Raw genomic sequence first — 142,240 nt, 5'->3', positions numbered from 1 at the left:
ACACTTAATTTTTATTGCAGTGATTTGATGTATTCCATAATTTTCTCCCCAGATTGCCCGCACGTAGGATTCGGCTTTCTTTTGTGAATACTCTGGCAACGTTAGAGAAGATGAACGGGGGAAATCCTGCAGGGCCCCCAAAGTCTTTTCTGGAGGTGGCTGTGTTCTTCAACCAAGAGGAATGGGCTCTGCTGAATCCGGCCCAAAGAGCTCTGTACTGGGAAGTCATGCAGGAGAATTACGACTCAGCAGCCTCTGTGGGTAAGGATCTTGGCTCTTTTATCCTGAATACGGAAGACAAGGGAGTATTTAACAAATCCAGGCCAATACAAATGAGACATCTTGTCAGCTGGGTTTTGAAGGTTGAGAGTTACAGGCTGGAAGTTGTGAGGGGAGGGAGGGGTTAGTTTAACAGGTGTGTGAATTAGAGATCTGTGGAGATATCAGATCTTTGGTGAAGTTTCCCTGATTGGGGAACCAAAATAACCAAATATTTTGCCTCAGGTTCTTTTCTGATGAAACAACATGTGTGGCATTTGCTTCCTAGTAATGCTTGCATTGTGTTTTCATCAAGTTGGAAACAAAGATCATGTAGTTAGTTTGAACACCCTTCCCCCCAAAAAAAGAATCTGGGTGTATTCTTGACATCATAAATATTCTCAGAAAGTCTCAATCCCTTCATGGTGTTTTCTGTTCCCCTCAAAGGTCTTTGGGTTCCTGGACCATTCCTTAATTCACAGCGCCAGCCAAGAGAAGTGCGGTCTCCACAGAGCTGCGAGGAATCGAGCTGGTGTGCAGGTAAGGGGGAGAAAAAATACCTTAAAATGGGGCTTCTGGTTAATTTTGCAGGATTTTTTTCCCTTTGGGCCTGCTACATATTCCCATTTTGTCTTCTCAAAGACACAATCCATTGTGGCACTTTTCATGAGTGAACCCCCCTTTAAAGAGTAGCCAGCTGAGGGCTAAACTAAGAACATAAAAAAGCCATGCAGTCTGTTCACGCAGTGGCCAACCAGGTGTCTCTAGGAAGCCCACAAACAATATGACTGCATCAGCATTGCCTACCTGTGTTCCACAGCACTTAATATATTCAGCATGCTCCTCTGATCCTGGAGAGAATAGGTATGCATCATGACTAGTATCCATTTTGACTAGTAGCCATGAATACCCCTCTCCTCCATGAACATGTCCACTCCCCTCTTAAAGCCTTCCAAGTTGGCAGCCATCACCACATCCTGGGGCAGGGAGTTCCACAATTTAACTAGACATGAGAGCAAATGTGCAACTGCCACCACAGGTCTGGGTCCTTCCTCCTTGGATGATCGCCTCCCATTTTGATGATCTCAGCCTATTTTCACCCATGATAGATGCATCCTGCTTGTGGGGTTTGTCCCTTGGGGCAAATGAGGGGATTTTAGAATATGGAGGAGCTCCTACAGAGGCAAGAAATGGCTGACTTCTCCTTCACTGTCCCAAAGGGGCAAAAAAATCGTGGGCAAAGGGTGTGCACCTTTCCTGGAGGTCTTTCTTTCCTGGAGCTCTTATTTGATTTCTCTCTCTCTGTTCCAGCAGGAGAGACAACAGAGGCTGAGAGACAGGCGCAACCAGGAGGAGTGTCTGAAGAAAGAGAGGAAGCTCTGGAGGTGGAAACTTGGAACCGAGATGGACCTCAGAGGCAGCTGAAAAGAAAAAGGAAAGGAAAAAAGAAGCAGAGGAAGGTGTTGGTTGCATGTCATCAGAGAAACTTGTATGAGATCCCAGCACAAAGCAAAGCGCTAAAAGAAAAAGGAAGGAATAATTGCCTTGTGGATGGAGAAAGAGAACTGTGCGTATCCACAGTTAAAGACCAAAAGTTCAAATCAGGCAAGAAAAAAAATGTCTGGTTGGAATGTTGGAAGAGCTTCTTTTGGAATAGCCTACTAACTGTGCATCAGAGGACTCACATGAGGAAGAAGCCATATAAATGCTCAGAGTGTGGGAAGAGCTTCAGACGAAGAGGCCACCTTAATTCACATCAATGCGTTCACACTGGTGAGAAGCCGTATAAATGCTTGGAGTGTGGGAAGAGCTTCAGTCACAGCACAACACTTACATCACATTTCCTGCTTCACACAGGTGAGAAACCATATCAACGCTCACAATGTGGGAAGAGCTTCAGACGGAGAGACCACCTTACTTCACATCAACGAGTTCACACTGAGGAGAAGCCATACAAATGCTCAGATTGTAGCAAGAGCTTTTCTCATAAATCAGGCCTGAATTATCATAAGAGGAAGCACACAGGGGAGAAGCTATATAAATGCTTGGAGTGTGGGAAGAGCTTCTCTTGGAATAGCCAACTGATTTTTCATCAACGCATTCATACTGAGGAGAAGCCACACAAATGCTTTGAGTGTGGGCAGAGCTTCAGTCATAACGCAACACTTAAATCACATTTCCTGCTTCACACAGGTGAGAAACCATATCAATGCTCAGAATGTAAGAAGAGCTTCAAACGAAGGGACCACCTTATTTCCCATCAACGTGTTCACACTGGGGAGAAGCCGTATAAATGCTTGGAGTGTGGGAAGAGCTTCAGTCACAGCATAACACTTACATCACATTTCCTGCTTCACACAGGTGAGAAACCATATCAATGCTCACAATGTGGGAAGAGCTTCAGACGGAGAGACCACCTTACTTCACATCAACGAGTTCACACTGAGGAGAAGCCATACCAATGCTCAGATTGCAGCAAGTGCTTTTCTCATAAATCAGGCCTGAATTATCATAAGAGGAAGCACACAGGGGAGAAGCCATATAAATGCTTGGAGTGTGGAAAGAGCTTCTCTCTGAATAGCTGCTTAATTGTTCATCAAGGGGTTCACATACGGGAGAAGTCACATAAACGCTTGGACTGTGAGAAGACCTCTCCTAATACCCACCGAACTGTGCATCAGAAGACTCACACAGGGGAGAAGCCATATAACTGTTCAGAGTGTGGGAAGAGCTTCAGTCGGAAGGACAGCCTTACTTCACATGAACGTGTTCATACAGGGGAGAAGCCATATAAATGCTTTGAGTGTGGGAAGAGCTTCTCTTGGAATAGCCACCTAACTTTTCATCAACGCATTCATACTGGGGAGAAGCCATATAAATGCTTCGAGTGTGGAAAGAGCTTCAGTCAGAGCACAACCCTTACATCACATCTCCTGCTTCACACAGGTGAGAAACCATATCAGTGCTCAGAATGTGGGAAGAGCTTCAGACGGAGATACCACCTTGTTTCGCATCAACGTGTTCACACGGGGGAGAAGCCATACAAATGCTCAGATTGTAGCATGAGCTTCTCTCATAAATTAAGCCTTAATTATCATAAGAGGAAGCACACAGCAGAGAAACCATAAAATGTTTGGCGTGTGGTCAAAGTTTCAGTTCCGGCGCAAGGTTTAATCGTCATTGAAGGATTCACAGTAGGTGGGAAATTCAAAGGGTTCACACAGCAGAGAAGCCATCTAAATGCTGAGATTGAAGCATGGCTTTTCTCACAAATCTGGTGTACTTAGGAGGATTCATGCAAGGAAATTACATAATTGCCTGTGTTTTTTCTCATCAGTGAATAACTGCATAAAGTGGGAGGGTTTTCTATCTGTCTAGCTATCTTTCATGACTAAATAAGAAGTTATATCAGTTGTATCACAGAGATATTAATTTTAATGTGTTGCTATTTTAATGTTGAATTGTTTTGATGTTTGCTGACTTGGGGGCCATATTTGGACAGAAAGGCAGCACAGAAGATAAGCAAGATAATATAGAAATGACTGTAGAATAGTTTTGTTTAAGATGAAATGTTTTAACAGTTACGATTATATAGTACATATACATTGAATAGAATAAAATTTAAAACATGTTTAATGATGAAATACACAAGTTAGGATAATATTACCAAAGGTTCAAGGGTATGAGATATAGCAATCTTTAGTACTGTCCCATTCTTTCTGTAATTATTATCAGGATAGAACATATCTCCTTCTATGGAGGTTTTTAAGAAAAAGTTAGATGGCCATCTGTCAGCAATGCTGATGCTGTGACCTTAGGCAGATGATGAGAGAGAGGGCATCTTAGCCATCTTCTGGTCACTAGGGGTGTTGGTGGGGGGAGGTAGTTGTGAATTTCCTGCATTGTGCAGGGTGTTGGGCTTGATGACCCTAGTGGTCCCTTACAACTCTGATTCTATATTCTCGATGAAATAAGCCCATTTGGGCTAAGATGGCACATTTGATTATTTTGAAATGTATTTTGAATGTTGTCTGTTATATGCTAAAACTTAATAAATACTGCATTTTTTAAAAAAGAGTAATTCAGTCAAACCTGATCTGAGCCACTGTCCTTGGTGTTTTGGGCTCCCAAGCATTTTTAATTGGTTTCTGTATTGGTTATAGCACACTCCCAAAATCTCTCAAGGCCCAAGCTTTGGGAATTACTGAACAAGGCACTGGGGATCAGGGTTGCAGTCATAACCACCGCTTTCTAATGTGTGTTCCTCACTCAATTCAAAAAGTCATCCTTCTGAGCAAACATGGGTGGGATCCCGTTGAAGGCCTTGTCTTGCAGCCTCTCATCCCAACTAGGTTTCCTGGCAGCAAGATGTTATTCTGGGTCCTTTTTTATCCCCCCGGGTTACACTTTGCCATGAGTAGATTCAATAGTGTATCTGAAGTGGATTGGACCAGTTCATGGGATCACAACACTGAAGGTATAAATGAAACATTACACTATACTCAATGTGCAAAGGGAACAGAATGAATACTGAATGAAATGACTGACCCTATCGTGACTAATAGAAGGTGGTTGCATGGATGCAGTGGCTTGATGCAACAAACTATAACACAACATAGGTAGAAGCCCCTACAAACACAACTACTGCTGCTGGCAGCTTACCAGGAGGAACTGGGGGGGGGCAAAGAAAGGCATGCTGGGGCCCATCACTTCCAGCACAGAGCTGGAAGTGACATCATCGCTTCAATGCAAAAAGTGGGGGGTGGGGTTTTCTGAAGCTTACAAGGTCAAGAATATTACGATTCCCTTCATGTTTGGCACAGAAATTCCCACGATCATCCTGACATAGCTGGCCAATTTTGAGTGTCCTAGCTTCATTTTCTGATGAGTCCTGCATGGCACAAATGGACGGAGTCCCCAGTGGTGACCCAGAGTGGTTTATTCTGTCCTCCTCTCCACCATGTAATCCTCCCTACAACCCAGTGACGTAGGTTAGGCTGAGAGTATGGCTAGCCCAAGGCCCATAAGACGTTTCTGTGGTGAAGTGGGAATTCGAACCAGGTTTTCCCAGACCCTAGCCCAACATCACAACAGAACACTTCTGGAACATCATGGGGAGAGGATGCTTCAGGTGCATTTCTAAGAAATCAATTATAACAGCTAGAAACTGACCCTCATCACTGAAAATATCCCTCCTCAACATCCCAGTGTCTCCCTCTCCCCTCTTGTCCTCTAGTTAAAGCTGAGCCTGAATGGTACTCCTGTCTCCCTGCAAAGGTCCCGTGAGGTGGCTTTTATCAGTCGCCAGCTTGGTTCGCTGTCCTGTTCCTGGTGAAGTACCAAAGGACTAAGCCTGTGATGAGATGGTCCATTGGGCAGCACTTACCTGGGGATGCGTCTGCCCAGTAACAATGCTCTTCTCTGTAGTAGTTGTTGCCCCTGAGAATGCAGAGCTGGTCCCTGTGGCAGCAGAGTGGATCTACACAGTAGTTTCTTTTATGTTTTCTTCAGTCTCCCATGCCACTACATGGTTTCTTGGTGTCTTTGTTGAAAAATATTGGTTATTGTCCTCTCTTAAAGTCACTATTGTGATATGTCAATTGTGTGTGTGTGTGTGTAAAGTGCCTTCAAATCGCAGCCGACTTATGGCGACCCCTTTTGGGGTTTTCATGGAAAGAGACTAACAGAGGTGGTTTGCCAGTGCCTTCCTCTGCATGCACAGCAACGCTGGTATTCCTTGGTGGTCTCCCATCCAAATACTATCCAGGGCCGACCCTGCTTAGCTTCTGAGATCTGACCAGATCAGGCTAGTCTGGGCCATCCAGGTCAATTACCAGTTATGTCACTTACCAGTTTTTTAAAGTCTGAAAAAGCCTCCTCCCCACAAAAAAAACTTTCGAGGATAACATAGAGTTCATTAGCTGCCCTGAATTCTTTGGAGGAAAGGTAGGATACACAGAGAACAGGTAGCTAGAGTGTAACAAGTTAAATATTTACATGGGTGTTTCACATGGGAATTTATAACATGGGAAGCTGCCTGTTGATGTGCCATTTCTAATGTGGTGTTGGGGGGGAGTATTATAAATACCTGCCAAAAAGGCAAGTGGGTTCTAGATCAAATCAAGCCTGAACTCTCCCTAGAACCTAAAACGACTAATCTGAGGCTATTTGGTCACACTGTGAGAAGACAAGAGTCACTGGGAAAGACAATAATGCTAGGAAAGGCTGAGGGCAGCAGGAAAAGAGGAAGACCCAACAGGAGATGGGTTGACTTTATAAAGGAAGCCATAGCCCTCAGTTTGCAAGACCTGAACAAGGCTGTTCACCATAGGACATTTTGGAAGTCGTCAATTCATAGGGTCACCATAAGTCAGAAGTGACTTGACAGCTCTTACGCATGAACACACAAATGTCATATGTGGGCACATATACGCACAGCTACGTACTGTTGTGAGATGAGCCTTTTTCAATCATTATGTTTTCCCACACCTATGGAGAGAACATGCTACATGCTGTTCTCACAATATGGCCAGTCACCATTTTGTCAGGTACGCATGTTCTGTGGGGAAAATCCACACACTTCCTCTTTCAACGTGGTGAATACCTGTATGAGGAGAAGCTGATGTAGTGCGTTCTTCCCATGCGTGTGGTAAAACTTATCTCTCCTTAGACTGTACAACTAGATATAGTATGTCTTATCTGTTTGCTGTACGTATTATTCTAGTCTCACTGCATTGTTTTCTGCATGCATAATTCCATTTTCTGCATTGTTCAACAAATCCTGTCTCCGTACTTTGTTTCAGACTGCAGTAATCCTAATCCTATTGCATTGTTTATTAGAGGTCTCATCCTATTGATTGCATTGATTTACACTGTGTAATCTACCTTGAGTCTTGGTGAGAATTGCGGATGATAAATAGAATAGTCAAATAAACACTGGAATAAATGACGATAGTCTTTCAAGTACCACCGGACTTCTTGGTTTTAGCATTTTTTAACCCAAAGGAAACAGGAGAGGTTTGTTACTTATCATTGATGTGGAGAAGGCACTTTGGGAGGTCCCACTTGGCTTCTCTGAGGATTGCTGCACCTGCCAAAATTCTTTCCCTTTGCGGAGGGAAGCTTCTACATGCCACCTTTGGGCTTGGCACTCTGGCTAGGGTTGCCAGCTCTGGATTGGGAATTACCGGGAGATTTTGGGGGTCGAGCCTGAGTACGGCAGGGTTTGGAGAGGGGAGGGATTTCAATGCCATAGAGTCCAAGGGCCAAAGCAGCCATTTTCTCCAGGGGAACTGATCTCTATCACCTGGAGATCAGTTGTAATAGCGGGAGATCTCCAGCCACCACCTGGAGGTTTGGTAAAAAAAAAAAAAAAACAGCACAATGGCCAAAAAACCCATGACAATGCAACAATCTGCATCTATATATCAATATGTATTGAGCAAATGCAATCCTATGCTAACCACGGCAATGCGTAAATGAAGGCTAAAAATAAAAGCCCGCTAACGAGCAGCCAAGAAATCAGAAGGAGATTGAGACTGGGAAGGGCAGCCATGCAGGAGCTAGAAAAGATTCTGAAGTGTAAGGATGTGTCACTAGCCACCAAGACTAGATTAATTCATGCCATCGTATTCCCTATTACTATGTATGGGTGTGAGAGCTGGACAATGAAGAAAGCTGATAGGAAGAAAGTAGATTCTTTGGAAATGGGGTGTTGGAGGAGAGTGTTATGGACACCCTGGACCGCCAAAAAAACAAATCAGTGGGTTTTAGATCAAATCAAGCCTGAACTGACCCTAGAAGCTAAAATAACTAAACTGAGCCTGTCGTACTTTGGTCACAATATGAGAAGACAAGAGTCACTGGAAAAGACAGTCATGCTAGGAAAAGTTGAAGGCAGCAGGAAAAGAGGAAGACCCAACAAGAGATGGATTGACTCTGTAAAGGAAGCCACGGCCCTCAATTTGCAAGATCTGAGCAAGGCTGTTAAGGATAGGACACTTTGGAGGACGTTGATTCATAGGGTCGCCATGAGTTGGAAACGACTTGAGGGCACTTAACACACACAACAAGCATATCATAGGTCAATTAGTGAAGAGTGATATGCATTCCTAAAGTCAGTAATAAACATGCAAACTACGACAGTGCGAAGAACAAAGGAGCAAGGTTCAAGGGAACAATTGCCCAAAGGCAAAAGCAACTCCATTAAAGGACACAATAGCAACCCCAGGTCTGTATGTTGGCACAATGACAGACGCAAGAGGGTAGGGCCAGCTTCTCAATCTCTTTCACAATTGTTCCCTTGAACTTTGTTCCTTTGTTCTTCGCACTGTCGTAGTTTGCATGTATATTACTGACTTTAGGAATGTATATTACTCTTTACTAATTGACCTATGATATCCTTGTTAGGAAAAGTTGAAGGCAGCAGGAAAAGGCAACAAGAGAAGGATTGACTCTATAAAGGAAGCCACAGCCCTCAATTTGCAAGATCTGAGCAAGGCTTTTAAGGATAGGACACTTTGGAGGACATTAATTCATAGGTTCGCCATGAGTAGGAAATGACTTGACGGCACTTAACACACACATGCTTATCAGTGGGGTTTTATTTTTAGCCTTCATTTACGCATTGGCATGGTTAGCATAGGATTGCATTTGCTCAATAGACATTGATATATAGATGCAGTTTGTTGAGTTGTCATTGGTTTTTTGGCCTTTGTGCTGTTCTTTTTTCCATACCTATACTTTCAGCTCACACTTTCCTCTTTTTTGTACTACTTGGAGGTTGGCGACCCTATCTTTGGCCAGGGGAGGGAGGGACAGAACGAGAATTTTGGATGACTCTTACCGAACTTGCATGGCAGCCGAAATAAGTCCTACGTCACACACTTGTATAGTTAGGGTTGCCAGGTACCACTTCGCCACTGGCGGGAGGTTTTTGGGGCGAAGCGTGGGGAGAGCGGGGTTTGGGGAGAGGAGGGACTTCAATGCCATAGAGTCCAATTGCCAAAGCAGCCATTTTCTCCTGGTGAAGTGATCTCCATCAGCTGGAGATCAGTTGTAATAGCAGATCTCCAGCTAGTACCTGGAGGTTGGCAACCCTGTGTATAGTCAATCAATGGGGAACTAACACCTAGGACACTGGTTGACCACTTGATGATAGGGCTTTAAAGGGGGAATGAAACAGATACTTGATGGCCAGGTCCATCAGTGGGTATTAGATATTAGAGGCTTAGCAGAACCTCCATGTTCAGAGGCAGTCTACCCTGAATACTGGGGCAACTCTAGGGTTGCCAGGTCCCTCTTCACCACTGGCGGGAGGTTTTTGGGGCAGAGCCTGAGGAGGGTGGGGCTTGGAGAGGGGAGGGACGTCAATGCCATAGAGTCCAATTGCCAAAGCAGCCATTTTCTCCTGGTGAAGTGATCTCCATCAGCTGGAGATCAGTTGTAATAGTAGATCTCCAGCTAGTACCTGGAGGTTGAGCAACCAAAATTAACACCACTGTTCTGCTATCACAGGTTAGGAAATTAGCACAGGACTGGCTGAAATAACTACTGGATAACAATCTAGTAAACAAGTGTATTAAAGTGCATAAAGTGAAATAAATAAATAAATAAATATAGACAACAATATCTTAGACAGTCCAAAAGGTACTATTTTCAAATATTCAATGTAGATCAAGCTGGAACACTTCTTCAAAGATGAATGATGAGGGGGACGATCGTTTCATTTCTTCTTCAGCCCCGTTTTTATTAGAGTCGTTTTTATTAGTTACCTATTGTATCCCTTTGGGAACAGTTGAAGTCGTCTGTGCAACTATGTCTCTGAGCTGTTGTATCCTGCATGGAACTTGACATTTGCCATTATACATAAGTTGCCACTTTCATCCCCATGGGAGAAGTGAAAATAATTGAATTCCTGTATATGCATGTGAAATGATTCTAATAAAAACGGGACTAATGAGACATCTTGTCAGCTGGGTTTTGAAGGTTGAGAGTTACAGGCTGAAAGTTGTGAGGGGAGGGAGGGGTTAGTTTAACAGGTGTGTGAATTAGAGACCTGTGGAGATATCAGATCTTTGGTGAAGTTTCCCTGATTGGGGAACCAAAATAACCAAACATAAATATTTGCCTCAGGTTCTTTTCTGATGAAACAACATGTGTGGCATTTGCTTCCTAGTAATGCTTGCATTGTGTTTTCATCAAGTTGGAAACAAAGATCATGTAGTTAGTTTGAACACCCTTCCCCCCAAAAAAAGAATCTGGGTGTATTCTTGACATCATAAATATTCTCAGAAAGTCTCAATCCCTTCATGGTGTTTTCTGTTCCCCTCAAAGGTCTTTGGGTTCCTGGACCATTCCTTAATTCACAGCGCCAGCCAAGAGAAGTGCGGTCTCCACAGAGCTGCGAGGAATCGAGCTGGTGTGCAGGTAAGGGGGAGAAAAAATACAGTAAAAGGGGGGTTCTGGTTAATTTTGCAGGAATTTTTTCCCTTTGGGCCTGCTACATATTCCCATTTTGTCTTCTCAAAGACACAATCCGTTGTGGCACTTCTCATGAGTGAACCCCCCACTTAAAGAGTAGCCAGCTGAGGGCTAAATTAAGAACATAAAAAAGCCATGCAGTCTGTTCACGCAGTGGCCAACCAGGTGTCTCTAGGAAGCCCACAAACAATATGACTGCATCAGCATTGCCTACCTGTGTTCCACAGCACTTAATATATTCAGCATGCTCCTCTGATCCTGGAGAGAATAGGTATGCATCATGACTAGTATCCATTTTGACTAGTAGCCATGAATACCCCTCTCCTCCATGAACATGTCCACTCCCCTCTTAAAGCCTTCCAAGTTGGCAGCCATCACCACATCCTGGGGCAGGGAGTTCCACAATTTAACTAGACATGAGAGCAAATGTGCAACTGCCACCACAGGTCTGGGTCCTTCCTCCTTGGATGATCGCCTCCCATTTTGATGATCTCAGCCTATTTTCACCCATGATAGATGCATCCTGCTTGTGGGGTTTGTCCCTTGGGGCAAATGAGGGGATTTTAGAATATGGAGGAGCTCCTACAGAGGCAAGAAATGGCTGACTTCTCCTTCACTGTCCCAAAGGGGCAAAAAAATCGTGGGCAAAGGGTGTGCACCTTTCCTGGAGGTCTTTCTTTCCTGGAGCTCTTATTTGATTTCTCTCTCTCTGTTCCAGCAGGAGAGACAACAGAGGCTGAGAGACAGGCGCAACCAGGAGGAGTGTCTGAAGAAAGAGAGGAAGCTCTGGAGGTGGAAACTTGGAACCGAGATGGACCTCAGAGGCAGCTGAAAAGAAAAAGGAAAGGAAAAAAGAAGCAGAGGAAGGTGTTGGTTGCATGTCATCAGAGAAACTTGTATGAGATCCCAGCACAAAGTAAAGCGCTAAAAGAAAAAGGAAGGAATAATTGCCTTGGGGATGGAGAAAGAGAACTGTGCGTATCCACAGTTAAAGACCAAAAGTTCAAATCAGGCAAGAAAACAAATGTCTGGTTGGAATGTTGGAAGAGCTTCTTTTGGAATAGCCTACTAACTGTGCATCAGAGGACTCACATGAGGAAGAAGCCATATAAATGCTCAGAGTGTGGGAAGAGCTTCAGACGAAGAGGCCACCTTAATTCACATCAATGCGTTCACACTGGTGAGAAGCCGTATAAATGCTTGGAGTGTGGGAAGAGCTTCAGTCACAGCACAACACTTACATCACATTTCCTGCTTCACACAGGTGAGAAACCATATCAACGCTCACAATGTGGGAAGAGCTTCAGACGGAGAGACCACCTTACTTCACATCAACGAGTTCACACTGAGGAGAAGCCATACAAATGCTCAGATTGTAGCAAGAGCTTTTCTCATAAATCAGGCCTGAATTATCATAAGAGGAAGCACACAGGGGAGAAGCTATATAAATGCTTGGAGTGTGGGAAGAGCTTCTCTTGGAATAGCAACCTGATTTTTCATCAACGCATTCATACTGAGGAGAAGCCATACAAATGCTTTGAGTGTGGGCAGAGCTTCAGTCATAACGCAACACTTAAATCACATTTCCTGCTTCACACAGGTGAGAAACCATATCAATGCTCAGAATGTAAGAAGAGCTTCAAACGAAGGGACCACCTTATTTCCCATCAACGTGTTCACACTGGGGAGAAGCCGTATAAATGCTTGGAGTGTGGGAAGAGCTTCAGTCACAGCATAACACTTACATCACATTTCCTGCTTCACACAGGTGAGAAACCATATCAATGCTCACAATGTGGGAAGAACTTCAGACGGAGAGACCACCTTACTTCACATCAACGAGTTCACACTGAGGAGAAGCCATACCAATGCTCAGATTGCAGCAAGTGCTTTTCTCATAAATCAGGCCTGAATTATCATAAGAGGAAGCATACAGGGGAGAAGCCATATAAATGCTTGGAGTGTGGAAAGAGCTTCTCTCTGAATAGCTGCTTAATGGTTCATCAAGGGGTTCACATAGGGGAGAAGTCACATAAACGCTTGGACTGTGAGAAGACCTCTCCTAATACCCACCGAACTGTGCATCAGAAGACTCACACAGGGGAGAAGCCATATAACTGTTCAGAGTGTGGGAAGAGCTTCAGTCGGAAGGACAGCCTTACTTCACATGAACGTGTTCATACTGGGGAGAAGCCATATAAATGCTTTGAGTGTGGGAAGAGCTTCTCTTGGAATAGCCACCTAACTTTTCATCAACGCATTCATACTGGGGAGAAGCCATATAAATGCTTCGAGTGTGGAAAGAGCTTCAGTCAGAGCACAACCCTTACATCACATCTCCTGCTTCACACAGGTGAGAAACCATATCAGTGCTCAGAATGTGGGAAGAGCTTCAGACGGAGATACCACCTTGTTTCACATCAACGTGTTCACACGGGGGAGAAGCCATACAAATGCTCAGATTGTAGCATGAGCTTCTCTCATAAATTAAGCCTTAATTATCATAAGAGGAAGCACACAGCAGAGAAACCATAAAATGTTTGGCGTGTGGTCAAACTTTCAGTTCCGGCGCAAGGTTTAATCGTCATTGAAGGATTCACAGTAGGTGGGAAAATCAAAGGGTTCACACAGCAGAGAAGCCATCTAAATGCTGAGATTGAAGCATGGCTTTTCTCATAAATCTGGTGTACTTAGGAGGATTCATGCAAAGAAATTACATAATTGCCTGTGTTTTTTCTCAGCAGTGAATAACTGCATAAAGTGGGAGGGTTTTCTATCTGTCTAGCTATCTTTCATGACTAAATAAGAAGTTATATCAGTTGTATCACAGAGATATTACTTTTAATGTGTTGCTATTTTAATGTTGAAATGTTTTGATGTTTGCTGACTTGGGGGCCATATTTGGACAGAAAGGCAGCACAGAAGATAAGCAAGATAATATAGAAATGACTGTAGGATATTGTCGAAGGCTTTCACGGTCAGAGTTCATTGGTTCTTGTAGGTTATCCGGGCTGTGTAACCGTGGTCTTGGAATTTTCTTTCCTGACGTTTCGCCAGCAACTGTGGCAGGCATCTTCAGAGTAGTAACACTGAAGGACAGTGTCTCTCAGTGTCAAGGGTGTAGAAAGAGTAATATATAGTCAGAAAGGGGTTGGGTTTGAGCTGAGTATTGTCCTGCAAAAGTATTGTCCTGTAAGTATCAAGATAATGTGCTAATGAGGGTATGGTATGTTAATATGGAACCATTGTATCCTGAAGTGATCTGTTAATGTGTGTAATCCAAAACTAATCTGTATGGCTATTGTTGAATGTTGTCTTTGTCTGGAGGTTTTTCAGGGCAGGAAGCCAAGCCTTATTCATTCTTAAACTCTCCTCTTTTCTGTTAAAGTTGTGCTGATGTTTGTGAATTTCAATGGCTTCTCTGTGCAATCTGACAAAATAGTTGGTAGAATTGTCCAGTCTTTCAGTGTCTTGGAATAAGACCCTGTGTCCTGTTTGTGTCAGTCCATGTTCAGCCACTGCTGATTTCTCAGGTTGGCCAAGTCTGCAGTATCTTTCATGTTCTTTTATCCTTGTTTGTATGCTGCGTTTTGTGGTCCCGATGTAAACTTCTCCACAGCTGCAAGGTATACGATATACTCCTGCAGAGGTGAGGGGGTCTCTTTTGTCTTTTGCTGATCGTAGCATTTGTTGTATTTTCTTGGTGGGTTTAAACACTGTTTGTAGGTTATGTTTTTTCAAAAGTTTCTCCATCCTATCAGTGACTCCTTTAATAAATGGCAAGAATACCTTTCCTATGGGAGACTGTTTTTCTTGAGTTTTCTGATTTTTGTTTGGTTCAATGGCCCTTCTGATTTCATTCTTGGAGTAGCCGTTTGCTAGCAGTGCGTGATTTAGATGGTTAGTTTCTTCCTTGAGAAACTGTGGTTCACAGATCCGTCTTGCACAGTCCATTAATGTTTTGATTATTCCTCTTTTCTGTCGGGGGTGGTGGTTGGAGTTTTTGTGTAAGTAGCGATCTGTGTGAGTTGGTTTCCGGTAGACCTTGTGACCTCACTGATAGGATGGAGAAACTTTTGAAAAAACATAACCTACAAACAGTGTTTAAACCCACCAAGAAAATACAACAAATGCTACGATCAGCAAAAGACAAAAGAGACCCCCTCACCTCTGCAGGAGTATATCGTATACCTTGCAGCTGTGGAGAAGTTTACATCGGGACCACAAAACGCAGCATACAAACAAGGATAAAAGAACAACCTGAGAAATCAGCAGTGGCTGAACATGGACTGACACAAACAGGACACAGGGTCTTATTCCAAGACACTGAAAGACTGGACAATTCTACCAACTATTTTGTCAGATTGCACAGAGAAGCCATTGAAATTCACAAACATCAGCACAACTTTAACAGAAAAGAGGAGAGTTTAAGAATGAATAAGGCTTGGCTTCCTGCCCTGAAAAACCTCCAGACAAAGACAACATTCAACAATAGCCATACAGATTAGTTTTGGATTACACACATTAACAGATCACTTCAGGATACAATGGTTCCATATTAACATACCATACCCTCATTAGCACATTATCTTGATACTTACAGGACAATACTTTTGCAGGACAATACTCAGCTCAAACCCAACCCCTTTCTGACTATATATTACTCTTTCTACACCCTTGACACTGAGAGACACTGTCCTTCAGTGTTACTACTCTGAAGATGCCTGCCACAGTTGCTGGCGAAACGTCAGGAAAGAAAATTCCAAGACCACGGTTACACAGCCCGGATAACCTACAAGAACCAATGACTGTAGGATAGTTTTGTTTAAGTTGAGATATGTAATGTTTTAACAGTTACGATTATATAGTACATATACATTGAATAGAATAAAATTTAAAACATGTTTAATGATGAAATACACAAGTTAGGATAATATTACCAAAGGTTCAAGGGTATGAGATATATCAATCTTTAGTACTGCCCCATTCTTTCTGTTATTATTATCAGGATAGAACATATCTCCTTCCATGGAGGTTTTTAAGAAAAAGTTAGATGGCCATCTGTCAGCAATGCTGATCCTGTGACCTTAGGCAGATGATGAGAGGGAGGGCATCTTGGCCATCTTCTGGTCACTAGGGGTGTTGGTGGGGGGAGGTAGTTGTGAATTTCCTGCATTGTGCAGGGTGTTGGGCTTGATGACCCTAGTGGTCCCTTACAACTCTGATTCTATATTCTCGATGAAATAAGCCCATTTGGGCTAAGATGGCACATTTGATTATTTTGAAATGTATTTTGAATGTTGTCTGTTATATGCTAAAACTTAATAAAAACTGCATTTTTAAAAAAAGAGTAATTCAGTCAAACCTGATCTGAGCCACTGTCCTTGAATAGGTGTTTTGGGCTCCCAAGCATTTTTAATTGGTTTCTGTATTGGTTATAGCACACTCCCAAATTCTCTCAAGGCCCAGGCTTTGGGAATTACTGAACAAGGCACTGGGGACCAGGATTGCAGTCATAACCACCGCTTTCTAATGTGTTTTCCTCTCTCAATTCAAAAAGTCGTCCTTCTAATGTATTTTCCTCTCTCAATTCAAAAAGTCGGCCTTCTGAGCAAACATGGGTGGGATCACGTTGAAGGCCATGTCTTGCAGCCTCTCATTCCAACTAGGTTTCCTGTCAGCAAGATGTTATTCTGGGTCCTTTTTTATCCCCCTGGGTTACACTTTGCCATGAGCAGATTCAATAGTGTATCTGAAGTGGACTGGACCAGTTCATATCACAACACTGAAGGTATAAATGAAACATCACACTATACTCAATGTGCAAAGGGAACAGAATGAATACTGAATGAAATGACTGACCCAATTGTGACTAATAAAAGGTGGTTGCATGGATGCAACAAACTATAACACAACATGGGTAGAGGCCCCTACAAACACAGCTACTGCTGCTGACAGCTTACCAGGAGGAACTGGGGGGCGGTCAAGGAAAGGCATGCTGGGGCCCATCACTTCCGGCACAGAGCTGGAAGTGACATCATCGCTTCCAATGCAAAAACTGGGGGGGTGGGGTTTTCTGAAGCTTACAAGGTCAAGAATGTTACGATTCCCTTCATGTTTGGCACACATTCCCAAATCATCCTGACGTAGCTGGCCAATTTTGAGTGTCCTAGCTTCATTTTCTGATGAGTCCTGTGTGCCACAGATGGACCGAGTCCCCAGTGGTGACCCAGAGTGGTTTATTCTGTCCTCCTCTCTACCATGTAATCCTCCTTACAACCCAGTGACGTAGGTTAGGCTGAGAGGGTGGCTAGCCCAAGGCCACCCAAGACGTTTCTGTAGTGAAGTGGGAATTCGAACCAGGTTCTCCCAGACCCTAGTCCTGTACTGCCTTATTAATTTAGTTAAAGGGAAAAACATATATTCTTTATATATATACACATATTCACATAGCATCACACACATACATATATATTCTTATATACAATTGTAGAATCACGATGCATTATGAGTAACATGGATTCTTTGGTCAACAGACATTTCCTACTGTAAGGAAATTGGGTCAGAGTGACCTGCAACTGTTTGTAGTCAGCTGAAAATGAAATCATTGCTTCTCTATGTCTTGCATGGTACAAGCAGTCTCGCTAACGAGCTAACAAGCTAGTGATTGATGAGACCATTAATGTCATCCTAGAATGTGAAGGGATACAGATCTTCATTACCAGCTAGGGTGACGCCTTCACAAGATTCTATAGGATATGTAAATGCTTGTTTATACGTTCTTAATGGTCAGTGGCTAAAGTCTTCGACGCAAGCATCATTAGTGTTGTCTGTTTAATGACCTATAAAACATGTTGTAATGCTTTGTTCTAGGTGGAGAGCTCTGACCTCTGACAGAGTCTTTTCCACACGAGCTATGCTCTTTATTGACCAATAAAAGACCTGCTTAATTGTTAACCTCTGTCTTGAATTACTTGATTGACTGCTATAAGTAATCAGGACATTACAGTCCAACATCACAACAGAACACTTCTGGAACATCATGGGGAGAGGACACTTCAGGTGCATTTCTAAGAAATCAATTATGACAGCTAGTAACTGACCCTCATCACTGAAAATATCCCTCCTCAACATCCCAGTGTCTCCCTCTCCCCTCTTGTCCTCTAGTTAAAGCTGAGCCTGAACGGTACTCCTGTCTCCCTGCAAAGGTCCCGTGAGGTGGCTTTTATCAGTCGCCAGCTTGGTTCGCTGTCGTGTTCCTGGTGAAGTATCAAAGGACTAAGCCTGTAATGAGATTGTCCATTGGGCAGCACTTACCTGGGGATGCGTCTGCCCAGTAACAATGCTCTTCTCTGTACTATGTTTCCCCAAAAATAAGACACTGTCTTATATTTTTCCTCAAGAAGACACACAATGGCTTATTTTCAGGGGATGTCTTATTTTTATTAAGTATGGTACAACAATCTACATTTATTCAAAGATAGTTAAGTCGTCTTCTTCTGGAACATCGTCATAACTCTCCAAACCCGGGCTCAGTAGCAGACTGCTTGTTGAAGCTTTTCCCCTATCCCCTGGTGTTTGTGTGGGATGAGAAAGACCACAGACTGTTGCTGGTTGGTGCTGGGGGAGAGAGCTTTACTTCTTCCCCCTGAGGACACACAATACCTAAAGCACAGCGTCCTTCTCACTACACTGAGGAGACTTTTACTTTCACTTTCACTCCCTCTGTGCCCTGGTGCAGAGGGAGCCTCCCGGCCGGGCCATCAGAGCTCCGTCGCGGCTGGCACCAAATCGAACCGGGCAGGGAATGGCCTTCCGGGAGGCAAGGCCCTTGGCCTTCCCCGTGGACCGCCGACCAGCTGAACAACAGGCAGGCCTGGCCCGGGAATTGGCATGGCAGGGGGAAACGGACGGGGCCTCAGGACGAGTGGTCTGAGGCCAAGGAAACTCTCTGGCGGGAAGTCTTGGTACGCTGCATAGCCACGCCTATCAGTATGTCTTATTTTCGGGGTATGGCTTATATTGCGCAAATGCTTAGAAATCCTGCTACGGCTTATTTTATGGGTACCGTTATGTCTTACTTTCAGGGAAACACGGTAGTAGTTGTTGCCCCTGAGAATGCAGAGCTGGTCGCTGTGGCAGCAGAGTAGATCTACACAGTAGTTTCTTTTATGTTTTCTTCAGTCTCCCATGCTACTTCAGGGTTTCTTGGTGTCTTTGTTTAAAAATATTGGTTATTGTCCTCTCTTAAAGTCACTATTGTGATATGTCAATTGTGTGTGTGTAAAGTGCCTTCAAGTCGCAGCTGACTTATGGCGACTTGAAGGCACTTTGGTTTGCCAGTGCCTTCCTCTGCATGCACAGCAACGCTGGTATTCCTTGATGGTCTCCCATATATATATTAAATCAAAGTATGGGGGGGGGGAGTCTGAAAAAGCCTCCTCCCCCCAAAAAAACCTTTTGAGGATAACATAGAGTTCATAAGCTGCCTTGAATTCTTTGGAGGAAAGGTAGGATACACAGAGAACAGGTAGCTAGAGTGTAACAAGTTAAATATTTACATGGGTGTTTCACATGGGAATTTATAACATGGGAAGATGCCTGTTGATCTGCCATTTGTAATGTGGTGTTGGAGGGGAGTATTACAAATACTTGCCAAAAAGGCAAGTGGGTTCTAGATCAAATCAAGCCTGAACTCTCCCTAGAACCTAAAACGACTAATCTGAGGCTATTTGGTCACACTGTGAGAAGACAAGAGTCACTGGGAAAGACAATAATGCTAGGAAAGGCTGAGGACAGCAGGAAAAGAGGAAGACCCAACAGGAGATGGGTTGACTTTATAAAGGAAGCCACGGCCCTCAGTTTGCAAGACCTGAACAAGGCTGTTCACCATAGGACATTTTGGAAGTCGTTAATTCATAGGGTCGCCATAAGTCGGAAGTGACTTGACAGCTCTTACACATGCACACACAAATGTCATATGTGGACACATATATGCACAGCTACGTACTGTTGTGAGATGAGCCTTTTTCAATCATTATGTTTTCCCACGCCTATGGGGAGAACATGCTACATCCTGTTCTCACAATATGGCCAGTCACCGTTTTGTCAGGTACGCATATTCTGTGGGGAAAATCCACACACTTCCTCTTTCAACATGGTGAATACCTGTACGAGGAGAAGCTGATGTGTGTTCTTCCCACGCATATGGTAAAACCTTTCTCTCCTTAGACTGTACAACTAGATATAGTATGTCTTATCTGTTTGCTGAACATATTATCCTAGTCTCACTGCATTGTTTTCTGCATGCGTAATTCCATTTTCTGCATTGTTCAACAAATCCTGTCTCCGTACTTTGTTTCAGACTGCAGTAATCCTAATCCTATTGCATTGTTTATTAGAGGTCTCATCCTATTGATTGCATTGATTTACACTGTGTAATCTACCTTGAGTCTTGGTGAGAATTGCGGATGACAAATAGATTAGTCAAATAAACAAACACTGGAATAAATGACGATAGTCTTTAAAGTACCACCGGACTTCTTGGTTTTAGTATTTTTTAACCCAAAGGAAACAGGAGAGGTTTGTTACTTATCATTGATGTGGAGAAGGCACTTTGGGAGGTCCCACTTGGCTTCTCTGAGGATTGTTGCACCTGCCGAAATGCTTTCCCTTATCGGAGGGAAGCTTCTTCAATGCCACCCTTTGAGTTTGGCTCTCTGGCTAGGGTTGCCAGCTCTGGGTTGGGAAATACTTGGGAGATTTTAGAGGCGGAGCCTGAGGAGGGTGGGGTTTGGAGAGGAGAGGGACTTCAATGCCATAGAGTCCAATGACCAAAGCAGCCATTTTCTCCAGGGGAACTGATCTCTATCACTTGGAGATCAGTTGTAATAGCGGGAGATCTCCAGCCACCACCTGGAAGTTGGCAGCCAGGGCAGAACTTTGGGTGACCTTTACCAAACTTGGGCGGCAGCAGAAAGAAGTCCTTCGTCACACACTTGTATAGACAATTAATGGGAACTAACAAGGAGAATGGATGTCCACTTGATGATATGGTAAAGGGGGGGATGAAACAGATTCATGGCGGTGGCCAGGTCCATCAGTGGGTATTAGATAATACAGGCTAAGTAGAGCCTCCATGTTCAGAGGCAGTTTACCCCAAATGCTGGGGGCAACTCCATGGGGGCTGATGTTGCTTTCATCCCCTGTGGGGGGCTTCCCAGATGCACAGGGCTGAAAGGCAAAGGGCATGTAGTTACCCTATTTTAAAAAGAGAATTCAGTCTCCCCCCTCTTTCTCTGGGTCTTTAAGTGTGCTCCTAAATTCTCAGGCGTGTGGTGTGAAGAGAAAGACCAGCCACGAGACAACTCCCGGAACCTGGAAAATCAGGAAGGTGCCTTGTAATGCCCAGATATAAGGGGTGGTTTAGAACACTATATGAATTCAAACGCACACACATGAAAGCTTTGGGAAGTTGGCATCCGGGAGCCATGAACCAACAAATCATGCTCTCTGTGCTTGGTACGGCCTCTCACCAGTAGAGAGCTCTGAATTACCTTCATCCTTAGGTATGTGGTTTCTAGTTACTAAGATCCCAAGACCTAGAACTTTTTTAGAGACAGCCTTCGGCCAAGATCTAGAGGGTATGCTAATTAGAGTGAAGTAGACACCTAATGTGCATTGGTGCTCTTGTGTACCAATCTGCTTGTCAGCAGCCATGGGCCTGCCCCATGCGAATGCCTAAATGATACTGACTTTCCTTTGTTTCTCTGGCGAGTAACTCTGCACATCTTATTTGTGGGTTCTTTCACCCCCAGGTCTGTGTTTAGCTAAATAAAGAACGGTTGCTCTTTTTAACTTCACTGGACTCTATAAGACAACCAGGGCACTTCAGCCTGAAAAGAGCCGGCAGCTGATTGGGGGGAGGCCTTATTCTCATTGCAGACGTTCGTTCCCGATGCTGTGAACTACGATTCCCAGAAGCCCTTGCAAGCGGAAGCGAGGGCCTCTGGTTCCTGGAAAGGACAGGAAAGCGGAAGCGCGTGGTTTGAAGCCTCTTTCCAACCCTTCCCCCCCCCTCCATTCCTAGGAGGGAAGTTTGAAACAGCGTCCTGCAGCTCTTTTGCCGAGGCCGGAGGAAGGAGTTGGATTTGCGGCGCTTGCGGAAACGGGACGAGTATGATTTCTTAAAAGATATTTAGGGCAAGAAAGGGGACGGGGCAAAGGAGAACTGTGCGTGAACAGAAGGATCCTTGGAAGGATCCTATTTGCATTTGGGGGCGGGGGGGGGGTCTTCCGGGGCACGGCAATGCATTATCTTTGAAACACCCCTGGGAGGGGGTGAGGGTGGCTCAGCGGATGGGCCGGAAGGCAGAACCCTGCAGAGAAGCCTCGGCCGCAAACTGCCCCGCTCAGCCCGGGCCCGTTTGCGAAAACGGTGCCTTTATTATTTCTCAGGGATTTTGGGGCCGGAAATGGGGGCGGGGGCGAAGAAGAATCGTGCAAGGGCTGGAAGAGCGCCTTGGAAGGGTCCCGTTTGCAATGGGGGGGGCGCTTCCGAGGCAAGATCCTGGCACAGAAGTGCGTTAACGCCGAAACTCCGTGGGGGTGGGGGGTGTCGTCCCCCCCCGGGTGGTTTCTTCCTTTATTATTCACTCTTCCTGTGGCCCCCATGAGAAGTCAGCAAAAAAAGCGACCAAGCTCAGTGGATGAGCCAGAAGGTAGAACCCGCCAGAAAAGCCTCGGCCACAATTTGCCCGGGGTGCAATTCAGCCCCTGCCCAGGGAGTTTCCTGCCTCCCACCCCCCCGCTGCTCTTGGGCCCGAGGCAATCTCCCAGTGCTAAACTGGTTAGATTATTAAGGGCTTACTTCTACCGTTCAGAGGGAGTGGATCGTTGATCCTGGTCTATTGGAAATAAAGCTTGACTCACACACACGCACAAAAAAGGCACAAGACGTTTGTCTTGGTAATAAACAAGATTTACTCTAAACTCAGGGTAAAGGGAAAATTCACTGGGAGCAAAACAAATAATCCTTCCTACATGCTAGGTTTCCTATGCTTGCCAGAAGCCTCTGGCAGGCGCTAAGCTTACTCACCAGTAGGCATTCTTAAAGGACAAGAAAGCCTCTCCATCCTAGCAGGCTGGCTTCCAAAAAGAGAAGAGCGCAACTGAACTACTTTCACTTCCAAACAAAGGATATCGAAAGCAGTTAAACGTTCAAATTGTCGTATACGTGACCACCAGGCACGATTGCAATGGCCACCATACTGACCACTTGGTCAGTTACAATATTAACCCTTAACTGTCTGACATGTAGCAAAGCTCGCTATCTAATACCCAACAAAACGGAAGGAAATGGAGTTTTTGTTAAGAATGATCCTGAGTCTGATTAAGGACTAAACAAAGTGAGTTTATTCAGCAACCACTAACTTGGCAAACGACTGAGAGACAGGCTTATTTCTAACTAGGGTCCATAACTAACAGGGCAATGTGCGGCCTGTGGCTCCTCTCTTTCACTGTGACAAGAAGGAAGAGGAGGGGTGCATTATGGGAACAAACAAGAACACAGGAAGAGAAGGGAGAAGGATCACAACCTTTCTATCTATCCAACTCTCACACTTGCTGCCCCCTGCTGATCTTCCTTTCTTTAATCAACCTTTGTGCACTAGACATTGTATTTCCAACATAAACATCCCCCCCCCCTTTTCGGTTGTTTCCCTTCCGGATCAGCGCAGGCATCCTCCCCCGCCTCTCCCATCTCTGGTTCTCAGCCAGCTCCCCCCAGGCAGGGTTACCAACCTCCAGGTGAGGCCTGGAGGTCTCCAGCAGTTACAGCTGTACCCAGCTGAGCTCTTTCCCCAGTCTCCATCACCAAATCTCCAGGAATTCCCTGACCCAGGATTGGTAACCCTGTTCCCAGACCTCAACCTGCCCAGGATTAAAACCCATACCAAGGGTATAAGTGCTGCAGACTACAGGAAGGGCCTTGTGTGATGGGATGTCCCTCCAAACTGGGAGTTTCCTGCGCCCAGAAAACTAGCCTCTCAGGAAGGCTAGGTCGGAATCCTTTTCCATGAGCTGTTACTTTTCCACAGCCAATAAAATTATTTGTGTGGAGGCACGTGCCAGCATATGAGGCCCTCCCAACCCTCAGCCTGCCTGCATTTTTAAGCCAACCTGTGTTCCTCACCTAAGTTTTTCCCTTCTCAGTTTCTCTGGCAGAACTTGAACTATTTGTCAATAATCTATTGCTATGTAACTTTTTTCATGTGGATTGTTGTTTGTATTTTATATAAACGACGGTTTAAAATTGTGTTTTATACACGTGCTGGTATATGACCGTAACAACAATAAATAAATGAAAATGATCTATTGCTAACAGTCCAGTCCAATCAACCGTTTATAGAAAACATTATATATAATTTGCTGATTTTATAATTTTTTATATATCCCAAAAATGTTTCTGTTCCCAAAAATCAAAGAGAGATTTCCAGTGATTGGCAAAGATATTTATTTATATTATCAATAGTCGGCCTTTCTCACAGGGACTCAAGGCAGATTACACAGAGTGAGTCAGTACAATCAACTAAATGGGACATTCAATAAACACTGTACTAGGGTTGTAGAAGTCTGGAAGCACCAGAAAGAAGTGAAACATAGCATAACTATGAACGTGACACATTGAGCGGTACAGAAATTCCATTATAGGATCCTGCTTACAGTATGCTATACACAACAGTATAGACCTCAGGCCCTAATAATTTATCAAAGTAAGTTTGTGAACCATTTGGTTCCATTCAACCCAGTGAGCTCCCGTGGCAGAGTGTGGATTTGAACCCGGGTCTCTCAGGTCCCAGTCCAATACACTAACCACCACACTGGCTCTCAGTCATGTACAAACTCTGTTTCTGTGAGACCAAATCACTTCACACGTGTTAAGAATTAGAGTAAATAAAAGGTAGCGCCAACATAGCAGATTTGAAGCTATAATGGAGGGTGGGAATCCTATGTTTGATCCATTACACAGGCAATTTTGGTCGTATTTATAAAGCACGCAAATAAAGATAGTATTGTAGGTAGGGGAACATTCCATCCATGTCAGCTTGCAATTAATTCCATGCAGATTTTAAGCAAATGGGACACTAGAGATGTCCGAGAAGACACCATTTTCTGAAGCCGTATTGCTTGGAATATTGTTCCAAAATGGCATCCCTCTGATTTTTGCAGATTGTGTGACTCGTATGACTCATGGGATACTCTTCAGAGTCTGAAAAGACCCATTTAATTTTTATTGCAGTAATTTGATGTATTCTATAATTGTTTTCCCCAGATTACCCGCACATGGGATTCTGCTTTCTTGTGTGAATACTCTGGCATAGTTAGAGAAGATGAACGGGGGAAATCCTTCTGCAGGGCCCCCGAAGTCTTTTCTGGAGGTGGCCGTGTTCTTCACACAAGAGGAATGGGCTGTGCTGGATCCGGCCCAAAGAGCTCTGTACTGGGAAGTCATGCAGGAGAATTACGAGACTGCAGCCTCTCTGGGTAAGGATCTTGGCCCTTTTATCCTGAATACGGTAATGTCTAACGAATCCAGGTCACCACTAATGAGGCATCTTGTCAGCTGGGTTTTGAGGGTTGTGACTTACAGGCTGGAAGTTGTGAGGGGGGGAGAGGGCTTAGTTTACCAGGCGTGTGACTTAGAGACCTGTGGAGATATCAGATCTTTGCTGAAGTTTCCCTCATTAGGGAACCAAGCAGGCAATTAAGAACACCTTCCTGGGGCAAGCCACACTAAGTAGATTTGCACTGGATTCTCATTTTTAGGACTGCACTGAAAGTAAGGTTTGCGGGGTCTAGCAGGTTACTGAGTTGCAGCGGGGTGCTATTTTTATGTGTTGAACCCCTGTCTGAGAGAAAGTGTTCTTAGCAATGTATTGTTGAAGATCTTTTCTGATGAAACAACGTGTCTGGTATTTGCTTCCTAATAATGCTTGCATTGTGTTTCCATCAAGCTGGAAACAAAGTTCTTGTTATTAGTTTGAATACCCTTCTCCCCCAAAAAAGAATCTGGTGTATTCTTGACACTATAAATATTCTCAGAAAGTCTAAATCCCTTCATGGTGTTTTCTGTTCCCCCGGAAGGACTTTGGGTTCCTGGACCATTCCTTAATTCACAGTGCCAGCCAAGAGAAGTGCGGTTCTTACAGAGCTACGAGGAACCGGGCAGGTGTACAGGTAAGGGGGAGAAAGCAATACAGAGCCAGCATGGTATAGTGGTTAAGAGTGGCGGTTTGGAGTGGTAGAGTTTGATCTGGAGAATCGGGTTTGATTCCCCACTCCTCCACATGAGCGGCGGAGGCTAATCTAGTGAACTGGATTTGTTTCCCTTCTCCTACACATGAAGCCAGCTGGGTGACCTTGGGCTAGTCACAGTTCTCCTAGAGCTGTGGGGAGGGGAAGGTGATTGTCCACCGGTTTGATTCTCCCTTAAGTGGCAGAGAAAATCGGCATATAAAACCAACTCTTCTTCTTCTTCTTCTAAAAGGGGAGTTCTAGTTTATTTTGAAGGATTTTCTCCCCTGTGGGCCCGCCACATATTCCCATTTTGTCTAATCAAAGAAATAATCCATATAAAAGGGGTCCTGTTTCCATTGTAGCACTTCTCCTGGGTGGAAACCCCCCCCCCCAAGAGTAGCCAACCGAGGGCCAAACTAGACATGAGAGCAAATGTGCAACTGCCACCACAGGTCTGGGTCCTTCTTCCTTGGATGATCGCATCCCATTTGGATGATCTTAGCATATTTTCACCCATGACAAATCTATCCTGTTTGTGGGGTTTGTCTCTTGTGGCAAACGAGGGGATTTTAGAATATGGAGGAGCTCCTACAGAGGCAAGAAATGGCTGACATCTCCTTCACTGTCCCAAAGGGACAAAAAAATCCTCAAATGCAGGAACATGAAAACACCATGGTTGTGCTGCCACAGAGTGCTAGGAGAAAAAGGCCTGTCCAGTGCTGAGAAGCAGTTCCTCTTTGTTCTGCCCCTCTAGTCCCCTCAGTCCTCCCACTTCCTGTCCTGTTTCCTTCCTTGTAGTAAGAGATTAATGAGACTTTTCCACAGCTCCTGATCCACAGCATGGTGTAGTGGTTAAGAGCAGTGGTTTGGAGCGGTGGACTCTGATCTGGAGAACCGGGTTTGATTCCCTACTCCACCACTTGAGCGGCAGACTCTAATCTGGAGAACTGGATCTGTTTCCCCGCTTCTCTACATGAAGCCTGCTGGGTGACCTTGGGCTAGTCACACCCTCTCAGCCCCACCTACCTCACAGGGTGAGCTAAGAGGTCTATCTTTCCTGGAGCTCTTATTTGATTTTTCTCTCGCTGTTCCAATAGGAGAGACGTCAGAGGCTGAGAGACAGGGGCAACCAGAAGGGTTGTCTGAAGAAAGACAGGAGGCTCTGGAGGCGGAAACTTGGAATCGAGGTGAACCTCAGAGGCAGCTGAAAAGAAAAAGGGAAGCAAAACAGAAGCAGAGGAAGGTATTGGTTGCCTGTCAATGGAGAAACTTGCATGAGATCCCAGCGCAAAGCAAAGTACAAAAAGAAAAAGGAAGGAATAATTGCCTTGTAAATGGAGAAAGGTTCAGCTACGCATCCAAAGACCAGAAGTTCAAATCAGGCAAGAAAACATATGTCTGCTTGGAGTGTGGGAAGAGCTTCTTTTGTAAGAGCAAATATACTGTGCATCAGAGGACTCACACAGGGGAGAAGCCATATAAATGCTCAGAGTGTGGGAAGAGCTTCAGACGGAGGTACCACCTTACTTCACATCAACGTGTTCACACTGGGGAGAAGCCATACCAATGCTCAGATTGTAGCATGAGCTTTTCTCATAAATCAGGCCTTAATTCTCATAAGAGGAGGAAGCACACAGGAGAGAAGCCATATAAATTCTCAGAGTGTGGGAAGAGCCTTAGTGAGAAGGACAACCTTACTTCGCATCAACGTGTTCATACTGGGGAGAAGCCATATGAATGCTTCGCGTGTGGGAAGAGCTTCAGTCAGAGCACAACCCTTACATCACATCTCCTGCTTCACACAGGGGAGAAACCATATCAGTGCTCAGAATGTGGGAAGAGCTTCAGACGGAGAGACCACCTTACTTCACATCAACGTGTTCACACTGGGGAGAAGCCATACAAATGCTCAGATTGTAGCAAGAGCTTTTCTCATAAATCAGGCCTTAATTCTCATAAGAGGAGGAAGCACACAGGAGAGAAGCCATTCACATCACATCTCCTGCTTCACACAGGGGAGAAACCATATCAGTGCTCAGAATGTGGGAGGAGCTTTAGACAGAAGGACAACCTTACTTCGCATCAACGGGTTCATACTGGGGAGAAGCCATATAAATGCTTTGAGTGTGGGAAGAGCTTCAGTCAGAGCACAACCCTTACATCACATCTCCCGTTTCACACAGGTGAGAAACCATATCAGTGCTCAGAATGTGGGAAGAGCTTCAGACGGAGGTACCACCTTGCTTCACATCAACGTGTTCACACTGGCGAGAAGCCATACAAATGCTCAGATTGTAGCAAGAGCTTTTCTCATAAATTAAGCCTTAACTCTCATAAGAGGAGGAAGCACACAGGAGAGAAGCCATATAAATTCTCAGAGTGTGGGAAGAGCCTTAGTGAGAAGGACAACCTTACTTCGCATCAACGTGTTCATACTGGGGAGAAGCCATATGAATGCTTCGCGTGTGGGAAGAGCTTCAGTCAGAGCACAACCCTTACATCACATCTCCTGCTTCACACAGGGGAGAAACCATATCAGTGCTCAGAATGTGGGAAGAGCTTCAGACGGAGAGACCACCTTACTTCACATCAACGTGTTCACACTGGGGAGAAGCCATACAAATGCTCAGATTGTAGCAAGAGCTTTTCTCATAAATCAGGCCTTACTTCTCATAAACAAAAGCACACAGGAGAGAAGCCATATAAATTCTCAGAGTGTGGGAAGAGCCTTAGTCAGAAGGACAACCTTACTTCGCATCAACGTGTTCATACTGGGGAGAAGCCATATGAATGCTTCGCGTGTGGGAAGAGCTTCAGTCAGAGCACAACCCTTACATCACATCTCCTGCTTCACACAGGGGAGAAACCATATCAGTGCTCAGAATGTGGGAAGAGCTTCAGACGGAGAGACCACCTTACTTCACATCAACGTGTTCACACTGGGGAGAAGCCATACAAATGCTCAGATTGTAGCAAGAGCTTTTCTCATAAATCAGGCCTTAATTCTCATAAGAGGAGGAAGCACACAGGAGAGAAGCCATTCACATCACATCTCCTGCTTCATACAGGGGAGAAACCATATCAGTGCTCAGAATGTGGGAGGAGCTTTAGACAGAAGGACAACCTTACTTCGCATCAACGCGTTCATACTGGGGAGAAGCCATATAAATGCTTTGAGTGTGGGAAGAGCTTCAGTCAGAGCACAACCCTTACATCACATCTCCCGTTTCACACAGGTGAGAAACCATATCAGTGCTCAGAATGTGGGAAGAGCTTCAGACGGAGGTACCACCTTGCTTCACATCAACGTGTTCACACTGGCGAGAAGCCATACAAATGCTCAGATTGTAGCAAGAGCTTTTCTCATAAATTAAGCCTTAATTCTCATAAGAGGAAGCATACAGGAGAGAACCCGTAAAATGTTAGAGGTGTGGTAGAAGTTTGAGTTGAGTGAATAACTGCATATCCATCTAGCTATCTTTCATGACTAAATAAAAAGATATATCAGTTATATCACAGACATATTAATTTTAATGTGTTGATATTTTAGTGTTGAATTGTTCTGATGTTTGCTGACTTCTCATAAACGAAAGCACACAGGAGAGAAGCCATACACATTCTCAGAGTGTGGGAAGAGCCTTAGTCAGAAGGACAAACTTACTTTGCATCAATGCGTTCATACGGGGGAGAAGCCATATAAATGCTTTGAGTGTGGGAAGAGCTTCAGTCACAGCACAACCCTTAGATCACATCTCCCGTCTCACACAGGTGAGAAACCATATCAGTGCTCAGAATGTGGGAAGAGCTTCAGACAGAGATACCACCTTACTTCACATCAACGTGTTCACACGGGAGAAGCCATACAAATGCTCAGATTGTAGCATGAGCTTTTCTCATAAATTTAGCCTTAATTATCATAAGAGAAAGCACACAGGAGAGAACCCATAAAATGTTTGGAGTGTGGTCAAAGTTTCCATTCCAGCACAAGGTTTAATCGTCATTGGATGATTCACAGTAGGTGGGAAAATTCGCATCGAAGGGGTCACACAGCAGAGAAGCCATCTAAATGCTGAGATTGAAGCATGGCTTTTCTCATACATCTGGTGTACTTAGGAGGATTCATGCAAAGAAATTACATAACTGCCTGTGTTTTTTCTCATCAGTGAATAACTGCATAAAGCGGAAGATTTTTTATCCATCTAGCTATCTTTCATGACTAAATAAAAAGTTATATCACAGAGATATTACTTTTAATGTGTTGATATTTTAGTGTTGAATTGTTTTGATGTTTGCTGACGGCCATATTTGGATGGAAAGGCAGCACAGAAATGTTATAAGCAAAAATATGAAAAATATATTGAGAATCAAAAGTAATGTTTGTCAAAGAAGTTAATAGTTGAAATAAAATGTTTGGAAAATAATTCATAGAACTCAGTAACTGAAATGTAGTTTTAAGTAGGCTCCACATATATTGAAATATTATGATTGTTTATTTTTTAATGTTTGTGTTTGCTTGTGAGAAAAATATTTTTTTAAAAAAAAAGTCAAGGAGGGAGCAAATTTTTATGCACATCTGCAAAAGCACTCAGATCTCCAAACTGCAGCTTTAACGGGCAAGATGCTGATGTAATTATCCTCCCATGCAAGACCCGACTCTCCTGTTTCTGAGTGAGTCGGACAAGTGAGAATGGCCAGCTGCCTGAAAGGGTCAGACACAGAGGAGTGGGGCATACAGAGACACAGCAACCAGGTCCCTCTTATACTGGTCAAGGATAATTCAGTCAAACCTGCAGTGATGGCCAAGCTTACTCACCTGCTGAACAATCGAAGAAATCCAAAGAAATTGGAAATTGTATTATGACGATGCAGAATTGTCATCTTTAATACTGCTAGGCAAATAAAAGAAGCAAGATAATATAGAACTCACGGTAGAATAGATTTGTTTCAGATGAGATCTATAATGTTTTAACAGTTATGATTATATAGTACATATAGAATAGAATAAATTTTAAAACAAGTTAAATATTTACACCAAGTGTCTTTCACATGGAAATGTATAACATGGGAAGCTGCCTGATGCGAGTTTTATTGTCCTCCCCACCCCCCGCCAGTGTATCCCACCAGCTGCCAGAGCTCCGCTGGCCACCCTGGGTCGAATCCTTGGCCTTCGTGTGATTCAGGATGCTGGACTGAGCTCAGCCCTGGTAGGCGGCACATCACACTTTTGGCCATTGAGATGCAAGCTTCCTTATGTCCCTGGGTGGGTTTGGCGACCTCTTTCTATGACCATGCAGAAAACCAACACTCCCCTTTCCTTGGAAACCGAAACGAAAGAGCATCTCTTCCCCAAAGCAGAGCTGATCTGCCTCGGTCCAGACAGCGGCCATTTTGTGCCTGTCCCTTCCCCCCTCGGTACCCATTTTGGAGTGCCATTCTCTATCCACGACACAGATTTGATGGCTCAGTGAACCGACTCAGTAGAAGGCAACTTCACGTAAGCTCTTCGATGCACAGCTACATCTGAGATCAGTCCTTTTCGGTCATTATGTTTTCCCACACCTATGGGGAGAACAAGAGTCTTGTGGCGCAGAGTGGTAAGCTGCAGTACTGCAGTCCAAGCTCTGCTCACAACCCGAGTTCGATCCCAACGGAAGTTGGTTTCAGGTAGCCGGCTCGAGGTTGACTCAGCCTCCCATCCCTCCGAGGTCGGTAAAATGAGTTCCCAAAGTCTGCCTAGAAAACGTCGCGATTTGACATCACCCCATGGGTCAGGAATGACCTGGTATTCGCACAGTGGACCTTTACCTTTTATGGGGAGAACATGCTACATGCAATCGTCACGATGTGCCCAGTCGCAACTTTGTCATTCACTCCTACACACGAAGCCAGCTGGGTGACCTTGGGCTAGTCACACTCTCAGCCCCACCTACCTGACAGGGTATCTGTTGTGGGGTGGGGAAGGAAAGGAGATTGTAAGCCCGTTTGACCACCTTCCTTAGGTGGTCGAGAAAGTCGGCGTATTAAAACCAACTCTTCTTTGCATGTTCTGAGGAGAAAATCAACACGTTGCCTCTTTGAAAATGGTGAACACATATATCAGGAAGAACACATGTAGTGTGGTCTTCCCATGCCTGTAGTAAAACTTACCTTTCTGCTGTCAGGGCCAAACTACACATTTGGGTTTTTAATGATTTGGGGCTGCAGAACCACGTGCACAGAATGCTCCATGTGGATCAGCAAAAGGGGGGAAAGTATCCCCCCCCCCGTACTGTTTCTGAGCAAGAAAAGAGCTTGGGGTCAGGGCAGGAGCCTCCCCGCCCCAGCACCATTCCAACTAGGGTTGCCTACCTCCAGGTACTAACTGGAGATCTGCTATTACAACTGATCTTCAGCCAATAGAGATCAGATCTCCTGGAGAAAATGGCCGCTTTGGCAATTGGACTCTATGGCATTGAAGTCCCTCCCCAAACCCAGCACCTCCTAGGGCCCTTACTGTGAGCAGACAAATGATTTCTGTTTTCACTGGGCTGTCCGATGTTCACAGCAGTTCATGTGTTCAACTGCGTTCCCCGTTTCTCTCCTGGTGACGGCTACTTCAGATAAAGTTTGATTGTCCAAAGAACTTCTCCCAAACCGAATGCAACAGCCTGATCTCCCCTCTGCCTTAAACTGGGATTTGGGGGTTCTCTTTTTTCCCCCACCCTGCTCCTTTTAGCCCCTGTGTACCTGCACCCTTTCCTGCACCCAGAGACCTTTCAAATATAAATAAAGTGGAAGTATACAAAAATAAACATTCTTTTCCATCCTACTGTAAGTTTTGTTTCATTACGAAAAAATTTATTTGATGTGTTGTGCCTAGAAAAAACGTTACCCCAGGTAGATCTGATCAAGGATAACGCACTGGAGATCAGGAATTACTTTTTACAGCTTATGCTATTTAATCGTACCAGTTTAACAGTACAAGCTGGGTTCAAATTTCTCCAGCCGAGACCAAGAGAGTCACACTGCAGAAAGAATCACCTTTTCATTGTGAATTGATCAATCTTTATAGACTTCTAACAAAAAGGATACATTTTCTAATTTTCCCATGGTGTCATTCTTAACAAGCGGTTTCTGTACTAAGCAAAGTCTTTTGCTGAGACGCAAAGGTCCCTTTAATGAGATAACAAACTAGCGAAGCCCAAGGAAGCCGGCAGTGTTCGGAATGTTGCAGACTGAGGAATGTATGTGAGTGCTTTTATGCAACTGAATAGAAAGCAAGAAAAGAGAGGAAGGGGGTGGTGGTTGCTGACATGCATTTATCTATACGGGTGTCATGTCTAAAAGGAGGATTCCTGCACCTGTTTATGTACACGGGCAGTTTATAGTGCCACAGGTAAAATACCTTTATTTGGGGCACTTCATTGGCTTATTACTGTTTGTATTTTGAATTGCATACATATGGAGGCACCACAACCTGTTAAGTGTTTAGGGCCTCTAACGGTCTTAATCCGGCCCTGGGTGCAGCGTTTCCCGTCTCTGCAGGGAAGCGGCACCCATTTAATTTCTGCCATGCAAAACACAGAGCACAGCCTGGTATGCAGCGCTGGGGTTTCTGAAAAGGGAAGTGTTGAAACCAAGCCTACGGAGCAGGAGTTGGGCAAGAGAGTGAAGGGGTCTCTCAAGCCCAAAACAAAAGGGAATTGTTTTTAGACAGCATCCACGCTGGCTCTGTCCTTCGCAGGATTGGGAGAACCGCAGCTGTGGGCCTTTTCAGCGTGATCAGGATCTGCACAAATCACTCAACCGCCTTCACCAGGGCCGGATTTAGGTTTGATGAGGCCCTAAGCTATTGAAGGTAATGGGGCCCTTTATATGTCCAGATGTCCTTTGTCAACAACAAATTGTCGCTGTTTTTTGTGTTGAATATATGCTAAATGGTAATTTATGGACCTAATAGGTATCTAAAGCCATTTGCACATAACAAAATATGTATTTTATCAAAGTAATTGTTGAGCTGAAATACAATTAAGAAGAAGTATACTTGAAAAGAGGTGGGGCCCATTACTTATTTTATTTGTTTTTTATCTTATATTTTGGAAATGTACATCCAGTTTTTTTTCCCTTCTACATTTTTTTGGGGGGGAGCCAAGAGAGTGGGGCCCTAAGCTATAGCTTGTTTAGCTTATACGTAAATCTAGCACTGAGCCCTTCATTCATACACAATGGATTTCCATCCCCCTTTCCCCGTTCTCCCGTTCCACCATACTCACACGGGTATCACGAAGCCTGGATATGATGCTTCCTGGCGTTGGTGGGTCCAACCTACTTTCAGGCAGCGTTCGGGTAGCTTTTCCTCCGGCTCTGCCTCCTGGAGGAAAGACCGAGTCCCCGCAACCAAGAAGGTCGGGGTGCGCACTGGGATCAGGTTTTTCCAGGGTGCTGCTGCCTGAAAGCTGGGAGCTCCAACTCGAGCCCCTCTCCCAAAACTGGCTTTTGGGACTCAGCCCTCAGGCTTGAGGTCCCTGTTCGGGGCACCAATGTTGTGAACCCCAAGTCTCCGAGCATTCAGTTAAGACAATGAGGGAGGAGGCTGGATTGGAGTCAGCTCGTTTATTTGATCAAAGAATCGCAGCTGGGTGAAACAGAATCAAGACCAAACAGAGTCGAGAAACTGCCCACCCAGGGCGGGGTACAGGCAAGCAGCTTTATAGACTTTTCGCATTCCTTTTCCATAAAGATACAATTCTGAACATGCGACCCCCCCAGACATCATTACTTAATTACCTTCTATTGCGCCTGTGCGCCTTTTGATACATTTATGAATGAAAGCTATCTCTTTGACAGTTCACAGTGTTCCGGAGGGGAGGAAAGGAGAGGGGGAGAGCCAGAGTGATCAGCCTTGCAAAAAGTCAGCGGTTTTGGAGCCAATGCATGTGTGTACTGCTTTGAGGCACATAGACAGAAGTAAGGGGGGGTTGACACTTGCGTGTCTTCTTTACTCTCGTGTCCATGTGAACAGTGCCGGTATGATTTTGTCAGGCACAACAGGGGATGAAACAGATTCATGGCGGTGGCCAGGTCCATTAGAGGCTAAGTAGACCCTCCATGTTCAGAGGCAGTTTACCCCAAATACTGGGGGCAACTCTGTGGAGGCCGATGTTGCTTTCATCCCCCGTGGGGGGCTTTCCAGATGCACAGGGCTGAGGCCACTGTGGAAAACAGGGATGTTGAATGTGGCAAACCTTTGGTTTGATCCAGTGAAGCAATGCTATTTTTCTGAAAGGCAAAGGGCATGTAGTTACCCTAGCCCAGTGGTGGTGCACCTATGGCACATGTGCCAGAGGGGGCACTCAGAGCCCTCTCTATGGGCACGCGCACCGTCGCCCCAGCACAGAGTTCGCCTGAGTTCATTACTAGAAAGCCAGAGGGACGCGGGGCCGGGCTGCTCCCCTCCCCCTCTCCACGCGCATCTGAGGGCATTTTTCACATCACCTGCCGCTCTGCCCAGCAGCCCAATGGGAGCGCTTCCTCCCTCCCGTCACATGCGGCAGGGCGGCTCACATACCAGGCAGCTCACATGTGGCGTAAGGGTGCGGCGCGGATGGCAACCTGTTGAGTCTGTGGCGAAGGTGATTCCCGTGGTGGGGTTGGAGAGGAGCTAGGTTGGAGGGGAGCAGAGCGCTCGGGCCACAGCGCAGGCTTTGCGGCGCCTCCCACATTTCAGTGAAATCCCCTACTAAAAGAGGAACACCCACTTACCCAGCATGTAATTAACCTGTGGAACTCCTTGCCACAGGATGTGGTGATGGCATCTAGCCTAGATGCCTTTAAGAAGGGATTGGACAAATGTTTGGAGGAAAAGTCCATCACGGGTTACTAGCCCTGATGGGTATGTGCTACCTCCTTATTATTCAGGTTAAATTGCCGCGTTGGCACTTTGAATCAATAAGTGGGTTTTGGGTTGCAGTTTGGGCACTCGGTCTCTAAAAGGTTCACCATCACTGCCCTAGCCTCATTTTAAAAAGAGAATTCAGTCTCCCCCCTCACTTTTTCTGGGTCTTTAAGTCTGCTCCTAAATTCTCAGGCACGTGGAGAGAAAGACCAGCCACGTGACAATTCCCGGAACCTGAGAAATCAGGAAGGAGCCTGAAAAGAGCCGGCAGCTGGTGGTGGTGGGGGAGGCCTTCCGGGGCACATCCAGAAATCGCGCCTTGGAAGGATCCTATTTGCATTGGGGGGGGGCCTTCCGGGGCACAGAAATGCATTATCTTTGAAACACCGATCCACGCCGGGTGGTTTCTTCCTTTATTATTCACTCTTCCTGTGGCCCCCATGAAAAAGTCAGCAAAAAAGCGGCCGGCCTCAGCAGATGGGCCAGAAGGCAATTCAGCCCCTGCCCAGGGAGTTTCCTGCCTCTCCCCTCCCCCGTCCTTGGGCCAGAGGGAATCTCCCAGTGCTAAACATCCCCCCCCCTTTCGGTTGTTTTCCCTTCCACTTCGCAGGTGTTAAGAATTAGAGTAAAAAAAATGGTCAGCAACAATTTGAAGCTACAATGGAGGGTGGGGATCCTGTGTTTGATCCGCTACACAGGCAATTTTGGTGGTATTTCTAAAACACACAAATATAGTATTGTAGGTAGGGGAACATTCCGTCCGTGTCAGCTTGCAATTAATTCCATGCAGATTTTAAGCAAATGGGACACTAGAGAAGTCCAATAAGACATGATTTTCTGAAGCTGTATCGCTTGGAATATTGTTCCAAGGTGGCATCCCTCTGATTTTTGCAGATTGTGTGACTCATGTGACTCATGGGATACTCTTCAGAGTCTGAAAAGACACATTTAATTTTTATTGCAGTAATTTGATGTATTCCATAATTGTTTTCCCCAGATTACCCGCACATGGGATTCTGCTTTCTTGTGTGAATACTCTGGCATAGTTAGAGAAGATGAACAGGGGAAATCCTGCAGGGCCCCTGAAGTCTTTTCTGGAGGTGGCTGTGTTCTTCACGCAAGAGGAATGGGCTGTGCTGGATCCGGCCCGAAGAGCTCTGTACTGGGAAGTCATGCAGGAGAATTACGAGACTGCAGCCGAGGGGTGGGGAACCTCCGGCCCACGGGCCGGATCCGGCCCGCGAGATCATTTTGTCCGGCCCCCGGCCCGCCTGCCGAGGTTGGGAGCTCCACAGCCCACCTGCCGAGGCCAGGAGCTACACGGAGCTAGCTATCGCTAGCCAGGCCCTCCTCTCGGCATTTCAGGCTTTACTGGGAAGCGGGAGAGCATGCACAAAAAACTGAAGGTGGATTGGATGATTGTAGGGGCGTTTCCCCTAAGTCTCCCGGCTTCCTTTTCCTTGCTTTCGGTTCCTCGTGAGAGAGAACACGTGCACCTGGCTGGCTCTCTCAGCACCCCTCCCCTTCGCTGCCAGCTTTTTCCAGGTGAGTGGAACCCCATACCCCGGCCTGAAGCTGCTAGGGCGGCCAAAGCTCCTGCCTCCTCCTCCCCCATTCTTCCTGGGCCCCGCCCAACTCCCCCCGTGCTCCGTTCTTCCCGAGCCCCGCGCTTGCCACGCGCCGCCAGAGGGTCCCTGCCCAACCCCCCCGTGCTTTGTTCTTCCCGGGCCCCACGCTTGCCGCGCGCCGCCAGAGGGTCCCTGCCCAACCCCCCCGTGCTTTGTTCTTCTCGGGCCCCACGCTTGCCGCGCGCTGCCAGAGGGTCCCTGCCCACCCACCCACCCCGTGCTTTGTTCTTCCCGGGCCCCGCGCTTGCCGCGCGCCGCCAGAGGGTCCCTGCCCAACCCCCCCGTGCTCCATTCTTCTCGCCCCCCGCTCTTGCTTCCCCCTGTCACGTGGGTGTGTGTGTGTGTGTGATCCTGGGCTGCTGGGTGGCCCGGGGGGGAGAGAGCGAGATCCCCATGAGGGGTGTGTGTGTGTTGGGGAGGGGAAGCCTCCCTTTCCTTCCTTCCTTTCCTTCCTTTCCTTCTTTCCTTCTTTCCCGCCTAATCTATGCTTTTCAAACTCTTATTCCTAAGGGTTTAAACAATGAGTTCGATCTGTCAAGCTTCGTTTGAGATAGCAGTCCTGTTTATGATGTTACTCTTCCTGTTCTTTTCTCTCAGTACTTTGTCTCTTTAAAAATTGCTTCATACTGATTCAACACTATTTAAACCTCACTTCCTGCTTACCTTTACCGCTGATTCTAAGACAATGTGCTATTGAATATCAAAACGCTCTTAGGTAAGCTGAACATTTTGTATGGCCCACATGATTAACTTATGTATGTAATTGTGATTCTACCACTTAATTTTTTATTTCACAGCTGACGGTCTATTGGACAACGGGCTTATTATCAAATGGATTAAAAGCTGTAGTTGCCACACACTTCTTTTGGAACTGAAGAAAGCCTTTGAAACGTGCACCAACGACTAGCCACACGTTCTCCTTTGTTCTCCTTCGTTTTGTTATTGGATTTATTATTGGTCACTACGGACCTTTGGGACTTGAGACTTTGGACCTTGATAACGGGATTTTCCCGCCCTATTTTGATTTTGTAATTGAGACGGGAGCTTTTTGCCCCGTTCGATATTTTTTGGTTGTTTGTTCACTATTGTTACTGTTAGTGCTGTGCTTGATTGTATTGCATTTGTTTTCCTGTTTATGCATGAGGTAATGCTTTTCAGGATATATGATTTTTGTTGAAATTCCAGTGTGGTTGTATATTTGAGCCCTCGTGCCGCCAATCTCCAGGTGGTGGCTGGAGACCTGGCAACCCTAGCTTCTACCCCCCCTCCGCCGGGAGGGCTACGCCTGGTATGGCCCCCGAATGATGTTATAAATACGCAAATGGCCCTTGGCAAGAAAAAGGTTCCCCACCCCTGCCGCAGCCTCTCTGGGTAAGGATCTTGGCCCTTTTACCCTGAATACAGTAATGTCTAATGAATCCAGGTCACCACTAATGAGGCATCTTGTCAGCTGGGTTTTGAGGGTTGTGAGTTACAGGCTGGAAGTTGTGAGGGGGGGAGAGGGCTTAGTTTTCCAGGCGTGTGAATTAGGGACCTGTGGAGATATCAGGTCTTTGCTGAAGTTTCCCTCATTAAGGAACCAAATACGCAAATGGCCCTTGGCAAGAAAAAGGTTGCCCACCCCTGCTTTAGGAATTACTGAACAAGGGACTGGGGACCAGGGTTCCAGTCATAACCACCGCTTTCTAGAGAGTGTTCCTCACTAAATTCAAAGAGTTGTCCTTCTGAGCAGGCGTGCTTAGGATCCCGTTGAAGGCCTGGTCTTGTGGTCTCTCATCCTGACTAGGTTTTCTATCAATAAGATGCCATTCGAGGTCGTTTTTCATCCCCCTGGGTCACACTTTGCCATGCACAGATTCAATAGTGTATCTGAAGTGGATTGGACCAGTTCATGGAATCACAACACAGAAGGTATACATGAAACATCACACTATACTCAATGTACAAAGGGAACAGAATGAATACTGAATGAAATGACTGACCCAATCGTGACTAAAAGAAGGTGGCTGCATGGATGCAGTAACTTAATGCAACAAACTAACACAACATGGGTAGAGGCCCCTACAAACACAGCTGCTGCTGCTGGCAGCTTGCTAGGAGGATTTGGGGGTCAAGGAAAGGTATGCTGGGGCCCATCACTTCTGGCACAGAGCTGGAAGTGACATCATCACTTCTAATGCAAAAAGTAGGGGTGGAGTTTTCTGACGCTTACAAGGTCAAGAATGTTACGATTCCCTTCCTGTTTGGCACAGAAACTCCCACAAACGTCCTGACATAGTTGGCCAATTTTGAGTCTCCTAGCTTCATTTTCTGTTGAATCCTGTATGCCACAGATGGTCAGAGTCCCCAATGGTGACCCAAAGTGGTTTATACTGTCCTCTCCACCATGTAATCCTCACTACAACCCAGTGAGGTAGGTTAGGCTGAATGGCTAGCTAGTCACTCTCTCAGCCCCACCTACCTCACAGGGTATCTGTTACGGGGAAGGGAAGGTGATTGTAAACCAGTTTGATTCTTCCTTAAGTGGTAGAGAAAGTCGGTATATAAAAACCAACTCTTCCTCTATGCATGTTCTTAGGAGAAAATCCACACATTGCCTCTTTATGATTTTGGGCTGGGGAACCCTGTGCACAGAATGCTCCATGTGGATCAGCAAAAATGGGGAAAGTATTCTCCCCCCCCTCCCCAGTACTGTTTCTGAGCAAGAAAACAGCTTGGGGTCAAGGCAGGAGCACCCCCACCACAGCACCATTCCACGTAGGGTTGCCAACCTCCAGGTACTGTTGGTTAAATCTCCTGTTAAGGAACAATATTTCAACACGCAGCCGCTTATAACTCTTTTGTTATTTTTATATATTTCTTATGCTCTCATTACAAATAATACCAGCTTATAATATAACCATTGTGAAACACAGTCTACTGATTCAATTACCCAAAGGGCTTCTGTCTAAACACAAGCTATTGCATATTAGTCACAAGGCAGAGTTGATGTACTGTCCACCAAGATCTCACACAATTGTTCCACACAAAACAATTCATGCAATCACTATAGTCCTCAATGCCATATTGCAGCGTTTCTTCTTCCGTGGTCAGCTGCTCGTGGTTGACCGATCGCTTTCTGATCTAGAGGATTGTTCCACCCTCCGTTGATGCCAGCGTCTGCCAGCATTGGGTGTATTTTCCGTTCTAACATTACTTAGCCAAGGATAAACCTGGTTGTTCTTATAAGCATTGGTGTCTCGTTAATTTATTAATTTTGCTGCTCTTATGGTCTCCTTATATGTCTTTAATTCCTCCTCAAATTGTTTAAATTTCTCATCTATTACGGAGGTTGACTGGTCCCCTTTAATTTCCTCTATCTGTTTTTTTATGCCCTCTTTCAACGTTTTTATCTCCTCATTTGCCTGTTCTACTATAAGGATCATCAGATCCAGTGAGCATTTATTTAATATAGTGACCCATTTTTTTCTTGAAATCATTGTTGTCCCTAAAGAGGGCTGGAGCCTTATTCATTCTTAAACCACGGGGGATCATATTTTCCTTTACCTATTCTTTCAAGGTAGAAGCATGCAGTTCATTTCTAATCTCACGTTTTGCAAGAGTGAACAGCTTATCAAAACCTGCCCCGGAAGGTGTATCATTTCCCCTAAGGGGGGGGGGGTACTTCATCCAAAATCCTATTTTTGTCATTCTCGCTATATGCAAATGTTTCCACCCAAGTGGCCATGTAGAAAACTATTAAGTAAGAGCGTGTTGTATATAACTGTTGGTTAAATCTCCTGTTAAGGAACAATATTTCAACACGCAGCCATTCCAAGTAGGGTTGCCAACCTCCAGGTACTAGCTGGAGATCTCCTGTTACAACTGATCTCCAGCCGACAGAGATCAGATCAACTGGAGAAAAATGAACGCTTTGGCGATTGGACTCTATGGCATTGAAGTCCCTCACCACCCCTCCTCAGGCCCTCACTCTGCAGACAAACGATTTCTGTTTTCGCTGGGCTGTCCGACTTTCACAACAGACTGTGTTCCCTGTTTCTCTCCTGGTGACGGCTAATTCAGATCAAGTTTGATTGTCCAAACCGAATGCAACAGCCTGATCTCTCCTCTGCCTAAAACTGGGATTTGGCGGTTCTCTTTTTTTCCACCCATTAAAGTCAGTATTGTCTACTCAGACCGGCAGTGGTTCTCCAGGGTCTCAGACAGAGGTCTTTCACATCACCTGCTTGCCTGGTCCCTTTAACTGGAGGTGCCAGGGATTGAACCTGGGACCTTCTGAATGCCCAGCAGATGCTCTACCACTGAGCCACGGCCCCTCCAAGTGACAGTTGCTCCTTCATATTGGATACTGACTTCCACACCGGGTGCCTAACCTTCTGCCACTCTCCATCTCTGCTGATGGTATGAGGAACCACCATCACATAATCTCCCCTGAAAAAGCACCAGAGGGGAGCTGTTAATCAGGACGGCAGTACAGGCTTGTGTCCTGTTCCCACACCCCTGCCAACTGCTCCAGAAGGTACCAAGGGCAGGGACCAACACTGTATTATACTAACCTGTTTTGTTTTTTGTTCTACAGAGGTTAAAAGCAGTCTGTGGGGGCCTTTTTGGCAGGAAGAAGTGATGGCTGTGAACTGAACCAAGACCACCACCCCCAGCTTCACATATGATGCTGAGTTCTGTAAAAGGCTCACACACAACGGCCTTCTCGACCAGAGGGGACAGCACTTTCTCAAGGCCACATGTACACACCAGCATGGTGTAGTGGTTAAGAGCGGTGGACCCTGACCTGGAGAACTGAGTTTGATTCCCCACTCCTCCACATGAGTGGCAGGCGCTAATCTGGCGAACTGGATAGTTCGCATAGTTAAATTGTGGAACTCCCTGCCCCAGGATGTGGTGATGGCTGCCAGCTTGGAGGGCTTTAAGAGGGGAGTGGACATATTCATGGAGGAGAGGGGTATTCATGGCTGTTAGAATGGATACTAGACATGCTGCATACCTATTCTCTCGAGTATCAGAGGCGCATGCCTGTTATTTTGGGTGCGGTGGAACACAGGCAGGATGGTGCTGCTGCACTCGTCTTGTTTGTGGCTTCCTAGAGGCACCTGGTTGGCCACTGTGTGAACAGACTGCTGGACTTGATGGGCCTTGGTCTGATCCAGCAGGGCCTTTCTTATGTTCTTATGGATTTGTTTCCGCACTCCTGGGTGACCTTGGGCAAGTCACACTCTCTCAGCCCTACCTACCTCACAGGGTGCCTGTTGTGGGGAGGGAAAGAGAAGGTGATTGTAAGCCAGTTTGAATTTTCCTTAAGTGGTGGAGAGAGTCAGCATATAAAGACCAACTCTTCTTCTTGAATGAGCTATTAGGAGATCATAGAACAATCGGCAAATTCTTTATTGGCTGTGAATGAGAGCAAAGTCTCTCCACACACACAGGCTTTGTTTTAGGCCTGAAGCCATTCACAGTAATAACACAGCATACTCTTAAGAGTCAATGGGATGTGGTTGGAGGATGCCAATCTTATGGAGAGAGGTGAAGAGAAAAGAATTGTTTATTTTCTCGCAACATTTTAAATCCTACTTCCTCCAAGCAGCAACTTGAGGTGGATTACAATATCGATAAAAATCATAACAAAAACAAACACAGATCAATCATAATAACCCTGAGCAGAAAAATATGACATTTCAGGGGGGGAAATAACGACTAAAGCCAGCATGGCGTACTGGCTAGGAGCAGTGGATTCTAATCTGGAGAACCGGGTGTGATTCCCCACTCCTCCACATGAAGCCTGCTGGGTGACCTTGGGACAGTCACAGTTGTCTCCGAACTCTTTCAGCCTCACCTACCCCACAAGGGGCCTGTTGTGGAAGGTGATTGTAAGCCAGTTTGATTCTCCTTACAAAATAAACTCAGCATATAAAAACCAACCTTCTAAATAGCTCCTCTTTGTATACTTTCAAAATTACAAACAATATGGGGAACGTCCTGATATTTTCAGGAAGGCTGTTCTCCTATGCGGGAACCCTGTCTGAAAAAGCTATGGATTGAGCAGCCATTTAAAGTTAGCACACCCAGATGCCAACTCTGCCCCCACATACACTTAGGTATATTAAAGACCTAATATCATCAGACATATTTTCTTGGATAGCCCAGGCTTGCCTGATTTCGTTAGATATCACAAGTTAAGCAGGGTCACCCCTGGTTAGCGTTTGGATGGGAAGCCACCAAGGAAGTCCAGGGTTGCGATGCAGAGGCAGGCAATGGCAAACTACCTCTGCCCGTCTCTTGCCTTAAAAACCCTAAAGGGTCGCCATAAGTCAGTTGGCTACTTGACCACCATCTTGGGATCATCCATTTACTCGTCCTCTCATGTAATACATGTCATCATGTCAACAAGAGAGCCAATGTGGTGTAGTGGTTAAGAGTGTCAGACTAGTATTTGAGAGCCACAGGTTCAAATCCCCACTTCACGCCATGAAAGCCCCCTGGATGACCTTAGATATGTCACACTCTCGCAGCCTAGCCTATTTCACAGGGCTGTTGAAAGGATAAAGTGGAGGAGATGATAATGATGTAAGCCACTTTGGGTTACCATTGGGGAGAAAGGCAGGGTATAAATAAATTAAATAAATAATAACAACAACAATGCCCCCCTCTGGATTGGAGAAACACAACAGCCCCTATGCAAAAGCATAAATGGACTCAAATCTGACATTAAAAATCACAGGGGGGACATTTCAACCTCCCAGGGACATACTGAAGCTGATTTAAAGAACTTAACAGAGGTAGGATCTAACTATGAGATTGTGGAATTTGAACTCAGTCCCTAGGTTCAGGACAATGCTTCAGCCTCCCCTGCCCAGGTGCTACTGACAGAGCTATAGCCCTTATTATAAAGGTAGTGGTGAGCTTTTCCTCCACACCCCTTCTCAGAATTCTCCCTTGGTTTCTCCCTCCTGTGTACAGGCCCATGTTTGCATTATGGATTGAACTATACCTGAGGCTTTTCCTACAACCTGATCGTTCACATCATTTCTTTCCTGTGCATGTCCTCTGACAGATTAACAGCACAGAGTTTCAGTGAAAACTTGTCTCAATAGTTTATATTTGTGTTCTCTGCATGTGCAGTCTTTTACATTCCATAAGTGCACTCTTAAAAACTAAAAGCATTTTGTGCATTCTAAGAACTCATGGCTTTCTCCACCATGTTGGTTTTTCTCATGCTTTTAAAGGCTGCTTTCCATATGAAATATTGTTACACATTCTGCACGTTGCAGGATTGTCTTTCCTCGATGGATTCTTCTCTATAGGACCTACTGGTGTTTCTGGGTGAATTTTTTCAAGTCTGGGCACTACTGAGGTTTCTCTCTTGCATGGGTTTCCTTGTGCCTAGTAAGGTGGGATGACTTACTGTAGGTTTTGCCACAAAGAGAACAGGCATATGGTCTGTCTCCAGCATGGTTTCTCATATGTATTTTAAGACTGTCTTCCCACCGAAAGTTTTTCCCACATATCGAGCATCTGTATGGTTTCTCTCCAGTATGGATTCTTTCGTGGACAAAAAGGTTTGAGCTCTGAGTGAATCTCTTCCCACATTCTGAACACCGATAAGGTTTCTCTCCTGTATGTGTTCTCTCATGAAGAAGAAGATTGTATCTTTGACAGAAACTGGTCCCACACTGTGAACATGTATGTGGTTTCTCTCCAGTGTGGATTTTCTTGTGGGTTCTAAGATGCGACCTCTGACTGAAGCTTTTCCCACATTCAGGGCATTTGTAGGGTTTCTCTCCTGTGTGACTTCTCTTGTGGATAGTAAGGGTAGACCTACAATTGAAACTTTTGTCACACTCTGAGCATGGGTAGAGTTTCTCTCCTGTATGGGTCAACTCATGCCTCAGAAGATGGCTTCTCTTAATGAAGTCTCTCCCACATTCTCTGCAAGTATAGGGCTTCTCTCCTGTATGGATTCTTACGTGGTCTGAGAGGATGGTGCTGGTCCCAAAGGTTTTCCCACATTTTAAACATTTGTACGGCTTTTCGTCTGCATGGGATACTTCATGTCTCACAAGAAGCGCTTTATAGCCAAAGCATTTCCCGCAAACTAAACACTGGTGTGGCTTCTCACCTGTATGGGTGGTCTGATGGTCAGAAAGAGCCGAATTTGAAACAAAGCCTTTCCCACACTCTGAGCATATAAAGGTCTTCTTTTTTTTACGGGCTGGCTTTATCTTCAGAAAGGTGGAGCTCTCCCTGATCTTTTCCCCATCTTGAGGGTCTCCCATTTCTTTTCCACAGGACGATGCCTCATTTAAGCTTTGGTTTCTCAAAAGAGATTGTCTGGTGACTGGACGAAAATTGGCATGACTTTCTAGCTTCTGCTCACTTCTACACGTTTCATGAATTTCCGGTCCATTTAGAGTAATTCCTTTTGCTCCACCTAATGATGTCCCATTCAGTTCGCTCTGCTCTGGTCCTCCCAGCTGATGAATCTTCTTCTCAGTCTCTTTCTCATCACCTGCCAGAAGAAAAGGAGAATTTTGCCTTGAATCAATCATGTTCTATGCCAAGGGGGAAAATCCACTTGTTTTTATTATGCAGCATTATCATCATTTGAGGCATACAACTGATAGGACTCTGCTTTGACAGAGAATCAGACCAATGATTAAGTATCCTTTTCCTAACAATAGCCAACCAGATACTTCCAGGAAACCCTCAAATGGAAAAAGAAAGAAAACAGCCCAATGCTATTTGCAACAGACATCTGTTATTTAAGAGGAAGAAGAGGAGTTGGTTTTTATATGCCGACTTTCTCTACTACTTAAGGAAAAATCAACCCGGTTCATAATTGCCTTCCCTTCCCCTCCCCACAACAGAAACCCTGTGAGGTAGGTGGGGCTGAGAGAGCTGTGACTAGCCCAAGGTCACCCAGCTGGCTTCACGTGAAGGAGTGGGGAAACCAACCCGGTTCGCCAAATTAGAGTCCGCCGCTCATGTGGAGGAGTGGGGAATCAAACCTGGTTCTCCAGATTAGAGTCCACCTCTACAAACGACCGCAATTAATCACTACAACTCACTGGCTTTAGATACACTGTTCCTGAACACAGAGGTTCTACTCAGATATGCTGACAATGACAGACATATCTGCACTTGGCTAACATTTTTCTATAAAACAGCTAGGCTAGTGACCATTTCCACGGCTTCAGGTAGTAAGTTCGGAAAGCTGGTTGTGGAAAGTGCTGTCAAGTCAAAGCCGACTTATAGTGACCCTGTAGGCTTTGCAAGGCAAGAAATAAACAGAAGTGATTTGCTCTTGTCTGTCTCTGCATAAGCAACCCTGGACTTTCCTTTGGTGGTCTCCCACCCCAGTACAGTATGGCTTGCCCTGAGATCTGTCGTGATTGGGCTAGCCTGGGCCATCCAGGTCATGGCTAATGGGGCATTATGTGAATATCCCAACCTGGTCATGTTAATTATTTCTATCCCATCTCTGAAAAACAACTTTGCCCAAGACCGTTAACAACAAGAAGTAATACCTAATAACACCACTAGTTTAAAGACAATCAAAGTGATCCATAAAATCCTACAATAAAATTGTCCTGAAGCATTAAAAACCACTTAAATCAGCAGCATAAAAAGTTACAGTTGAGCTGCAGTACAAGATACCAAAATGTAGGTAGAAAATAATCTAAAACTCTGGCTGAAGAGCAATGTTTCTGACTGGAATCTAAAGACCAGTAAAGTAGATAGCATACAAAGTCTACCAGGGAGGACAATCACTACCGAAAAGCTACCTCTTGAAAAAACACCATCCCTGGTTGCCACTCATGTCACCTACTTAAAAGGGCAAGGAAAGCAGGGCTAGAATGATGATGATTGGGAGACAGAACAGATTTAAATAATGATATCACAATTCTAAATGTATCTTCAGTCCTTTCTTCATCACTACAACTTGGCTTTTTCTAAACTTCACCAGAGCTATGAAAGAGAAGATAACTGTACAACCAGAAGAAGAAAAGCTGGTTTGTATACTCTGCTTTTCTCTACCATAAGGAGTCTCAAAGCGGCTTACAATCACCTTCCCTACCCCCCCCAACAGACACCTTGTGAGGTAGGTGGGGCTGAGAGAATTCAGAGATAACTGTGACTAGCCCAAGGTCACCCAATAGGTTGCATTTGGAGGAGTGGGGAATCAAACCTCATTCTCCAGATTAGAGTCTGCCACTCTTAACCACTGTACCACACCGGCTCTCAACCAGAGCATAGGTTTTCTCAACAATCCAATAACCAAGGCACACAAAATCTTACCCAACAAACTGGCCTCTCTATCACCCTCCTGCTTGACTTCCACAGGGAACTTAATCTTCAGGGACTCAGGAGGATTCAGGTCTGATGTGGGGAAATGAACAGACATCTCCTCCTGCAGTCTTGGAACCTGAGAGAGATTAATGTATATTTACAGGGAGGAAGTTTTGCCCGGCTGAAAAAGCAATTAATGCTATAGATGCCAATATACCAAATTCCATACCCTGGTATAAGCTGCTCCCCTGACTTAAGAAAGCTTAACTTCCCTTCCCAGCCTCATTTAAGATACCCTGTTAGTCTGTCACAACAGAATGAAAAGACCATGGCACCTTGCAGACTAATACAATTTATCCCAGAATAACCTTGTGTGAGTCAGGTGCACTGGAGAATAAATCTATATGCACAACACAAAGGTGGGGGTGGGTGGGATGGAAATGTTACAAAGAGAGGCCAGTTTAAAACAAAAATAGCAAGTTATTGTCCTCCTATAAGGGAAGTTCAAAGGGAGAATCCAATGAGAAATTGCTGAACCAGGATTCATTAACAAATTCATGAGAATGTACGTCTCAGGGCTTAACATAGACCTGGATTTCCTATCATAACAAAGTTGCTAATATCTTGCATGTCCCATTCATTGGTGGTGGAAAGTGCTGCCAAGACCCAGCCAACTTGTGGCAACCCTGTAGGGTTTTCAAGGCAAGAGATAAACAGAGGTGGCTTGCCATTGCTTGCCTCTGCATAGCAACCCTGGACTTCCTTAATGGTCTCCCATCCAAGTACTCACCTACTTAGCTTCTGAGATCTGAGAAGTTCAGGCTAGCCTGGGCTGTCCAGGTCAGGGCACTCATCCATGACATATGTTAATTACTTCAGCTGTACTTCTGTAATTTTCTATTGTTTTTGCTTACCTCATTTTTTCCTTCATTTAAGTGTTTGCCTATCTAACAGCATTTGGATTATGTCGTACACCCATCCTGAGAGAACTGATTACTTTTTGGATTGGATTTTGTTTTAAACCGACCTCTGTTTTAACACATACACCCTTTTCTGTTCCATGTATACTTTGACTTGACAGATTTGTACTCCTGCGCACCTGATGAAGTGAGTTTTTTCATTCTTTATGTACTTGGAAAAACGTGATGCCACCTTCCCAAAGAACATACCCAGGGCAGCATACAAAACAAACAACCATGTTATCCCATGTTAGATAACAATTAAAAACTAAGTATAAAAATAGCATAAAGTATTAAAACAGTGTGAAGCATTATTCCACTTAAAATGAATCTCAAATCATTTATTGGGCTTAAAAACAGGCAATAAAACTGTTACATAAGAGCATAAGAAAGGCCATGCTGGATCAGACCAAGGTCCATCAAGTCCAGAATCTGTTCACACAGTGGCCAACCAGGTGCCTCTAGGAAGCTCACAAACAAGACAACTACAGCAGTAATATCCTGCCTGTGTTCCCCAGCACCTAACATAATAGGCATATGCTCATCTGATCCTGAGAGAATAGGTACGCATCATGACCACAAACTGAACATGAATCAACAGTGTGATATGGCGGCTAAGAAGGCCAATGCAATTCTGGGCTGCATCAATAGGAGTATTGTGTCTAGATCAAGGGAAGTCATACTACCACTGTATTCTGCATTGGTCAGTCCTCACTTGGAATACTGTGTCCAGTTTTGGGCTCCACAATTTAAGAAGGATGTTGACAAGTTGGAGCGAGTCCAGAGGAAGGCGACCAGAATGGTCAGAGGTCTGGAATCCAGGCCCTATGAGGAGAGACTTAGGGAGTTGGGTTTGTTTAGTTTGGACAAGAGAAGGTTGAGGGGAGACATGATAGCCATGTTTAAATATCTGAAGGGATGTCATGTTGATGAGGGAACTAGCTTGTTCTCTGTTGCTCCAGAGACTAGGACATGGAGTAATGGATTGAAACTAATAGAAAAGCGATTCCACCTAAACATTAGGAAAAACTTTCTGACGGTGAGGGCTGTTCGATGGTGGAATGCACTGCCTCGGAGGGTGGTGGAGTCCCCGTCTTTGGAGGTCTTTAAGCAGAGGCTAGATGGCCATCTGTCGGGAGTGCTTTGATTGTGGGATCCTGCATGGCGGGGGGAGGGTTGGGGTCACTGGGGATGTTGGGGGGAGGTAGTTGTGAGTTTCCTACGTTGTGCAGGGAGTTTGACTACATGACCCTGGTGGTCCCTTCCAACTCTATGATTCTATGATGACTAGTATCCATTTTTACTAGTAGCTGTAGATCTGCAATTTTCTGATGTTAAAACATCAACCCCTGAACTAAACCCCGTGTAAAAAGACAGTTGGCCCTGACCTGGATGGCCCAGGCTAGCCTGATCTGGTCAGATCTCAGAAGCTAAGCAGGATCAGCCCTGGTTAGTATTTGGATGGGAGACCACCAAGGTATACCAGGGTTGCTGTGCAGAGGAAGGCACTGGCAAACCACCTCTGTTAGTCCCTTGCCATGAACCCCCCCCCCCAAAAAAGGGTCGCCATACGTTGGCTACTACTTGATGGCAGTTTACACACACACGAAAAGACAGCTGAGGCCTGGTTCCCCCCTTTTAACATACAATCCAATGCCTCTGTGACTGACATGCCTTTTTTACTAAGTGATAGGGACCCCAAGGCTGCATTGTCAGTGGCAAGTTTTGTTTCAGTCCTTATATCCCTCCAACACTAGATATATGCTGCTCAAGATCAATTGATCAAGGAGCTTCTAAGGGATAAAGGAAAGGAAAGTTGAGGCCTGGTGCCCCAAAGTGAGTAGGGCAGATGGCAGGTGATCCTCCAGGGGAAAGGCTTTCCACAGGTTTGTGGTGGAACAAACATTATTAGCCACTGGACTTCTGTTTAATCCTGGTTAAAGACTTTAGGGGAGGAAAGCATCGCTGGGAAAGCACAAGGGTCACAATCAGAATAACGTGAGGGACTCGCCTCCACTTTGATTCCTGTATAGGGTTGCCAGGTCCCTCTTCACTACCTGTGGGAGGTTTCTGGGGTGGAGCCTGAGGAGAGCGGGGTTTGAGGAGGGGAGGGACTTCAATGCCATAGAGTCCAATTGCCAAAGCGGCCATTTTCTCCAGGCGAACTGATCTCTACCGGCTGGAGAGCAGTTGTAATAGCAGGAGATCTCCAGCTAGTACCTGGAGGTTGGGATCCCTATTCCTGTGCCAAGTGCCGGTTGAGAAGTCCAGAGCAATGCACACTTCGGAACAGTAAATGCACAACTAGATCTTCGTGTTGTCAGGAGCTAATGCCTCTGCAAAAGGCAGGAAGAGCGGCACAGCCCGGGAACGTCAACAAAGGAACAAAAGGAGGAGTGAAGACTGGGGAAACAGACCTAGCCTGAAGAGGAAGAATTGGGTGGGGAGAAGGATGCTGGGGGTAACTCAGAACAGGAGGGCTACTCCTTTCCGAGCCTCTTCGTGGGATGGCTGCCTTAGGAGCCAAAAGCCAAACGAAATGGCCCCGGCAGAAATATATCCGTAGCAAGACTTGTGGGACCCTTCCTCGATCTTGCTTCTGGGCTACACAGAGCTGGTGAAATCAGGGCCGGATTGAGGTTTGATGAGGCCCTAAGCTATTGAAGGGAATGGGGCCCCTTTATATGTCCAGCTGTCCTTTGTCAACAACAAATTGTCGCTGTTTTTTGTGTTGAATATATGCTATTCCAGAGTCACTGGAAAAGACAGTCATGCTAGGAAAAGTTGAGGGCAGCAGGAAAAGAGGAAGACCCAACCAAGAGATGGATGGACTCAATAAAGGAAGCCACAGCCTTCAGTTTGCAGGATCTGAGCAGGGCTGTCAAAGATGGGACGTTTTGGAGGACTTTCATTCATTCATAGGGTCGCCATGAGTCGGAAGCGACTTGACGGCACTTAACACACACACATATGCTATATGGTAATTTATGGACCTAATAGGTATCTAAAGCCATTTGCACATAACAAAATATGTATTTTATCAAAGTAAATGTTGAACTGAAATACAATTAAGAAGTATATTAATAGTGAAATAACTATTAAGCTCTAACTTAAAATGATAACACTGTTGCTGTATGTAGGTTTTATTTTATTTTATCTTATATTTTGGAAATGTACATCCAGTTGTTTTTTTCCTTTAAATTTTTTTTGGGGGGGGCCCAAGAGAGTGGGGCCCTAAGCTGTAGCTTGTTTAGTTTATCCGTAAATCAGGCACTGGATGCAATGGGGGGGCGCGGGTGTGTGGGTCCGACCCTGGGATAGAGAAGCCGGAGCTCTCTGGGATCTTTGCATGCAGAGCTGCTCCTTCTCCCACCCAGCCATGGGTCTCTTTTTCCAGGCCCCCTATCTCTTTGCTCCCCCCCCCCGCTTCCTTTCACCTGCTCCGCGCAGCCACTGGCGAATCCTCCACCCCTCGCCCAATTCACCGCAAGGCAAGGGGTTGCATAGGGGGAGATGGCTGAGAATGGGGGGTGTGGGGACCGCTCTAGGAAGCCCGGCTCGGTGCATTTAACCCCTTCCAGCCTCTCCCGGAAAAATAATAACTGAGAAGTAGGGTTGCCAGCTCTGGTTTGGGAAATACCTGGAGATTTTGGGGGCGGAGCCTGAGGAGGGCGGGGTTTGGGGAGGGACTTCAGTGCCATAGAGTCCAATTGCCAAAGCGGCCATTTTTCTCCAGGGGAACTGATCTCTATCGGCCGGGAGATCAGTTGTAATAGCAGATCTCCAGCTAGCGCCTGGAGGTTGGCAACCCTACTGAGAAGGGAAGTTGGTTTGCCCTGGAAATTCTCATTGTCTCTCATTCTCTGCGCCCCAGGGAAACATTTAAATGGATAGAAAAGGGCAAGAGTCTTCAGATCTGAAGAAGTGAGCTGTGGCTCACGAAAGCTCATACCCTGCCAGAAAATATTTTTGTTAGTCTTTTAAGATGCTAACTGGACTCTTGCCCTTTTCTACTACTGCAGACAAACACGGCGACCCACTGTGAATTATTTAAATGGATGTGCATCTCTGTGCTGGATAAAGCTGTACCAGCCAGATTTCCACCTGCCCTAATGGAATGTGCAGGGTTGGCCCTGGCAGGGAAGGCTTCAAGTGGGGTTGCAAGAAGACCCCCCACACCCCACGGTGTGGGTCTTTTCTGGACAACAAAAAGGGAAACCTGGATCTGGTGGCTCCCTCACCTCAAAGCTTCCCCTCTCCTTGTTAACAGAACTCAGCTGCGTTCCTTTATCAAGAAACCCCATTAGCACTTTGCCCATGCTCAGTGGTACACTTTATTTTAAGCCTCCCTGGGACGAGTCATTCCACAGCGGCGAGACCTGGCCAGGGTGGCCAACTGCCCAGGAAAAAAAGCTCAAGGCTGGCTTGCCCAGTTAAAGGGACCAGGCAAGTTGGTGATGGGAAAGACCTCTGCCTGAGACCCTGGAGAGCCGCTGCCAGTCTGAGTAGACAATACTGACTTGATGGACCCGGGGTCTGATTCAGTATAAGGCAGCTTCATGTGTCCTTCTGCCTCCGTCAGCAACCTGGTGTGCATAAAATGAGAAGTTTTTCCCAACATAAAACCAAACCTTCTCCCGAGGAACAGAAGAACACGGCTCCTTCTCTGGAACTCTCCCCTGCATCTGTCAGCATATCAAATTTTCCTAGGGATGCTGGCTTTGGGGTGGGGGGAATTGAGATCGCTCAGAATTACAGCTCATCTCGATTAGAGATCAGTTCCTTCGGAGAATATGGATGCTTTGGAGGGTGGACCACGAAGAAGAAGAGTTGGTTTTTATATGCCGACTTTCTCTACCACTTAAGGGAGAATCGAACCGGCTTGCAATCACCTCCTCTCCCCCTCCCCACAACAGACACCCTGTGAGGTGGGTGGGGCTGAGAGAGCTGTGACTAGCCCAAGGTCACCCAGCAGGCTTCATGCGGAAGAGTGGGGAAACAAATCCAGGTCACCAGATTAGCCTCCACCGCTCATGTGTAGCGGTGGGGAATCAAACCCGGTTCTTCAGAGTCCGCCGCTCCAAACCACCGCTCTTAACCGCTACACCACGCTGGACCCCACTGAGGTCCCTCTGTCCTCCCCTGGCTCCACCCCCAACAAACCTCCAGGAATTTTGCAACCTGGGTCTGGCAACCCTACGCCCCCCCCCCACCAGTGGCTAAGGAGGGCCTGGCAACCCTAAATAATCTTTATAGGAACAAGAGCAAAGAGTTCCAAAGGCCAGGCTGAAATCGGGCTGTTCTGCCAAGGCAGGCAGGGCAAAGAAATCAACTCCCCTCAGTTTTCCAGGATACTTTATAGATTAGCAGTAAATTCTCCCCTCTTCCCCAAAAAGTGGAGAAGTTCCAAGGGAAGAGCTAGGTGGATCCGCTTTCTTTAGGATTAGAGAGCATTGGAGACTGCTAGTAATGCTGTGGCTACCCCTATGCAAGCAGACCCCAGGTGGAGGTACAGAAGCGCTCTCGCAAGGGGTCTGTTTCCTTACATTGGGTCCTGAAAGAGAGGAACCTAAAAATGCTTCAGCCTCAGGCAATTCTGAGCTCTCTTCCCCTACAGAGGGTATGAGGGATTCATAACCATACCCCAAAGCACAATTTATCCTGAAAAAGGTGTAATGAGTGAGTGGTATGAAGATCAAGCTGAGTAACGGTTTCAAGATGGGAAGTCTTGGTGAGGATTGGATGAGGACTCCCAACTTTCCATGCCCCTTGAACACACAAATGAACATGTGAAGCTGCCTTATACTGAATCAGACCGTGGGTCCATCCAAGTCGGTATTGTCTACTCAGACCGGCAGCGGCTCTCCAGGGTTTCAGGCTGAGGTCTTTCCCATCACCTACTTGCCCAGTCCCTTTAACTGGAGATGCCGGGGATTGAACCTGGGACCTTCTACAAACTGAGCCACAGTCCCTCCCCCTTCTCTCTTCCAAACTGCCATTTCTTCACAGGCCCTCACAAATCTGCCTCCTTAACACCTTGTCCAAGATGGGTGCGTATTCTTAAATAGCTATTTTAATCCTCTGGTCACACACCAGGAGGTCTCCACAGGGGTAACATAGGTATGGCCCCCATGGCAGCTGCTCAACAAGGCTAGCAGATAAACTAGTAACTCCAGATAGGTAGCCATGACAGTCTATGGGGGTTACCACACTTGTACTCCCAGCGATGTATTAAGAGCTTGAAAACGTTATAAAAAATACTGTTCGCACTTTCTATGTATTCCCCGCGATGTATTAAGAGTTTGAAAACGTTACAAAAAATACTGTTCGCACTTTGTTTGGCCCCTTTAGCTGTGAAGACGTCTTCCGACCATTTATAAGCCGTGGTATCCCAAAACCCTTTTAAAGCGATGTTTTTTATAACATTTTCAAACTATTAATACAACAAAATATTGTCGAAGGCTTTCATGGCCAGAGTTCATCGGTTCTTGTAGGTTATCCGGGCTGTGTGACCGTGGTCTTGGTATTTTCTTTCCTGACGTTTCGCCCGCAGCTGTGGCCGGCATCTACAGAGGAGGAACACTGAAGGACTCCTCCGAAGATGCCTGCCACAGCTGCTGGCGAAACGTCAGGAAAGAAAATACCAAGACCACGGTCACACAACCCGGATATCTTAATACATCGCTAAGAATACAAAGTGCGGTGACCCCCATCAGTAGCAAAGTAAAACAGGAATCCAGTGGCTCCCTAGTGGCTAGCAAAAGGTTAGGAAAAGCTGCACTCCTTTCTCAAGCTTTCCCCCCACCTCCAAGTTACGTCTCCAAACCCTATGAGGAAAAAGAGACTTGTTGGTCTTGAGGCATTATTGTCACAAAAACCCTGAACAAGCCTTTCTTGTCAACTGAAGCAGAACCAAAACATCAGCACATGCTCTGAGGAAAAATGAAGGGGCACACTGTTTGAGAAACCAAAGGCGGCCAAGGTTCTTGCTCAGCAGTTATAAAACAATAGCTGGTTACTACTGCCAAAGTCACATGTCGGCCCAGCACAATTTATGTAGCTATTCCCTCCCTCCTTTTCCACATAGCATGGACTAACCTGAGGTCCCCTACTTTGGTGAGCTGGTTGGAGTGGCGTACCCAACAACAAAATGGATGCCATGGGGGCAAGGGCCTGTCACACAATGCTGGGAGGTCCTAAGCCAGGCATGATCCTATCATGGAGACAAATATTTCTGAAAGGGTGCTTCCTGCATACATGAAGGAGATGCCTCCTGGGCTATTCTGAAGGAGCTCCACAAAATGGTGTCCACAAGTGAAATGCTGGGGCAGTGGCTCCCTCTGTAGCCACCACACAGGAAAAATACTTGTTCGCATTTTGAAATCAGGACATTTCACTCCCTGTGAGAGAACAGTGCTGTTAAATCAACTGGCCTCAGTTCACTACAACTGAAAAGAGGCAATATGAAATGAGAATGAAGAATGAAAAACGTTTATTTCCCCAGACGAAGTACCGCCCAACAGCCCCTTTCTCTACCTCAGCTGAACACAAAACAAAGCACCCCCCTTGCAATTCTAACCTACTCAGATCTACTTAGTAGGGCTTACTACCAAGGGTTTACTAGCATTGTCCAGAAAAACTGCGGTACATTTTGGAGAGATAGCTGCTGCCTCTTCTGCTACATATGCACTACAAAAGGGGTCAAGATACAAAGACAGAGCTGGAACCCTGTTTTAAGAGGAGTGACACACCATATTCCTCAGTTTTTCAGATTTTTCTTTTAGTTCCCCTCCTAAAAGTATTCTCATATGTGCACTGCACACCTGAAGCATTTCCCACAGACTGAAGAATTTCCCACAGGTTTCTCTCCAGCATGTATCCTATAATTGACTAAGAACGTAGATTAAACTTCAGTGGTCTCCCCATAGTCCAGACACTTGTATAGTTTCACAGCCACATGGGTCCTCTTGTGACTAAGTAGTTGGGACTCCTCATCATAGCCTCAACCACAATCCAAGCATTTATGTGACTAGTCTACTTTGTGTAACTTTTTATGTGTTTTTAGCGCATAGTTAAATCTAAAGCATTTCCCACAGTCTGCGCATTTGTACGGGTTCTCTCCCGTGTGTATTCTTTTGTGTGCTCTAAAGCTGCTTTCCCAACGAAAACTCTTCTCGCAATCTGTGCATTTGAACGGTTTCTCTCCCGTGTGGATTCTTTTGTGTATAAAAAGGTCGCTGTTTTGGGTGAACCTTTTCCCACAGTCTGGGCACTCGTGTGGCTTTTCTCCAGCATGGGTTTCCTTGTGCCTATTAAGATGGGACAACGTACCGTAGGTTTTGTCACAAAGCAAACAGGAATACGGTCTGTCTCCAGCGTGGTTTCTCATGTGTGTCTTCAGGCTGCTTTCCCAGCGGAAGTTTTTCCCACACTCTGAGCATCTGTATGGTTTCTCTCCAGTGTGGATTCTTTCGTGTACATACAGCTGGGAGCTCTGGATGAAGCTTTTCCCACATTCCGGGCAATGGTAGGGTTTCTCACCTGAATGTGTTCTCTCGTGTAGAACAAGATCGTTCTTTTGTCGAAAGTTCTTCCCACATTCCAAGCAGGTATGCGGCCTCTCTCCAGTGTGGATTTTCTTGTGGGTTCTAAGATGCGATCTCTGACTGAAGCTTTTCCCACATTCGGGGCATTTGTAGGGTTTCTCTCCTGTGTGAGTTCTCTTGTGGATTGTAAGGGTAGACCTACAATTGAAACTTTTGTCACACTCTGAGCATGGGTAGAGTTTCTCTCCTGTATGGGTCAGCTCGTGCCTCAGAAGATGGCTTCTCTTAATGAAGTCTCTTCCACATTCCCTGCAAGTATAGGGCTTCTCTCCTGTATGGATTCTAACGTGGTCTGAGAGGATGGTGCTGGTCCCAAAGGTTTTCCCACATTTTAAACATTTGTATGGCTTTTCGTCTGCATGGGATACTTCATGCCTCACAAGAAGCGCTTTATAGCCAAAGTATCTCCCACAAACTGAACACTGATGCGGCTTCTCACCTGTGTGGGTGGTCTGATGGTCAGAAAGAGCCGAATTTGAAACAAAGCCTTTCCCACACTCCGAGCATATATAAGATTTCTTTTTTTTGCGGGCTGGCTTTGTCTTCAGAAAGGTGGAGCTCTGCCCGATCTCATCCCCAGCTTGAGTGTCCCCCATTTCTTTCCCACAGGACGATGCTTCATTTAAGCTTTGGTTTCTCAAAAGAGATTGTGTGGTGACTGGATGGAAATTGGCATGACTTTCTAGCTTCTGCTCGCTTCCACACGTTTTATGAATTTCCGGTCCATTTAATGTAATTCCTTTTGCTCCAACCACTGATGTCCCATTCAGTTCGCTCTGCTCTGGTCCTCCCCGCCAACAGTTCTCATCCTCACTCACCTTATCACCACCTGCCGGAACAAAAAAAGAATTTTGTTTTGAATCAATCACAATCCATGAAAATCTACTCCTTTGTATTATGCAGCATTACCATGGGTGTGAGTTCGCAGGACGCTCAAGGCTGTGCTCTGTATTTGTATATGTTTTCTTATTATATTAGCTTTATTTTTGGCCTATTATATTTGTTTTTATTTTTTGTCACTTAATTTACGGCTTGTTGTAATGGGGTCCCTCTAGCCCAGAGATCCTGTCCAAGAGCAGACATTGAATCATTAACTCATCTCTCCTTTAGTTGTGGTTTATAAGGCTTGCTTTATAACACCTCTTGTGGCCACGTTTCCTGACTGCTTGCAGGAATTGCACCTTTTATTTCTCTTGGCTGGTAGCAATAAGGGAGTTACACTATCCGTAGTTAAATTTATTCTTTCTGCTCTTAAAATTAGCAGCCTGTATATATCATCTAAACTCAGAGATTGAATTTTTTAAAATATTTATTTACTATTTTAAAATTTTGGGCTTTTTTTTATTCACCCATGTGCTCTGGCTGAACACGAATAACATTATTTTAGGCATACAGTTTTAAAAACTGACACTTTGACTCAACGAGAATCAGACCAATGATCTAGCACCTTTTCCTCACAGTAGCCGGTCAGATACTTCCAAGAAACCCTCAAATAGAACGTGAAGACAGCCTGATGCTAGTTGCTTCAGGAATCTGGCATTCAGATAGACTGCCCCTGAACAAAGAGGTTCCACTCTGATATGCTGCAATCAAGGGTCTAGATAGGCAATAGGCAACCTTGTTTCCTTCCTCAGTCTTTTAAAATGCTGAAAGAACAGCTGTTTGGCACTTTATAAGATGCAGAGGGAAGAAACTCGATCACCTGTTGCTGCCGCGCTGCAGGCCCACCAGGCCCTTGCAGGATTCCCCTTTAAAATGGCATCAGTGGCCAGTTTCTCCCTGTGGCTGCTGTCACATCTACTTTGGCTCTAACACACCTGTATAGTTCTAGTCTCTCCTCAACACGAAAAGCAAGAGAGAGAGAGATACCTCCTTTATTTTGGGCCTGTAATTTCCCAATCCTCAGACTTTTCTCCTCCAGCCTGCAGGTTCGTTCTGGGCAGGGAAGAGCCACACAGGGACGAGACTCACATTTTTGTTTAAGTAATATAAACAACTTTATTGGTTGCGATAGAGCAGAAAAGAAAATAAGCTCTCACACCATTACAGGCAATTTAAAAAGTAAAACAACAAACTCAAAGCAACTAGAAAGCTATGCTACTTATAACACAGAGCTGGTCTTATTCCTTCTTACTATCAGTCACTGTAGAACAAACAAAAATCCCGAACCAAGACCCCTCCCTCCGGAGCAACCTCCCTTTTTCACTTAGCCGCTGACCTTGGCTTCCTATCTCCTCATTGGTTTGACCTGTTCTCAAAACTATCCCAGCTGTGATTCCCTGGGAGGTGAAACTGTCGCGGTCCGTGCCGTTAAGGTAACCCAGCTCCTAGAATTGACCCCTTCCTAAAAAGAGATCTGTATCTATTCAGCCCGTTACCCACTAAGCAGGGATCAACACTTTCCACCTCTCACGAGATAGACTTTCTACTGAATTGTTCCAGTAAAAATATGAAAAGAATATTTAAATAAAAATACTATTTATTTCACATAAAGTATATGCATATAAGTGGTTACAGAAATAAAAACTATATTAGTTAGTTCAATAGGAACAATAATGTCATTTTATGAATGCAAGCAATATTAGCAATATCAACAATCTCTATGACTCTATATGAGAGTTTTCCAAGTATATATTTCATTCAGGAAATAATACAGTTTACAGAAATCTTGTAAAATAATGGTTAATGCATTGAATAAGTACCTAATTCAAATTATTTAAGTATAAGACATACTTTACCCAGTCATGTCATTGCAGAGTTTCTGTAAGGATTCTATAAATTCACTTAGAATAGTTAGATTTCCTTCAGGTATTCTCTAAGTATTATTCTGTTATTGCAATGAGAGATCTCTTTGGTTCCATAGTTTCATGTTAGAGCTGTTACTATAGCTCTTACATCAGTCTGTGACTGAAGGCATGAGACCATAGAGTCTCTATATGTCGGAGGTTTATGGGTCTGAAGCCCATGTTCAGATTATAAAAGGCTATGTGAAAGCCATCTTTGAGTATGCATTGCTGTAAGCATTGCTGTATAGCTAAGAGCTATACTGTAATTAATCAGTATTTGAAGTTATGTGTAAAGCTTAACATTATGTGTAGAGTATAAACTCTATTCTACAATAGAGTAGAACTCTATTCTACAATCTCTCTGGCAGTGCCAATCTTTAGAGAGTACTGTGTATACTTCAGTTTAAGAGCTTAAGGCTCCATGGATCTCCATCCATGTATTCCAATTATATGTATTCCAATTGGAGTAATTCTATGTGTTAGCCATTGTTGGCTGTAATGCATATTTGTGTATGCATGTATATGTCAGACAGTTCTGTGTGAGATCTCAGTCTTAGAACTGACTGCAGAGTATATTCAGTGCTTCCTCCTTGTGTAGAGAAATCCCTGGAATATGCTCTGTTAGTGGGCTTCTTAGAGAAGTTGCATTTACATCTTGTCTGTCAGAACAGGAAGTCTGCATAAAGCATAGACCTTATGAGAAGACATTAGTCTTGTTAGAACAAATGAGTTATCAATGTCACCATATTAAAACATGGTAAGATCCATATCCTTATAATCCTTAGAGTATAAGGACCTTCATCACATATTCAGGATGAAGCACTGTACAGACAGTTATTCCAGACAATCAGTCTTCAGAGACACAGACTGTGTGGCATAATAACTCTCTTTGTAAGAGTTCTCCAGAAATAGAGACAAGAATAAATGATTACTCCTAATTCACGCAAGAATCAGGTTCCTAATTCACGCAAGAACTAGGCTGTCAGAGTTTTACATCTTTGATAGATGGAGGAAGTCCATAGGTCAGCATGTTTAGACCATCAGGAACCTCTCTAACCTGTAGTCAGAGAGAGATCTCTATTTATACCTTTTAGAATCCTTATCAGAGCAATTTATCTTGTAGATCTGCTGAATCAGTTATTCAGCTGCAAGATGCAATGGATACAATACACTTCTGCCATCTACAGTGGTTAGTGGATATGACCCTTGTCTATCATTTGCTTAGTCAGATAAGTGCTCCTGCAGCTGAGTGCTCCCACAGCTGTGACCTTCAGCTGGGTCAGTAGTATTTAAATGATTACAATATCAAGACCTTGATTTTTATAGCACAGCAGGTTACCAACCTTGAGCTTAACACTGTCACAGGTGTTCTAGTCTATCAGAACCTTGAATCTTAAGCTTCTACAGCATAGCAAGTAAGCCTTGAGCTTATACAGCCAAAGGTATTTATGAAATGACATAATCTTTATAACACATTTTTATCCTTATGAGGCCTAATGGGACATACTTTCATACCAAAATCCTGTTTATATGTTGCAGCCTGTGACAAAACTCTCAAGGGTGGATTGCTCAATCGCTTCTTCCTTACAATACCTATTTGAATTTGGCTAATACTTTCCAGTAAACCGTCTACATTAGTGACCCTTCCCACAGCTTTGGGCAGTGAATTCTGCCATTTAATGGGGCTTTCTATAAATATTCACACATCGTTTCTTATTTAGAACATTTCTATCCCACCTTGCCCAAGACAATTAGCAAAAATAAATGCAACTAGTTTTGGACAGTTAAATCATCCAGCCCTGACCTGGATAGTCCAGGCTAGCCAAATAGCATCAGAATTTGGCAGCAGGGCCTGCAAGGCGGAGATGTTCTGCCAGGCACCCGGTTGATGACTTCTGGCTGCTCTATTTTTTAAATTTATTTTCAGACTTGTAGCCCTCCCTCCCCAGCAAGCCGGCTCAGGGTGGGTAACATCATTTAAAACCTAGAATAACATTTAAAACATGAAATTACATTGAATAGTACATAGAATCATTAATAAAATCAAACAGTAAAACTCTAAAAAAAAAAAAACCAACATGATGGTGCACTAATTCCCAAATATATTGTAAGGTGTCACCCCTTCAAACTATATAATTCCCATATTCCAAGGGGAAAAAAGGGGGGAGGCCAGTCAAGAAGATATTGGTGGCTGTCTTCAGTTGTAGGCCTGGTGGACATCCACCAGACACAGGGCAGAGCTCCCCTCTTCTGTATGCTCCCCTCAGTCCCCCTCGTTTACTTTATGGAGGATTTGCTGTTCTCGGAAGTCTGCTCTGCTGGGAATTTAGGGCGCCATCTTATTTGTATTTTATGGATTTTAAACTATTTTAATTGTTTCTGTTTTTAAATGCATTTGATTTGTTGTTACCCGCCTTGATGGAGTGTGGGGAGGGGCGGGATATAAATATAAAATATAAATAAATAAATATGGTGGGCCCTGGTTATTTCTGGGATGGGAGATCACCGAGGAAGTCCAGGGTGGCTATGCACAGGCAGGAAATGACAAACCACGTCTGAACATCTCTTGCCTTGAAAACCCTATGGGGTCACCGTTAAGTCAGCACTTTACATACACACAAACGTTCCATAAAATTCCAATAATGAAATTTCTCTCAACCATTTGAGGCGCACAAACTCTTACCCAACAACATGGCCTCTCCGTCACCCTCCTGCTTGACCTCCACAGGAAACTCCATCTTCAGGCTCTCTGGAGGATTCAGGTCTGATGTGGAGAAATCAACAGACATCTCCTCCCGCAGTCTTGGCGCCTGAAGGAGATGAATGCAAATTTACAGTGATGATGTTTGGCAAGGCTGGAAAAGCAATTAATGCTATACAAATATACCAAATTCTAAGCCCTTTTGTAAGCTGCTGCCCCCACTGTAAGCAGAAGGGCAGCAAATGGAGCTGGCTTTACTTCCCATCCTGATTAAAATTCACAATGGGTAGCTCTGTTAGTCTGTCAATATCAGTAGAAAAGATCAAGAGTCCAGCAGTACCTTAAAGACTATCAAAATTTCTGGCAGGGTATGAGCTTTCTTGAGCCACAGCTCACTTCTTCAGCTACAGCTCAAACGTGAGTCCATCTATCCTTAAGCAGAGACAAGTGAATTAGACACACAATGGCAATGTAAATGTCAAAAGCAAGTGAACCACATTAACAGGCGTGATTGGATTAGGTGAGATATGCAGAGGGGTGGTACGCTGGAGAAATTAGCATTGGTAACGAGACAGGAATCCTAGATCCTTATTCAATCTAGGGGAATGCATTCTCTTCAGCTTCATTATTAGTTGTAATTCAGCAGTCCCTCTTTCTAATCTCCAGTTCTCTTACAAAGGGATTTCAAAGGGAGAAATTGCTGAATTAGAATCTATTAGCAAAATCAAGAGAAAGTATTCCCCAGAATTAACAAGAGCCCTAAATACATGAAGCTGCCTTACACTGAATTAGACCATGGGACCATCAAAGTCAGCATTATCTTCTCAGACTGGCAGCGGCTATCTAGGGTCTCAGGCAGAGATCTTTCACATCACCTACTGGCAGATTCTTTACCTAGAGATGCCAGGGATTGAACCTGGGACATTCTGCATGCCAAACAGTTGCTGTGCCACTGAGCCACAGTGCCTTCAATAAGGAGGCCTTAACATACTCAAATTCAAGGCCAGTGGCAACTTAAAGACCAAGGCAAGTAGGTGATGTGAAAAACCTCTGCCTGAGACCCTGGAGAGCTGCTGCAGTCTGAGTAGACAATACTGACTTTGATGGACCAATGGTCTGATTCAGTATAAGGCAGCTTTATGTGTTCATGTGTTCAAAACGTTTCCCAGGTATACATTTTCCTGAGGCAATACTCACTTCTGGGTATCAATTAGATAACATATCAAAGGTGCTAATAGCCATTACGGATGTTAATTGTTTCTGCTTTATCTCTGAAGCTTCCTGTTGTATTTGTTCATCTTGTTTTTTACTTTATTTGGTGTTTCTTACTTTATTTGGGACATGACTCGCACCCACCCTGAGAGAACTGGTTACTTTTTGGATTGGATTTTGTTTTAAACCGACCTCTGTTGTTAACACCCCCACGCACATACACAAACACACAGCAACTTTCTGTTCTGTCTATAAATCTGACTGACAGATTTATACCCCAGTGCTTCTGATATTTTATGAGCTCTGATACAAGAGAGCCAGTGTAGTTTAGTGGTTAAGAGTGTTGGACAAGGATCTCGGAGATTCAGGTTCAAATCCTCACTCTGCCGTGGAAGTTTGCCTCTTCAGAGGACCTAAAGGCAGCTTACAAAATAACTCATAATGAAAGCATAACACAAAAGAAGCTGATCATAATTAAAAACCAAGCATAAAAATAAACCAGCCAGGGCATAAAAAAAGCCTCAGTTCCTAGGCTAAAAGCAGACAGGAGGTCAAACCCTTAATTGGAGCTTGGGTAAAGAGAAAGTATAAGCCTTGAGCCTAAATAGGAGCGGTATGATGTAAACTGGCAGGAAAGCCAGAGACAAAGAATGGATAGCTTTTCTGGGGCCCAGACAAAAAGACAGGAGAGGCTTAATGAGTCGTCAGGACCCAAGAGGATGCCTGAGTTATTCTCTTGAATACTAACTGACTGCTAGGATGAGTGCAAGTAGGATAAGTAACGGTCTGCTTGGCTCGGGCCAGGGGAAAAGTACCACTGCCAACCACCTGCCTGCCCAGGCTTGACACACAAGATGGATCCCAAAATTCTCTGAGGGGCATCCATTTTGTCCTAAGCCAATCTTTGGCCCCCGGGTCTTTGTGGCATCCCTTAATGGGAGGGGTCCGACTGCTTGCTGTGAGACATCTAATAAATAATGTAGTAGGACTAGGATGGAAGAAATCTGACACAAGGCATAAGTATTAAATAGGACATGTTAAACAATCCAAGAAATGGTGTTTATCCAAGTAGAGATATAATGCAACGAAATCGAAATAAAAATATATAGCAATTTCGGGGCCTCTCTACAAAACAGAGCTTGGGGCATTCCTGGCCTCTCCTGGAAAAGTAGTACTGACCATGGCAACAAGGGAGGGATCACCCAGAGACTAGGATTGCCAACCTCCAGGTGGTGCCTGGAGATCTCCTGGAATTACAACTGATCTCCAGACAACAGAGATCAGTCCCCTGAGAAGAAAATGGCAATTCTGGAATTATGAGATTGTACTATACAGCACAGGAGCCCCATGGAGCACAGTGTTAAGCTGCAGTACTACAGTCAAAAGCTCTGTTCATGACCTGAGTTCGATCCCAATGGAAGTCAGTTTCAGATAGCCGGCTCAAGGTTGACTCAGCCTTCCATCCTTCTGAGGTCGGTGAAATGAGTACCCAGCTTGCTGGGGGTAAAGGGAAGACGACTGGGGAAGGCACTAGCAAACCACCCCACAAACAAAGTCTGCCTAGGAAACGTCGGGATGTGACATCACCCCATGGGTCAGGAATGACCCGGTGCTTGCACAGGGGAGCTTTACCTTTTTTACTATACAGCACTGTATGGCAGAGGTTCCCAAACACTTTGAGTCACGGAGCACTAATTCTCACTTAGCACCAAGTGCTCCACAGAGCACAATTTGGGAACCTCTGCTCTATGGCATTACATCCCCCCGAGTTCCCTCACTTCCCCAATTTCCACCTCCCCAACATCCACCCCCAAATCTCCAGGAAATTCCCTACTCAGAGTGGGCAACCCTACATGGCAGAGACTCCCTCACTCTGGAGTGGAATAGACAAGGTTCAAGTGAATGCAAATATTCCTTTTACGGCATGATTCAATGTGTGGCAGCAGTGAAAAAGGCAAACCCCATGCGGAGGATTTTTAGGAAATTCTACCCAACGGGGACCACGAGTGGCTTAAACCAATCTCCTTGCCTTCACTTTATCCTCACAACAGGCCTGTGAGGTAGGTCTGGCTGAAGGTGTGCAACCGGCCCAAGGTCACCCAGCAAGCTTCCATGGCAGAGGGAGTATTCAACCCTGGCTCTCCCAGATCCGAGTCCAAGACTCTAACCACTACTGAATGGCCAATATTGCCAGAGCCCTTTATACAGCAACGGTGTAAATAATCTCCTTTGGAATCTGGTGTGCAGTTTTGGTCCTTGTATCTCCAAAAGGATATTGCAGAGCTGGGAAAAGTGCAGCAAAGGGTCACTCGGGGTGATTAAGGGGCTAGAACACCCTTCTTTTGAGGAAATGCTGGAGAGTCAGCACAAAAAGGGAACAGAGGAGGCTGGGAAAAGTGTCCTGATGCGGAGAAGAATTGAAGGGGAGCATGCAGGGTTGCCAGTCTCCAGTTGGGGCCTGGAGATCTCTCAGAATTACAGCTAATCTCCAAGCTACAGAGACCAGTTCCTCTGGGGAAAAAATGGCAGCTTGGGAGGGTGGACTCTAGGACGAGTTATGCATGCCTGCATAAATAAATAAAGGAAAGAAGGATGGAAGGAAGCCACAGCCCTCAATTTGCAAGACCTGAGCAAGGCTGTCAAAGACAGGGCATTTTGGAGGACTTTGATTCATAGGGTCGCCATGAGTCGGAAGCGACTTGACGGCACTAAACTGATGTGGTAAAATGGTTTGTAGAGGAGAAGGAGACCCAAGACCGTTGTTTGCAAGAAAACAGTTATTTATTCGGAGCAGCTGCTACCCAGAGCACTCTACTGAGTAAAAATCTCTGAGCCCCGATTGTACTGAGGAAGGGATATTTCTCCAAATTCAAGATATGACACCCATCAACATTCAGGGTAAAGCTGACAGCACTCCAGACATGGTAACAGTCTGATAGCACTCCAGTATAGTAACATGGTATAGTAGACACGGTAACAGCTGATAGCACTCCACTATAGTAACAGTTTCACCCAGTTCTTGTTATGGTTTATTGTAACCCTCCATGACTCTTGCCCCAATTACTACAGACATAGACACACAGAGATATCCTGCCCAGCAACAAGCTATTCCCAGGCTGTCCTAATACATTTCAATACATTTTACAGAAAGAAAAAGAGATTATTGCAAATTGCTAAATCAGTGGCTCTTCCATAGTCAGGGGAAGTCTACCCTGCTGTCTCAAAACACACATTCTTGGAGGCTCCCCGGGAGGAGAAAAGGAACAAAGCTTTGGGCTGCCTGCAAGGCTGTTTCTGCCCGCCCCCCTCGGGGTCTCTCTTCCAGACCCCCCCCCTCCCCATTTCTCAGCGTCCTCCATGCTCTCACTCACCTGCTCCAGGCAGCCTTCCCTTTGCACCCCCGGGGACAATCTGCACCGCCCGGCCAGCTCCTTGCAAAGAGAGGCTGGTCAAAGCAATAGGGAGGGAGTCTGGGGAAGAAGCTCCCGTTTCCGGACCACTCTAGGAAACAGGACTCGGTGCACTTAACCCCTTCCCAGCTTCTCCTGGAAAACTAGTGAAGGAGGGCGTGGCTCAGTGGTACAGCATCTGCTTGGCATGCAGAAGGTCCCAGGTTCAATCCCCCGACATCTCCAGTTAACTGGTTCCCAACCAGGGGTCCGTGGACCCCCAGGGGTCCGCGAGAACTAAATTAAGGTCCGCGAAACAAAGTTATAAACCCATAATAAATATTTTCAATTAAAAGTTCTCTATTATAAAAATATATATTCAAATATTATTCTATGTTTAATGTTTCACTAACAGTTATGATTAAAGTTTATTTTCAAATTCTCGGAATTTTTATTTTGAACCTTGGGGTCCCTGCACCGAACAAAAAAGTCCTAGTGGTCCCTGGTCAAAAAAAGGTTGGGAACCGGCCCGGACTAGGCCAGTAGGTAGGGTTGCCAACCTCCAGGTACTAGCTGGAGATCTCCTGCTATTACAACTGATCTCCTGCTGATAGAGATCAGTTCCCCTGGAGAAAATGGCCGCTTTGGAAATTGGACTCTATGGCATTGAAGTCCCTCCCCTCCCCAAACCCCGTCCTCCCCAGGCTCCGCCCCTAAAACCTCCCGCCGGTTGCCAAGAGGGACTCTGGCAACCCTACGAGTAGGTGATGTGCAAGACCCTGGAGAGCCGCTGCCGGTCTGAGTAGACACTGACTCGGATGGACCAAGGGGGTCTGATTCAGTATAAGGCAGCTTCACGTGTTCATGTGGGAAGAACACCTGAGAGCTCTGCCCCGGAATTTCTCACTGTTTGGGGAAGAGGGCTGAATTTATATATACATTTATCTATCTAATCTATAAAGCACCTTGAAAAGATGAAGCAAGGGGTGGGGTTGGGTGGCCTGAAGTAGAATAATAGAATCATAGAGTTGGAAGGTACCACCAGGGCCATCTAGTCCAACCCCCTGCACAATGCAGGAAATTCCAAACTACCTCCCCCCACACCCCCAGTGACCCCTACTCCATGCCCAGAAGATGGCCAAGGTGCCCTCCCTCTCATCATCTGCCTAAGGTCACAGAATCAGCATTGCTGACAGATGGCCATCTAGCCTCTGCTTAAAAACCTCCAGGGAAGGAGAGCTCACCACCTCCCGAGGAAGCCTATTCCACTGAGGAACCGCTCTAACTGTTAGAAAATTCTTCCTAATGTCTAGACGGAAACTCTTTTGATTTAATTTCAACCCGTTGGTTCTGGTCCGACCTTCCTGGGCAACAGAAAACAACTCGGCACCCTCCTCTATATGACAGCCCTTCAAGTACTGGAAGATGGTTCTCATATCCCCTCTCAGTCTTCTCCTCTTCAGGCTAAACATACCCAGCTCCTTCAACCTTTCCTCGTAGGACTTGGTCTCCAGACCCCTCACCATCTTTGTTGTACCCTCCCACCACTCTGGTCTGGGTTAGGAGATATTTCAGAGAGTCTCATAACTACTGAAGGGTAATTCTCCTTTGTCAACAGATGCTTATTTGGCAAGGAAGAAAAGGGCAATGTTGAGAGGTACACTTTAAGCCTCCTGGGAAAGGTCATTTCACAGCCTAGACTGGGGTGGCCAACTAACCGGGAGAAAACACAAGCCCGGATTGTTCTTCTGCCTCATCGAGCAGCCTGGTGCATGGGAATGAAAAGGATTCCCTTCACAAACCCGATCTTCTCCCCGGGAACAGACCAGAGCACAGCAGCTCCTCCTCTGGAATTCTCTCTTGCTCCTACCGGCACATCTAATTATCCTTATAGGCACAAGAGCAAAGGCCAGTTCTGAAGCTGGCAACCCTAAAACCAGCCTGAAGATAAACCGAGCCGCCAAGAGAGTCAGGGCAAGGAAATCAACATTCTTCACCTTTCCAAGGTGTTTTATAGATAGATAAATATATTCTGCCCTCTTCCCCAAACAGAGGGAAGTTCCGGGGCAGAGCTTTCTGGGTTTGCTTTTCTGACGATCAGAGAGCACTGGAGATCTTATTAGGCATGGGAAGTTTTGCCTTGGATTTGCCGCTCCCTAGAGGCACATTTTTTCCCATCCAAATTCTCAGAACTCAAATATAAGCCCCCATGCAGGGTTTTGAGGATTCGGATGGGGGAAAATGTGCCTCTGGAGAGCTGCAAATCCAAGGAACAACCTCTCATGCACATAGTATTTCCGTAGCAAAGGAAACTGCAAGCGGGCCGCAGATGACGCGAAGTTTCCTCCGTGCGTTCTTCCAAAGCGCCTCGAGGGCGCTTTTGATTTTGGCTCCGTTTCCCATGGCTCCGCCCATTTTGGGGTGTGCACGCTGGGATTGGCCAATCAGCGAAGGCGGGAACGAGCAGCCAATCGCCAGTGCTCCCGGGAACGTTCTTTCTGGAGCAGCGCGCCGGAATTGGCCAGTCAGCGAAGGCGGGAACGAGCAGCCAATCGCCAGTGCTCCCGGGAACGTTCTTTCTGGAGCAGCGCGCCGGAATTGGCCAATCAGCGAAGGCGGGAACGTGCAGCCAATCGCCAGTGCTCCCGGGAACGTTCTCTCTGGAGCCGCGCGCCGGAATTCCCGCGCCGTCTGCAGAGTCGGGGTTGCTTTCCGACATGCAACCGCAAGGCAATCCAGCGGGAGCACCGGGGATCTCCTGGACAGGCAGGGAAATCGCGGCGCTGATCTCGATCTGGGGGGAGAAGATCCGGCAGGTCTACTGCGGCTCCCGCCGTCCGAAGATCATCGTCGACGGCTTCGAAAGGATCGCGGCGCAGATGGCCGCCCACGGCCTCAGGCGCTCGGCGCTGGAGTGCCGGACCAAGATCGGGGCGCTGCGGCGCGCGTACAGGAGGGTGTTTGCAAACAACAGCTATTACTACAAGCGCCGGATCACTTGCCCTTTTTACGCCGAGCTCCACCGGGTTCTGCGTGGCGACGGAATCGAACCGCCCGTGCTCTTTTCAAGGCTCGGGAACCTCGTAATACAAGAGGCACCCGCCCCCCTGCCCGGAAACACCGGCGATTTTAGGGGCTCCGGTTCTGCAACCTCAGGTATGTGGCCGATATGTGTCTTTTCCCCTTTCCCCCAAATACGTTTTGTGGGTTGCCTTCCTTTTTGGGAGAATGAGGCCTTCCTTTAAAATATATATATATATATATATATATATATATATATATATATATATATATATATATATATATATATATATATAAAATAACATAAAACAAAACAAACAAATACAATAATAATAATATAAAGTAAATTAAAAAAAATTAAAATTAAAAAAGAAAATACTAAAGAGTACCTATATATACTTATTAATACATTCATGGTTACAAAATTATAAAATTCAAAAAGATACCCCTTCGACCCGCCACCCACCTTAAAAAAGTGATGAATGAGGCCTTCCTCCCGTAGAGGAGATGCGGTGTTTTTCCCATTGCTGGTGTTGCTGCAGATTAAGTGCAATAGCCACCGGGCTTCTACATGGCAGGTTTCCCTGTCCCAACCCACCCACCCACCCCGGAAGTGGCTACTCCCACTTGCCTGGGCCAACAGCGTTTTTGGGGGAAATTTTTTTTAATCATCACTGGAATATTATTAGAGCCAGCTTAGTGTAGTGGTTAAAGTGTGGACTAGGATCTGGGAGACCCTGGTTCAAATCCCCCCCTGCCATGGAAGCTTCCTTGATGATCTTGGGCCCAACCTACCTCACAGGGTTGTTGTGAGGATAAAATTGAGGCAAAGAGAATGATGTAAGCTGCTTTGGGTCCCGATTGGGGAGACAGGAGGGATATTAAATAAAGCAAGTAAATAAAAATATTCATATACTGTTGTAAAGACAGCTGTAGTAAGTTCTCTGAATTATCAGGTTTCAGTTAAAAAGAGTTTCTAGGGGGTTATTTATTTTTGCAGTTATTTGCAGTTATTTATTTAGTTACACTATTTGTAGTCCGCCTTTCTGACTTGCACAGTGAGTCAATACTATAGACAGGATGGGATGTTCAGTGGACACTGCAAATAGGAATTAGGGTTGTAGAACCAACCAGAAGTCTTAAGAACAGAACTGAAGCAAACAAAACATGACACGTTCAATGATACAAAAATTACTTAGTAGGATCCTGTGCAGTAGTATAGACCACTGTCCCTAATAATTTATGCAAGTAACTGAAACATTTAGCACAGTGCGACTTTATATATAAGGGAAAAGGCATACTGTTGCAAGAAAAAGGGATAGAGGCTCGAACTTTTTAAAAAACGAAATTCAGAGAACCTGCTACACCTATTGTTACAATGGCATCGATATAATGATATTCTAGAGCTGGTTTAAAAACCAATTAAAGACTGTGGGTGGGGAGGAATGGCTGCCATGTGGGCCAGGCAACCTGAATTTTCCCACCCAAACAGCAACTGTCCAGGCTTTATTGTGGTCTTTCCCAAAACTTCAAAGCAAAGCAGATTTTAGAAAGATCAGATAAAAAACAGGGGAAACCCCCAGAGGTGCACAAATGCACCACGATGCTATGGGGAAGCAGGGGGGAAAATACACAGCTGCTTCTCAAAAGTACTGAACTCAGGGCAAATAACCATGCGGCAGATCCCTTGGTCAGTGGATAAGTGGTTCCCACTAGTAAGGTTGCCACTAGTAGGGAGGCACTTGGAGATCTCCCGCTATTACAACTGATCTCCAGAGGATCAAGATCAATTCCCCTGGAGAAAATGGCTGCTTTGGAGGGTGGACTCTATGGCATTACACCCTACTGAAGTCCCTCCCTAATCCCCCTTCCCCAGGCTCCACCCCCAAATCTCCAGGAATTTCCCAATACCGAGCTGGCAAATTTACCATGTAGGGAGCCCAAGAAATCTCTTATGATGCTGGTTTCTTAAAGAACAGTGAAATTCCTCAGAATATGCTCTTTCTGTTATACTTCAGAAATTCCCACTTCAGAAACTGTGACTGCTAATGCAGAGAAAGATAATGAAAACATAACTGAAGAATCGCCTGAAAACCCAGGTAACACACATTCCAACATTGGCTTTTACCGCTTAAACAGTATAAAACATTGTATGCTGTCAAATTCTTCATGGTTTAATTGCTTTGATTTCTCATGTTTTTTCTCTCTTTGGTTTCATAAATGTTTTCTCATCGTTTTTCCTTCATTGTTTTCCTGAGCACTTTTACCGCGATGTTTTTAAAATCTGTTTTCGAGCCAGCTGTCCTTGAGTATGCAAACTTCTTCAAACAGTCTTTATTTCTCCATCCCACCAAACAACATTCCCTTTTTTACACCTACAGTTTTGCTCGTCTCTCCTCACTTCTTTTCTCTACCCATTTCCTCCCCTATTTTTTTTAATCTACATTTTTTGACGGCAAGATTAGCAATAAAACGCTGGAGTTAATGGGCGCACGAACACTACAATAACTCTGCCCGGTGCTGCAGAAAAAGGCCAGGGATTTGTGGAGAGGTGCTGGTCTTTCCCATGGGTAATGCAGTGCATATCGGTGCATATCAATTTTAACCTCACATGTAAAAACAAAATACCCAAAGTCATTATAGGAATATGAAGGGGAACCTAGCCAAATATGTTGCAAATTCTCATAATAGCCCTGTCCATTGCACTCTGAGGCAGTTCAACCCATTCCCCCACCCAGCGTCCTTTTTTTGAGCTAAAAAAAATTAATTGGAGTGCATTGTCAAGTGCCGATAGTTTGATGATGCTTGACTGCAAAGTAAAATGGACAAGCACACTGGACCTCTAGTTGTTTTTTTGGGGGGGAGTGGCCATGCAGATGTGCCTAATGGTGGATTATGCTTTGGTTTGGGGCATCCATTTTGATTACAAACTTTTCCAAATGCAAAATGGTGGATGAGACATGTGCCCAAAACAAGCAACCTTCCCAGAATCGACTTGTGAGCACCCACGGGCCAATCGCAGTGGGTTACAATGGTCTTGACCAATGGGAACGTGTTAATCTGGGTGGCAGCTTTGAACACAGGGGTTTGCCCCTTGTCAAATGGACATGAGGCGCTATTTTCCACATGGGGGTGCTGTAGGGCTGGCTTTCTTTTGATGATGGCAGGAAATTGCAAGTCCGCTGGCGAGCGTGGAGGGTCCTGGTGTGAAATGGAGTCTTTAGATCTCCTGTTGGTCTGGGGCAAGGAGAAGGTGTGGGAGGCTTTGTGCAGTACTCATAGAAATGTTGACATTTTTGAGTGCATCACACTGCAGATAGCAGCACATGGGCGCAAGCACTCTGTGGTGGAGTGACACACTAAAACAAAGGCATTTTGAAATTTTGTGAGTACAAGCAGATCACAGCCCACAATCATCGATCAGGTAATGCGCCAGCCACATGCCCATTTTACAAAGAACTGCATCGCATCGTGAGAGGGGATGCAAGCATTCGACCAAAACGAGCTGCCAGAGGTTTGAAACTCCAGTGGGTCATTGAGGATAGAATGCCAAACCAGGAGTGCATGGCTGGCTCAGAGAACTTTTCGCCCATGATGTCACCACCATCAGCCAAAAGGACATTAGATGTTAAGAACATAAGAAAGGCCATGCTGGATCAGACCAAGGCCCATCAAGTCCAGCAGTCTGTTCACACAGTGGCCAACCAGGTGCCTCTAGGAAGCCCACAAACAAGACAACTGCAGCAGCATTCTCCCGCCTGTGTTCCACAGCACCTAATATATTCGGCATGCTCCTCTGATCCTGGAGAGAATAGGCATGCATCATGATTAGTATCTGTTTTGACTAGTAGCCATGGATGGCCCTATCCTCCATGAACATGTCCACTTCCCCCTTAAGGCCTCTCAAGTTGGCAGCCATCACCACATCCTGGGGTAGGGAATTCCACAATTTAACTATGTTCCATAGAAGCAGGCAAGGGACAATGGGGGTATTTTCAGTTTGCCGATCGAATTAGTGATGAACCACTCCGACATTCACTGTCCACATACTAACTTTGTTCCCCCCCTTAGGTAATGGTGGCAGTCTGGTGAGTGGTGGGTCCTCCAATCCATCTTGTTGTCAAGACCTCAATGAGACCATAATTACTTCTGAGTCGCAGAAAGGTTAATTGTTTCTTGGGGTGGGGGTTTGGCAACTTATTTGTTCCTTCCCTTGGTGCTCAGACAGACCTATAAAGGATACCTGGAAGGGCTCATGTGTGTGTTTGTGTGTGTCGTGGGGGCAGAGTGACTGGAATTTTGCTGCTTTGAAGCATGCCTGGGATGTGGGTGTCTAGCTTCTTTGGGGGGGAAGGCATGCTGGAAAGAAGAGATGGTTTTTATATGCTGACTTTATCACTTACGGAAGAATCAAACTGGCTTACAATTACCTTCCCCTCCCCACAACAGACACCCTGTGAAGTAGGTGGGGCTGAGGGAGCTCTAAGAGAGCTCTGACTAGCCCAAGGTCTCTCAGCTGGTTTCATGTGTAGGAGTGGGGAAACCAACCCGGCTCACCAGATTAGCATCTGCTGCTCATGTGGAGGAGTGGGGAATTGTTTGTCAACAAGCACGCTCACTATCCTCGTCTCACTGCCTTTCACTGGATGGCTTATGTTTGTTCTCCATGACAGGAGGTGGTCCATCTTCTGGAGAGCAAGGTCACCCGGGAGAATCAGCTGGAGGCCACAAATCACCAGAAAATAAGGAGCAGGGTGGTAAGTACTTTTTCCACGGAAGCATGTTCTGTGTGAGAACCAATGTACAGCAAGTAGTCAGGATCTTCAACAATATGCGCCCAACACGAAGCTGGGGGCGTGCTGCATGTGACATTTCTGGTTGATCTATGTATTATTTCCCAGATCCATAGTTCTCTGTGGATACCTCAGGAAATTCCACAGGGCGCCACCTTCTATTATGTGCATTTGTCGGCATTCTTCTTTGCCCGTTCAGTGTGGGGGTAGGGAAGAGTTCTTCCCAGCTGCTCCATGGGTGTTTGGGGCTGTTCTGTACAATCATCTCATTTTTGCACTGTTTGGTGTCAGGGATGAGAGCCAGTGTGGTGTAGTGGTTAAGAGCGGTGGTCTCTGATCTGGAGAACCAGGTTTGATTCCCCACTCCTCCACATGGGCAGTGGAGGCTAATCTGGTGAACTGGATTGGTTTCCCCGCTCCTACACACAAAGCCAGTTGGGTGACCTTGGGCTAGTCTCACACTCTCAGCACCACCTACCTCACAGGGTGTCTGTTGTGGGGAGGGGAAGGTGATTGTAAGCCGGTTCGATTCTGCCTTAAGTGGTAGAGAAAGTTGGCATATAAAAAACGACTCTTCTTCCTACTTTCCCTTCCCATACATATACTTATTCCGCCCCAACCTAGCCACAGTGATCCATACGACGGTAACCTCCAGGCAAGATTACTGTAAGTCGCTCTACATAGGGCTGCCCTAGAGACTGATCTGGAAACTCCAGCTGGTACTGAATGCCGCAGCGAGGGTCCTTACTGGGACCCCGCAGAGGACCCCATATTCGGCCAGTGCTCCATCATCTGCTCTGGCTCCGGATGGAACCGGATCAAGTTCATGGTGCTGGTTTTAACCTTTAAAGCCTTACACGGTCTGGGACCTTCATATCTGTAGGACCATCTCTCCCGATATGCCCCCCAGAAAGCACTACGCTCAGCTAACAACAACTTATTAGTGTTACCTGTCCTGAAGAGTGTCTGGCTGTCCTTGACTAGGGACAGGGCTTTCTCAGTTCTGGCCCCAGCTGGTGGAATTCCCTCTCCAATGAGACCAGGGCCCTGCGGGATCTTAACAGAATTCCACAGGGCCTGTAAAATGGAGATATTCTGCCAGGCCTACAGTTGTCGACAAAGCAGGCCTCCCTCCCCGCCCTCCTTTTATGCTGTGAACAAATCAATTTGGCGGTCCTGACTGGTTCTTCAGATTACAGTGGTCTCTGCAGTGATTTAAATTTTATATATTGTATATCATTGTGGTATTAATGATGTTGCTAGCCGCCTTTCGCCCTGCCTGATTGAGGGCAGGATACAAGCCAAATAAATAGGCCTGGCATGGTATGTCTGGCATGGTATGGCTAAAATTTTCTCAGTCTGTGAAAGGTGTCACAGGCAATACAGAAACACTCATTTCCTTTCATGTTCTTACAGAGCAAGAGAATGAACGTGAGGTTGCTGAGCTGTCTCCGGAGCGACGTCTGGCCAACACCAGAAACCGGAAAAGGCAACTTGCGGGGCTAACAGATGTGACCCAGCAGATGATACCCCAGAGTGCCAGCCCCAACAAACATCATGATATCCTTGAAGGGTACAGACGGTGTCCTGAGGAGGCGATTGCGAAAGAGACATCGCAGAGCAGAAGCATTGCCAGTGAGCCAGTGAATGCCCTTAATAACTCAGTGGGAACTTCATCTGCTGCTGGTCATGTCAGTGGCACCTGTCTGCCTGCTCCTGTGCCCAAAAAGCGATCATGTGTGGGACGCAGAGTGTCTCGGCTAGACCTGTAGTTTCAGTTGTGTGTGTTTCCACGTTAAATTGCACAGCTGGTGCCGTTTTGTTAAACTCTCAAAATAGAGTTGATAGTTTTCTGCTTCTAGTGGAATTCTCTAATTTTCTGTGTGGGTCGTGAGTCAATTCAATGAATGTTTTTCATTACTAATGTAAACCAAGAGGGACGTCCTGATTATAACTTTTAAAATAAACTTTTAGCATGGAGAAACACAATGTCTCTTAATAAGAACAGTAAGCAGTACCCTCCCCAGGCTTCATGTCCACGGTAGACTATGAGCATCTACTACGAGCATCTTCTTTATCTTTTGGACACTGCTGCAGGTTCTGTATCGCACTGTGTGTTTGGAATGAGAGGCAATGATAATTGCCGTCTAATTGACAATGAGCACAGCGTAAGTGAATCTGTCAATACAAGTACTTACGTGTGCTCGGTATCACTGGTCTATATACTCACCATACTCTTCCACAAACCACGGGCAACAAAGTACATACAGCAAACAGGCAACGTAGACCTGTTCCCATTTGGAGCCTTAGACCTCTCTGTCAACTGGCCCCAAACTACTAGTGTCAAAAACGTAAGAGAAAGTTGAACAAAAAACAGAATGAGCATTGTTTATTTCCTCACAAGAAGCACCGCTCAACATTCCCTTGTTTAATTTCACTAAAACACAACAAAATGTCCCTCTGGCAATCCATTTTTAACAACTTCCGATTCTAAAACGGGTCCCCAAACATTTTGAGACTGGGCCCCTTTGGAATTCTGACACAGGGTGGTAGGCACAAATACAAAATAGCTGCCACAGGAGGTGGAGCAACACACAGGTGAAGCCCACGTGCAGGGGAGAAGAGGGGTAATGTTAAAAAAATACACTGGGGAAGAGGCATGAGAGAGAATGGAACAAAGCTGGTGGCAGCTGCTGCTGAAACAGTATTTTAATCTACACAGCCAATCAGAAGCCCTGCTGGCAAGCGCCTCAAGTGGCCCCACTTCTAGAAACACTCGGAGGGTGCCAGGGAAGGTGTTGATGGGTACCATGTCGGGGACCACTGTTCTAAAACTACACATCCTGATATGTTTTTGGTCCTGCTGGAATGGAGGTGACTTACCTCCACCTTCCCGCTATGGCCTAAAATACCATCCATGGTTCTGGGGCTCATTTTAGATTCTTTGGGTTTTTTTAATTAGGTGCTTAATTTAATTGATAAAAAGGCATTTCACAACTCACAGAGTAGACTGACAGGAAACAGCTGGTCAGAGTACTTACAAGACATCACAAACAGTTATCTTGACACATAAAAGGATGAAGAGGAAGGATCAGGAGCTCCCACTGTGAGTGACAAACACGGGTCCATGAAGGAAAGTAAACATACACAATGTCTAAATGAGAACTGGAGCAGTTGGGGCTCTAGAAAAGAAGGTGGTTGTCTAGTAAATCTATGATTGAACCTTACATGTCTGGCCAATGGAAGTTATTTCTGTAACTTTCACCATCCCTCTTTCTCAGAGGAGCAAAACAGCTTTCTATATTAGGTGGAGGTTAATGAGTTGGAGGCCCAAAAAGGGACCGGGTATCAAGAAACCATGGCTGTTGCATCTCTTGTCACACATGCACTACAAGAGTCAAAATACCTTCACAGAAACAGCCCTATTTTAAGGGGAGTGGCACAGCTTGTTCCCCTCAGAACTTCTCAGAGTTCTCTTTTAGATCCCCTCCTGAATGGATTCTCATATGTACATTACGGGTTGAAGTCTGCCTGAAGCATTTCCCACAGACTGAGCACTGATACGGTTTCTCCCCTGTATGTATCCTTCGGTGGACTAAGAGCGCAGAGTTAAAATTGAAGGTTTTCTCACAGTCCAGACACTTGTATGGCTTCTCGGCTACATGGGTCCTCTTGTGCCTAAGGAGCTGGGACTCCTCATCATAGCTTCGCCCACAACCCAAGCATTTATGCGGTTTCTCTCTTGCGTGTAACCTTTTATGTATTTTAAGAGCGCAGTTAAAACTAAAGCATTCCCCACAGTCTGAACATTTGTATGGTTTCTCTCCTGTGTGAGTTCTTTTGTGCTTGTTCAGACTCCCTTCCCAACGAAAGTTCTTCCCACAATCTGTGCATCTGAATGGTTTCTCTCCCGTATGGATTCTTTTGTGTAGAAAAAGATGGCTGTTCTGGGTGAACCTTTTCCCACAGTCTGGACACTCGTGTGGCTTCTCTCCCACATGGGTTTCCTTGTGCCTAGTGAGATGCGAAGACTTACTGTAGCTTTTGCCACAATCTGAACAGATGAACGGTCTATCTCCAGCATGGTTACTCATGTGTATTTTAAGACTGTCTTCCCAACGGAAGTTTTTTCCACACTCCGAGCATCGGTATGGTTTCTCTCCAGTATGGATTCTTTCATGTACATAAAGCTGAGAACTCTGACTGAAGCATTTTCCACATTTTGGGCAGTGGTAGGGTTTTTCGCCTGAATGTGTTCTCTCGTGTAAAACAAGGTCATTTTTTTGGCGGAAGTTTTTCCCACATTGCTGGCACGTGTGCGGCCTCTCTCCAGTGTGGATTCTCTTGTGAGTAGTAAGGTGGGATTTTTGACTAAAGCTTTTCCCACATTCACAACATTCATATGGTTTCTCTCCTGTGTGACTTCTCTCATGGACGGTAAGGCTGGCTCTAGAATTGTAACCTTTGTCACACTCTGCGCATGGATACAATTTCTCACCTGAATGGATTCGCTGATGGCTTACAAGTTGGCTACTCCTAGCAAAGCTTTTCCTGCATTCTGTGCAAGTATATGGCTTCTCTCCTGTATGGATTCTTTCATGATCCGAAAGGATGGTACTGGAACGAAAGGCTTTCCCACATTCAAGGCACTTATATGGCCTCTCAACTGTGTGGGATTTTCCATGTTTAACAAGAAGCCCTTTATATTCAAAGCATTTCCCGCACTCTAAGCATTGATGCGGCTTCTCTCCCGTATGTGTCATCTGATGGTCAGAGAGAAACGATTTCCGATCAAAGCTTTTCCCACACTCTGAGCATACAAACACTTTCTTTTTTCTTTTCTGAAGAGGCAGACTCCTAACAAGGTTACATCCCTTCATTAATTTCCCCCCACTATCAGTATCTTCCATTTCTGTCCCATACACAGATGCTTCAGATAAACTTTGGTTGCCCAAAGGAGAACATCTCACTGGATCAAGTTGTAAATTATTTTCTTGTCCTTGCTGACTTACAGATGTTTGGAATATTTTAGGCCTCTGGAAAGTCATTCCTTTGGCTCCACCCACTGAGGTACTGTTGAGATCAATTTGTTCACATCGTCCCAGCTCACGATTCTGCTCCTCCCCCTCATTCACTTGTCCAGCACCTGCTGAAACAAAAAAAAAATCACTGTTACTGAATGAAGCAAGCTACATACATTCCTTCCACTGAATATCATTCTTACCACTTTAAGTCTACATTTTTAATTGCTGCCGTCCTTTGACTTAAGAACCCTCCTTGAATAATATATAGTAGAAATACTGGCTAAAAATGCTTTGGAACTCAAAGAGAAAATGAATTAGTGATGGGAAAAAATCTACAGGGCTTCTGCTGGGAATGTCACAACATTTCTCACCTTTTACTTATGCCCTCTAGCAAAATAGACTTGTAGTGAAATTTGAACAATCGAAAATCATGGTCTTTGCAAAATCATGGAAACCCCCCCACCCATAAATTGGAAGATAAGAGGGAATCAGATTGAGCAAGTGAAATGGTTTAAGTATCTAGGCATATACTTCCATTACAGAGCTAGTTGGGTGACTCATAGGAAAATGGTTTTAACAACGGTTCAAAATTGTATGCTAGCTATTATACAATTCTTTTCTAGCAAGGGCCACCAGTATGTTCCGGTTGCTCTTAGGGTCTTTAATGCTAAGCTATCTTCCCAACTTCTATATGGAATTCCAATTTGGATCCATGCTTTAAACCAGGACGTTGAAAAAAATACAATCTAATTTCCTGCGGAAGATTCTAGGAACACCATCCTGTGTTCCCTATGCAGCCCTGTGCATAGAAACAAACCAAAATCGTCTGGAAACCAGAGCTTGGCTTATGACAACTAAATTCTGGTTAAGATGGCATTTCAAGTCGGATTCAAATAGCTTTGTCTACCATATGCTATCCGAATTTAAATATTCGTTGGTTAAACCATATAGAAAGTAAAATTAAACAAACAGGAATCCCTTTGGATTCTTTGTATTGTCTCAACTGAGGAAGCAGTTTATGCTCTGATCAAGCGCAGATTTCTAGACATAGAACTGCAGGACTTTAGGAGATGGGCAAACAGTAGGTGCTCACCTCTCTGCTGGGAGCCTTCCCTCAATAGCCCTTCTACACCCCAATATTTGACATGCCTAACTGATCCTAACCAAAGAAGAGCCTATATGCTGGCTAGACTAAATGTTCTCCCTTCTGCCATGCTGCATGGGAGATATAATAAAGTCCCCTTTGCAGATAAGGTATGTCCATGCGGGGAAGGTAAAATTGAATCAGTCTCCAACATCTTAAGCAACTGTCCTCTGTATGCTAGAGGTCATTTTCAATTACTAGACCCAATCTTTGCGGACAGAGAATGGCTACCTGTAAGCATCAAGGCCTCCCTCCTTATGAACGCGCAGGATCCACTAATAATTGATGTAGTGGCAAGATTTTTACTGAGGGCAATTAAAGTGCGTGAAAACCTGTGCAACTCATGAGGCAATTTTAGGGCTGTGAAATGAGTAACTTCTAATGCACTTAAACCTGTTTTAGTGTTAATTTTATGGAGGTGATCCTAAACTGTTTTTATCATATTTATATAGATGCTAGTTTTTGTATAATTAATGCCAATAAAGGATTCGTATTCGTACTTATGCCCTGTTTTGTTTCAGAGACACCACAGAGAGCCATCATGGTATACTGGTTAAGAGTGGCAGACTCTAATCTGGAGAATCGGGTTTGATTCCCCACTCCTCCACATGAGCGGCCTGCTGGGTAACCAGATTAGACTCCTCCACATGCAGCCTGCTGGGTAACCTTGGGCTAGTCACAGTTCTTTCAGAAATCTCTCAGCCTCACCTACCTCACAAAGTGTCTGTGTTGGGGAGAGTGAAATTGATACCATTTGGGAGTTACCCCCTTTGTCTGCAGTAACCCGCTCATTCAGAATCCTTACCCAGCAAACAGGCCTCTCCATCACCCTCTTGTTTGGTCTCCCCAGGGGACTCCATCTTCTGGACCTCTGGTGGATTCAGTTCTGATGTGAGCAAATCAGTAGATGACTCCTGAAGAAGCCTTGGCACCTGAAGGAGAAGAAGCAAGGACATTCAGCAAGGGCATTTTGCAAGGATGGAAAAGAGATTCCCGCTACAGTCACATTTCCACCAGATTCTGCCTCCAAACAAACATTACTTAGGTTATGTTCAAACTGTCATTTAGAATCCTACTTGTAGGTGGAAAACCTTCAGTTTGCTGAGGCACCCTTCCCTTCTGGCAGGTGATGACTTTTTTTGGTTCATTTGGCATTCTCTCAGGGATCACCCCTTCCTCACCCAGTGTTTTATTTGTTACCTTTACATCTTTGTGCATATTTTAGCTCTCCTTTTAATAATTTTAATGGCGTCTTTAATTATCATTTTATTATGTATGCTTTAATTTGTTCACCGCCTTGCTGGCCCTCATGAGAGCAGAAAGGCAGGACATAAAGTCTGTAAAATAAATAAATAATAAATCAGCTTGAAAGCTCTGGAAAATCAGAGCTTGATTGAACCGGGAACGTGTTCACTCAGTCTGCGTGGATCACTCAGTCTGCGTGGATGCGGATGACAGAAGCACACAGGCGTAGCAAAGAAGCTGGGTTGGTGCCCGATAGCGACAAACCACTGGTGAATTCTGGTTTGCTGTCATATATGAATGCAGCCTAAAGGAAGAAGCAGAACTGGGTTTCTTTCCCTTCCTGGCTAATGTTCAGGCGAAGGAAGTGTCATCCAAAATACAACAGTATTTCCAGAGGCCAAGTCATGCCTTTTGATGCCACCTGCATAAAAATCTTCATCTTTGGTTCTCATCTCTCATTCTCTTGAAATAAAAGGGGAAACCTTCTCCCCTGGTCTGGGCCACGTGGGTGGACCCACCTCTGCCTTTTCATGGAGTGCCACAAGACATCTCCTTGTTTTGTTTCTCTAGAACGGGGATCCCCAACATAGACCCCTTTCCTGGTCTCGCCAAGTGTTTTTAGAAATGGGGAGGCAGGGAGGGCTTTTGCTCAACAAGGGTTCTAATTGGCCACTGGAGATTTGAACGGCTGTGCAGATTGATAAGAAAATGTTGCTGCGGCAGCAGCTGCCACCACAGCACCAGGATCTTCACTGCGTGACTCAAGGTGAGCTGCCGCAGCCATATCTGTGCTTACCCCGCCTCCTTCAGCAGGCATTTTGTGGTAGCCATTCTGTGACTGTGCAGGGGGTTAGACTAGATGACCCTGGTGTCCCTTCCAACTCTGTGATTCTATGACTGCACTTACCACGATGTTCTCCGAATTCCAAATGTGCCCGCAAACCCAAAAAGGCTGGGGCAACCTGCTCTAGAAGTTACAATTAATTCATAAGTTTGCTTACTGTTTGGGGACTTTTTAAACGGCACTTTACACACTCAAAACAGCCATGATAGCTAAGTGGAATATCCATGTACCCAGGCAGTATACCTCTAAATACTAATTGTTTGGTGGAGGGGCTATTCCTTCCATAGCCTGCCTACATAATTCTGAGGGGCATCCAGCTGGTCACTGATAGAAACAACCAGATCTTTGGACTGGATGGTTCTTTAGTCTGATTCTTCCAGTGATGTGGATTTTATTTATTTTATTTAGATATGTATACCCTGCTTTCCCCTCTAATGGGGACCAAAGTGGCTCACATTATTCTCCTCTCCTCACAACAACCCTACGAGGTAGGCTAGGCAGACTGTGAGAGTCGACTGGTCCAAGGTCACCCAGAGGGCTTCCATGGCAGAGCAGGGGATTTGAACCCGATTCTCTCAGAGTCAAGTACAATGCTCTATCCACGACACCATACTTTACTGGAGGGAGCAGGGTTCCCAACAACCTGGAGAGGAAAAATGTCCCATCCCCTTAACAGAGATTTAAATGGTTCTTATTTGCCTCAATGCCAGGAAACGGTTCAACGGTCCATTTCCGCACTTTTGAGTCTCTGTTACAAGGACAATACATTCTTTTGTCTCCAGCTTATTGGCAACCCTAGGGGAGCTTTCTTTTTGCATTTCCTCCCTTACCCAGGACAGAAAAGAGCAAGAGTCCAGTAGCACCTTAAAGACTAACAAAAATATTTTCTGGCAGGGTATGAGCTTTCGTGAGCCACAGCTCTCTTCTTCAGATACTTCTTCAGATCTGAAGAAGTGAGCTGTGGCTCACAAAAGCTCCTACCCTGCCAGAAAATATTTGTGTTAGTCTTTAAGGTGCTACTGGACTCTTGCCCTTTTCTATCCATAAGGGGAGTCTTTCTTTCCATTTCTACCCCTCTTCCAGCCTCGGATCTTCTTTGGAGCCCCTGCCCTCCTTTTCTCTCCTCCCTGCACCCAGGAACCTCTGCTTGCTTGCTAACCTTTCCTGGCTTGCTGGAACTCACCTTTCCCTCTTCCTCGCAACCTTGGCGTTTCCTTTCTGCGGCGACTCCGCACACCTCCTCGCAAAGGGAGGACTGCAAGGACCGTCTCTTCGGGAAGGAGGAGGAGTGGAGCCGGGAAGACGGCTGCTCCGATCCCCCCCCCCTCCACTCCCCAGCCTCTCTAGAAAACCGGATCTCCGTGCGTTTAACCCCTTCCAGCGCCTGCTAGCAAAGCAGCAGAGAGAAGAAGACCCCTCCCCCCACAAAACAGCCTGCGCGTGCAACATGACCAATGCGGCGCACGCGGCTTTCCTCCTTTCCACGGGCTCTCGAAGTTGCCTTAGCTGCACCAGTTGAATTTCAGCCTGCCACAATACATGTGAGTATGCACACACACAGGGCAGGATTGGCGGAATTTTTGTGTGTGTGTGTGTGTGTGTGTGTGTGTGTGTGTGTGTGTGTGTGTATATATATAACCTAATAATTTGTTAATTTTTTATCGAGTCAAAGATTGGTATATAGGATGTATTGTCAAATGAGATGTATAGCAATTATTGAAAAATTATATAATGACAATACAATATGATGACAATAATATATAATGACAATAATATATAATGACAATAATATATATAATGACAATACAATATGATGTATTGTCATTATATTATATGATATATATATATGATGTATTGTCATTATATTATATATATATAATATATATAATAATAATGTGTTATATATATATATATATATATATATATATATATATATATATATATATATATATAATATAATTTTTCAATAATTGCTATACATCTCATTTGACAATACATCCTATATACCAATCTTTGACTCGATAAAAAATTAACAAATTATTAGGTGCATGTCTTCAGTATTAAACATTAATAATAACTGACTTCCTCACCGACTTCCTCCCTACAAATATCTGGTGTCTCCTTTGTATTAATATTTTCTAATCCTTATGTCATTATTTTAATGTTATATTTCCCCCTTATTTAATATATTTCGATAAGCAATGATAATATAATATTAATAATAAAGAGAGAGAAAATAGAAAAAAATCTATTAAAAAATAAAAATAGAGACATAACAAAACACATTAACAGTTTTCTCCAGTCAGGGATTGGCGGGATTGTGGGCATCAGGCCAGGGCACAATTAGCTAGCAAGAACTGCTTGGAGCTTGCCAAATATCTTAGGACACTGCACTTGTTGTCTGCAGGTCAGTTGTAATTCCAGGAGATCTCCCGGTACGGTTGCCAGGTCCCTCTTCGCCACTGGCGGGAGGTTTTGGGGACGGAGCCTGAGGAGGGCGGGGTTTGGGGAGGGGAGGGACTTCAATGCCGTAGAATCCAATGGCCAAAGCAACCATTTTTCTCCAGGTGATCTGATCTCTATCAGCTGGAGATCAGTTGTAATAGCAGGAGATCTCCAGCTAGTGCCTGGAGGTTGGCAACCCTATCTCCTGGCCTTACATGAAGATTGCCAACCCTACTTGAGAGCTGGAAATGTTTTTAATTGAGTGCCTATTCTCAGGCCATTTTTGCGTGGTAATTAGCAGCGCGTTCCAGGCTGCATTGCCCTGCATATTTTTTTTAATTTTTCACGTCTTTCCGGCGCATACCTGCTTCGCATTACTAAAGAGCCCATTTAACGCGACCTTTGGTGTTTGCCGCGAAGAATCCCCCTGAAGGAACCATGCATAATAACAGTGGCGGGTTAGCTACGCACATGCCAATGGCTATGCAAACAGGAACAAAGGAGCAGGCGAGGGGGGGTGGAATTTCTCCTTTTGCGCTGGGACGGTGAATAGGCGTTTTTAAAGTCGCATTTAAAAAAAGAGCTTTGAGCGAGCGTCAAAACTGACCGTGCATAAATGGCCTGTTCACCTGTGGGCCCCAGATGCCTCCTGCAATAAGAACACGCAGCAGAATTCTGTGCAATACGCCTAGATTCTGCGAAACTTGTTCAAAAGTTCGTCTCAGTACAGAAGGGGTCCCAAACCTTTTTGAGCCTGTGGGCACATTCTGACACAGCATGATGGGCAGGGTCACAAAATGACTGCGGCAGGAGGCCAAGCCAGCCACAGCATAGCTGGCCACAGCTTACCATCTGTCACACGATGAAGATCTTTGTGCTGGGATGGCAGCTGCTTCCAAAGCAACGTTTTTAAAAAACCTGTGCTGCCCATCAAATCCTCATAGGCCAGTTAGAAGCCTAGCTGGGTTAAAAGCCCCACCTGGCCCTGCCCACTTTCTAAAAAAGAAGACGAGTCGGTTTTTATATGCCGATTTTTTCTACTTTTAATGGATAATCAGACCATCTTCTTCCCTTCCTCTCCCTACAACAGACACCTTGTAAGGTAGGTGGGGCTGAGAGAGCTAGAAGAGAACTGTGACTAGCCCAAGGTCATCCAGCTGCCTTCATGTGTAAGAGTGGACAACCGAGTTCACCAAATCAGAGTCCACCGCTCTTAACCACTACACCAACGCTGGCTCTTGGCAGGTACCATATGCATCATGTTGGGGACCCCTGACCTAGAAAAGCACAGCTTCCCCAGAGGGGCTTGGTAATTTACCAGTTTATAGTTATGATTATGATTATTATTTTTATTTCAGTGCCACTAATGTACATAGCACCTTCTGGAATTTAATTGAGCCAGTGTGGTGTAGTGGTTAGAGCACCAGAGACCAGGAAGTATGATGGGTGGCCCCGGGCCTATCGCTCCCCCCCCAACCTAACCTACTTCACAGGGTTGGTGTGAAGACATTGGTAGTATAAAAATATACTAGACAGGCAAAATAGTTCTCTGCCCTCTAAAAGCTTACAGTCTGATACAGACAATGTGAAAAACAGCAGAGGGAGAGAATGTGAGATCAGGGCTAATCAGGGATAAACCCAGAGAAATACAGCCAAGGTGGGCTTGCAAACTTTTCATCATGACCCCTGGAAGGGGTACAAGTAGGGTTGCCAACCTCCAGGTAGTAACTGGAGATCTCCTGCTATTACAAATGTACTCCAGCCAATAGAGATCAGTTCACCCAGAGAAAATGGCCGCTTCAGCCATTGGGCTCTATGGCATTGAAGGCCCTCCCCTCACCAAAGCCCACCCTCCCCAGGCTCCGCCCCCAAAACCTCCCACCAGTGGCGAAGAGGACCTGGCAACCGTAGGAACAAGAGGGGCAAAGAGCACAGTGCCTCCCCCCTGCCCAGTGTGGTCTTCAGAGGTTCACTGCCTTTTTTCTATCCTGTCCTTTCCCTTCCCCCGTGGCCCACCTTTGGAGGTGCACCGATTTTGCTGCATCTAGTGATCCAGGAAACAGTCCAGACAGGCCAAACTTTCCACAAGGCCTTCTTGTATGTCCAAATTTTTTTTTTAAAAAAAAAGGCTCAGTGAGGGAGGGAGTCAAACCTACTTATGCAGAGCAAAGCAGATTACGATCTCATTTCCTTCACCACTCAGCCACAGCTAGACACATTCAAAGATGCCCCTGCAGGCATTCAAATAGCCAGATGTGCTTGTGTCAGGCCTGTGTCTCAGTTTCGCTTTTCCACCAAGGATTGTTTTGCATTCTTGGACTCTTTGAAGTAGACAGTACTCCATGAGAACGGAGGCATCTCTAGACTGTTTTGAAATAGTAATCTCTTGAGCCTGACCTGTGCTGCTGAATACTGAATGCTTTTTTCTATGCTTTTATATAGTCAAGTGCCCTGACCTGGATGGCCCAGGCTAGCCTGATCTCGTCAGATCTCAGAAGCTAAGCAGGGTCAGCCCTGGTTAGTATTTGGATGGGAGACCACCAAGGAAGGCCAGGGTTGCTGTGCAGAGGAAGGCACTGGCAAACCACCTCTGTTAGTCTCTTGCCATGAAAACCCCCAAAAAGGGGTCGCCATAAGTCAGCTGCGACTTGACGGCACTTTACACACACATATAGTCAAGTGTATCCCAGTGCCCTCCATTGCTGTCTTAGATCCTGTATGCTCTGCAAACCTATGCTGCCAGCAAACCATCTTCCTTGGACCAGTGTGTCTCCTGTCGTGGTTATTGGTTCTGAATAGGGCAAGTGCTGACAGTTTGCTGATTGTGCTGCAGAGTCGACAGGAGCCAGAGAGGAGTTTCCTCCCCAGCCAGCCAGCCAGCCAGCAGAGTGGTGCAGCGGAAGCACTGGGCCCATAACCCAGAGGTCGATGGATCGAAGCCATCCTCTGCTATGTGTAGGCCTCTCCTTTTAGCCTGTGCAGATTTTTGCCACCTGAAGGTCAGATGCGACAGCATTTCACAACGACAAAGCAATCCTTCTCCCTGACCAGGGTCCATGATGACTCCCCAAACCAGGTCTGGGAAGACGACAGTCAGTGAGGACGTACCCCCACCTCCTGTTTTGCTGCCTTCGTTGACCCAGAGGGCAGTGCAGAGAAGCTGACGTTTTAGGGTTGCCAGGTCCACTTCCTCTGGCTCTGAGGGGTGGGGGACGACAACATGGGAGGTTTGTTGTTTTAGAGGCATGACTTGCTTTGGGCGTGACAGGGTCCAGGTTCAAAACCCACACAAGACCATTTTTGCTGTGCCAAGGGGTGAATGTAGGGTTGCCAACTCCAGACTGAAAATTCCTGGGGATTTGGGGGTGGGATTTGGGGAGGGAGTTCAGCAGGGATATGATGCCACAGCCCTCCCTCTAAAACTGCCATTTTCTCCGGGGAAACTGATCTCTGCAGCCTGGAGATCAGATGGAATTCCAGAAGAACTCCAGGCCCCACCTGGAGGTTGGCATGCCTATGGGGATTTGACCTGTACCTTTTTTGGGGGGGGAGGGAGAAATGTCACCCCTTCCTGACCAATGGGTTGGCAAAGCCAAGCCAGGATGAGTTCTGTCCCAGGTGACTTCCCTTCCCCTAACAACCCTCTCTGGAGGTAGGCCTTCGCCTGCACAACCCTCTCTGGAGGTAACTGCACAGAAAGAGTCAGCTTTGAAGGAGGACTCCGCTAGTCCCACCAAACACAGCAGAGCAAGAGGACAGGGAAAGCCTTGTTGAATCCCTGGTGGTCTAGTGGCCAGGATTTGGCGCCATCACTGCCAAGTCTTGGGTTCAATTCCTGGCCAGGGAAGGCTTTTGCCTCATGCGAGGAGCCCTTGGGAAAGGCCAGTCCCTCCTTTGCTTTCTCTGTGGGCTTTTAGCCTACCAGAAGCTGGGGCACCGAGACTACTACTTCACCTCTCTCCCCGGTGGCCTAGTGGTCAGGATTCGGCGCTCTCACCGCTGCAGCCCGGGTTTGATTCCCGGCCAGGGAAGGGGCCTGTGCTTTGTTTTCTTCCTTGCTTGCTTCTGCATGATCTGGCCTCCCCCTTAGAGCATCTGGGAGCGCATCAGTCTTGTAACCTGACAGCCCTGAGTTGGAGCCTGTGCCAAAGCACATCCTGGCATGGGGCACTTGCATAATTTTTGAAAGTGGCCAGAACGCTCCTTCCAGCGAGAGATGGGTGGCAAGGTTGAGAGAGGTTTATTAAATATGATTCTTGCTTCAGGCCTGGGTTCATCTCTCAGATGAGTTCTTGTGACCGATAGTTAGGGTTGCCAACCTCCAGTTACTAGCTGGAGAACTCCTGCTATTACAGCTGATCTCCAGCCGATAGAGATCAGTTCCCCTGGAGAAAATTCTGAGTAGACAATACTGACCTTGATGGAGCAATGGTCTAATGGTATAAGGCAGCTTCATGTGGGCTTATTATCTGGAGAGAGGCCATGGCTCAGTGGCAGAGGATCTCTGTAGTCAGGAAATCAGTTGTAGTTCTGGGGGAGCTTCAGGCCCCACCTGGAGGCTGGCAACCCTAGATGATGACAACCAGGATTCTCCCCCCCCCCCACCAGCCTTAATTTACATATATAATCTTAAGGGTTGCCAGCCTCCAGATACCAGCTGGAGATCTGCTATTACGACTGATCTCCAGCCGACAGAGATCAGTTCCCCTGGAGAAAATGGCCGCTTTGGCAATTGGACTCTATGGCATTGAGTCTTTCCCCTCCCCAAACCCCACCCCCCTCAGGTTCCACCCAAAAAACCTCCCACCAGTTGCCAAGAGGGACCTGGCAACCCTACCTATAGTGGAGAATGTGGCTTGTACCGGGGGGGGGGGGATCCAACCTTCCTCATGGCCAGCCTGGCCGATCAGTTGGCATGGCCTAGCCAGCACAGAGATCCCTGTCTGAGGTCACTTCTCTTCCTCCAACAAATATCTTAAAAGGAAGGCATTTTGCCTTTGTGGCCCCCTCCAGAGGGGTGCTGTCAAAAGGTCCCAAGGAGGTAGGGTTGCCAGGTCCCTCTTTGCTATCGGCGGGAGGTTTTTGGGGTTGGGCCTGAGGGCGGGGTTTGGGGAGGAGAGGGACTTCAATGCCATAGAGTCCGATTGCCAAAGCGGCTATTTTCTCCAAGTGATCTCTTAACGGCTGGAGATCAGTTGTAACAGCAGATCTCCAGCTAGTACCTGGGGGTTGGCAACCCTACGAGGAGGACTTGGCTAGACTTGCGAAGCACACAGCCAGGATAGGGTTACCAACCTCCAGGTGCTAGCTGGAGATCTCCCGCTATTACAACCAGGATTCTCCCCCCACCCCAGCCTTAATTTACATATATAATCTTTAGGGTTGCCAGCCTCCAGATACCAGCTGGAGATCTGCTATTACGACTGATCTCCAGCCGACAGAGATCAGTTCCCCCGGGGAGAAAATGGCCGTTTTGTCAATTGGACTCTATAGCATTGAAGTCCCTCCCCTCTCCAAACCCTGCCCTCAGGCTCCACCCCAAAAATCTCCAGGTATTTCCCAACTCGGAGCTGGCAACCCCACAGGAGGAGCTTGGTAGGGGTTTAATGCTGCCACAGCCTGCATTTGATGTCTGACCAGGGAGGTCTGTTGTCCTGAGGGCTGGCGGCCTGCCTGACCTTTGCTTTCTCTGTGGAGTGTCAGCCTACCGGATCAGAAGCTGGGGCACAGGGGCCACTTCCTCACCTCACTCCCAGGTGGTCTACTCATCAGGATTCGGTGCTCTCACTCCAGGTAGCAACCCTAGAGATGCAGCTCCCACTACACTTGAGTCCAGCCCACCTGACCCGTCTGCCAAAGAGGCAGGCTGGCCTCTGGTTGGTTTAAGGATGGTGGTGGCTGGTATGTAAGGTTGCCAGCTCTGGGTTGGGAAATTCCTGGAGATTTGTGGGCGGAGCTTCAGAAGAGTGGGGATTAGGGAGGGGCCTCAGAGGGGAATAATGCCATAGAGGCCACCCTCCAAAGCAGCCATTTTCTCCAGGGGAACTGTGCAAAAGGGTCCATAGAGAGCCAGAAGCTCGAAAACTTGTCCGTATAACCTACTACAAAGAAGGTGTCACCTTGAAACACAAAATATGGGGGGGGGGAACAAACAACTAAAAATGTAGGCATGAAGTACATGAATTTTCTCTCCCACTGCTGTAACCTCATGGACGTTTTTGTAGCATGGTCCAAAGGTTCTGCTCCAGCATGTTTGTTCGGCCTCCGGAGGGATTTTTCCGATCAAGTGTACTGTGACCTTATATTTAGAATTTCTGCCCCTAGCCACGAGGTTTATCTGTGGTCTCTATGTGTGCGTTCATATAAAATTTGACCTCAGTTTAAAAGTTCTCCCAAGCTTTTATTTAAACAAAACCTGAGTTCTCCCAACCTCAATCCACTTTCTTTTAAGAACATAAAAAAATCTGACTTTTTTCCTATTAACGAGTACATGTATATTTTCCTTCTCAGAAAAAGGGATCATGGACTCTATATAATAATAAAGTTCAGTGCAACGGTCACCTCGTCACCTCTATTTTGAGCGTTTTATAGTAGTTTCTTGGATCCCAGGTAAATTCTCACTTGGTCTGATCTCCAACCGAAAGGATTTCCACAGTCACAGCACACCCTTCCCTCTGTCAAAAACAAAAAAAGATCGACACGATTTGTGTCCCACCAACCTGAATGCAGTAATGTATATCTATTTAGCTTATTAATAGTCCGTCTTTCTCAGTTAGACCTGTGTAGGACCATGGAAAAACAGGGGTGTCTGTCAAACACCTGGCAGGCCACAGTAGACAGCTAATGACTTGCATTCAGCAGGTGGATCGCAAATTGTTCCAGCCCATTCTAGGCCCCCTGCAAAATAAGTTAGAACAGAAAGTGGTTTTCTGCACGTGTGGCGGTCAGACAACATGACTCTCTTCTCTCGCAGAGTCACCTTTGATTCCTGAATAAAACGTTTTTGGTTGTGCTCCGAGCCCTTGTCTTCCTCATCGAAACCTGTCTTGCATTGAACGAGGAGGTTTGCCTGCCGCTAAAATCTGTCCCCCTTCCCCCTCCCAAGCCAACTTAATCACTTGTGTGACTTCTCTCCTGGGCATACCCTGTCAAGACCTTTAGGGGCGGAGGGGCCAAAGGCGGTTCTCCCCCCTTTGGAGCAATGACGCGGTTCCTTCCGCCCGGTGTCGGTTTTTTCACACACAGCAAAGTGCAGTTCCCCAAAACGACGTACCCCACTGCCGGGGTGTTCAAATTGCTTCCCTTCCCGCAGGTTTCCCTCTCATGCTGGACCAGGGAGGCCCTGCGCCGGTAACTTTTCCCGCAGTCTTTGCAAATGTAGGGCCTCTCACCCGTGTGTACCCTTTTGTGCTGGCTGAGGTTGGAGCTGGTGCTGAAGCTTTTCCCACAGTCCACGCATTTGTGGGGTCTCTCCCCCGTGTGGATTTTCACGTGCCTGCGCAGCTGAGATTGGCACGGCCACCTTTTCCCACAGTACGAACATTCGTAGGACTGAGTCTTTGGAGTTGGACCAAGGTCCAAACTCAGATTGAAGCTTTTCCCACACTCAGCCATGGGGACCCTTTCTTGAGAAGGGCTCTCGTTCAAGATTCCGTCGTCTTCCTCCCTGCAGTCAAAGTCTCTCCGCGGCATCTTCCTTGGACGATTTTCCTGGGGTCGTTGGGAGCCCGTCTGACTTCCCGCTGAGCCCGGTGCTCCATCCCCTTTAGGAACATGGAAGAGGATCACACTGGGCTTTTCCAAAGAGATTTCGCTGACTTCAGCATGTCTGGCTCTCTCTGGTGGAAGGTTCTGCCCTTCATTCTCGCTGTCTTGGACAAATGGAGAATCTTTTGTAAGTTTCCCTCCTACCCATTCTGTCACCCTGATGCTGGCTTCCACTTGCTCAGGTTCTTCTGGAGGAAGATTCTCTGCTCCATTCTCAATCATCTGCCCATCGCCTTCTGGAATTAAAACAAAGAATCGTTAGCTGATCTCTTCCACTTCCTTTAAAGACCTCAGGAAAAATGTACAGGAACTATTTCCCTTTAATCCACATATCAATCCTGTGATTTACGTTGGGCTGCATGGGTGTGACCGGCCCAAGGTCACGCAGTAAGTTTTGTTTTTGGATGGGGATTTTTAAAACCTGGGTCTTAACAGTCATCGAATCATAGAGTTGGAAGAGATCACCAGGATCATCTAGTCCAATTCCCTGCACAATGCAGGAAATTCACAACTACCTCCCCCCCACACCCCCAGTGACCCCTACTCCATGGCCAGAAGATGCCCAAGATGCCCTCCCTCTCATGATCTGCCTAAGGTCATAGAATCAGCATTGCTGACAGATGGCCATCTAGCCTCTGCTTAAAAACCTCCAGGGAAGGAGAGCTCACCATCTCCCGAGGAAGCCTGTTCCTCTGACAAACTGCTCTGTTAGAAAATTCTTCCTAATGTCTAGAAGGAAACGCTTTTGATTTAATTTTAACCCGTTGGTTCTGGTCCGACCTTCTAGGGCACAGAAAACAGCTCGGCACCCTCCTCTATGAGACAGCCCTTCAAGTACTTGAAGATGGTTATCCTATCACTTCTTAGTCTTCTCTTCAGGCCAAACATACCCAGCTCCTTCAACCTTTCCTCATAGGACTTGGTCTCCAGACCCCTATCTTTGTTGCCCTCCTCTGGACACGTTCCAGCTTGTCTACGTCCTTCTTAAATTGTGGTGCCCAAAACTGAACACAATACTCTAGGTGAGGTCTAACCAGAGAAGAGTCCAGCATGGTGTAGTGGTTTAGAGTATTGGGCTGGGATGTGGGAAACCCAAGTTCCAATCTCCACTGTTCCAGGGAAGCTCACTGGGTGACCTTGGACCAGTCCTGCACCCTCAGCCACCGCTACCTCACAGGGTAGTTGTGAGGATAAAATGGAGGAAGGTATAATGAGGCTATAAGCTGCTTTATTTATTTACTTCATTTATGCCCCATCTTTCCCTGAAAGTAGTTGTTTACCCCCTATGGATCACCACTGGGGAGAAAAACATGGTTATGTACATAAATAAATTCCTGGCTCTAATCTGACCCTATATCTGCTCCCCCAAATGTATTTATTTATTGAACGTTTATATTCGCCTTTCCTCCTGGTTCATGGTGGCATAATGGCAGAAAGTTTGTAAAGAAGGGTCTCGGTTCTTTCTTCACATCCTGTACAATGAACCGAACAAGAGTTCCATCAGAAAAGGTGTCTGGAAAACTATGGAAATGTAGGGCAGTTCTTATAGTTATTAAAACATTTATACGCTCATTGGTCAAGGTGGCTTTGAATGAAACACTATGAGAGCATAACTGAGCAGGTCTACTCAGAAGTAAGTCCCATTTTATTCAGTGGGGCTTACTCCCAGGAAACTGTTTTTAAGATTGCAGCCTATTACATAAACAAACCTTGATTTCTGCAAAAAAACCCAAAAAAAGTAGGATTAAATAAAAAAATGTAAATGCTCGGGAGACTACCTTACAAGATCTCGACCGCTATTTCGGGTTGCCTAGGCAACCTACAACAGCTTCCCAAAGACCTGGATCATGAAGGGAGGAAGCAAGGACTGGCTGGGATGGGGGGGGGGTAGATTTCTTGCGGGTTCCCCCTCTGGTAAAATAATATATTATCATTGTAGTTTGCATAGTCTGGTCTTTGGAGATCCAGATGTAGTCACTAACAACAATTTGCCACAGTAAAAGTATCTTATCATCTGGGAGGGGGTGAGTATCTCCCAGGTCTGTATGCATAATGGCAAATGGTACATTGTCATCCTAGAAACATAGAACTGGAAGGAACCTCAATGGTCATCCAGTCCAACCCCCTGGACAATGCAGGAAATTCACAGCTATCTCCCGCACTCCCCCAGTGGATGCCCCAAAATGAACACAATACTCAAAGTGAGGTCTAACCAGAGCAGAATAAAATAGGGTGGGGCTGTGGCTCAGTGGTAGAGCATCTGCTTGGCATGCAGAAGGTCCCAGGTAAAATCCCCGGCATCTCCAGTTAAAGGAATCAGGCAAGTAGGTGATGTGAAAGACCTCTGCCTGAGACCCTGGAGAGCCACTGCCGGTCTGAGTAGACAATACTGACTTTGATGGACCAAGGATCTGATTCAGTATAAGGCAGCTTCATGTGCTTATGTGATACCATCACTTTGCATATCTGGACACTATACTTCTGTTGATGCAGCCCAAAATCACATTTGTCTTTTTAGCAACCACATCATACTGCTGACTCATGTTCAGAGTTTGGTCTACTAAGACTCCTAGATCCTTTTTGCATGTACTACTGCCAAGACAAGTCTCCCCCATCCTATAATTATGCATTTGATTTTTCCTACCTAAATGCAGAACTTGACATTTATCTCTGTTGAAATTCATTTTGTTAGTTTTAGCCCAGTTTTCCAGCCCGTCAAGATCATCCTGTATCTTGACTCTCCTCTACTGTATTTGCTACCCCTCCCAATTTAGTATCATCTGCAAATTTAATAAGCATCCCTGAGGCACTCCACTTGTCACTCCTCTCCAAGAGGATGAGGAACCATTAACAAGCACTCTTTGGTGTGATCCATTAACCAGTTACAAATCCATCGAACAGTAATAAGGGTATCCAGAAAAAAACGCCCATGAAAAATGCCCACATGAAAATTGTTCACAGAAAAAAACCCACGGTCATAAATGCGCACAAGAAAAAAGCCCACATGGAAAAAAGCCCACACGGAAAATAGCCCACATTTGAATACTTAATATTATTTATTTTGTTTTTTAAAAATTACAACCATAACAACTTTTACAACCCATAACATTAACAATTACTTAATAAAAAAAAAATAACTAGAGCAGAAAGAACCATATTTTATTATTTCCAAATCATGAAAAACACTATTTGTACTGGTATGATAATACCTGGTAATTATTCATTTTTAATTCTTACATTTCACATTAATTGTATTCACACTTATGTAAAGGTATCTTATTCCTTATTTAACTATATACTTTATTCCTTTACAGTGATTATTTGACATGAAAATAAAGCTATTCACTGTTTTAATATCTCTGCCAGCTGTTGAAAACAAACCCGGAATGAATGGAAACCCCCTGGATTAAATGAGGGACCAACATTAAATAATAAATCGAATAAATAATAATTCAGATATAAATCTTCACTGCAAATTAGCCAATCTCCTTAAGTAAGTAAGTTTATCTTCCACCTGCTCATACTGCTGCACAGAAGTGGCAACCATGTCATGTAGTGCCTCATATCTTCTCTTTTTCACCTCTGTGCGACCTGCTTGTGCATTAGCCAATGTTAATTTGTGGCAAGCCAGGTCCCTCTGCAGTCCATCAAATAGAAACCACACACTGGGATGACTGCAGAGGAACAGGGAATTAAGAGCGTTGTGAAATCCTTCACAACAGTTAGTAGTTTTTGGTGACCGTTCAAGGGCTGCATCATGATGATTCCATATTCTTATAGGAAACTGAGGATCTCTACCTGCTGCACCCTCGATATATGTAGAAAAGAAGGACGTGAGCACCTCATTATAGCTGTCTTCATCTGGAAATGTGGCAGCAAGCTTTTCAAAAACACTTCTTACATCCTCTATTGGGACAAAGGCTAATGCAGCAAGAGACTTCAGTGAAATTTTTATGTTCATATTAGTTTCATATTCAGTCTTCAAGCCAACATTTTTGATTTTCCTAATGAGACTCTGACACAGATGAAAATAACACCCTTTGACCTCAGCGTGTGGAAAGGCAATCCTCGCTGCAGTCATACAAGCCTTATCAAAATCGACTAAAACCTTTTGAGGTGCCAGATTTGGAATCAATAGCTTCATTGTTTGAAACATTCTATTATAGGTGTCTGTGTTCTTTTTTTGGAGTAAAATGTAAATACATGGCGGATATGAATTACCCACCTTACCATGCCACGTGTACAGTTGGTAAAACATATTTGGCACTTTATCAAATGTGCCATCTCCATAGATGGTATCTTTGTTCAATTCGAGCATAAGATCTCTATCACCTAAAACCAGAATTCTGTCTGGATTCTCCACACCTGAATCGTGAAGTATGAGTTGACTATACTTTTCAGGGATGTCAAAATTTATGGTTTTGGGGTTAGGCAAATTACCATTTGTTCTGTGATAGAGAAGACTTCTTGCGAGGGATGATTGTCTGGGCATATGGGCCAATATATCATTATTTAACGCTGAAAACACATTTCCCATCACATTGCGAGGAGTAGCACTTATTGCTCCCATGTCTTGCCTCATTTTGCTTCTGGCAATGTTTGCTGCTGCTTTTTGAGGACAGGAATCATGACAATGCTCTGTTGGTTCTTGAACTATGTTGCCATCTTTTGTTTTTACAATTGAATGGCACTTCATAGAGCGATTCTGTCTGCATCTCCAAGTCACCACTCCATTGATAGTGCGAAAAGCGAGATACTCAAACCCCAAGTAAATCATAACTTTATTGTTCTTCTGGCTTCTTGAAAACTCCACTGTTTGCACTACAAAAAATAAAAAATAAAACTCATAATGTACATTTAAAAGAAACAGCAATAAAATAGTTGTGTAATAATTGTGCAAGTCAGTAGTGTGCCTGTGCAACACAGACTTGGGGCAAGTGCTGAAGTAGGGCTGCCACGTCCCTCTTTGCCACCGGCAGGAGGTTTTTGGGGCAGAGCCTGAGGAGGGCAGGGTTTGGGGAGGGGAATAATGCCACAGAGCCCAATTGCCAAAGCGGCCATTTTCTCCAGGAGAACTGATTTCTGTCACCTGGAGATCAGCTATAATAGCAGGAGATCTCCAGCCACCACCTGGAGTGTACTGACACTTAACTGTACAGAACAGGAGCTTTAATGTAGAAGCAAATCCAAGGGGGGGGGGCAATAGCAGCTGGGATCTGTAAGTCCTTGGCAAGGCCTTGTAGTGCTTGCCAGTCAACAAATAATTCACTGGCTCCAGGCCCTTCTTCCCAGGGCTTGCCTGGCACTGTCCAAATAACACATTCTCTACCTGGACCTTCGGTCCTGCAGCAGGAATCCCTGGAGTTCTCTGTTCCAGTCTTTGATTCCATTTTTCTAGTTTTCCACAGGCCTGTTTCTATTCCTCAACCTGTACCTCCTGCCGGCCTGCTCCAGCCTAGTCCCACAGACTGATTTTCTCCTCCGCCCCTCTGGAAAGAGGAAGTCCAGCAGGGTTGCTGGGAGATTTAGTTTCTTTGAAATTCAATTAGAGTGGTAATTAAAAGGAAAGGTACTCATCATTTTAAACAAATAAGATGTTCTCTTCCAAACATATTGTGAATACGGAAATTTTTCTTCTTTGAGTATTTTTCCGTGTGGGCTTTCTTCCGTGTGGGCTTTCTTCTTGTGTGCATTTATGACCGTGGGGGTTTTTCTGTGCGCAATTGTCATGTGGGATTTTTTCATGTGCGTTTTTTTCCATAGAACCAGTAATAAGATCAAAACCACATTTTACCAACTTGTCAACAAGAATATCATGTGGAGCCTCATCAAAAGCCTTAATGAAGTAATTCCCCTGACCCAACAAAATAGTAACTCTCTTAAAAAAGGAGATAAGGCTAGTCTGACATGACTTAGAATCATAGAGTTGGAAGGGACCACCAGGGCCATCAAGTCCAACCCCCTGCTCAATGCAGGAAATTCACAACTACCTCCCGCCTCCACACCCCTAGTGACCAGAAGATGGCCAGAAGATGACTTGTTCTTGAGGAACTTGTGCTGGCTCTTAGTAATCACAGCCATCCTTTCTAAATGCTCAAGGACTGACTGTTTGATGATTTGTTCTAAAACTTTTCAAGGTATAGATGTCAAGCTGATGGGTCTGTAGTTACCCGGATTCTCCTTTTTCCCCTTCTTGAAGCTGAGGACAACATTTGCCTGCCTCCAATCTTCTGGCACTTCACCTATTCTCCAAGAATTTTCAACAAATAATGGACAGAGGAGCTGAAAGTTCATGCCTGAACAAAATGCCCACAAGCTCAGGAAACCATCCAGTGTCTTTTGCATTTCTTCCAGTTGCCCAGTCTCACCCTACAGACACTTACCAAACACACTGGTACCTTCCTCACCCTCCTGCTTTGCCTCCCGAGAGAGCTGCATCTCCTCGGTATCCGACGGATCCTGCTCTTCCTTGGGTGAATGAACAATCACCTCCTCAAAAGGCTCCAGCTCCTGAAACCGGAGAACAGAGGCAGGGAAATGTCATAACAGGACACGGAAGACAAATGCCTGACCCCTCTGTGTAGCAGAGAAAGCAGTAATTTCATTCAAGATTTCATTCAAGAGTACCTTGCGGGATTCAGAATGAAGATCTCTCCAGTCCGGCACTCTGTTTCCAACAATAGTCTGATGACAGGGCAAAAAGGCCTTTCCCAGATTGTTGGTTCCCAGCAGCGGTACACTGCTCCTGAACATGGAGGTTCCATGTCTTTCCCTGCCACAGGATGCATTATCCCACAGAGACAGTTATGAATCAAGAAATCAGGTAGAGGGGCTGTGGCTCAGTGGTAGACCCATCTGCTTGGCATGTAGAAGGCCCCAGGTTCGATCCCTGGCATCTCCAGTTAAAGGGACCAGGCAAGTAGGTGATGTGAAAGACCTCAGCCTGAGACCCTGGAGAGCTGCTGCCGGTCTGAGCAGATAATACTCACTTTGATAGTCTGATCATCTGATTCAGTATAAGGCAGCTTCATGTGACCATAGAAAGCTGCCTTAGTCTTAGAAGAAGAGTTGGTTTTTATACTCCGATTTTCTCTGCTTTTAAGGAGTCTCAAACCGGCCTACAATTACCTTCCCTTCCTCTCCCCACAACAGACACCTTGTGAGATAGGTGGGATTGAGAGAGTTCGGAGAGGACTGTGACTGGCCCTACGTCACCCAGCTGGCTTCGTGTGGAGGAGTGGGGAAACCAACCCAGCTCACCAGATCAGAGTCCGCCACTCATGTGGAGGAGCAGGGAATCAAACCAGATTAGAGTCCACCACTCTTAACCACTACACCATGAATAGTCAGACTATTAATCCATCTCGCTTGCTGTCATTTTAGGCCAACTGCCAGCAGATGTCCAGGAGATCAGGCCAAGAGGGTGCCAGGGAGTGAACTTGGGGCGCACAAGGCAGATGCCATGCTACTGAGTCACAGCCCCATCCCCATTGACTTCCCAAATGGCAACGCGCTCACCTGCCCTCCTTGTCTCTCTGCCTCCTCCAGCCTTCGCAGGAACGCCTCGGCCAGGGTCACCGCCTGGAGGCAGCTCCTGGGCCCTCCTTCCTGCACCCAGGTCTGCATTTCCCCCGGCAGGATGCTCAGGAACTGTTCCAACACCAGCAGGTCCAGGATCTCCTCCTTGGTGCGTCTCTCCAGCTCCAGCCACTGACAGCAGAGTCCTCGGAGCTGCCGGCAAACATCTCGGGGACCTTCGGCCTCCCAGTAGCAGAAGCGCCTGAAGCGCCGGCAGCTCACCTCCGGGTCTACACCCTCCTCATCCAACCTCTCTTCTTTCACTGTCACGGGGGGATCCGGGCTTTCCAGGGCCTTGCAGGGTCCTCTGTGGAGACCCGAAAGAGTCTCCGTCTCAAGCTGTCCTCTAGGCTGCCGGCTGATATTCGCAGCTCCCCTGAAGAAGGCCTGAAAAGACTTTGTATCCTCCCATGATGGTGGCTGAGGCAACTGTGGGCGCTGCCGTCCCGAGTTAGGGGACTCCACCGTCTTAAGGAACTCCTGCCACTGGGCCTCCCACCGGAGCTGCGGCCCTTCCTCAGGTTCCTGCTTAATTGGCTTTGGAGCCATCTCGTTCAGGACCTCCCTGCCAGTTTCTAGTGGAGGATCAGTAGGGTCTCTAGCCCCTTTTGGGGGTCCATCAGAATCCAGCTTTTCCATCTTTATTTCCATGTGCTCTGTAAACGACAGCACAAACAATATTTTGCCTCTCCTCTTTGAAAGGTAACAGAAGAAGGGCAAGGTACTGATTCCCCCCCCAGGAAAAAGTTAGTCAGATCATCAAGCCAACTGATTAGTACTTTGATCATCAATCTAAATTCCCCACCTCCCTTTTCAGGGTTTCCCTTCTACCAATAAGAAACAAAGATTAGAGGAGGGGGGGATATGGCTCAGTTTGTAGAGCTTCTGCTTGGCATGCAGAAGGTCCCAGGTTCAATCCCTGGCATCTCCAGTTAAAGGGACCAGGCAAGTAGGTGACTTGAAAGACCTCTGCCTGAGACCTTGGAGAGTCGCTGCTGGTCTGAGTAAGCAATACTGACACTGTCCTTCAGTGTTACTCCTCTGAAGATGCCTGCCACAGCTGCTGGCGAAATGTCAGGAAAGAAAATACCAAGACCACGGTCACACAGCCCAGATAACTCACAAGAACCAATACTGACTTTGATGGACCAAGGGTCTGATTCAGTATAAGGCAGCCTCATGTGTTCAAGGTCAAGTGTGGCTGGAAGGGCTATACTGAAAGCTATGAATCTTTTACACCTGCATTTTCCACAATCAAATCTGCTTTTGGTTTACTTTGAAAATTTGGGGAGAAGCTGGGGCTCAACAGCAGAAGCTCCCAGGTTCAATATCTGGTCTCTCCAGTTGAATGATCTCAAGCAGACTGTGTTGGGGAAAACACTCTGGAGAGCCAATGCCAGTCAGCAGTGGCAAGACTGTCCTACTGGTACCATTCATTATTATTCTGTTTGTTTATATTTATTTAACACATTTACTAGCTGCCTTTCTTTCATGCGGAGTTTAAGGTGGCTTACAGCATAGATAAAACACATGAAATAAAATACACTCAAAACATCAGCACCAAGATTTAAAATCACAATTCAGGAGTGTGAATAAACTTAACCAAATGCCACCCTAAACAAAAGGGTCTTCAACTGCCTCCTGTAGATGGAAAGTGAGGGGGCTAGGCACACCTCCCTGGAGAGTTATAGCCCCCCCCCCTTCCTCACTGAGACTCAAGGCCCAGTACAAAATAGGAAAAACAAACCCCTCTCAAATAGCAAAGACACTGAAAAAAACATGCAGCAGCTTTAGGGTTACAGAACTGGACAGGGCTTGTGTGTGTGTGTGGGGGGGGGTATTTAAAGATACATAATGGCCATTTACACATGGGAGTTTTTGTCTTGGATCTGCCTCTCTCTAGACGCATTTTCCCAATCCAAATTCCCAAAACTCAACAACAACCACAAAAACCCATGCAGAGTTTTGAGAACTCGGATGGGAAATCCAAAGCAAAACCTCCAAAGCGTAAATGGCCAACATTGCCCACACTGGGTTGGGAAATTCCTGGAGATTTGGGGGCTGAAGCCCGGAGATAGCAGGGTTCGAGGAGGGGAGGAACCTCAGCAGGGTATAACACCACTGAGTCCCCCTTCCAAAAAAGCCATTTTCTCCAGGGGAACTGATATCTGTAGCCTGGAGAGCAGTTATAATTCCAGCAGATCTCCATCCACCACCTGGAGGCTGGCAACCCTAGAATATCAGCACCCGGGGGGGGTGCTCTTCCAAGCCCTGAGGGGGGAACTGGTGGAAATCTGTGCAACCTTTTGAATGATGTATAAGTGCTCTTTTTGTATTTTTTATGTTATTGTTTTCTTTGTTTTTTATAATTTGTTGTGTTTTTTCTTATTATAAATATAATAAAATTTTATTTAAAAAGATAGAAGTCTGTGCAACCTTACATCTGGAACTGGAAACGATCCAACCAAAACGATCGAAGGCAACGACAAGAGTCCGAGCCGGCAACCTCCTGCTTTCATGTGAGCGTTGAGTGCATTTGCCCGGCGGCGTGTTTGGAAGCTACCTGTGCTTCCATGCCGGAGGAAAGCCATCGGATCCCCCACCCCCAAACAAATCCAGAGCGAACCCTGGGGGTCCCCTCTCTTTTGCAACCCTGCTCTCTCCTCTCTGCAGGGCTGCCCACCTCCCCTCTCGCTCCCTTCCTGGAAAAGCGCCTATTCTTTGCGGGACACTCACCCTCTCTTTGCATTGCGGCGACCAGCCTGAAGTTGCTCCCTGGGTGGGGAAATAAAGCAAAATGATAAGAAATCCAAAAGTCGGGTTCCCATGAAGGATGGAAAGGGGAGGGGACAGGAAGCAGGAAGATGTCCTTTGCTAGTTATTTATTTTTTGCATCTGTTCTCATTTTGAGCTGCTTGGGTCTCTCTAGGAAAGAAGAGCTCAGTGCCTTTAACCCTTTCAGCCACACTTAGGCGACAGAGGGGGGAATTGGCTTCTATGGGGGGAGAACTAGGGTTGCCAGGGCCCCCTTTGCCAGTGGTGCAGGGTTTTTGGAGTGGAGCCTATTCCTCCTTGAATATTAAATATCTGTTATATCTGCTTACTTACCTGCATGAGACGAATACAGAATACAGAAGATTGATGTGTATACTTTGAGAGACATTGCACTTTTGAATTGAACTGTTCCTGGTTACCACCATCCTTGAGATGGTTCTGTATGTTTGTGCATGGTATATTTGTATGTGTGGTTCACTTTGTGTATTTATGAGTGCGTATTATATTAGACACAGTAGCATATAAACAGTCTTTGCACCTATATGTGTTTTTCGCTCCTGTACTGACTTCCTAATCTCCCGATACTAGTACAGTGGTGTCTATTTTCTCCCCCACTACCTGGAGGTTGGCAACCCTAGGGAGAACAGGCAGGAAAAGGACAAGGCCTGTGTAAGATAACAGCAGTTATTGAAACTATCCAAGGCTGACCGATGTTGTTTTTTCCAGGGTGGAATAACTAATTGTGCATCAAGAGGAAAAAATAGATGGCCAGTTGCTTGGAGGCACAGAAAGGGCATCAAGCTAGGCAGAGTAGATTAAAGAGTAGCAGTTCTCTTACAAAGGGATTTCAAAGCGAGATTAGAAAGAGACTGCTGAATTACAACTAACAATAAAGCTCAAGAGAATGCATTCTTCTGGACTTAATAGAGATCTGAGATTCCTGTCTCAGTACCAATGCTAATTTCTCCACGCTTACTACCCCTCGGCATATCGTATCTAATCCAATCATGCTAATGCCATTTACTTGTTTTTGACATTTACATTGCTATTGTGTGTCTAATTCACTCCTCTCTACTTAAGGATAGATGGCCTCGCAATCTAGCTGTATCTGCAGAAGTGAGCTGCGGCTCACGAAAGCTCATACCCTGCCAGAAATTTTGTTACTTTAAGGTGCTGCCGGACTCTTGCTCTTTCCTACAGTATATCATCATGTTTACAATCTAATTATTCATAATATATACACGCACACTTATAATTAGTCTTTATAATCTTGCTTTATCACATAAGGTTTGCCAACTCTGGGGTGGGGGAATTCCTGGAGATTTGAGTGTGGAGCCTGGGGAGGGCAGAGTTCAGGGAGAGGAGAGACCTCAGCTGAGTTACGCCATAGAGCCCCGCCCTCCAAAGCCGCCATTTCCTCCAGGGGAACTGGTCTCTGTAGTCTGGAGATGAGTTGTAATAGCAGAAGATCTCCAGCTCTCACCTGGAGGTTGGCAACCCTAGCTAATAATTACTAATTATAATCTCATTTCTTTGCCTTTTACACTTGTGCCCTGCTTGCCTTCCAAGGAGCTCAAGCTGGCATACATTAATCTCCCCTTTTTGTCTCACAACAATCTGATAAGGTAGGTTAGACTGAGAGAAAGAGAAGAGCTACTGACTTGCCCACAGTCACTCACTAAGTTGCATATCACTGTGGATCAAACCGGACATGACATGGGAGATCCATCATCAGGATCTTTCTTTCTCAGTAGCTCACAGGGTTGCTTTGAAGCTTAGGGCAATACCACTAAAGGGGGGGGGGAGTTGTGTAAATCATTGTGAAGTGCAGCGTATACACACTTAGGTTATCAACTGCCCCTGTTCCACTACATGGATTGCCACTCTGGCATGGGAAACTTGGAGATTTGGGGGAAAGGGCCTGGGGAGGGTGATTTGGGGAGGAGAGGGAGCTCAGCAGGGATGCCTCCAAAGCAGATGCTCTACTATCAAGCCACAACACCTTCCTTTGTCAGCCTGCCCTGCTCCACAGGGTTGTTGTGAAGCTAAAATGGAAGAGTAGAGATTGATAGGAAAAGTTGAGGGCAGCAGGAAAAGAGGAAGACTCAACAAGAGATGGATTGACTCAATAAAGGAAGCCACAGCCTTCAATTTGCAAGATCTGAGCAAGGCTGTCAAAGATAGGACATTTTGGAGGACTTTCATTCATAGGGTCGCCATGAGTCGGAAGCGACTTGACGGCACTTAACACACACACACACACACAGAGATTTATGTGTGCAACTAGGGTTGCCAGGACCCTCTTCGCCACCAGTGGGAGGTTTTTGGGGCGGAGCCTGAGGAGGGCAGGGTTTGGGGAGGGACTTCAACGCCATAGAGTCCAATAGCCAAAGCGGCCATTTTCTCCAGGTGAACTGATCTCAATCGGCTGGAGATCAGTTGTAACAGCAGGAGATCTCCAGCTAGTGCCCGGAGGTTGGCAACCCTATGCGCAACCGTTTAAGGAACAATGGGATCAAAACGTCCGAAACAGCGAGAAGATATGTGCGTGTGGTACTAAGCATTATAATTACAAGCAGGCGGGCAGTCCTCTTCACCAGATGAATTTCTGCCTGTCCTGTGGCAGTCAAAAGGCACAGAGCTGCTGCTGGGGGTGGGTGTCAGCAACCTGATGAACACAGATTCGCTGAGCAGAGACAGGTCCTGAGCGCTCTCGAACTCGATGCTTTGCAAGGCGGTCCACGTCCACGGGCTGAGTTAAGAGGATGCCCAGGGCGGCCCTGAGCTCAGGCAAAGGGAAGGGAACCGTGATGGCTGGAGGGCTTCCGGAATGCTGCAGGCCCCGTTACTATGGGCAACCGTGACAACAGAATGCCAGGTGCCAAGGTGATGGCAGGGAAAGGTGGGGAATCCCGGGGTCCAAAATGAATAAACAGCGTAGAAAAGGTCCGATAGGAGCTTAATGGGATGTGCATTTACCTCCCGGCCAGGAAAAAGCTTCAACTGTCCATTGCTACGCATCTATTAAAGGGACAGGACATTCTTCTCCAGGCAAGTTGTCTGGACAACAGACAACCCTACCACCATGGGATTGTTAGCTCATGAGGAAGCGTACACACATAGGTGCCGTCTCCGTGACACATGAACACATGAAGCTGCCTTATACTGAATCAGACCCTTGGTCCATCAAAGTCAGTGTTGTCTACTCCACTGGTTCCCAACCGGGGGTCCGTGGACCCCCAGGGGTCCGCGAGAACTAAATTAAGGTCCGCGAAACAAAGTTATAAACCCATAATAAATTAATATTTTCAATTATAAGTTCTCTTTTATAAAAATATATATTCAAATATTATTCTAAGTTTAATGTTTAACTAACAGTTATGATTAAAGTTTACTTTCAAATTCTCGGAATTTTTATTTTGAACCTTGGGGTCCCTGCACCGAACAAAAAAGCCCTAGTGGTCCCTGGTCAAAAACAGGTTGGGAACCACTGGTCTACTCAGACCAGCAGCGGCTCTCCAGGGTCTCAGGCTGTTTGTTGGGTCTTAGATAGCGAGATTCATTACATGTCAGACAGTCAAAGGGTTAATTAGCCAAATGGTCAGGAAGAGCAGATCACCATTGCTTCCATGTCATATGGTCAGGTAGGCAAAGTAATCTGCATTTTACTGCTTTGGTATATCCTTTGTTTGAAAGAGAAACTGTATCCCAGTTACTTGTAAGTTACCAACCTGCAAGCATGGAGGAGCATATTCTCCCTGTGAGAATGGCTACTCGTGAGTAAGCGTAGTAACTGCTAAAAGAGTTTAGCAAGTCTAGGGAACTTAGACATGTAGGATGTTTATTGTTTAATCCATGTACCCTACCCTTGAGATTAGTTAGTAAAGAATTGATTTGATTAAGAAAACGACTCTATGGTATTTTTGTGTGTGATTAACCTTTATTATCAATAAGCCAAAACCAAGATTCATCGCCCTGAATGGTAGCAGATTAATTAAGTGAGTTTCAGATCCTAACACAGGCAGAGGTCTTTCACATCACCTACTTGCCTGGTTCCCTTCACTGGCGATGCCGGAGATTGATCCTGGCACCCTCTGCATGCCAAGCAGATGCTCTACCACTGAACCATGGCCCCTCCCCAGAGACGGGAACATCCATATGCTTCCAGGTCTTCACCCAGATGTTGCCGTATCTTGCAATAAACTTCCTGGCATCGACCTGACAGAAAGGTGGGATATAAATTTGGAAAAAATAAAATTTAGAAAACATTCTACGAGCACTGAATATATTCCATGAAACACACAATTAAAATCATACATTTATCCAGGTACTGCCCACCCTCCTTTTTTTAACTGAGGAGATATTGGCTGGGTTTTTTTTGGTAAGTGCAGGATGTACTTCCTGTCACTGTAATATGTGTGGGGCTCCTTCGGACCTGCAAAGCACCGTAAAAGCAGCTGGTGTTTCCCGGCCTCTGGGCCTCTGTGATGTCAATCTTTCCACACGGGTTATAGCCAAGGTTTGGTGTTATTTCTCACTTCCCCACAGCATTGTGATGCATTCATGTGTTTCCTGGGGTTTCCCCGCCTCCAGTCTTTCTCAAACCTCCTTCGCTGCGAAGTTGGGGTAAGAGCACTACAAAGCTTGAATGGCTGCCGTGTGGGTGGAAAAATTCAGATTTTCCTGGTCCTATCTGCATAGCGGCCATTTCTCCCTGCCCCAGTAAAGCCATTTCCTTCCGCTGCCATGGAGGCTTTTTGGGGTTTTATGGCAAGTGACTATCATTATAGCATACAGAGATATAACAATCTGTATCAGAGTCTCTTGAATTCCATCTTTCTTTTTAAAAAGTTATTCTCTAGCCCTATTCATTGTGGAGATATCAGGGGAAATACATATCTCTATAATGAAAGGGGTAAGATACTTTTAAAAAATGCAAGCTGGACATTTAGAGAATCTGATACAAAGGTTGTTATATTCATTATTATAAATATATTCAATTGCTAGTTTTTAAACAAAAATTGAAAAAGACCTGGTGGGGCAGGAGGTATGTGTTTGTATAATAGCCACTTCTGGGGGACTGGGGTGGGGGAAATGTGGGAGAAACTGCCAAGGGGAGTCCTTGGTGCCACTGCACTGTATTGGAAATTGTGGCAGCAACGGGGAAACCACAAAAGGCTGTCCTCATGTGGAAAATGTTGTCACGAGCCAATCGGTTAGTCCCATCTGTTCTCAGACCTATTTGTATAAAGCAAGACTCAACAACATGGTGCCTGTGGGTGCCTTAGCACCCATCAACACCTTTTCTGGTGCCCAAGTGTTTTTTAGAAAGTGGGTGGGCTAGGTGAGGCTTTTGCCCAGCAAGGCTTCTGATTGGATATTGGAGATTTCATTGGCTATACAGATTTTTGTTTTTTAATGTTGCTTTGGCAGCAAGCTGCCACCACAGCACAAAGATCTTCACTGTATGACTGCAGCAATCATTTTGTGGCTGATTCCACCTCCTGTAGGGTCGCCAGGTCCCTCTTCCCCACCGGCAGGAGATTTTTGGGGGGAGCCTGAGGAGGGCGTTTGGGGAGGGACTTCAATGCCATAGAGTCCTATTGCCAAAGTGGCCATTTTCTTCAGGTGAACTGATCGCTGTCGGCTGGAGATCAGTTGTAATAGCAGGAGACCTTCAGCTAGTACCTGGTGAGCAAAACAAAAACAAAGGCACCTCCGTGCCTATACCAAATTCCAGTATCCCATTGGGAACCTGTTGACAGTGCTGCTGCAGAATGTTGAATTGAAATGGACTTGTATATGTAATTGACTTACTACAAAATGAATGATGCAATGTGGGGCTGAAGAAACGAATGTGAAACGGCCGTCCCCTTGCTTGTGGATTTATACCTACTATTGGATATCCTGCTGAACTGATTAATTTTGAAACTCAGAAGAGGACTTTTTGCCTCCAGATACACACCAATAGATTGTTTCATGCTTACTTGTACATTTGTATATAACCGATCACTTAGTTGCTAAGCTTTCATGTTGTACACTTGTTTTGTTCTTTCCATCTTCATTACTCATTATAGACGTGTTTTTTGCAACCTGTTTATGTGCATTTGTGTACCACTTTCCCGTGCTAAGTACCTGGAGGTTGGCAACCCTAACCTCCTGTGGCAGGCATTTTGTGGCGGTGCCTACCTTGCAGAATTCCAAAGGTGCCCTCGGGCTCAAAAAAGGTTGGGGGCCCCAGCACAGCGTCATTAAAATTTCATGCTGCCAAGCAAATATGTACCTGCTTTGGCTTGAGGTCTATTCTGCCTGAATTAGGGAACTTTTTGACATTAGGGCTTAAAAGATGATGATGATGATAATAATCTCAGAAGGAAAGCCTATTAAACTCAGAAAGCAAATAGGGAATTTTATTTAGAAAATGGGTGACATCAGAAAGCAGTTATTTAGAAACCAGGCGATAAAGAGAAGGATAGCACTGAATGCAAGAGTTGGGGGGGGTAAGGTTGCCAGCTCTGGGTTGGGAAATACCTGGAGATTTTGGGGGTGGAGCCTGAGGAGGGTGGTGTTTGGACAGGGGAGGGACTTCAATGCCATAGAGCCCAATTGCCAAAGCGGCCATTATCTCCAGGGGAACTGATCTCTGTTGCCTGGAGGTCAGTTGTAATAGCGGGAGATCTCCAGCCACCACCTGGCGGTTGGCAACCCTAAGGGGGCAGTAGAGAAAAGAAGCGAAGGTTTAGTAATAGGAGGAACCAGAGAGAAGAGAGCGGGCCACATAGGTTTACCAGTTGTTCCTGGCAGCCCTTCTGTGCTTCTCACAGCTGTGCATATATGCTGGAGAAAGCTTCACCGACTGAGAAAGCACAGGGCCTTGGGTCTAAGAAAATGTGTTGCAAAGGAGGAAGTCCTAGATTCAAATCCTTCCACGACCATCAACTCACTAGGAGACCTTAAATGACCTGCTCCTCCTCAGACCCATTCCCCATGTTTCCCATAAGAGGCTAAGAACATGGTTCTACCTTACAAGGTTGTTGTAACGCTCTCAGCAAAGTAACGCAAATGATGGGCTTTGGGGACTCAAAAGAGGACTCAAAATGCATTCTGTTACTCTTGAGTGCTGTCACATGACTGAAGAGCGCTAGCAATTCCTAGGAGTTTTAGTTGCTTTGTTAATCAGTGCGGTGTCGTAGTAGGGAGGTTTGCCATTTGGCATTTTTTATAAGTTCTTGTGGGTAAAAAATGCTGCTGTAAGCCCATCTGCCCTGCAGTGCATCCATAGATACAACCGCCATTTGAAGGACTTCACTCCCGTAAACAAAGCATAAATCAATCAATGGTGGTTTAGCCAAAAGAGCTAAAAATGGACCCTCAGGTGTGAAAAGCCACTGTGGTGTAATGGATTGAGGTTTGGCTTATGCCTGGGGTGACATGGATTCAAGACCCCACACTGCCTAGAAACTTACTGCATAACTCTGGCCCAGTCACTCTCTCTCAGCATACTCTCCCTCACAGGGTTGTCGTGAGCATAAAAAGGGGGAGCAGACCATGTACCCTGAGGGGAAGGTGGGATAAAATTTAACACATAAATATCTCAGTTCCAGGAGGAGCTAGATTCAAGTCCAATAGCAACCTAGAGACCAGCAAGATTTTTTTGGGGGGGGGGGATTTCGAGAGTCCAAGCTTCCTTCATCAGATAAATATCTCAGATCACTGGATGGGGGTGGGGCCTAGGCCCAGAAAATACCATTGTTAAGAAAAAAATGGACAAGAAAAAGTGGTTCAGTTAAGAAACTGCAGGTCTTCAAGATAAGTGAGCAAAAAATGCAAAGACGTGGAGGGGGAAAATGGACCTGAATTTCTCATATTATCTTGAAATAAAAAAAACATGGCTTTCAGCCCACTAACCATGTAATTGTAGAAATCTTAAATTCCTGCAGAACAGAACTAATGAAACTAATCCATATAGGATGGAACCCAGTAGCCCAAGTGGAACCTCCATGTCCCTCTTCACCACTGGTGGGAGGTTTTGGGGGCAGAGCTTAGCTCTTCTGAACATGTATTTTTGAACATTGACTGATGTGAACTGGGCGACTTGAGAAACTAATCGAGGCTGATGAAGCCTTAGGTGAAACGCAATGAATACCATGGATCTGCGTTCCTTCCTCTGATCTGGTTCTGAATAATTTGGATTCAGTTGTGGTCCCCACCGGACATTTGGCATTACCCTTTTAAGGGAATATCAAGAAACAGATGAAGCCGGGTGCTTTATTTTGAGTCTACAGACACTATTAGTATCAGTAAGCTGAATAGCTTGATGGATGTATCTGGTGGTGACTATTTGTTGTAAATATTGTATATAGTACACTTTTGTTGTTCAGCACCATTGTTTACGTGTATAGTCCTTGTCTGTGGATTGTTGTTTTGAATTCACTTGATACTGTTTGATTAATATTGAGCCTATTGTTGTAATTTGTATTGAACTACCTGGAGGTTGGCAACCCTACTATGAGGTAGGATTCGGCTGAAAGTGTGTGACTGGCCCAAGGTCACCCAGCAAGCTTCATGACTGGGTGGGAATTTGAACCCACATCTCCCCAGTCCTAGCCTGGCCCATAAACCACCATACAGCATTGGCTTGGGCGTTCAGAATGCTTCACATACATAATCCTTAAAACAACCCACTAAGGTAGCTCGGTATTATTATCCATAAATTGCAGACTTTGGGGGTGGGGGCCAAGAGAAAAAGGCATTTGAACCCAAAACAAGCAACATCTTTTAAATAGTACACCAGAACAGGAGGAAGATACAGGAAAAGGCATTCCACGAGATATTAAAGCTAGACCTTTGGACTGAGCCTACCAGTTCTTCCGTTCCTAAACAAATGGTGTTTTGCTTAAATACACAGTCTAAAATCAACCATATTTGTAAAACCACATGACATTTTGCCGGGCCCGTAAACATCAATTGCGAAAAGGTGCTGGAATTAGCATGGCTTCTTGGCCATGTGGAGTTTCTGATGTCGAAGAAGGCCACTGCGACGAGTGAAGCATTTCTGGCACTCTGCGCATTCATACGGCTTCACTCCCGTGTGGGTTCTCTCGTGCTGAATGAGGTACGACCTCCGGCTGAAGCTTTGCCCACAGTCCGAACACTCGTAGGGTTTCTCCCCAGTGTGGATTCTTTCATGTTCTGTAAGGACCGAGCTATAACTAAAGCTTTTCCCACACTCTGAGCATGTGTAAGGTTTTTCTCCGGTGTGCATTCTCTGATGTATCAGCAGGTGGGATTGCCTGCTAAAAGTTCTCCCGCACTCAGAGCATGTATGCTGGTTCGCTTTGGCATGGATTTCCTGAGGTCTAGAAACTTCATACGGCTGAGGGAACTTTCCAAAGTCTGACCATAAAGAGGGTCTCCCTCGGGCATGTGTTCTTCCACGCATATTAAGATGCAGTTTCAGCTTAAAGCTTTTGCCCCATTCAGGGGATCTGTATGTTTTTTCTCCTGTTTCTATTTGCTGGTACTCAAGAAGGTTCAAACTCTGGCGGAGACTTTTCCCACAGTCTGCACCTGCCTTTTTCCTCTTACGCCTGCATGAGCCCTCTTGGAAAGTCCTTCCATGCAAACGTTTCCCAGCTCCCTCACAAAGAAAAGTTTGTTCTGATGTATTCCAGGGATGGTTTTCCTGGTAATTTTCAGGCCCAGGCAAACTTTTGTGTATCTGTTCCTGCTCAGGAACTTGGAAAAACTTATCTTCTTTACCTTCCCACAATGTTCCAGGCCCCCCCACTTCTTTTGGTTCTTCCGGCTGAAGATCCACCTCTTCTTCTTTTACAATTACATGCCAATCACCTGCTGGAAGAAACAGAGTAATTACAAAATCCAGTCCTTTGAAGCAAAGGAAATAGGAAGCCTCCAAACAGAGAACACAACATAGCGAACTAAGAGCTAGCCTACATATTCAGAAAAGAAATGTAGCCAATGGTAGGGCTGCCAACTCTTGGACGGGAAACTCCTGGAGATTTGGAGGTAGAGCCTGGGGAGAGCGGAGTTTGGGGAGGGGAAGGACCACAACTGGGTATAATGCCTGTGAGGAAAGGGAATTGCCAGTGTGGTTTATTTATTTATTTAGGAATTTTGTATGCTGGCTCTCCAGATCTGCTCGACCCAGCACTCAACTGAAAGAAATAGTAATAGCCAGCAATAGTAACAAAAACAAAAACAAAACAGTAAGAATGAAGGGATGATGAAAATACGATAGATGATCGTCATATCTTGAATGTCAGGAAACAAATTTATCCACCCCATTGCAAGCACACTGGATGCTCTGTGACAGCCTTACCAGGAAAGGCGGTCTCTCTGTCACCCTCCTGCATGGTTTCCATGGGAAGCTGACTCTTTACCATCTCTGATGGATCTCTTCCAGACATCCTTCGTGCCTGAAACAAAGGTCACCCATAAGTTAGGCAAGGGTTGGGAGATAAATCCAGACACTGCAACCTGGTGACTGATTTGGCACCGGAAGCCAAAAAAAAAGCCACATACGCAGAATTCCTTTTTCCCTTCTGCAATTAATTTTTTAAAACTTTATTTACATCTGCCTTTCTCACTGAGGCACAAGGAAGATCACACAGTGCAAATCACAGTGGGGAGGGGCTGTGGCTCAGTGGTAGATCCTCTGCTTGAAATGCAGAAGGTTCCAGGTTCAATCCCCGGCATCTCCAGTTAAAGGGACCAGGCAAGTAGGTGATGTGAAAGACCTCTGCCTGAGACCCTGGAGAGCCGCTGCCAGTCTGAGTAGACAATACTGACTGATGGACCAAGGGTCTGATTCAGTAAGGTAGCTTCATTTGTTCAATACAATTAATAGAAGGAAACATCTAATAAGCAACATAATAGGACCAGGGCTCAGAAATCTGAAACAAAGCATGAACTATTAGAGATGATATGTTAAACAGTGTGATCACAGGCTTAGCAGCATAGTCATGCCAACTAAACGATCAAGAACTGACTGTGAGCTAGGGTTGCCAACTCTGGGTTGGGAAATTCCTGGAGGTTTTGGGGGTGGAGTTGGGGAGAGTGGGGTTTGGGGAAGGACTTCATCAGGGTATAATGCCATAGAGTCCATCCTCCAAAGCAGCCATTTTCTTCAGGGGAACTGATCTCTATTGTCTGGAGATCAGATGTAATAGAGGGAGATCTCCAGACCCCACCTGGAGGCTGGCAACCTTACTACAAGCCTACAGGCCCAACCAAAGACGCAGTTGTCCTCAAATGATCTTATGGTGCTACCTCAGACCACTGGCTGACCTAACTCAATATTTATTGCAGTTTGTATACTGAGTCTCCAAACATGGTGGAGGCAGTTCAGAACTAAAACAATAAAACAGAGGAGCATTGCCTTCCCTTATGAGGGGGGGCTGTGGCTCAGTGGAAGAACCTCTGCTTTACAGACAGAAGGGCCCAGGTTCAATCCCCAGCATCTCTAGTTAAAAGTAACAGGTAGCAGGTGATGTGCAAGACCTCTGCCTGAAGCTCTGGAAGACAAGCTGAAGACAACACCCTTTCGCACAGCTTCCTCAGTTCCAACTGTATCCTCTAGAAAGGAGATGTGTATGCATGAAACATCTTCCCTGGAATTCACAGCATAAATTAACAGCTTTACAGATGCATCAGCCTGTGACCTTCATCTTCAATTCTATCTCCAATTTTCAATCATGCACATTGGACTTGAATTAGACTGATGATGTACAAGAAGAACTCATGGAATATGCTATGTGGTTCTGAATGGCATCTGCAATGTTATTCTTAGTAGTATTTTTATAGAGTTGTGCATTGATATTTTGGGATTGCATTACAAAATTGTTATTTCGGATCCTCTATATACTTGGTGGCCTCGTGGTGCTTTTATTTCTTTACTGATTCAATATAAGGCAGCTTCATGTGTATTCTTATTGGCAACACCTTGCTAGGATGTTAGGCACAAGAAGGTTTTTCCCAGCACCAGAGATCCTGCAAATGCAAAGGAATCAAACCTGGGTACCACCTGCTTTGAATACAAAAGATGTACCCCTACACTATAGCCCTATCCTGTTGCCCACAATCCCACCCGTGACAAGATTCCTAAATAGGAATCTGTGCCAGATTTCTTCCCTGAACAGTTCTATTTTTGATGCTTCCCTCACCTGCTCTTTGTGGCTCTCAGACACCTTCAAAATCAACAGGAAGTCCTCCGCTAGGGCCACCACCTGGCTGCAGGTCTCGGGCCTGCGTTCCCTGACCCAGCTCTGCATTTCCTGTGGCAGGATAGCCAAGAACTGTTCCAGGATCAGCAGCTCCAAGATCTCCTCCTTGGTGTGTCTCTCGGGCTTCAGCCATTGACGGCAAAGCTCCCATAGTTGGCCGAAGACTTCTCGAGGTCCCTCAGCCTCCCAGTAACAGAAGTGCCTGAAGCGCCGGCGCCGAATCTCCAAGCCGACAGCGTCCTCATCTATAATCTCAACTGGAGCCACATTTCCAGAGAGATCCTGGCTTCTGTCAGCCTGGTTGGATTCTACATGGCCGGTTGACAGTGCTGAGGTCCTCCACTCGCCACGAGGCCACTTTTCAGCATCATCGGATCCCTTGAAGGGGAACTTCAGCACCTTGACATTCTCCTCAGACTGGGGCAGCTGCGGGTTTTCCCATCCTCGCTGAGGAAACTGCGTTTCCTTTGGCAGCTCCTGTCTTTGGGCTTCCCAATAGCGATGTGGCTCATCCTGAGGTTCTTGCTTAATATCACATGTGGCCCCTTCGGCCAGAAGTTCTCTGCTTGCCTCAACCTGGATGATGCAAAGGTCTCTTTCCAGCCTGGCCCCCGATACATCTTCTGCTGGATCCTGCTTTTCCACCTTGATTTCTGATGTGTTTTTTTGCTCTGCCAACAAAATAAAAAAAAAACATTCAGCGCCAGTAAGCTCACCGTGTGGAGGCATAAAACCCACTTGCAATTTTTTTACAGTTTTTAATATTTATTGTTATATAGTTCTACTTGTGTGTACTAAAGCTTTCAATTAGCCCATATAGGAAATGATTAACAATGCATAATTGTACCACATATTTTATAGATCTAGTCATAAAAGCTTTAATCGACTCTGATATTATAATATTATTACAATGTCATGTAAATCCCATATGATAAAATTCTAAACAGTTATAGCTAATCTGCTAGTCTGAAACCATACAGAGGCCTATTCCCATACTGTCATGTATAATAAATTGTTTAAATCAATTTATGCCTTCTGTAACAGTTCGTATTATTTTATACAGCTTATCTTATTCTGGCATATAAGCATAATACAATTTCCAATTCTTTAGGAACTCTTCCCCAGGTCTTTTGTTCACAATATTTGTCAACTCGGCCATCACTGCATATTCTGTTAGCAACTTGCCTTTTTTGAAAAGCTTCTAAAAGCAATTGGCATAACCCACGGGTGAGAGACCATGTGGTGCAGTGGTTAGACGACTGTAGAAATCCAGCTTCAAGACTTGATCTAAAAGAGCATTTTTACAGACAAAGGATTTCCACTGTGGAGCATGACTTTCCCATCCTCTCCGTGGAGCTCCAACCCAAAACAACATAAAATTGTTTGGGGCAGGGGGCTCCATGTCCCCAAGGAGCACTAGCTTAGGGGCATTTGGGGCTGCAGCTAGAAGAAGGGGGCAAGAAAGTCACATTCCACCTGTGGCGATCCTTCCACCCATCGAAATGTGCCACTCGATACAAGCCAACAATCCCTGTACAGACATAAAGGAAACAGAAACCCATAACCTACATCCCTGTGTCAAAGGCTCACTTCCTCTCCTATGGTCATATACTCAGTACTTAATATTTATAAAGAACTTCGTATGCACCCTCTGGTTCATCCTTACAATAGTCATGTTAGGTAGGCCAGGCCATGATTCCCCATTTGCAGATGGGAGCGGTGGGGCTGAGGCCCCAAGAGAATGGCTTGTGTATCAAAGAGTCTTTCTGGCACCTCAACTTCCACCAGATTTTGGCAGATGCTTTCATAAGAACATAAGAAAAGCCAAGCTAGATTAGACCAAGGCCCATCAAGTCCAGCAGTCTGTTCACACAGAGGTCAACCAGGTGCTTCTAGGAAGGCCACAAACAAGATGACAGCAGCAGCATTATCCTGCTTGTGCTCCACAGCACCTAATATAATAGGCATGCTTCTCGGATACTGGAGATAATAGGCATTCATCATGACTAGTATCCATTTTTACTAGGTTGCCAACTTGGGCAGGAGAGGGGTACTGCCCTGGCTTGCTCTACCCCTTGACAGCTCTGCAGAAAACCAGCTGGTGGCAGCTTTTCACAGCCAAATGTGACTGCTGGCCATCCATCAAGGGGATGCCAAAGGGACAGGAGCAAAGCGCTGGCTCATCAGAGGGCAACCCTCGTTTATTACTTTGCCACTGGGGTGTGTTTTTCGTGGACTGTTGTTTTACGGCCTGAATGGCTTCCCCCAGGGAGCTGCCACTCTGAAGGTGCCAGATATATACGTTTCAAATGGATACAAACCTTCCCAGCAGTGACATCCCATTGATTCCCCCTCTCTCTCCTCCCTATCCTTGCAGATTGTTCTTCCATGCGTTGCACTCACCTCCTCCTTGGGGCTTTTCCATCGCACTCCTAAGAATAGGCTCCAGATCTTCCAAAACACGGGAAATCCAGAAAAGGGACAGTTTCCTCGAACAGGGGAAGGGGAGGAGGGACACAAAGCCAAAGCGTTCACATGGGCCCTTTGCAAATGCATATGCCTCTCTGGGCACCAGAGCTCCATTCATTTAACACTTTCAGCAACGTACACACACATATTTAAGCCACTCAGGAGTTGACGCAAGAGACGAGTTTTCTTTTCTTTTCTTAAAATAATTGTTTATTGAATTTTAAGGGTACAGAAATTTAAAAGGGGGGGGGAGATGGGGAAGGGGGAAAATAAGTTGAATTTTTGTGTCCAAGACTAGTCAGTGCAGTCTTTACCTAATAAAAACAACTTAACTCATTGTGCACCCGCTCAGTCATCTAATCATTAAAATGTATATTAGTCCGTCTATTAACCATTGCATAAGTCAATACAAATGTTAGCTATAGCAATATCAAATATATAAGATTTTCTCAAATTTAAAGGCTAGTGCTGATATTCTGTTGTTCAGTCACTAATCTAATTACCCTATTAAATACAATGGATTATGTACCATCGTTATGCATATTGATCATCGAAGAATTGCCATGCAAGAGACGAGTTTTCAACGCGCCACAACGCTCCAATTTTTTGGTTTGGTGCAGCAGCGTCACCTCATCTACCTCTCTGGAGTCAGACCAATTGGCGTTCAATTGCTATGAAGGGGTTAAAACTACGGAGCTCTGGGCCCTAGAGAGGCCACGTGGGAAGTTAAGATGAAAAAAATAAAGGCTTTTTCCGGTCCGTTTGTGATAGGCAGCTGTTTGCATATTTATTTTGCATCCGGGGGGGGGGTTGCTTGCAGGTGAGGCAGAGGGCAGGTGAGTGAAAAGAGCATTTGGGAGAAGGGACGATTCTGCCTGTGTGCCCAGATAGTGTTTATTCTCATTACAAAACGTTAGACGCTGCAGGGATGGCACCCTGCCTGTACAACCCTGTCCCAGCAGACATGTGCACATATTTGCCAAGGACCTAAATATAATGTCTAATGTGTACAGGCCAGAATATTCAGACTGTGTCCAAGATTCCTTTTTAAAAATATGTTCTTAGGTAGGCCTGTGTTTGTATCATTTCAAACCTTGACCCCCTTCGGGATCAGGTTAGAAATCTCTGTTATCCCATACTATGATTAACGTGGCTACCCATCTCCGATTTTTATATGTAATTTCTCCTCCTTCTGATATTTTCTTTTGAATTGTTTTCAGTCCACCATTCCATTCAATTTGCCATAGATAGATTTGTGATTAGAAAGAGGAAAGTCTTTCCTGATGCTGAAGGTTCCTCTTGTTGGTTTTCTTTGGGGTCTTGGCTTTGGGCACTGTTCTGAATTGCCTCAAAATGTGCTTGTACTCACTTATAGGATATGAGTTTGAAGTGAGAAGATTGCTACTACTCTGAACTCTGTACATTGCTCAGAAATTTAGTGTATTCTACCCTGGCTCAGAGACTTCAACCTTGCATTTACCAAGTGAAGGCATCTGTGATGCCATAATATAGTAAAGTTCAGTACTAAGTCACCCTTATGAATAAGGCAGAAACAAGACGTCTGTAAATGAACATCCAGGAAAACTTTAAAAATGTTCCCCTACAGGCTTTTCTTGTTGCCTTTCTTAGTGCCAAATTTGTGACCATTAGTTTGTCCTACGCACATGGTATGTATATTGGCAGATCTTAAAGTGACTATCCTAAAAGTGAATTTCAAAAACAGGACACAGCAGGAGATTCCTGAGATACCACTATAACCATTGGCCAAGTCCCACCTTTTCCTAGGTTTAGCCCAGCTGAGGGGCATTGTTAGGGGTTGCCCAGTGCCCCCCATAATTTCTGGGGAGCCCCTCCCTAAACCTCCGATGGCCCTGCCTCCATAGATAGTGGCAATGGAGGCCCTTCCCTGTGATGTCACTGACTGCTCCCTAAGATGTCATAGCACCGCCTCTGGCTATGAATGTATCTAATACCCTTTTGAACCCATCTAAGCAAGTGGCCATTGCTGCATCAGGACACATTACTAAATCTAGGGGTTTACAAGAAGTTTGAGCCTTGAATCCAATTGATTATATCTTTGTTTTGGTTTCCTTTTCTCTCCATTGTTTTTCTTGGCCGCAGAAGAGTATACAGTTTTCTGGAAGTATCATTGGGTCCCATCATTTGTTGGAGAGCCCCAATGTTTCGCCATCTTGTTTGGAAGATTGCACCTGCTTCGTTGGATCGATCTCTCGCCCTGGTGCAATTTCAGGGGTACTGTGAGAGACTCGAGGTGTTCCACAAGGGTTGGTGGTAAGGGGAGTGTCTGTGCATCAGTGAGGGCAGAACTGCCTCTTGTGGAAGGAAATGGCTGCGGCACCACAGACAATGGTCGCTGAAGAATTGATAAAGCAGGGGCATCAAATCAAAATGGAGGAACAAGATTCCTCAGTCCCTGAACCAGGGGAACAAAGGGAAAAAGCAGATTGTCTCAAAACAGAGGGGGCTGGTGAGATGTTATCTGGGGAATCTCTACAGCTCATGAAGCAAGAGCCACCGGAAGAGCCATCCCGAAACTGGGATGCCCAGTTGCAGGAATTCCTGAAGACACTTCAGGCTTCTTGTTCTCAAGGGAACGGCCCACAGCTACCTGAACCGAGGCAGCAGAATGATAGCAGAACATCTCCAGAGCCTTCCGAAGGAGTAACGGAGGCCACCAAGTGGCCCAGTGGATTGTGGGCTTCCCAACCCCAGCCGATTCCCATTGGAGGTGTAAAGCAGGACCAGCAGCCCACGTGCCGCGGGAAGGAGAAGAAGAGAGTCCTAACTGGAGATGCCATTGGGGCAGAGGTGCAGCGGCAGCATTTCAGGAAACTATGCTATCAAGAAGCCGAGGGCCCTCGAGAGACTTGCAGGCAGCTTCTGGAGCTTTGCCATCAGTGGCTGAAGCCCAAGAAACACACCAAGGAGCAGATCCTGGACCTCCTGACTCTGGAGCAGTTCATGGCTGTCCTGCCACCAGAGATGCAATGCTGGGTCAGGGAAAGTGATCCACAGAACTGCACCCAGGCAGTGAGCCTGGCGGAGAATTTCCTTCAGGTACAGCAAGGTGTCAAAGGCTGGGAATGGCAGGTGAGAACAAGATGCCCCCCAAAAAGAATGAGGTTGTCTAAAAAAAATTGAACCCCCCCCCCAAAAAAAACCTGGGAAAACCCTAAAACTACAATGAAGTGAAAAGTTAAGCACAAAATTAGAGCAGTCAGTTTGAGGTTTTGTATAATAGATGGATTCCACAGGGGGACGATGTTTTATGACTTCCCCATGACTGGTGCATCTGCAGATTAAGCGCTGCAGCAATGGGGCTTCCGCATGGCAGATTTTGCATGGCAAATTTCCCTGCAGTTTTCCTGCCCCAATTCTCTGGAAGAGGTCACCGTCCCCTCTCTTGGGCCACCAGGACTTTTATAATTAAAAAACTAGCACTAGTATATCATTATATCAATATACCATTGTAACAATAAAAGTAGCGGGTTCTCTGAATTCTCAGCTTTCGTTTAAAAATAGTATGCCTCTGGCCTTTTCTTTTGTGAAGATATGCTTTTTTCCCTATATTTCCTCCAGAGAAGGGTATAGAGACTATGTCACGACCCTTTTCTCACTCACACATAGTGCCTACCACCCTCCTCACCCTTTACAGGTAGGTCAGGCAGTCAGACTTCACCACCCGTCTTGCCTCTTTTAAAATACGTAGAGAGCCGTGACCATTTCACATCCCACATCACCAGACAAGGTAGCCTAGTCCCCTTTAATAATTGCCCCTCGCTCAGACACTGCACAGAGCTGTTGGGGTTGGGAACTCAAGCACTCATTCACATGCTGCCACCATTTATTCATATCCTAATGTACATATTTTTATGTAGGCTGAGAGCTTGTAGGTGTGCTTAATTTAGGGTTGCCAACCTCCAGGTACCATCATAGAATCATAGAGTTGGAAGGGACCACCAGGGTCGTCAAGTCCAACCCCCTGCACAACGCAGGAAATTCACAACTACTTCCCCCCACACACACACACACCCCTAGTGACCAGAAGATGGCCAAGATGCCCTCCCTCTCATCATCTGCCTAAGGTCACAGAATCAGCATTGCTGACAGATGGCCATCTAACCTCTTCTTAAAAACCTCCATGGAAGGAGAGCCCACCATCTCCCGAGGAAGCCTGTTCTGCTGAGGAACCGCTCTGTTAGAAAAATTTTCCTAATGTCTAGACAGAAACTCTTTTGATTTAATTTCAACCCGTTGGTTCTGGTCCGGCCTTCTTGGGCAACAGAAAACAACTCAGCACCATTCTCTATGTGACAGCCCCTCAAATACTTGAACATGGAGAACTCCTGTTATTACAGCTGATCTCCAGCCGATAGAGATCAGTTGACCTGGAGAAAATGGCTGCTTACGCCATTGGACTCTATGGCATTGAAGTCCCTCCCCTCCTCAAACCCCATCCTCCTCAGGCTCCACCCCAAAAACCTTCCGCCGGTGGCAAAGAGGGACCTGGCAACCCTAGCTTAATTCCCTGAGACCATACATCCAGCCCACAGAGTTAAACAAACGAGGTTACATTTATTTATAGTTTTACCATAACATTGGAGCAGATCAGGTAGAAGGTTACAAAGTTTCTTTTCCATTAAATTTTTCAACTGTTTCCCTGTTTCAGCATTGGGGATCCTTTTCAGTCAGCTTTAAGCTGCACTTCTCCACAGCTTCTCTCAGCGATACTCACTCCCAGCTGAACTAACTGCTGTTTTTCAACTGTCTCTCCCATCAATCTTCCATCAGCTCCCATTGGCCACTCTTAGGGAGAGGCGGAACCTAACCTGTCCGTCGCACTTTTTTTTCAAAATGGAAGCTGAGAATGCAGACAACCTGCCACACCTACTGTTACAATAGTATATCGATATAATTATATTCTAGAGCTGATGTTTAAAGATAAATAAAAAGCCTTCCTGGTGGCGCTGGGAAGAAATGCCTACGCAGACAGGTTCAGAGAAAATGGCTGCTAAGTGGTTTGGAAAATCCAAATTGGCTCACCCACACAGTAGCCATTTAGGCTTTTCTTTGGTCTTTCCCAAAACTTTGGGAAAAGATCAAAGAAAAGCCAGGGAACCCCCCAGAGGTGCGTGAATGCACCCTGATGTTGTGACAAAGCAAGAAAAAAAACCTGTTTCCAAAAGCAGTGAACTTATGGCAGATAGCCCATGCAGAAATGGCCATAGTCAATTAAGACTGTAAGGCATAGGTTTGTTGAAAATGATGGTGGTATAAAATGTATATGTGAAGAAATCCTGGTCAATTCAGTTCCTGTCAAATAAATCTGGAAGGTGTAGAATTGACTTGGTTTGGTCATAGGACCATAGCTATAGGGGAATCTGGCTCCCTCAGAGCCCCTTCATTTTTTGTTTTTAAATAACATTCTGCCCAGTTTAGTGAAAACAGCTGATCCAGTTTTCCCCTTTTCTGGCCAGTGAATGCAAAAGGGCACAGAAACAATTGATAAGCACTAGACTCTTGTTGTTAACTTTTGTGAAATGTAATTAATATGTGTGTGTGTGTTAAGTGCTGTCAAGTCGCCTCCGACTCATGGCGACCCTATGAATGAAAGTCCTCCAGAATGTCTTATCCTTGACAGCCTTGCTCAGATCTTGCAAACTGAAGGCTGTGGCTTCCTTTATTGAGTCCTATTATATGTGTCGAACAGCTTCGGACTTCCCTTTTGCATCTATTCATGTCAACCACTGAACGTCCTTTCGGCTTTAGTCCAATCGCATCATTAAGAACTGCTACTCGTACTTGTCCTCTGCTCTACCCCAGTAGCAGATTGAGTGCCATCCGACCTGGGGGTCCCATCTTCCAGCACTGTATCTTTTTTCATTTTGGATTGTCTTATCATAGGGTTTTCAAGGTAAGGGTTGGTCAGAAGTGGTTTACCAGTGCCTTCTTCTGTGCAGTACTAACCAGGGTTAGCCATAGTGGCACTGCCGTTGTCTACGAAAGATCCTCTGCCAGTGTCACCTTCCACTACTGCTGCTGCCCAGTAGCTAACCTTCAGGGATTCCTCTGCCCCCATCCCCATTGGAACTGCCTGTTCTCTTCTGTGGATGTGGCCATTGATCCCTTAAGGGCGTGGATGCATCTTCGTCTGGTGTCTCAGCTGTGACCATTCCGTCTTGAGTGACTTTGCTAGGAGTTTAGTCTCTTGATAGAGTCTAGACCCCTTACGGTATTGCTCTCAGCTTCCCTGACACACACAAACCCCCTCACCACGTTAAGGTGTGCATCCAGAAGGGGGAATTAATATTTAGCACAAGTAAATATCTTTGTGAGCCAGCGAGGTGTAGTGGTTAACAGTGGCAGACTCTAATCTGGAGAACCGGGTTCAATTACACACTTATCCAACTGAAGCCTGTAGGGTGATCTTGGGCCATTCACAACTCTCTCAGCCCACATGGAGGCAGGCAAAGGCAAACCACCTCCGAACGTCTCTTGCCTTGAAAACCCTACGGGGTAGCCATAAGTCAGCTGCGACTTGATGGCACTTTATAAACACAAATAACATTAGACTTACCAGGTCACCTGTATTTGTGTTCTGCTATGATTTCCTATCCCACCCCCACGGGTCCCCTAATTACAAAATTTCTAGCTACGGGCCATTTTGGCATTGGTATTTGGCAAAGCTAAAGTTTTAATGGAATCTGATTGGAAAAACTGGTCACCATTCTGCCATAGTTGCGTTTGGTCTTTGTTGAATTCTGTGGATCTGTTTGTTGTTTGGCAGGAATTAAATGAATTGAGGAGGGGAGGCAGGCTTTTTTTTTAATGTGGACACATCTTGACTAAGATGGTGTGGTATGGCAGTTCGCATCCTGGGCTTAGATTGTGGAGATCCTGGTTCAAATCCCTGCTCAGACAAAATCCTTACTGGGCAACCCTAGAGTTTCTGGCAATTCTTAGAACTACCCTATGTCATTTCTGGTGACCTAGGACTGCATGTGATGCTCTGAGTTTTTTTAAATGTCTCTCTCCTGCATCCACCTGGGGGAATGGGACACCTAACCATGACACTTATGCCCATCCTAGGCCAACAATTTACCCACAAGATGGTTAAATCTAATTTCCAAATTGTTCTTCAGATTGAGTTATTTATTTATGTCTGTAATTTATAGTCTGCCTTGCTTACTAGGGACTGAAGGCAGATTACACAGTCAGTCAGTACTTTCAACAGGATGGGACATCCAGTAAACAATGAAAAAGGATTCAGCAGAATCCTTTTTCATTGTTTACTGGAACCAACAGAATTTAATTTGTACTACTATGTATTTTGGAGTTTGCCATAAGTCCCCCATTCTGTCAACACAGTTCTTTGTCTGTCTCCTGATTTCCTTTTTAATTGCTCTCCCGCCTCACCCCCACCCCAAATCAGATTAAGGGTTCATCAGAAGAGGTGTTTGTAAATCTACCCAAGACAAGCAAGGAATTGCCAGATGCAGCAAAGAAGCCACGTTTCACCGAAGCCGAGCAGTGTGTTGATGGAAGCACAAATGTTTCAGGTAAGACCTACCAGGCAGGGCCTGACTTGCAGAATTCCCGGCTCCAGTTATCTTGCTCACTTTTATGGAGCGTGCCCTCTTCCAAGTTTGTGGGTTTGGGTCTGTGGACAATTGTAAAAAGGTAAAGGTCCCCTGTACAAGCACCGGGTCATTCCTGACCCATGGGGTGACGTCACATCCTGACTAGGCAGACTTTGTTTACGGGGTGGTTTGCCAGTGCCTTCCCCAGTGATCTGTCCCTTTACCCCCAGCTGTATATTTCTGAAAATGCTCAGAGAGGGACAAAAGCCTGCCTCTTGCCTGCCTACTGCCTATCTACACGCCTCTTCTAGACATTGGCTGACCTGGTGTGATGTCATGGAAAGCCTGACTCTTGCCTGCCTACTGCCTATCTGCATGCCTCTTCTAGACATTGGCTGACCTGCTGTGATGTCATGGAAAGCCTGCCTACTGCCTATCTGCATGCCTCTTCTAGACCAGGACTTAAACTTTTTCCATTTGCAACCCCTTTTCACCTGAGAAATTTTTACGTGACCCTGGGTTTGTAGGTATATAAATCAAACATTTACTGATAATAAATCATATTTTTTTACAACCCCCACATTCAGTTACACAACCCCATATTGGGTCATGACCCACAGTTTAAGAAGCTTTGTTCTAGACATTGGCTGACCTGCTGTGATGTCATGGAAAGGTAGGGATGGAAACAGAATGTTTTTCAGGTACTGTGTCTCTTGCATTGGCAGCATCTTCAGCTGTGGCTGTGTATCTATATCAGCAAAGCTGGAAGTCAATTTTCTACGGCCTACCCCGGGAATGACCAATAGAACCAAATTACCAGGTTGTTGAAGGGGCATCTTCTCCCTCCCCCCAGCCTGGTGTAGTTAGACTGTCATCATTAGTTGTAGAAAGTCCATCTTGTGGATAGAAACAAAGGGCACAGAGACTAAAGGTCTAGGTGTGTGATTCCCAGTATTAAATGTGTGAGAGTCCTGAGTTCAAATTTCAGACAAGACCACTTCACTGGCTGGTTGTGGGAGAAGAGAAGCGTATGCCTTACAGCGGATGTGCTTGGAGGATGCCCAAGAGAACGATTAGTTGTTTCACGGCGTCATGCCTTTCTCTGCAGTCTTTCCTGTCCTGGCATTTCCAAATGTAGGATGTGGGCCTTCCTCCTGTATTTGCCACTGATCTGTTTCTGTCAGTAGGTGAGCTTTTCCAAGCTTCCCACTTGGTGGGGTTCAGAGTTGTGTGTCATGTTTCCTAAACAGGCTCTTTTCTCCAATGGGCTGTTAAGGAAATGACAGGAATGTCTCCAATGACTGTACTCTTGGGTACTCTGTTGTAGCAGTCCCATGCTTGTGACCCCCCCCCCTTTACCAGATACTGTTAACACTGAGAACCAGTGTAGCATAGTTAGTTGGAGTGTCGGAGACGCAGGTTCAAATCCCTGCTGTGCCATGGAGGCTTGCTGGATGACTGTGGGCCAGTTGCTCTCTCTCAGCCTTACCTCCCTCATAGGGTTGTTGTGAGGATAAATGTGGAGGAAGAAGAAGAGTTGGCTTTTATATTCCGACGTTCTCTACCACTTAAGGAAGAATCAAACTGGCTTACAATCTCCTTCCCTTCCCCTCCCTACAACAGGCACCCTGTGAGGTAGGTGGGACTGAGAGAGCTCTAAGAGAGCTGTGACTAGCCCAAGGTCACCCAGCTGGCTTCATGTGGAGGAGCTGGGAAACCAGATTACCGGATTAGCCTCCGCCGCTCATGTGAAGGAGTGAGGAATCGAACCTCGTGAGTCCACCACTCCAAACCACCGTTCTTAACCGCTACACCATGCTGGAAGAGGAGAATTATGTCACTTTGCATCTCCGTTAGGGAGAAAGTCAAAGTATAAATGTACTAAATAATTGTGTAAACAATGAAGCATACCTTTTTGCAGAAAGAGTTGTTATAACTTTTATAAGGTCTGGTTTCTACAAATGGGAATGGCCCACTGTCCTGTTCTTCTCTTCCATTTGACTATAGTTTCAAACATTTTTAAAACATGAAATATAAAATGGGAATAAAAAGAAAGGTGCTAGCACCTTACATATGTATGTATGTATGTATGTATGTATGTATGTATATTTAAATCCCCAAAGACAGTTGTTCTAAGTTGGCAGCAGGCCAATCCTTCCTTTTTGGGGGAGGCTGCAGTCTAGCAAGGAGCCAGTGGGAGAATCTTTGCTCTGCTTTCAGGGCTGCCCCTGACATGTACAGGACTCATGGATCTTTTCCTGCCCTTGCTAGGAAATAATGCCAGAATCATGCTAAGAAGGGACGCTGCCACCCTCAGGTCACATTTGGAATGTTGCACAATGTTTCACCTTTGTCGAACAATAAGCAGTCCGCTGATCAGTCGTTCAATGATCTGCAACCGATCTTTTGGGTTTTTTTTACCCTCACTCTAATCTTATTTTAGTTTGCTAATCTCAGGGAACGTTGTCTAGATTTACTTGTTTGGCCACTGGTTGGCCACTGTGTGAACAGACTGCTGGACTTGATGGGCCTTGGTCTGATCCAGCAGGGCCTTTTTTATGTTCTTACTTCTGGATTTTCCCCTTTTCCTTCAACAGGCAATGGGTGGCCAAGTGAAAATGATGAGCAGAAGCCTTTCCTGAAGAGCCCTGAGGAAGAGGAACCAGAGAAAATGTCCTTGGAAACAGCCAAAGAGAACAATACCCCATGTGGTGGAGAAAGCGATGAGAATCAGTGCAGGGCAGACAGGCAGAACAGAAACGACAAGAAAGAAGTGGCAGAGCCTGTTTTTTCTGAAGGCACTTGCAAACGTCTCAATGAAGCCATAGTCCAGCAGCAGGGAAATGAAGTGAAAGGTGAAGCGTACAAGGAAAGCTTGACTCAAAACTTGCACCATCTTACAGGCGAGAGCAACCATACGGGAGAGAAACCATACAAGTGCTGGCACTGCGGCCAGAGTTTTGCTAGCAGCTCCGATCTTATGTCCCACGAGAGAATTCATGTGGGGGAGAAACTGTATAAATGTGCCCACTGTGGAGAAAGTGAGAGAACCCACACGGGGCAGAAGCCGCATAAATGCTCATACTGTGGGACTACCTTTGGGTGGGGAATCCATGCTGGTGAGAAGCCTCATACCTGCTCGGAGTGTGGGGAAAGTTACAATCAGAGATCGGAGCTTCTTAAACACCAGAGGACTCACGTGAGGGCGAAACCTTACAAATGCGATGTGTGTGGGAAAAACATTGCAAGCATCTCAAGCCTCAACGTCCACCAGAGAATCCACACAGGTGAGAAACCATACAAATGCTCGCAATGTGGAAAATGTTTCCGTTCAAGCTCTTACTGCACGATGCACAAGAGAATCCACAAATCATTGTGCTCATACTGTGGGAAAAGCTTCAATCAAAAGTCGGACCTCGCCGAGCACGAGCGAACCCATGCGCCAAAGGAGGCGTTGGCATGCTTTGCCTGTGGGAAAGCTTTCAGTGTCAGTGCGGAACTGGTTGCACATGTCCGGAACCACAAAGAGTCACCTTTTGAATGCTCGGTCTGTGGGAAGACCTACCAGAACAGTTTGCAATGGGCCGCTCATCAGAAAGTCCATTAGGAAGAGTGTAAGCTGTCGGACCCCTCCTCTTGCTAAAAGATGCCACGAAGGCATGGGGGCCAAAGACTGGCATGAGAGCAAGACACTGCTCCCCACAAATTAGATGCCTCTCAGAGAATTTTGGGATCCATCTTGTGTGTCAAGTTTGAGCAGAAGGAGATTGGCCAGTGAAGTTGTCCCCTGGCCCTAAGATGTGCCTGGCTGGATAGTCTAGCTAATCTTTATTGTGTCACCCTAAAGTGATTTTAGGAGCCCCATGGCGCAGAGTGGTAAGCTGCAGTACTGCAGTCCAAGTTCTGCTCACGACCTGAGTTCAATCCTGATGAAAGTTGGTTTCAGGTAGCTGGCTCAAGGTTGACTCAGCCTTCCATCTTACAAGGTCGGTAAAATGAGTACCCAGCTTGCTTGGGGGTAAAGGGAAGATGACTGGGGAAGGCACCGGCAAACCACCCTGCAAACAAAGTCTGCCTTGTAAACGTCGGGATGTGACATCACCCCATGGGTCAGGAACGACCTGGTGCTTGCACAGGGGACCTTTACCTTTTTAAGGTGATTTAATCAGCACTCTGAGTAGACCATTACATACCCTATCTGTACCCATCCCAGCAATCAATCAGTATTCAAAAGAATAGCCCGGGCATCCTCTTGAGTTCTGACGACTCATCAGGCCTATCTTATTATTGGAACCCCAGAAAAGCAGTCAATTCTTTGTCTCTGGCTTTCCTGCCAGCTTACCTCATACTGCCTCAGGACTCATTTGGGGGTATAAATATTAGTCCTTTGGCCGTTCATAGTGTGTGTGTTTTGGCTCTTTTCCCACTTGTGTGGGGGCTCTTTCCTTTACTCCTGGAAACGCTGGTCGTTCCCCTTTTCTTCACTGCTTTTCCTGGACGTCCCATCAGTGCTGGTAACTATCACCCATCCCTGAAACTCCATCCAACTTCCTCCCTTTTCTCATAGCTCTTGTATGCTTTGTGTATGTTTATTGCTTAAAATCATTTCTTGTTTTACTATTTTTATTCTTGATTAAAACCAGTTTTAATTATACAACTGCCTGCTCATTGGAGAATTTTCACCCAGGACTATCCTGGTATACATAGGTTATCGATCCCAGTTACTCCCTCTTGCTCTCTGTTTCCTGCTAATTCCCCCCAAACAAAGTGGAGACTGCCTACTTAGGGTAACAAAAGAAGCAGCGTAAATGCTCCCGATGCAGGAAAAGCTTTACCTGGGGCAGAGTGATTATTCATGAGAGAATCCATACAGGAGAAAAAACCCTATAAATGTTCAGTCTATGGGGAAAATGTCAGAAATGTCCTAAATTTTAAATTGCATGAGACGCATACGGGTGAGAAACCGTATAAAAGTTCCTACTGGGATAAAAGCTTCTGCTGGAGCATTCACCTGGTGCTTCGTGAGAGAATCCACACTGGAGAAAAGCCCTACAGATGTTCAGACTGTGGGAGAGCCTTTGACCAGAGGTCAAACCTTCTGGTGCATGTGAGAATCCACATCGGGCAGAAACCTTCCAACTGTTCCGACTGTGGAAAAAGCGTCACCTCCAATTCTGTTCGACATCAGAAAATCCTTGCCGGAGAGGAACTTTGTACATGCTCCAAGTGTGGGAGAATATTCTGGCAGCGGTCGGACCACGTGGACTGGACCAGAGAGAAGAGCTCAAAATGTTCTGAGATATCTGAGCTCAGATCTGGTGGTTTGTGCAAGAAACTGTGCAGAAGAAAAGCCGTTCGAGTGCTCGGTCTGCTGGAAACGTTTTTGGATTAGCGCACACCAAAGTGTCCATGCAGGTGTTTAGCCATATCAATGCACCCAGAACTGTGGGCAGAACTGTGTGAGAAGGCCCAATCTCCCATGCAGGGCAGAAACTTTACAATATAGCTTTCCCTGGGCCTGGAAGTACCACAAAAACCTAAGTCCGAGCTTAAACCTGCAGGTTACCCCCACACATACACACCAAAGTCTGATCTGTCTGAATCTTGTATCTTTTGTTAGAGGGTGAAAGTCGCATGAATTGATTTCCCAAAGGAGTTCTTAAAGAGCTGTAATTTTAGAAGTTGGCCTGTCTCCCCCCACCCCAAACGTTCACAGAAGGTTCTTTGGTGTAAATATCACTGACAGTGAACAAATTTTCCTGGGAAACAACTTGCCTGCCCTGACAAATCATCCCACAGAGACTGTACCCAAAGGAGGCCATTCATTGTGTTAGAGATGCTTTCAGTTTTAACAGCCAATAAGGGAGTCCCCAATAGAAGAACAAACACAAAGTGTTCGTGGCAACACATGGAGCTTTCCTGGAGGAAAGATCCTCAGAAAATCAATCAGTTAGGAAAAGATTACCTTGAATCTACAAAATTTGACAGTATCTGCCATTAATCAGTAGTTGTCTGACAGTTCTGAGGAAACCATAGAAACTTCTCATGTTAGTTGGTTCTCGTAGGTTATCCGGGCTGTGTAACCGTGGTCTTGGTATTTTCTTTCCTGACGTTTCGCCAGCAGCTGTGGCCGGCATCTTCATAGGAGTAACACTGAAGGACAGTGTCTCTCAGTGTCAAGTGTGTAGGAAGAGTAATATATAGTCAGAAAGGGGTTGGGTTTGAGCTAAATCATTGTCCTGCAAAAAGTACAGTCAAAAAGACTACAGTCAACAATAGCCATGCAGATTAGCTTTGGATTTCACACATTAACAGATCACTTCAGGATACAATGGTTCCATATTAACATACCACACCCTCATTAGCACATTATCTTGAGACTTACAGGACAATGGTTAGCACATTACCTTTGTTACTTTTTGCAGGACAATGATTCAGCTCAAACCCAACCCCTTTCTGACTATATATTACTCTTCCTACACACTTGACACTGAGAGACACTGTCCTTCAGTGTTACTCCTCCGAAGATACCTGCCACAGCTGCTGGCGAAACGTCAGGAAAGAAAATACCAAGACCACGGTCACACAGCCCGGATAACCTACGAGAACCAATGAACTCCTACCGTGAAAGCCTTCGACAATATTTCTCATGTTAGGATTGCCTAGTCCCTGTATCCAGAATTCAGAGATTCAGGGCCCTGGTGATATTTCCACACCCCACTCAGAATCCCACCATGTTAAATTTGGACCTGCTGTTAATCCGAGTTAGTTAGTCTCCACTTTAGTTGAGGGAATTCGCGTGGGAGACACAGTCTTGTCAGAGGCTGAGTAACCAGGATCTTTGAACCTGTGTTCCTTTGTTCTAACTAAGAGTCATTCTTTTGAACTGCAATAATGCAGTCAGATTAATTGTTGCACATTCTGAAGAAGCAAGTTGTACTCAACGCGAAACAAGAGGCAACCGGGATCTTGTAACATCAGTGTGCTACATATGATTTATGGAAGATTGTTACATTCAATATATAGTCGCTTTGGCCAATCGACAGCAACGAGAGTCTACCATTGTGATTGGATCATTTTACATCAGCTGCCCACGGAAGTGGTGTTGTGATTGGCACGAAGCGGGTAGTAGCGATCCCCACAACATTGCCTGCTTTCGAGTCAAAGACTTTGCTGCCGGCGTTTGGACTTTTTCCATTATTGTTAGAAGGTTCTGATTTATGTTATGTACAGTGAAGCTTCACGGTAAATCCATTTGTATTCAGAACTTATAACTTTGTTGTTGTACATATTGTTATGGGAAGTTAAAGGTTGAAATTAAGAAAACACTTGAGAAAGAATATATTTAAAAGTGAACAAACTGGTGGCTGTGTACTGAGATTATTTCCTTAGGGTTATACAATTATTAATCATCACACCACCTGGAGGCTGGCAACAGTAGTATAATGCCATAGATTCCACACTCCAAAGCAGCCATTTCCTCCATGGGAACTAGGGTTGCCACCCTCCAGGTGAGGGCTGGAAATCACCCAGAATTGTCAATCATGGAGAGCTGCTGCCGCCACTGCTGCTATGGGGCGGGGGGAAGCAGGAGGGCGGCTGGGAGGGTGATGGGGGAAGAAAGAGAGAGTAAGAAAGAGGATGGCAGGAGTGAGAGACCAAGAGAAGTAGGAAGCAAATTTGGGGGAGATGGGATAGCTGCTGCTGTAAGTTTCTTGCGGGTTCCCACTTGTATCTCCTGGAACCCTTTTGTAATAGCAACCTGGAGACAAACCACCTTTTGCTCTGGCTTCACCTGGCAGGGTGCAGTTCCTGGGTTTCCTTTGGCCTCGTGACAGATTTTTGTTCACTCTGCACCTCCTTTAGTGTCATAGGCGAGAACCCCTTGTGCTAGAAAAGGGTGAGTTTTCTGGGCGCCACTGCACTCCTGTTTTTTGGATTGCTGCAGCCTCTCTGGAGTCAGACCAGTGGGTGCTCGATTGCTAGGAAGGGGTTAAAGCCACTGAGCTCTGGGTCCTAGAGCGGCCACGTGGGAAGGGAAGGCGGGAAACCAGAGGTTCCTTCCTGTCCCTTTTGGGGTGGGCGGCTGTTTGCATACTTCGTTTGCATTTTGCAGCGGGAGGGAAGGTGCTGGATCCCGGGGGATGCCGGCAGGTGAGGCAGAGGGCAGGTGAGTGAAACGAGCATTTGGGAGAAGGGAAGAGTCTGCTTGTGTGGCCGGAGGGTTTTTAATCTAATCCCCCCAGATCCTGAATCCTGGTAGGAGGCTTGCCTGGAATTACTGAGCAGTTGAGATATTCTGTTTGTGATGCACACCTGGAACTGCCTTCTACTGAATCAGACCCGTTGGTCCATCAAAGTCAGTCTTGTCTACTCAGACCGGCAGCGGCTCTCCAGGGTCTCAGGCAGGGGACTTGCATATTACCTGCTTGCCTGCTCCCTTTAACTGGAGATGCCGGGGTTCGAACCTGGGACTTCCTGCATGCTAAGCAGCCATTGCTGTTGCAAGTTGATAGCTTCTGGGTCTTGTCACTTGATCTACTATTGCTAGATATATAGGTATGTCTCAATACCTTTCCCGTTTCAGTACCTTTCCAGTTTTGCCTGTTAAATTAACAAAGAGGCATAGACAACCAGCTATTTGCTGCAAATTAACAAAGAGGTGTAGACAACCAGCTATTTGCTGCAAACTTAAGCACACTTACTGAATAATGTTTTTTCACTTTTATAGAGATTCTGCAATTTTGAAATGAATTCAGTACTGGCATTAATCAAAATCTAAGAAGAGTTCTGCTGGATTGCATCATGATCTAGTCCAGGATTCTGTTTCCCATAGTGATCCACAAGGTTCCTCCAGGAAGCTCCAATGCTGCATCATTACACATTACTAGGTCTTTGGTTTTATCAGAAGTTTGAGCCTTCTCTCCAATTGATGATATCTCTGTTTTGGTTTCCTTTTGTCTCTATTTTTTTCTTGACCGTCAGGTCCCATCATTTGTTGAAGAGCCCCAATGTTTCGCCATCTTGTTTGGAAGTTCCCACCAGCCTCATTGGATTAATCTCTCGCCCTGATGGAATTTCAAGAGTACCGTAAGAGAGCCGAGGTGTTCCACAAGGGTTGGTGGTAAGGGGGAGGTGTCTGTGCATCAGTGAGAGCAGAACTGCCTCTTGGGGAAGGAAATGGCTGCGGCACCACAGACAATGGTCGCTGAAGAACTGATAAAGCAGGAGAATCAAATCAAAATGGAGGAACAAGATTCCTCAGTCCCTGAACCAGGGGAACAAAGGGAAAAAGCAGATTGTCTCAAAACAGAGGGGGCTGGTGAGATGTTATCTGGGGAATCTCTACAGCTCATGAAGCAAGAGCCACCGGAAGAGCCATCCCGAAACTGGGATGCCCAGTTGCAGGAATTCCTGAAGACACTTCAGGCTTCTTGTTCTCAAGGGAACGGCCCACAGCTACCTGAACCGAGACAGCAGAATGATAGCAGAACATCTCCAGTGCCTTCTGAAAGAGTAACAGAGGCCACTAAGTGGCCCAGTGGATTGTGGGCTTCCCAGCCCCAGCCGATTCCCATTGGAGGTGTAAAGCAGGACCAGCAGCCCACGTGCCGCAGTAAGGAGAAGAAGAGAGTCCGAACTGGAGATGCCGTTGGGGCAGAGGTGCAGCGACAGCATTTCAGGAAACTATGCTATCAAGAAGCCAAGGGCCCTCGAGAGACTTGCAGGCAGCTTCTGGAGCTTTGCTGTCAGTGGCTGAGGCCTGAGACACACACCAAAGAGCAGATCCTGGACCTCCTGATTCTGGAGCAGTTCATGGCTGTCCTGCCACCAGAGATGCAACGCTGGGTCAGAGAAAGTGATCCACAGGACTGCACCCAGGCTGTGAGCCTGGCGGAGGATTTCCTTCAGGCACAGCAAGGTGCCGAAAGCTGGGAACCGCAGGTAAGAATAAGACCCCCCCCCCAAAACTACAATGAAGTAAAGAGTGAAGAACAAAATTAGAGCAATCAGTTTGGGGTTTTGTATAATAGGTGACCTCCACAGGGGGACAATGTTTTATGGCTTCCCCATTGCTGATGCAGCTGCAGATTAAGTACAGCAACAACGGGGTTTCCTCATGACACATTTCCCTGTAGTTTCCCTGCCCTCACCCCCCGGCAGTGGTCATCCTCCCCTCCCCTGGGCCAGCAGGACATAAAAAAAAGCACCAGTTTATTGTTATATCGATATACCATTGTAACAACAAATGTAGGAGGTTTTCTGAATTCTCGGCTTTCATTAAAAACAGTAAGTCTCTATCCCCCTCTCTTGCGAAGACACGCCTTTTTCCTTATATTTCTTCAAGGGAAGGGGAAACGGACTTTACATCACTATCCTTTTCTGACTCACGCAGAGTGCCTACTGCCCTCCACAACCTCTCTCCCACAGGTTCAGGGTTTACAGGTAGTTCAGGCAGTCACACTTCACCCACCCATCATGCCTCTTTTAAAATGTGTAAAAAGCCATGGCCATTTCACAACTCAGGTCCTCCCTCTCACTCACAGAGAAATTACCAGACTGCCCAGCCCCCTTTCTGAGGCGCTGCACAGACCTATTGGTGTTGGGGACTCAAACACAGTTTCATTCAGACTCTGCCACCATTTGTTCATATTTTAGTATACATATTTTTAAATAGGCTGAGAACATAGCTTGTATATGTGCTCAGGGCCGGATTTAGGTTTGATGAGGCCCTAAGCTATTGAAGGTAATGGGGCCCTTTATATGTCCAGATAACAGGTACAACAGCTCGACCTACATTCAACAGTGCTGCACTACAGTCTGCAGCTGCATGCTACATGTTGCCATGCAACCAGTCCATGCAGAATGTAGGCACCCTATATATAGAAACGAGCTAACCAGTGATATTTTAGGGAGCAGGCTAGCAGGCGGGGCTCATTACTTACATCATAGGAGCCTACACAACACAAAACACTGTTGCTGTATGCAGGTTTTATTTTATTTGTTTTTTTTATCTTATATTTTGGAAATGTACATCCAGTTTTTTCCTTTAAATTTTTTGGGGGACCCCAAGAGAGTGGGGCCCTAAGCTATAGCTTGTTTAGCTTATATGTAAGTCCGGCACTGTATGTGCTTCATTCCATCAGCCCACAGGGTTAAACAAACAAGGAGTTAACTTTTATTTATCGTTTGACTATAACATTGGAGTAGATCAGGTAGAAGTTAAAAAGTTTCTTTTCTGTTGATTTTTTGAAACTGTTTCCCTGTTCTTGTATTGGGGATCCTTTGTTACAAATTGACCCTTTTCAGTCAGCTTTAAGCTGTGCTTCTCCACAGCTTCACTCGCTTAACTCCCAACTGATTGCTGTTTTTCAACTGTCTCTCCCATCAACATTCCATCAGCTCCCATTGGCCACTGTGAGGGAGAGGCGGAACCTGACCTGTCCATCACATTTACTTTTTTTTTTTTAATGGAAGCTGAGAGTGCAGAGAACCTGCGATGCCTATTGTTACAATAGTATATTGATATAATGATATTCAAGAGCTGATTTTAAAAAAAACAAAAAGCCTTCTTGGTGGCAGTGGGAGGAAATGGCTGCTGTGCAGACAGGTTCAGAGAAAATGGCTGCCAAGTGGGCTGGAAAATCCAAATTTCCTCACCCACACAGCAGCCATCTATGCCCGTGTTGGCGAACCTACGGTACGCATGCCCGACTTGGCACACTGAGCCCTCTCTGCCGGCACGCGGGGGTAAGTGGCTCGCTGCCATTGCGTGAGAGGGCCGGGCGCACAGCAGCAACGTCCACCCCCTCCCGAGCCTTCCATCCTGCACTTCCCGGGCTCCAAAAGGCCTCCTGGGTCAGCATCTGGGCCCCTCCCTCTCTCAGCTGAGCTGCGGGAATATTAATTTCTTTAGTGTTAACTAATAAATGTTTGCTATTTTTGGTATAGAGATAGATTTGTATTGGGAGCTTCATTTTTTTTTAAATTTTTGTCTTTTTGTAGACTCCAAGTCTTGAACACCCAAAAAAAGCAAAAACAGATAGTGGAAGATCATTCCAAGAGGCCTGGACAGAGTCATTTGGAGTGATTGAACGCAGTGGGAAAGCGTTATGTATTCTGTGTAATAAAAGTGTTGTGTGTCGCACATCAAGTGTCAGACGGCACTTTGACACCAACCACAAAAGTGTTGCCAAACTTGGTGAAACTGAAAGAAAAGAGTTTCTTAAAGGGAAATTGAGGAATTATTCCCAGTCTCTTAGTTTTTCCAACGATCTTTCTAGAACGAATCATCTGACAGCTGCCAGTTTTCAAATTTCACTGTGCATAGCAAAACATGATAAGCCCCTCTCTGATGGGGATATTATCAAAACAGCCATGTTGTCTGGGAGTAATTCCCTTTTTCATGATTTCCCAAACAAGGATAAAATTATTCAACGCATCTCTGAGATGCCACTTAGCAGAAATACTGTTAAAGATCGAGTCCAGCGCATGGCAAGGGATGTTAGTCAGCAGCTCACCACTGACTTACAAAAGGCAGCCTGTTACTCCATGTGCTTGGATGAAAGCACAGATATAAATAATCATGCAAGGCTCGCAGTAATTTTGCGTTATGCTGTTGGCGACATCATGAGAGAAGAGCTGGTGAAACTGGTGTCTTTGCCTAAAAGAACACAAGGGATAGATATCTACAATGCTGTGATGGAGGCTTTTTTGTCACAAGATATAAGACCAGAAAAAGTGGTTTCAATTACTAGTGATGGGGCACCTTCTATGGTGGGGGCAACATCTGGTTTCATACAATTCTTTGTTAAAGAAACAAAACATCAAGTCATTCAGTTCCATTGTATTATACATCAAGAAGCTCTTTGTGCCAGGGACAGCAGCAAAAAATTTGACGATGTCCTCAAAGATGTCACAAAAATGGTGAATTACATCATGGCTCGTGCTCTGAATTGTCGACAGTTTCAAGCACTTCTTGAGGAGGTTCAAGCACAGTATAATTGTCTACTTATGTACAATAATGTCCGGTGGCTGAGCAGAGGACGAGTCCTGGAGAGATTTGTAGCCTGCTTGGATGAAATTAGGCTGTTTATGAATGAAAAAGGGCAGGAATATCCACAGCTCACTGATATGGCCTGGCTTACCAACCTCATGTTTTTTACAGATTTTACACAACACTTCAATGTACTGAACAAACAACTACAAGGCATAGGGAAAACAGCAGAAAGGATGTTTTGTGATATCAAAACATTTGAGAGAAAACTGCAGGTTTTTGAAAGAGACCTTGAAAGTGGGCAGTTGAAATATTTTCCAAAACTAAAAATGCATTTAGAAAATTCTACAACATTTGCAGACAATCCTACAAGCCATCAGGAAATCTACAAGGAATTTTCTAGTATTGTAGCAGCTGCAAAGGTGAATTTTAGCAACAGATTTTTACAGTTCCGTAAGATGGAGACAACCCTGTGTTTTCTTACCTCTCCAGATAAAGCCAAATTTGAAGAACTTGATCTTTCCTGCCTACACTGGTTAGATTTAGAAAATCTGGAAATGGAGCTAATAGAATTTCAAGAAAGCTCTATCTGGAAAAATAAATTCTATGACCTGCGTGAAACACTTGAGAAGATAGAAGGGATGACAAAGGATAGCACAGTTAGTTCTGAAAATGAAATCCTTAAAGTGTGGAATTCTCTGCCAAATAATTTTAAGTCAATGAAAGCACTTGGGATTGCTTTCCTTACTTTGTTTGGATCATCTTATACTTGTGAGCAGCTGTTTTCAGCTTTGAATTCTATCAAATCTGACACCAGAAACATGACCTGAGTGCTGCGTGTGTTGCTCTCAAACTTACAAAGTATGAGCCAAGGTTGGACAAATTATCAGCATGCACACAACAGCAAAAATCACATTAATTGTTCAAAAGCATGCCAAATGCAAACTTTTACCTTTCAATAAAAAGTTGTTTATATCATTGAAAGCTCTGTTATTGTGTTTTTCTTTTAAGGCAAAAGATGTTACGGTATGAGTTGTTTTTTCTAAACTAAACCCTCAGTATTCAGGTTAAATTGCCGCATTGGCACTCGGCGATAAATAAATGGATTTTGGGTTGCAGTTTGGTCACTCGGTCTCTAAAAGGTTCGCCATCATTGATCTAGGCTTTACTTTGGTCTTTCCCAAAATTTTGGAGGAAGATTGATGAAAAGACAGGGAACCCCCCAAAAAGGTGCATGAGGGCACCATGATGCTGTGAGGAAGCCAGAAAAAACCCAGTTTCCCAAAGCATTGAATTTAGGATAGATAGCCCAAGCAGAAATGGCCGTAATCAATAAGGCTGCAAGACACAGGTTTGTTCAAATGATGGTGGTATAAAATGTCAGTTCAGTTCCTGTCAAATAAATCTGGAAGATTGTTGAATTAACTTGGTTTGGTCACAGGGTCATAGCTGTAGGGCCGGGGGAGGGGAACGTCAGGCCCGGGGGCCATATAAGGCCCGCAAAATCATTTGGTCTGGCCCTTTGTGGGTCCTGCCATATCTCTAGCTCAGAAGGATGTAAGACTGGTGATCCGCCCCCTCCCGCGGACAGGAATAGCCTCTATTCAAGGTGGCTGTGAGTTTGTTTTGCCAAGAAGATGAACCCTTCCCCCCCCCTTGCAGAAGAGTTGTTAGCTATGGAGCTGCTAGGTTATGATGGGTACGAGCTAATGTCAGGAAGGTACAGCATACCTGCGAGAGCTCGCTTATTGACCGGTGATTGTTAAGGTATAGATATCTGAGAAGTTTCTCAGGGTATGTGTGAGTCAGACGGGAGATGGTTCACTTAATCTCTTCTGAGTTCTAGATGATGCTTGAGGGTACATCACATATGCGTAGGACTAGCCAGACCTTTTCTGAATAGCCTTGTATATTCCCTCACAATTTTATAATAAATAACTTTACATATTTTGTGGTGTTTTTGGGTCTGGGGGCTTCAAACTGAACCCAGTACTTTTAACACATACTGACCACAGCTACCAGAGCAATTGTTTTCTGGAACTCACCTTGTAAGTATCCTACCTTTCAGGGTTGACTTTCTTGATCTTAGCCCCAGCAGGGCTAGATACTTTGTTTAGGGTTGGCAGGCCCCCACCGGGGGCAGGAGATCCCCAGCTTTCGGCCACCTCCCCCGGTGCCATTCAGCCCACAGGCGGGGGTCTTACCAGCTGCAAATCAAGGCCTACGCCTTAGCGCCGTTGGCACGTTAATGTCACTTCTGGAAGTGACGTTATCAGATCGCTGATGATGTGGGAGATGCTCTGGTGTTTGGGCAAAAGCTCTGTGGTAGAGGCTGTTTTGCCCAAATACCAGAGCGCTGTAGAAAGTTCACTTGTGGCCACCTTATGAAAGCCAGTGTGGTGCAGCAGTTAGAGCTTCAGAGTAGGGTCCAGATGACTCAGGTTCGAATCCTCATCTTCTTGTGGAAGCTTGCCGGGTGATTTAGGACCACTCACATACTTTCAGCCTAACCTACCTCATAGGGTTGTTGCGTGGATAAAAAGGTGGAGGCTGCTGTAAGCTGCTTTGGTCCCCACTATGGAGAAAGACAGTAGTTTTCCAAGTGGGGTAGAGAAAGGTAGGTTGGGTGGGAAGGGGATAGGGTTGCAATCTCCAGGTTGGGAAATTCCTGGAGAGCTGAAGGGTGGAGCCTGAGGAGGGTAGGATTTGAGGAGGGGGGACCTCAAAAGGGTATAATGTAGGGTTGACAGCTCCCGGTTGAGAATTACTTGGAGATTTTGGGGATGTAGCCTGAGGAG

The 142,240-nt window shown here is 45.6% G+C and overlaps 7 protein-coding genes across 7 annotated transcripts; 3 read left to right on the top strand and 4 right to left on the bottom strand.

Moving 5' to 3' along the window:
• Positions 1-25,130: 25,130 nt before the first annotated feature.
• Positions 25,131-36,528, top strand: LOC130493728 (zinc finger protein 189-like). Its single transcript, XM_056867399.1, has 6 exons — positions 25,131-25,316; positions 25,885-25,977; positions 27,659-28,269; positions 28,525-28,793; positions 29,088-29,322; positions 36,522-36,528. The coding sequence occupies exons 1-6, from the start codon at positions 25,131-25,133 to the stop codon at positions 36,526-36,528; spliced, it is 1,401 nt and encodes a 466-aa protein (XP_056723377.1).
• Positions 36,529-44,885: 8,357 nt separating this feature from the next.
• On the bottom strand, positions 44,886-70,213 carry LOC130493711 (zinc finger protein 436-like). Its single transcript, XM_056867398.1, has 6 exons — positions 69,970-70,213; positions 67,477-67,550; positions 62,876-63,002; positions 58,225-58,235; positions 47,851-47,977; positions 44,886-46,060 (listed from the first exon to the last, which is right to left on the bottom strand). The coding sequence occupies exons 1-6, from the start codon at positions 70,211-70,213 to the stop codon at positions 44,898-44,900; spliced, it is 1,746 nt and encodes a 581-aa protein (XP_056723376.1). The 3' UTR covers positions 44,886-44,897.
• On the top strand, positions 70,212-77,080 carry LOC130493695 (myb/SANT-like DNA-binding domain-containing protein 7). Its single transcript, XM_056867397.1, has 2 exons — positions 70,212-70,650; positions 76,725-77,080. Exons 1-2 carry the CDS (start codon positions 70,212-70,214, stop codon positions 77,078-77,080), a joined length of 795 nt encoding a protein of 264 aa, XP_056723375.1.
• A 1,683-nt stretch (positions 77,081-78,763) lies between these two features.
• On the bottom strand, positions 78,764-87,271 carry LOC130493679 (zinc finger protein 501-like). The gene is made up of 7 exons (XM_056867396.1): positions 87,260-87,271; positions 84,749-84,835; positions 82,282-82,408; positions 80,321-80,454; positions 79,444-80,149; positions 79,062-79,362; positions 78,764-78,893 (listed from the first exon to the last, which is right to left on the bottom strand). Exons 1-7 carry the CDS (start codon positions 87,269-87,271, stop codon positions 78,764-78,766), a joined length of 1,497 nt encoding a protein of 498 aa, XP_056723374.1.
• Positions 87,272-93,083: 5,812 nt separating this feature from the next.
• On the bottom strand, positions 93,084-104,104 carry LOC130493191 (zinc finger protein with KRAB and SCAN domains 1-like). Its single transcript, XM_056866892.1, has 4 exons — positions 104,092-104,104; positions 101,290-102,011; positions 100,161-100,287; positions 93,084-94,013 (listed from the first exon to the last, which is right to left on the bottom strand). Exons 1-4 carry the CDS (start codon positions 104,102-104,104, stop codon positions 93,121-93,123), a joined length of 1,755 nt encoding a protein of 584 aa, XP_056722870.1. The 3' UTR covers positions 93,084-93,120.
• Positions 104,105-113,114: 9,010 nt separating this feature from the next.
• Positions 113,115-117,873, bottom strand: LOC130493192 (zinc finger and SCAN domain-containing protein 31-like). Its single transcript, XM_056866893.1, has 4 exons — positions 117,852-117,873; positions 116,316-117,046; positions 114,473-114,569; positions 113,115-113,982 (listed from the first exon to the last, which is right to left on the bottom strand). Exons 1-4 carry the CDS (start codon positions 117,871-117,873, stop codon positions 113,117-113,119), a joined length of 1,716 nt encoding a protein of 571 aa, XP_056722871.1. The 3' UTR covers positions 113,115-113,116.
• A 3,338-nt stretch (positions 117,874-121,211) lies between these two features.
• On the top strand, positions 121,212-130,052 carry LOC130493663 (zinc finger protein 397-like). The gene is made up of 3 exons (XM_056867395.1): positions 121,212-121,955; positions 126,298-126,424; positions 129,043-130,052. The coding sequence occupies exons 1-3, from the start codon at positions 121,212-121,214 to the stop codon at positions 130,050-130,052; spliced, it is 1,881 nt and encodes a 626-aa protein (XP_056723373.1).
• The last annotated feature ends 12,188 nt before the right edge of the window (positions 130,053-142,240 follow it).

Source organism: Euleptes europaea, chromosome 1 (assembly GCF_029931775.1).
Source record: "Euleptes europaea isolate rEulEur1 chromosome 1, rEulEur1.hap1, whole genome shotgun sequence".
NCBI classification, from domain to species: domain Eukaryota; kingdom Metazoa; phylum Chordata; class Lepidosauria; order Squamata; family Sphaerodactylidae; genus Euleptes; species Euleptes europaea.
Note: the sequence above shows the minus strand (reverse complement) of the source record. Positions and strands in the feature narration are given on the sequence as shown.

Excerpts from the sequence above, each read along its gene's own strand:
- LOC130493728 (XM_056867399.1), top strand. The coding sequence starts at position 25,131 with ATGAACGGGGGAAATCCTTCTGCAGGGCCCCCGAAGTCTTTTCTGGAG. Across the intron at positions 25,978-27,658 it reads GGAACCGGGCAGGTGTACAG|AGGAGGAAGCACACAGGAGA; the intron begins GTAAGGGGGAGA and ends AATTCTCATAAG. Across the intron at positions 28,270-28,524 it reads GGGAAGAGCTTCAGACGGAG|CACAACCCTTACATCACATC; the intron begins GTACCACCTTGC and ends CTTCAGTCAGAG.
- LOC130493695 (XM_056867397.1), top strand. The coding sequence starts at position 70,212 with ATGCAACCGCAAGGCAATCCAGCGGGAGCACCGGGGATCTCCTGGACA. Across the intron at positions 70,651-76,724 it reads CTCCGGTTCTGCAACCTCAG|AGCAAGAGAATGAACGTGAG; the intron begins GTATGTGGCCGA and ends ATGTTCTTACAG.
- LOC130493711 (XM_056867398.1), bottom strand. The coding sequence starts at position 70,213 with ATGTCGGAAAGCAACCCCGACTCTGCAGACGGCGCGGGAATTCCGGCG. Across the intron at positions 67,551-69,969 it reads GAACGTTCCCGGGAGCACTG|CCTCTCTTTGCAAGGAGCTG; the intron begins GCGATTGGCTGC and ends TGCTTTGACCAG. Across the intron at positions 46,061-47,850 it reads TAGAGAGGCCAGTTTGTTGG|GTGATGAGAAAGAGACTGAG; the intron begins GTAAGATTTTGT and ends TTCTTCTGGCAG.
- LOC130493679 (XM_056867396.1), bottom strand. Across the intron at positions 79,363-79,443 it reads ACCATACCGATGCTCGGAGT|ATTGTGGCAAAAGCTACAGT; the intron begins GTGGAAAAAACT and ends TCATCTGTTCAG. Across the intron at positions 78,894-79,061 it reads GCTCTTAAAATACATAAAAG|GATACATACAGGGGAGAAAC; the intron begins GTTACACGCAAG and ends AGTCCACCGAAG.
- LOC130493191 (XM_056866892.1), bottom strand. Across the intron at positions 100,288-101,289 it reads GACAAGGAGGGCAGGTGAGC|GAGCTGGAGCCTTTTGAGGA; the intron begins GCGTTGCCATTT and ends CTCCGGTTTCAG. Across the intron at positions 94,014-100,160 it reads GGAAGGTACCAGTGTGTTTG|AAGGCGATGGGCAGATGATT; the intron begins GTAAGTGTCTGT and ends TTTTAATTCCAG.
- LOC130493192 (XM_056866893.1), bottom strand. The coding sequence starts at position 117,873 with ATGGGTGGAAGGATCGCCACAG. Across the intron at positions 117,047-117,851 it reads GGGTGGAAGGATCGCCACAG|AGCAAAAAAACACATCAGAA; the intron begins GTGGAATGTGAC and ends TTTTGTTGGCAG. Across the intron at positions 113,983-114,472 it reads CAGAGAGACCGCCTTTCCTG|GTGATTGGCATGTAATTGTA; the intron begins GTAAGGCTGTCA and ends TTCTTCCAGCAG.
- LOC130493663 (XM_056867395.1), top strand. The coding sequence starts at position 121,212 with ATGGTCGCTGAAGAATTGATAAAGCAGGGGCATCAAATCAAAATGGAG. Across the intron at positions 121,956-126,297 it reads TCAAAGGCTGGGAATGGCAG|ATTAAGGGTTCATCAGAAGA; the intron begins GTGAGAACAAGA and ends ACCCCAAATCAG. Across the intron at positions 126,425-129,042 it reads TGGAAGCACAAATGTTTCAG|GCAATGGGTGGCCAAGTGAA; the intron begins GTAAGACCTACC and ends TTCCTTCAACAG.